A 117,309-nucleotide genomic window follows, 5' to 3' on the forward strand; every position below is an offset into this window, starting at 1 on the left:
AAAAGAATTCCTTTTCCTGAGCACCTGCAGAGAGCTCATATTTCAGTCAAATCTCCCTGCTGTCCATCAGCACTAAGAAACCTTCAGGCGGCACTGAAATTAGCACTAACTCCAAGTCTCTCCCAGCCAGCACCTGCTAGGGTCCTGCCTCTGTGGGGCTTCACTGCACTCCATGCAGAGGGAACAGAGCTGCCAGCCAAAGCCTCCTGAGAGCAGAGAGAGAAGGGATTTCTCCGTGTACTTTCCACAGGACGGCTTTTGCCCATGCTCAACTCAACACCTGATCACTGAGCTTTGAGTGTGGCTGGGTCCTATACGCAATAAGGCACCCAGTTCTGAGTTGCTTGCTGGAGGATCTTTCCATTAACAGTAGAGAGAGCTGTCACAGCTAATTTAGGCTTTGTCAGTGCCATGTAACATCATCTTCAGTGTTCTGCTGGATTAAGATTCCTCATTTACACACAGATTGCTACTGAAGCAGAATTTAGGTAGTCTTTTAACTCCTAGCTTTTAAACCTTTTGTCATTTTACCCCTTTTAGCAGTTGTTGTCTCAACAGACTCAGCCAGAGGTCCACAAAACACCCTGGGATTCATAGAATCATAGAATCAACCAGGTTGGAAGAGACCTCCATAAGAGAGAGGATTAGCAGCCTGTCCTTGCCTTTTGCTGGAGCAGTTTCTAGCCATCCCCTTTGAGATCATTTGAGATGTTGGTCACAGACACACAGTCCAGCATAATCTAAGCACACCAAGTTACCTTTTGAGCACAAAAGGGTATAAACTAATGAATTCTGCCTTGTGAAAGGGCAATCTAACCAAGTATTGTGACACACACTAGAAGTATGTAGTGAATGTCAATGTGCCCCTTGCTTGTTATCAGCTGTTACCTAAATCCAGCTTCTAAATCCTCTCTATCAAGAATTTGGAGCTGGAGTTCCCCATCTGCCACTCAGCTCCTACTTATTGTCCACACTTCACAAACTGAAGTTTGAATGTGATCTTCTTGTAAGGTATCATTCAGATGGAATTATTGTCACTTCAAAACCATGGGAAATAGGCAGGAGAGGCTGCAATGTGTTCTTGAAGTCACATGTAACATCCAAAAGTCAGAGGTGCACCCCTCACTGCAATGCTACAGGAGCTGGAAATTGAGTTTCAGTAGCATTTAAAAGCAGAGGTTGTGCTTTTCACTGTAATTCAGTGATTTGTGATTGTGCTGGATGAGTGCCTTGTGTGCTTCTGTGGGACAAAAGTCACAAGCTTTGGAGTTTTTTTGAAGGAGAGAGCTTAGGCTGTGGTAAGATCAAGAAAAGCCTGGATGGGGCACTTACTGCCATGGTCTAGGTGATTGGACAGTGCTAGGTTGGACTGGATGAGTTTGGGAGGTCTCTTCCAACCTACCTGATTCTATGATTCTCTCAGTATTAGCTCTTCATGGTAATCTTTTCTTCTCCATTGCTGACTCCACTTCTCCATGGATCATTACCTATCACACCAGACTGGGTGATCGTAAGCAAAAGCACTGACCTGGTTAGTGATGGCTCAGCTTTCAGCAGCAAAAGTCATCAAATAGTCTCCTGGGTGCATTCAGAAGTACCCTAAGGTGAGAGGAGACCACTGGATTGTAAATTAGAATCATAGAATCAGTCAGGGACCACAAGCATCATCTAGTTCCAACCCCTTGGCCATGGAATCAGGCTGCCCAGAGCCTCATCCAGCCTGGCCTTAAACACCTCCACCTGGCACTTAAATGAAGTATGTTTTCCAAAGGTATTCTTACTTATTTGTTTGAATGTAAGTAGATTGTCTGTCCCTTCCCAGGACAGCCTCACTTTCCTCCAATGGACAATCACTTTCAATTAGTTTGGGGTTGCTTTTTTCCCTCTTAGTTGCAATTTTATCCAAACCTTAGTCCTTGTTGTGCCTTTATCCACCAGCCCATTAGTGCCTGCTGTTCCAGCCCTGTGATGTCGCTTGCACAATGTAATCATGTTGCCTCTCTTCTTGGAAAGCTTGAGTAGTTTGGGCACCTGAAATCTCTCCCTGGAGAGAATTGCTTCAAATTATTTTTAGAGTTTCTTCCTTAACCTTCTCCAGCATTTCAATGTCCTTTTTTAAAATGCAGACACCAAAACTGGACAGCTTCCAGTACCTGTCTCTCTGCTGCTTCATGCAGAGAGAAAATCGCTTCCCTGCCCTTCTGAAAGCTCTGAGGATTGCTGCAGCCTCTCTAGGCCCCTTTTTTCCTAGTAGTGGAGCACAGCTCCTTCCTACCCTGACCACCACATGCTTCCCTGTTTGCAGAGTGCTCCCTGTTCCTGCTCCAGAGTGGCTGGCAGGTTCCATCACCTGGAACCATAGTTTTGCACTGAACCCTTTTGAAACACCTTCTGTTTCCAGCAAGCTCATCTTACCTGGTCTGACATAGGTGACAATAGGTGGCAGGTGTAGTGAGCATGCCACGTATCATTGAGCAGCACACTTCTCAGACACCTCTTATGGCATTGACTGTGTGGCTTTACTAACCACACTGAGCATTTCCTCACCACCATAGAAATGAACTTTATCCATGCAGTGGACTTCTGGTTTTGTCTCTTCTTTTTCTTGGAGCTTGTTAACATTAGCCTAAGCAGTCTGTAGCTACCTGGTCACCAGAATTAGGTTTTTTGGATCTCACCAGGAAAATGAATGCTCAGTCTCTTGAGATTTTCCTGTTATGCCAAGATTTACTTCAAGTAGTGCCAAAGAGATGGTTAATTCTCTCTCCTGTCCCACTCATCTTTTGGGGATTCATGTGTGCTGCTTTTCCAGGTCACGTGGGATTTGTATATTCTTAGGAGCTGCATCTTAATCTCTCTTTTATGAGTCAATAATCATAGAAGGGGCCACAAGGATCATCTAGTTCCAGCCCCCCTGCCATGGGTAGGGACACCCTGCACTAGATCAGGCTGGACAGAGCCTCATCCAGCCTAGCCTTAAACATCTCCAGGGATGGAGCCTCAACCACCTCTCTGGGCAACCTATTCCAGGATCTCACCACTCTCATGGAGAAGAAATCTTTCATGGTGAAAAACTTCCTCCTCTCTCCCTCTCTCTCTCCCTCCCTCTCTTTCTCTCTCTCTCCCTCCCTCTCTCCCTCTCTTTCTCCCTCTCTCTCTCCTTCCCTCCAATAATCTGGCAGACACATCCTCCCTTTCTTTCTTGACATATTGATTATTATCGATTATTTATCTTCCCACACACACACACTTCTCTTCTAATAATACTTCTCAGCCTAGCAAATATACAAATGCTTTATGACCCAGAGCAACTCCAGGCTCAGATTTTCCCCCTGTGGCTTTCCTTCCCCGATGAGATCTCCACACTTTGTAATTAATGTTGATTGCCATCTCCCTTCACCTCCCAATATTAATTCTAGGTGGTGATCTTTTCTTCTCTGTTGCTGACTCCCTTTCTCCATGGATGGGCTTTCAAGGAGAGTTATCCTCTTTGCTTGATGGTAGGCTTTTTTGCAAACCCCTGTATTGCCCTGTAAAGTTTTATTCCCCTGTGAGCCTTCATGGTTTTATGCCAGACCAGCCTTTTTTTGCCAGCTTTGGAGAAATAACTTTTCCAAAGCAGCCTCTGTGTGTGTGTAAAATCTGGTTAAGGCTGTCCGTGGCAGCTATGAACTGAAACTGGAAACAGGCAAATACTGCCACTAAGTGAGATACTCAAGTACCTCATCTGAAGTGCAAGAGAATGCATTTGTAGCAGCAGATTTTAGGGATGGGGAATATAATCCCAGAGACCTATTCCTTGTAGCACAGGAGGTTCCACCTGAACGCAAGGGGGAACTTCTTGACTGGAAGGGTCCCAGAGCATTGGCACAGGCTGCCCAGAGATGTTGTGGAGTTTGCTTCTCTGGAGACTGTCTGGAAGTGTTCGTCTGCCACCGGAGCTAGATTGTATGGTCCTGATCTGGCAGGGGGTTAAACTCGCTGAGCTCTTTGGGTCGCTTCCAACCCCTGCCATCCCGTGACCTTGCCAGCCCAGCGCTTCTCCCTCCCAGCCCCACCGTGCGTTTTGCGTTTGTAAACTTCCTGCCGCAGCAAGAAGAGATAAACCCAAGCTCAACTCGCCACCGGCGCTGTGTTCTCTGCAGGGCCAGCCGGTGCTGACCGCGGCGGGGCTTACGCGGTCTCAGCGATGCCCCCCCCCTCAGCACGACCCCCCGCACTGTCGTAGCTCTGCCGGCAGATGGCGCCGCCGCGCCGCCCGCTCCTCCCGCACGCAGCTCCCCCGGGCCCAGAGCGGGAGCGGCGGCGGTGCCAGGCGCGTGTGCGTGCGGAACATCGCCGCCCCCGCGCCGCCCGGCCCGGCCCGACCGGCGGGAGAGAGAGGGGCAGGGGGACGCAAAGGAGGAGGGGAGGGCGGCACGGGCCGGGGGGGGGGGAGGGCGGAGACGAGGCCAGCCCGAGGAAATCAAACGGCCCCGCCATGAATTAGGCAGCGGGCTGCAGAGGGGAGGGCTCCCTCCCTGCCTGCCTGCCTGCCTCCCTGCCTGCCTCCCCCGCACGGCGCCCGGCGCGATCCGCGCTGCCCCGCCCCGGAGCCGCTGGCTCGGGGCGCGCACACACACGGAGCCAGGGGGCGGGCCGGCCGGGCGGGGGGGCCCGGCAGATGAAGATGGCAATGTCTGTGATCCAAGCGTGCCGCAGCCTGGCTCTCTCAACATGGCTGCTGTCCTTTTGTTTCGTGCATCTGCTGTGCCTGGACTTCACCGTGGCCGAGAAGGAGGAGTGGTACACGGCCTTCGTCAACATCACCTACGCCGACCCGGCGGCCGGCAGCGCCGAGCTCCGCAGCGAGAAGAGCGAGTGCGGGCGTTACGGCGAGCAGTCGCCCAAGCAGGACGCCCGCGGGCAGGTGGCCCTCTCCGCCTCGCCCACCGACCGCTACGCCTGCGACCCCGGCACCCGCTTCAACGCCCCGGCGCCGGGCAAGAGCTGGGTGGCCCTCATCCCGCGGGGCAACTGCACCTACAAGGACAAGATCCGCCACGCCGCTGCCCAGAACGCCTCCGCCGTGGTCATCTACAACGTCGGCTCCAGCAACGCCAACGAGACCATCACCATGCCCCACGCAGGTGAGCCCCGGCGCCCTGCCCGCAGCGTGGGGCCGTGCTGGGTGGGTGGGCGGACGGGGCCCGTTTTCCCATGCGTGTCAGCCCCCGCATCCATCCCGCACCCTTAGGGCGCGAGCTGCTGGGGACAAGGTGTTCTCGCAGCCCCGGCAGGCAGTAAGGTGTGCTGCGGGCATGGCCAGGCAGTGCATGCCCGTCCCGAGGAGCGAAGAGCATCTCTCCGTGGTGCCATGGCAAAGGATGGATGTGCTGCTGCCAGCAATGCACGCTGGTGCTCCAGGGATGGAAAGTTAGGGAGATGGAAAGTTTGGGTGTAGTTGGAGGAACGGGTGGGACCCCGAGCCCACCACGGGGAAGCGGTGTTTGGTTTGGTTTGGTTTGGTTTGGTTTTGTTGTGCGGTGAGCACCCTCGAGCAGGTGTTGTGTGAGATCAGGTGCGATTGAGACCTTCCGAGAGGGGAGGTGCAGTGTTTACGCTGCAGGCTTATCAGGAGGTGCAATAAAGTAGGGAACACGGTGTCCGCTCTCCTGCGATAGTGTAAAAGTTGTGGGGTCCGGTGGGAATGCCGAGTGTCTGATTTGGAGAGGACGTGAGCTATTTTGTCTGGGGATAAAATGAGAGGAGCGACTCCCAGGTGAAGGCTGTGATGAAGTTGTGCTTGCAGTGTCAGCACATGGGCGCTCCGGTCCCAACATGTGCTTGTCAACTGGAACCCGGCAGAAATCCACTCATCAGAAACAACCCAAACCTCAGGTCGTGCCCACAAAAAAAACCCCCAAACACCAAAACTTTGGGTTTGTAACAGTGTTTGATCTGAAATAACGTTTCCGTGGTGGTGATTTCTGCCAGGGGTCACTGGGCTGGTCGTATACCAGCAGCCTGTGCCATGGAGAGTAAAATGCCACCCATTGTGAAACCTCAGTTTGGTTTGCCTCCAGTCACTAATCACGGCCAGCTGTTCCGTGCCAGTCGAGTGTTAGCAGAGTCAGGGGGAAATTGAAACACGGACTACAAAGCAGGACCTTATTGTAATGACATTTTAAATTTCCACATGCAGCTAAGTGGCATGGATGTGCCAAAACCCACAATTGGTTGCCTAACTGTAGCACTGCTAATGCAGAGGTGGTGCTCTTGGAGCTGTTGTGTGCAACCTCTTTAAGACATGAACCATTTCTTTGAGCAGATTGGTGTTTCTGTGGTATATTGGTGGAAGATGGGGGGAGGTGGTGGTAGTATTTTCCATTAGTTTTGTGAGACAAGCAACTCATAACCTCTTGAGCTGCTTAAAACTCTGCTTTGTAACCTGCACATGGTTTAGCAGCTGTTCAGATTATACTTCTGGGTACTTCAAGTATCACAGTTTATATCCTAAGCAGTATAAAGTAGTAGGAGCTTGTCATACCGAGGCACCCTTCAAGTAGAGCTCAGGCTGTTTGAAAGCTCAGGATGCATCTCTTGTTCTTGTCTAGTGAGTTCCTCTAAATCTGCCAACATGTTGGATCAATTAAATGGTTTGCCTGTTCTTGAAGTATGCACTAAGCTGGTTTCCCACACAAGTGGTGTTTTATTAAGAAACAGTGGGAGTAAAAAATGTGTCTAACCTTTGAAAATGTTAGAGCTTTTGTTTGCTTTAAAGTCTCCAATGAAGCAAGCAGGGAATCTTTCTTACTGCCAGTGGCCTCAGCTCTCAAAAATCCAAACACAGTGTCACTTATCTTGGGAGCAGCTTCTTTTTTATGTCATATGACTCCTCAGGGTTTATTCTGAGAATCCTTTTTGAGCACTGAATTGATACCCAGCAGTGTGATGGTACAGCAGCAGCAGAGGCTGAAGTGAAAGGCAGCTTGAGGAAAAGAATCCAGACTTGTTGAATTCGGTCCATGAAACCAAAGGGCTTTGCTAATTGATTGTGTGAGGTTGTCTTTGGTTTAGGGATATTTTTGGGGGGTTGGGAAGTTAAGAACTGGTTGTTTGCCTTACTTTAGGCACAATCTGCCCTCTGCATACAGTCAAAACTCAGGAATTTTAGGCTGTGAGTATCCTGGAACGGGAGGGGGGAAAAAACTCTTCTTAAGCAACATTTAACAAGCTAGCAGGGATTCAGAACTGGATTTGTCTTTACTCTTCCTCTTGTACCACCTTTCCTTGCTTTACAAGCTTTGTAAAATCATCTGACCTGCAGGCTTTGGTGCTTGCCTGGTCCCAGTCTAAACGACAGCATAAGCTCCAAGGGAAGAATGAATCAGGTTCTTGGTTTCTGACTTCAGCAGCATCTGCCGTGCTCTGCCCACGCCAAATCTTGGAGTGGGAAGAAGAAAATTCCATTCTGGAAAATACTTGGGGGGTGGGAGAGGAGGGTGAAATATGACCTAAAAAGCAGTTTAAGAGTCGAAAGAAATCTGATGTTACTCTCTCTTTTTTATCTTTTTAGAGGGGTTCCATGTAAGCTTAAATAAGCTCTCTGTGTACAGAAAGCAGTATATCCTGTTGCATAACGTGGCTCCTGCCCTTACTGAAGAACTATTACTCCTAAAGAGAGATGTTTTTCCTTATGTACATTCCTCTCTTCTGTGTGCTGGGACATTTTTTTTGCTGTCATTTGTCTCCTTGTGCTGCTTCTGCTCCTCTCCCCCCACCTCTCGTTTCATCTCTACCCTTGTGCTTCACTCCCACTCTTGACCAGGTAACTGCTATTTGCCCTTGCCACTTTCTGCCCAAAGCTCTTTCTGCTGCCAAAGGTCTTACCTCACAGCTGTATGTTCAGCTACATTTCCTGTTTGCTGCTGCAGTGCCTGCCAATGACCCTTTGCTAACATCATGCCTCCTGCTTTTAACATCTGTAGGCAACTGTACCAAGATACCAGTCTGGAATTTGAAGGAGGGTTGGTAGACCTCCTCCCCCTTCCAACACTAGGATGATGTTATATTGAAGCTGGTTGTGGAAAGCATCAAATACAAGCATCCAGGATTTATTTGCAAGGCACCAGGCAAACCAATCTGCCCCAGTTGAGTCACCATACTGAAAGCCTTTGCTTCTGGAAGCTTGTGCTTGGATCACTGCTTGCACATCCAGAAGAGCGAGGTAGAGTCCTGACATTCACAGGGATTGAAGAGCTCTGTGGTCCTCCTGCAGGACTTAGCTTTTGCATAATCTGCTACAGCCTTTGCAAACTGGCTTCTTTTTTGGTAGTTTGGGGTTTTTTTTTTGCTTGAAATGTGGTTTGAGGATAACTTTGCTTTTTTACTAAGTAGGTTTTAGCCAGAGGAGGAACAAATGCATCTAGAATTGCTGCTTCAGGTGCTTTTTATTTCTCCTAAATCAACTTTTCTAGAAGAAAAGTACCCTAATAATATAGAGAATGTTCTTTTTTTCCTAGAACCACAGAATTGTTAGGGCTGGAAGGCACCTCAGGGATCATCTAGTTCCAACACCCCTGCCAAGGGCAGGGACACCTCACACTAGATCAGGTTGCTCAGAGCTCCATCCAGCCTGGCCTTAAAGACCTCAAGGGAGACCTTAAGGTCCTTCGGATGAATAACCCATGGTGTTGGCTAGGACTCCTGAATGGCATTTTTTGACTTTTTAGTCCAGATTACCTGTTATTTAGGTTTGAAAAGGTTGTAGCCACTCTGTCTGCATTTATTAACTTAGTATTAATTGGAAGTATTCTCACTACCTGTTGCAGTATCTCCTAACACTTCCTCTGAGCTCTAAATAGATACAGTATGGGGACCTTCCAGCTCATTCAATGTGAGAAGTTCCTGCTCTCCAGCTCTTACTTGAGGGAACCTGGGTTCACCACTTCTCACTTGGGCACCTGTCAGATGCTTGTGGCTCGGGAGGGTTGTTAGCTGTGACTGCACACATCAGTCATAGGCGGGTGCAAGTCAGATCTTTAGCGTTCAGTGTGGTGTGTAACGTTGAGTTTGAGTTCCAGGGGGCACCAGGATACCTCGCATGGAGTAAACTGCATCCCAGGTGTTTTGCCCCAGAGGCACCTGTGAGTCAGGCAGGGTTGGTTGCATTCCTCACGCTCTGCTTTTGCAGTGCATGCCATCACAAATCTCAGGTCCTGTGCTGTGCACATCACAGCCTGCTGCCAACAAGAGGCAGGTGCCTGGGCTTTTGTGATGGCTCTTACATGCTGGCTGCTGTGTCTTTGAGATCTGGATCTCATATGTGGTCTAAGATGGCTCTGATTTCTTCCTTCTTCTTCCCTTCCTCTTTGACCCTCAAGTGCAGCATGTGTGCTCCAGATGGCAGGAGGAGGGCATGTCCAGCCCACTGCCAAACCAGGCTGTGGTGGTTTGGGTGTTACTGCCCCCCCCCACACTTAAGAAATCATCCAGACTAGACTCAGCTGAGCTGGAAATTAGAATGGAGCTTTATATTCACAGCTTAGCACAATATACAAGCAGAGAGTTACAATATCTATAGCTATAGACAGAAATAGACAAGTTAAAGGTAATACAGAAACACAGAAGCCCTCCCAGAAACCAGAGTGCCCAGGAGGGGCTCCCAGCCACCCTTCCACCTCCTTTCCAAAGCTCTACCTTATCCCAGACATTGCCTTACATGCAAGGTGAGTTTGGAGGGGGGTTAGGAAGCAGACAGATTAGTTAGCAAGTTACAGAAAGGAGGCAGCCAAAGTGCAACTCTGTTATCTATGTTTGTGTTCTTGTTTTCATACATCTCAGCAAGCCTGTGAGTGAAGCAGACATCACCACTGTTTTTTGTTTTCACAGCCTATCATCTAATTCCTCTCACTAAAATATCCTAGCTAGGCTCAAACTAGGAGATAGGTGTGTCCCTCCACACCTGCTGTGAGTTTGGCCAGCCTTCTGCACCTGCAGTTCAACAGCAGCATCTTCCTTTGTGCTCAGGTGTTCTTTTTGTCCCGTCATCACTCTCACCTTTTACATATTTCAGGCTGCTTTGGTAGTGCTTTTTCTTCTGAGCTCCTCGGTAGATTTGTAGAGACTTGCAAATGAAACATTGAAGTGGAGAATTTCTCTTTTCTACAAACTTAATTCACTACATTTGTTCCTTTACTAAAACAATTGCTTTCCTAAATGTTTGTTGAATGCTAATGAGGAAAATGTGCTGACTGCACTCACACTGAATTTACATATGGATGAGAGTGAATTAACTGAAGCTTGGAGATTTCAGGCTTCTGGAGACTGGCGTAATTATTTTGTGTCGCAGGCACCCAGGAGGGGATCTCAGAGTTCATCCAATTCTAACCCCATGCCGTGGGCAGGGACATCTCACACTAGATCGGGTTGCTCAGAGCCACATCCAAACTGGCCTTAAAGACCTCCAGGGATGAGGATGAGCCTGCAGTGTGAGTGCAGCCCAGACAGCAACCCTGTGCTGGGCTGCAGCAAGAGCAGTGTGGGCAGCAGGGCAAGGGAGGGGATTCTGCCCCTTGGCTCTGCTCTCCTCAGACCTCACCTGCAGTCCTGTGTGCAGTTCTGGAGCCCCCAACACAAGAAGGATGTGGAAGTGTTGGAGCCAGTCCAAAGGAGGCCACCAAGATGCTGAGAGGGCTGCAGCAGCTCTGCTGTGAGGACAGGCTACAAGAGTTGGGGCTCTGCACCCTGGAGGAGAGAAGGCTTCGAGGAGACCTTAGAGTGGCCTTGCAGTATCTGAAGGGGGCTACAGGAAGCCTGGGGAGGGACTAATTTCAAGGTCTTGCAATGACAGGATGAGGAGGAATGGGTTTGAACTGACAGGGGGGAGATTGAAACTGGATGTTAGGAAGAAGTTCTTTGCAGTGAGGGTGGTGAGACACTGGCACAGGTTGCCCAGGGAGGTTGTGGAGTCTTCCTCTCTGGAGACATTCAGGAACCATCTGGACATTTTCCAGTGTGATCTGCTCTAGGTGATCCTGCTCTGGCAGTGGGACTGGACCAGATGAGCTGTCGAGGTCCCTTCCAGCCCCTGACATTCCACCTCACAGCTGGGCTTGTGTGTCTCCTTTAGAGCCCGCAGCAGCCTGTGAACAGACAATGAGCCCACTGAGCTTTGCATCAGGCTGTGAGGTACAGCCTTCCCTACAAAGCACTGAACTATTGATTCATTGGAGATTGCATTGATCCTCCAGGCTTACTGGTTGCAAAAGCAATTAGATGCCCTGTAGTGATCTGCAACACTACTCATACAAGTGCTGCCTTCAGACCTCTGCAGTAAGAAGTGACACAGCAAGAAGAAAATGTTCCTCAGAAGCAAATCTGTATCAGCAGCGATTCAGGTTGCTGCCTGTTTATCTGGAGCTCCCCCTCTTGATGCACTGCCCTTAAGGGAATGGCTTGCTTTTGATAAAGTGATAGCTTGTACTTACCCCATTGGTGTTTTGGCTTTAAAATGGTCTGTGTTAGCTTGGGTTATTAGAGTACCAGGGGAGTGTGTGGCTACTGGGTCAGCTCTGGTGTGGCTCACTCATTCATGCAGGTGCATTTCTGTGCTGCTCCCTCCTTGCTACGTCACAGAGCACAGGAATGTTTTCAGGACAAGCTACAGTTGGTTCAGTGTTGGCACTTGTAAAGTCTCTGTTCCTGGTAAGAGAAGAGGAGATTTCTCTGCTTTTCTCATGTAAGCCAAGGACTAAAAGAAGCCATTATTTTGCTGTGCTTGTTTGATGGAGTTCATAGTGCATTGTCATGTGAGATGGATGAGCTTCAAGTGACCTCTGCCTCCTTACACCACGAGCCAGACCAATGAAGAGTAAGATCTTTATGAAGGGATAGCCCAGCAACTTCTTCACTTCCCAATAACTTCTGCATAGCTAACCTGCACAGAAACAGCATTCATTTCAAGACAAGCCCTCCTTCTGCCCTTTCAGTTGCATTTCAGTACTAGTCACTTGATGAGTTCTTTGATGCAGAAGGGAATGAACAATACAATCATTGACTCATAGAAATCAGATATGGAAAAGACTCAGTAGTCCATGTAACCTCTCACCTTACTTCTGTGGGACTGCTTTCTGCAGTGTTACCATCTCCTACCCTTGCAGTGCTTCTAGCTTAGCATCTTGCCAAGGAAGGAGTCTTGGAGTGCTTCAGAACCAACTGCAGTCTGTGTAAGCAGCGTAATGGTGCTGAGGCAAGAGACAGAAAATGTAGGAGGATATTAAGTAATATTTGATTCTCATAATTTCCACCAAGTCATCTTGGCAGAGGCATAACTGCTGAAGGGTAAGGTTTAGAACCAACTGTATCCATTGTACCATGCAGCCTAAGGAACTGTATAGCAACTGCAAGAAGAAAGAGGAGGCAGAGGACTTCGTAACTGGTGATGCCCAAACAGGTTTTCTCTGCTGTGTCTTGATTCCATAGTGGGATGTGACCCAGGACTGCATTAGTGCCCAGCTCTCTGTCCTCATTTCACTCCTCTAGTTTTGGTTTCTCTAAAGAGAAATCTGGATAGATAGATCATGTCAAGCACTGCACAGTGTGACCAGGTCTTGAGTGTGGGTGAGGGTTCCTTGCTTGTTCCTGAGTGCATTTAGATGTAGCAATTCTGTTCAGAGCTACAATTTCTATTCCCTCATGAGGTTGAGCCCAGGCCAACCTCGTGAAATTCAACAAGATCAAGTGTAAAGTCCTGCACCTGGGTGGGTGAAATCCCAAGCACAGATCCAGGCTGGGTGGGGAATGGCTGAGAGCAGCCCTGAGGAAAAGGACCTGGGGGTCTGGGCTGATGAAAAGCTCAACAGGAGCCTGCAGTGTGAGTGCAGCCCAGACAGTAACCCTGTGCTGGGCTGCAGCAAGAGCAGTGTGGGCAGCAGGGCAAGGGAGGGGATTCTGCCCCTTGGCTCTGCTCTCCTCAGACCCCACCTGTAGTCTTGTGTGCAGTTCTGAAGTCCCCAACACAAGAAGGACATGGAAGTGTTGGAGCCAGTCCAGAGGAGGCCACCAAGATGCTGAGAGGGCTGCAGCAGCTCTGCTATGAGGACAGGCTGAGAGAGTTGTGGCTCTGCAGCCTGGAGAAGAGAAGGCTTTGGGCAGCCCTGGGAGTGGCCTTCCAGTATCTGAAAGGGCCTAGAAGAGGGCTGGGGAGGGACTATTGACAAGGTCTTGTAATGAGAGGATGAGGAGGAATGGGTTTGAACTGGCAGAGGGGAGATTCAAACTAGATGTTAGGAAAGGGTTCTTTGCAGTGAGGGTGGTGAGACACTGGCACAGGTTGCCCAGGGAGGTTGTGGAGCACAGAATCTTTGATCACATTGGGTGATTCTGTGCTCCACAACCTCCCTTGAGGTGTTTAAGGCCAGGTTGGATGAGGCCTTGATCAATCTGTTCTAGTGGGAGATGTCCCTGCCTATGGTTGGAACTGGATGAACTTTGAGGTCTTTTCCATCCTAAAGCATTCTAAGAAGTCCCAAAAGACATGGGTGAAGACTCCAGTTGTGGAACTGATTGTATTTACCTTACCCTTTCTATCTACTGTATCTATATACCATTTAGATCTGCTGTCTTACTGACTGCCCTTATTGATGGATGATTCAGAATCCATCAAGTTTGCCTCTGATTTTGCTGTGTGTTTTTAACCACTCTTGGCTGAAGGATTACAAAACTCCCTAATAGGTTTACTGTTCTTCAGTGCATTTTCTGAGCCCCTTAGATGTAATCCTTCAGCCAGGAGAGGTCGAAAATTACCAGTTTATGTGACTTTAACCACCCTGGTGGAAACAGTGGCTTCTGGTCAAAAAATATATGAGTGGAAACACCTCTTTTTTTCCCCTCCATCTAGTAGATGGATAAAGGTTGTAAAGATTGGTTTGCTTATAAAACAACAGTACTGTGCAGCTGTGTTTTACAAGAGAGCTTTAATGTGGACATTATTTTCTTTTAAGGCTCCTTTTTAATACATTATTTGAGATCAAACCTAGAAACCTGAGCTGAGAACTGAAGGGGGATGATGAAAAGATCAACCAGTTTGTCTTATTGCCATTCTCCATCTGAATATCCAAAAGCCAGCATCCTTGATTCTTGGGTACTTAAAGGTATAATAGCCTTTTCAAATAATTGGTCCTTTCTTTGCCCTCTGAAGAGTGGCTTATAAAAAAACATCAATAAAGTGAAGTGCCTGTTCATTTGCTTCTGACAGTATAATTGTAGTGATAGTCAATTACACTGCTAGACCTAAGGGTTTGTCAGGGTTTCAATCTCAAATTTCATCTGTTTAACTGTGTCTGGCAGTCTAGTAGCCCCTGCAGGAAATTGGAAAGGTAACTCTTTAATTTTAACCTTCTTTTCAGTTTGAGATGAAGTTAGGGATAAAAAAAAACCAAAATGTTGATCTGTTTACTTCCAAGCACATAGAAATGTAAATTGCAGCCATATAACATCATGGAGTCCTGGAGTCCAGTTCTGGACTCCTCAATTCAAGAGAGATGTTGAGATACTAGAACATATCCAGTTCTGGAGCCCCTGTGACAAGAGGGCTGTGGAGATGCTGGAGCGTGTCCAGAGCAGGGCCAGAGGATGCTCAGAGGGCTGCAGCAGCTCTGCTGTGAGCACAGACTGAAGAGTTGGGGCTGTGCAGGCTGGAGAAGAGGAGGCTCCCAGGTGACCTTCTTGGGGCCTTCCAGGATCTCAAGGGGCCTGCAGAAAAGCTGGGGAGGGACTTTTGAGGCTGTCAGGGAGTGCCAGGACTGGGGGCAATGGAGCAAAGCTGGAGATGGGGAGAGTCAGGCTGTATGTGAGGAGGAAGCTGTTGAGCATGAGAGTGGTGGGAGGTTGGAATGGGTTGCAATCATATACATATGGGACAGTCCCATACTACTGCCATAATTGTCTGTGAACCATCATCATTTGTACTTGAAGGTTGACTTAATTATACAGGAGATTATTCTTCTTCACAATTTGTCCCATACCTTGGGCTTTCTCCCTTTTGATGAGCTCTTTGGTTGGCCTCTTACTGTTCAAAGCTCTCCTTACAAGGTATCTCTTTTTGCAAGTCATTGTATGAGTACTTCACTAGATAATATGCCTGTTGTAAAGAGAATTGTGCATCAAATTAATCTCTGACTTCCAGCTTTATAAATCACACATCATTAATCCATGCTCTTCTCTTCATTGCTTCATCTTGCAGTCCTTGTCAAAAAAACCCATTCTCCAGCACTGTCACTGTTGTATTGTGTTGAATATGTCTGACATTGCACAGGAACACTGTAGATGAACTCAAAAGCCTAGTGAGAAGTTTCATCTTCAGCTCACCTCTATGTCATAGAATCAAGCAGGTTGGAAGAAACCTCCAAGCTCATCCAGTCCAACCTAGCACCCAGCCCTAGACAAGCAACCAGACCATGGCACTAAGTGCCTCATCCACTCTTCTTGAACAGTGACTCCACTGCCATCCAGGGCAGCCCATTCCAATGCCAATCACTCTCTCTGCCAACAACTTCCTCCTAACAGCCAGCCTAGACCTCCCCTGACACAGCTTGAGACTGTGTCCCCTTCTGCTGGTGCTGCTTGCCTGGCAGAAGAGCCCAACCCCACCTGGCTACAGCCTCCCTTCAGGGAGTTGCAGACAGCAATGAGCTCTGCCCTGAGCCTCCTCTGCTGCAGGCTGCACACTCCCAGCTCCCTCAGCCTCTCCTCACAGGGCTGTGCTCCAGGCCCCTCACCAGCTTCATTGCCCTTCTCTGGACACAAGAGCTAACTGTACATTGTGTCAGCACTAGTTGAAGATGTGCTGCAGGTTGGCTGTGTTCAGGCCTTGGCACAATAAACTGTGTGGTTTTATTGTTTTGCTTAACTTGATTTTGTGGAGCACTTGAAAAGCTTTTACACCTAGTTGTTACCCTCACACTAGCAGAGCAGTTCCAGTTCCTGATGATCAAAGCTCTGGGTGTCCTTAACACGTTTCACTATAAAATACTTTTTGGGTTTTCCAATAATGCAAGAGTTCTGTATCAGTATCTGATAAGACTTCTCTGGTTTTCCATCCCCTGTCTTTCCTCCCAGACAAGCAGCAACAGAAGAAGGGGACACAGTCTCAAGTTGTGCCAAGGGAGGTCTAGGCTGGCTGTTAGGAGGAAGTTGTTGTCAGAGAGAGTGATTGGCATTGGAATGGGCTGCCCAGGGAGGTGGTGGAGTTGCTGTGCCTGAAGGTGTTGAAGCAAAGCCTGGATGAGGCACTTAGTGCCATGGTCTGGTTGCTTGTCTAGGGCTGGGTGCTAGGTTGGCCTGGCTGAGCTTGGAGGTCTCTTCCAACCTGGTTAATTCTATTCTCTTTTTCCATATCCATATTTTCTGTTAGAAGGCAGAAAAACACATTTCTGCTTTTCCTTTGCTTCTTCAGAAGTGTCTGTATTAGTGAATCTTATACCTTTGGTTCTGTTTCTAGGGCATTGCTGTCTTTGTATTCAGAAAAAGAGATCTTTAAAACAGAACAGTCTTATGCTAGAGTCTCATTTATGACTGAATCATTGAATCAGGGATGGAAGGGACAATAAGGATCAGCCAGTTCCAACCCCCCTGCCATGGGCTGGGACTCCCTACCCTAGATCAGGCTGCACACAGCCTCAGCCAGCCTGGCCTTAAACACCTCCAGGGATGGGGCCTCAACCACCTCCCTGGGCAACCCATTCCAAGCTCTTACCCCTCTCATGCTGAACAGCTTCCTCCTCATGCCCAGTCTGAATCTGCCCACCTCCAGCTTTGCTCCATTCCCCCCTGTCTTGGCACTATCTGATATCCTTATTGCTTCTTAAACACTTTTCCCTCTCTCATCTTTTGAAGCCTCTGTTATGCACTTGCTGTCCCCTGGTTTTACCTGCCAGCATCACATTCCTTGACTGCAGCAGCTTTCAATGCAGTTGTGTGGTCTCCATGCCTGGTCTTTGTATGTCCCATGTGTTTGAAGTACCATCTGCTTGTCCATGAAATTCTTCACCTTTCCTCAACACTCTATCCAGACTTTTCACGGTGGGAAACCAGGAGCTGAGTGAAATCCATTATGTCTTGTTAATGTATTGCCTTTGATGTTTTCCTCTTGCCTGCCTTCTCCTTCAATCTGCTCTCCCTTTCATTCTCCACTTTTTTTTCCTCCTTTTTTTTTTCCAGGGAATGTAATTTATTTACTTTCCACACTTGTAATAAATCTTTCCCTCAGACTTCTTACCCTTTTCCCCCCCATTCTTTCCTTGTCTTTCTCTGTGATCTGCACCTATTTTTCATCTCTTCTATGATTCCCCCTCCCCTTTTCTCCCCAGGTTGACAAAAATAGCCAAAGGCTGTTGCTTTACATGCAGAGCTGACTGTAAGGGAAAGCAGAGCAGAGCAGAGCAGGATTATCTTCTTTTTGGTTACTTTTCCTTTGCAGCTGACTCAGGGTTTAAAGAGCATCTGCTGTCTGCTGCTCAGGGTCAGCTGGGAGGTGTGGGACGCCAGCAATGAGGACACATGGTTGTGCTGTTTATGTTCAGAAGGCTGCCAGTCAGGCACAGCACACTTGCTGTGCATAGAATGGCTTTGTGCTGAATCATAGAGTCAGCCAGGTTGGAAGACACCTCCAAGCTCATCCAGTCCAACCTATCCCCCAGCCCTGGCCATTCAGTTAGATCATAGCACTAAGTGCCTCATCCAGGCTTTTCTTGAACACCTCCAGAGATGTCAGCTCCACAACCATAGAATCAGCCAGGTTGGAAGAGAGCTCCAAGCTCATCCAGTCCAACCTAGCACCCAGCCCTGGCTAATCAACCAGACCATGGCACTAAGTGCCCCATCCAGGCTTTGCTTCAACACCTCCAGGGATGGCAACTCCACAACCATAGAATCAACCAGGTTGGAAGAGACCTTCAAGATCATCCAGTCCAACCTAACTCCTATGTGCTAGTTTTAGACTAGCTGGAATATTTTAGTGAGAAGAATTAGAGATAGGCTGTGAAAAGGGTACAGTGGTGGTCTACTGCACTCATAGGCTTGCTGAGATGGATTAAAAACAAGAACACAAACACAGATAACACAGTTGCAGTGGCTCTCTGCAGCTGGTGTCTGTACTTTCCTCCCTGGCCTGCTTTCTGTGTAACTAATTTTTCTGCTTCCTACCCCCCCTGACATAGATAACAGAGTTGCTCTTTGGCTGCCTCCTTTCTCTCTCTAACTTGCTAACTAATCTGTCTGCTTCCTAACACCTCTCCAAACTCACCTTGCACATAAGGCAAAGTCTGGGATAAGGTAGAGGGGTGGAAAGAAGGTGGAAAAGTGGTTGGGAGCCTCTCCTGGGCACTCTGATTGCTGGGAGGGCTGCTGTGTTTCCATACCACTTCTTAACTTGTATATTTCTGTGTGTAGCTGTAAATACTGTAACTATCTCCCTGTATCTTGTGCTAAGCTGTCAATGTAAAGCTTCATTCCTTAGCCTCCAGCTTGGCTTAGTCCAGTCTGGGTGATTTCATAAGGGTGGGGGGCAGGTAACCCTCAAACCATCACATCCTGACACTCCAAAGCCTTTTTCATCCATTCTTAGAAGACTACCTTATGGTCCCTCAGTATGCAAAGGGGCAGATCCTGTGCTTACATGCTTTTGCAGAAGAAGATTTTAGATTCCCCCACCAACTGCTAGGAAAAAATCAAGGGACCAGGAATTTGTACATCAAAAAGTGTTTTTCTTGAGTAGTGAAATAGATTTTTTTCTTTCCCCCCCCCAGTGTTTATGGGAAGATTTTTGCTCTCCATAGAAGATCTTACAGTTCAAAGTTCCAATAAAGATTTTATTTCAGTAAATAATTCATGTCTCAGAATGTCAGGTTCAAAGCAGTTTGGTTCCCCTTTCCTCTTTTTTTGCTGATATATTACTTTTTAATCAGCTTCTACCACATTTTAGACACTAGCTCCATCCTTGAGCCCAGACCTGACTTCTTCCCAGTGCAAACATTCTGCTTTCACCAGGAATCAGTGCATGCATTTGATCATAAATCTTATCTAGAGACACTGAACTGAGACTTGCAGTGCTGCATTTCCTTTCCCTGTGTCAATGTGTCAGCAGCTTTCTGTCTTGCCACAGTGCAGTCCCTGAGCTGGAAGATCTTTGGCCCCTGCTGTGTGTGTATATATCATTACCAGCAGTCTAGCCATGGCTTTAACACTGTCTCTGGATACACAAGGGAATGATGCTTGGTATGAGATAAAGATTGCCCTCATAGACAAAGGCATAACAAGGCTCAGTAGTTGTCAAGAGAAGTGAGACAAATTCAGGCCTGTAGTAAGATGCAATTTCCTAAGTGGTTACCCATGACTTAATGGTGTTTGAATGGGCTTGGGTAGCTCTGTGAAAGTCCCAGCCTGAGAAATGACTCCATTCTTTGTAAAGAAAATGTGGCAGTGTGTGTACAGGGAAGGTCAGAGAAGGTGATCATGGTGGTTCTTTATGGCTTTCAGCATTGTACACTTCTGGAACTACCACTCAGGTCTTTTCCACACTTGGGCAACAAAGGTGATGAGGGGCCTGGAGCACAGCCCTGTGAGTAGAGGCTGAGGGAGCTGGGGGTGTGCAGCCTGCAGAAGAAGAGGCTCAGGGCAGAGCTCATTGCTGTCTGCAGCTCCCTGAAGGGAGGCTGTAGCCAGGTGGGGTTGGGCTCTTCTGCCAGGCAAGGAGCACCAGAGCAAGGGGACATAGTCTCAAGCTGTGGCAGGGGAGGTCTAGGCTGGCTGTTAGGAGGAAGTTGTTGGCAGAGAGAGTGATTGGCATTGGAATGGGCTGCCCAGGGAGGTGGTGGAGTTGCTGTCCCTGGAGGTGTTGAAGCCAAGCCTGGCTGGGGCACTTAGTGCCATGGTCTGGTTGATTGGCCAGGGCTGGGTGCTAGGTTGGCCTGGCTGAGCTTGGAGCTCTCTTCCAACCTGCTTGATTCTATCTTTTTTTTTCCTCAATAGCTAAGGCCTTGCTCCCCATTAATTTTTGCACCCATCTTTCTCCTGTTAGACATGAAACATAAAGCAAGCACTGAATTTTTCTCGTAGAGTATTGTCTGTTGATTGTCTTGTACATGTGATGTTTGGGATCTCTTCTTAGTTCTCACCCCAAGACTGTGTGGAGTCAGCAGAGTGATTTCTGTTGGTCTTTTCTGGACAATTTATTTTGCATCCATTGCAGAAATATTTTCCAGTGATGCAGAGATAACTCTGGTAGTTTTATCACAAAGCTGTTGTCTTTGGCTTGGACTAAACTAATCTGCTGGGGATTAGCCTGCAAAGTAGGAGCTATTGTCCATATGTAAAGCAAAAGACTGCTTGGTAGTAATGACAGCAGGGAGGCAACTGGAGCTGTGTCTCTCCTAGACCAACACAGCAGCTCCTAAAGTCTCTTACTTGTAGATGAGACTGATCCTTAACAATCACTCCTCACATTACCAACGTAGTGATTTGGCTGTCATAAACTCAGAGGTAGGTATTTCAAATTTTAGGTTAGGCATTACTCCTGATGTCTGCATTCCATGGAAGTCATGTAGAGAGAGCTTCGTGTGCCAGTCTGAGATGCTGCTTGCACAAATGGTTGTAGTTAAGCTGATGTTTAGCTCTTGGCTGTAGTTAAGCTGGTGCTCAGCTCTTGGGCACAGTGCAGTGAAGGTGGTGCTCAGCTCTTGCAAAGAGTGGGCCAAAAGTTGAGCCCTGACTGAATGTGTTTGAAAGTGGTTTTGTAAGAAAATGCTGTCTCAAAGTGGTAGAAGTGTCTTGGGCAGCCCAGAGGTTTATTGCTCTGTGTTACTGTGGTGATCTTGAGGGATCTTCTGCACTGCAGCACTGGAATGATCAAGGTCCTTACAACGACTCACTTCTGATTGTAAACCTAAGAGATAAACTTCATGCAGCTCATGAAGGAGGTGCTTTAGAAATACCTATTCAAAGAGATGCTTCCATTATTTCATGCTTCTCCACACAGACTGCCTTGTGCTGTCTTGGTTATCAGGACACCTACACCACAGTAAGAAAAAGAAGTACTTCCTTAACTTCCAGTGAACACTGTTCCTCTCCTGTCTGGGGAAGATTTGACTGCCCAAACCCTGTGAAGCCCAGATGCTTGGGTAGCTCTGTGAAAGTCCCAGCCTGAGAAATGACTCCATTCTCTGTAAAGAAAATGTGGCAGTGTGTGTACAGGGAAGGTCAGAGAAGGTGATCATGGTGGTTCTTTATGGCTTTCAGCATTGTACACTTCTGGAACTACCACTCAGGTCTTTTCCACACTTGGACAACGAAGCTGGCGAGGGGCCTGGAGCAGAGCCCTGTGAGTAGAGGCTGAGGGAGCTGGGAGTGTGCAGCCTGCAGAAGAGGAGGCTCAGGGCAGAGCTCATTGCTGTCTGCAACTCCCTGAAGGGAGGCTGTAGCCAGGTGGGGTTGGGCTCTTCTGCCAGGCAAGCAGCAACAGAAGAAGGGGACAGAGTCTCAAGTTGTGTCAGGGGAGGTCTAGGCTGGCTGTTAGGAGGAAGTTGTTGTCAGAGAGAGTGATTGGCATTGGAATGGGCTGCCCAGGGAGGTGGTGGAGTCACTGACCCTGGAGGTGTTGAAGCCAAGCCTGGCTGGGGCACTTAGTGCCATGGTCTGGTTGATTGGCCAGGGCTGGGTGCTAGGTTGGCCTGGATGAGCTTGGAGGTCTCTTCCAACCTGATTGATTCCCTGATTTAAGCACCCTGAGGCTGTAGCAATGAAGAGATTGTAGCTCCTTTTCTTGTGGAAGGATGCTGCACTGTGCAGATCTGGTGTCATGGAAACTGCAAGAATGTCTGAAGTTTTAAATAGGGGATGAATTTGAGATGCATTTCTCTAGCTACTTTGGAAGAAGCACACAAATGGCTTGGCTGGAAAAGTTAGAAGAAGTACACAGGATAAAAATAAGTCTCCAGTGCCAGTATGATGGTCTCCATCATTCTTAGGTGGAGTGTTGGGGGTTAGGCTGGGCTTTAAACTGACTTTTCATAGGCCTGTTTTCTTTCTGCAGGCTGCTTTCAGGGCAGATCAAGTGATGATTTCTGAACTTTCAGGTTAGCCACCATTCCTTTGGTTGATTCTGTTCTGTGATTCTATTCTTTAAGAGTCTCCCAAGTCCCCATTTTATTTAATCACAGAAATGCTGCTGTTAATAACAGCAAACAGAAATAAATGCATTTATTTCTTTGTTTTAATGTTAATAACTAAATGCTTCTGTTAATAACAGAAATGCTTCTGCTAATAACATAAAATAGCAAATTCCAACCCCCAAATCTTTCCTTTTTAGAGATTAGAGCATGATTGCCAGCAATTGCTTTCAGTTAGTAACCTCTGCTTCTAGAGTCCTAACCCTGCTGAGGTCAATGCCAAAACCTCATAAGGATTTTGTTGCCAAGTAGTTAAAGCAAGAAAATAAGTATCTGAAGTTGTTGTGTATCTTCTGCTGGCTTCAGAGTGCTTAGCACATTGCTGCTAGGAACAGAGAAGCCTCACTCATGGCAACTCAACAGAAATAACAGCAGTCTTTCAGCAGTGATGTTGCTGGAGTGTTAGCAGGCTGCCTTTCAGATGAATTACCTTTCTCAGAGTCAAGTAACACAACAGACAGCACCAGGGCTTCAGCAAGGTCATTTAGTAATTGAGGAAAATTAAAAGCCAGCCTGTCAGTGCCTTGGAGCTGCAAGTATTAGCTTGCATGAGTTCTCCAGCACATTGAATGGAAAGGTCATAGAATCAGTCAGGTTGGAAGAGACCTCCAAGCTCATCCAGCCCAACCTAGCACCCAGTCCAGTCAACCAGACCATGGCACTAAGTGCCTCATCCAGGCTTGGCTTCAACACCTCCAGGGACAGTAACTCCACCACCTCCCTGAGCAGCCCATTCCAATGCCAATCACTCTTTCTGCCAACAGCTTCCTCGCAACATCCAGCCTAGACCTCCCCTGGCACTCTTGACTTTATACTTGCATTAGCTGGCAAGCTCAGCTTCCCACAGGGGCTCCAGACCCTCTGTGTAGGCTCAGTCTCCAGTGACAGGGGGCAGAAATTGAGCTGAGACCATGTCAAGCTGCTCTTCAAACTAGCACATGTCCCCACAGGCATCTCCTGTTGCCAACCCTGGACAAGGGCAGTGATGCTTTGGCATGTCCAGATTGTGAAATCATAGAATCAGGCAGGTTGGAAGAGACCTCTGAGTGACTGTAAAATTTCTGCAGCCAGTGTTACAGTTATGACATAGATAGAAGTTAATTTCCTTACCTTTGTGAGCAGTAGGGTCATGCCTTCTGTGGATTTCTGGCAGTGGCCTTCAAAGCAAATTCTCCTGAAGTCTGCTGCCAAGCCAGAGTGTAGTTCTTGCAGGACTTAAGGCTGTTGTGTGAAACGAAAGGAACGGGAGCAGGGTGTGTGGTGCTGTTAGAGCTGTGTGGCAAGAAGAGGCTGGAGTGCCTGGTTTGCAAGCTGCAGGTGCTTGCTAGCTCAGTTCCTAGAGCAGGCAGGCTCACAGGAGCTGCAAGAGAGGCTGCTGCCTGACAAAAGTCATGATTGAGCTAAGGGCTGCCAAGTTTGGAGCAGGTACTGGCTGCAAAGCCTGCAGAAGGCCCTGCTCTATATTTGGAGAGTGAGAGCAGGATGATTGTCACACCTCTCCTCACTAACTGCTATGCTAAGCAGGGATGGCAATGATGACAGCCTTAGCATGGAGGGAATGCTTCAGTGATGCTTGTTAGGAGAATGCTCCAAATGAGTGTTTGCAGTTTCCAGTGAAGGTGGTTGAAGCCACTCATCCAGATGCCATATAAAGGAGGACAGGTGAGACAGAAATAGGTACAGAAACAAAGTCTATCCACATTAAGCCTAGCAGAGGTCACTCCATATCTGTTTCCTGTCTGGCCAAGTCAGAATGGCACTTAATACAGGCTGACTTTGTTCCAAACAGATGATCACTTAATAGAGCTTGGGATCTAGAATCATGGAATGGTTTAGGTTGGAAGGGACCTCAAGGATCATCCAGTTTCAGCCCCCCCACTATAGGTAGGGACACCTCCCACCAGAACAGGCTGCTCAAGGCCTCATCCAACCTGGCCTTGTGCACCTCCATAGAGGGTGTGGAGCACAGCAAAGATCACATTCTGTGCTCCACAGCCTCCCTGGGCAACCTGTGCCAGTGTCTCACCACCCTCACTGCCAAGAACCCTTTCCTAATATCCAGTTTCAATCTCCCCTCTGCCAGTTTAAACCCATTCCTCCTTGTCCTGTCATTAGAAGACCTTGTCAGTAGTCCCTCCCCAGCCTTCCTCTTGGTCCCCTTCAGATACTGGAAGGTCACTCCAAGATCTCCTCAAAGCCTTCTCTTCTTCAGACTGCAGAGTCCCAACTCTTGCAGCCTGTCCTCACAGCAGAGCTGCTGCAGCCCTCTGAGCATCTTGGTGGCCTCCTCTGGACTGGCTCCATCAGTTCCGTGTCCTTCTTGTGCTGGGGGCTCCAGAACTGCACACAGCAATTTCTGTCTCTTTTGCTATTATTCCTGGCAGCTGAGACCACAGGGCAGGCAGTACCACATGCAGGCATCAGTGCCTTTGTCCTAACGTGCAGGTTGTGCTTCCAGTGATGAAAGAAAGCTGGGGAGGGACTTTGTAGGATGTCAGGTGGTGATGGGACTGGGGAGAATGGAGCAAAGCTGGAGGTGGGGAAATTCAGACTGAATGTTAGGAAGAAGCTCTTCAGCATGAAGGTGGTGAGAGCCTGGAATGGGTTGCCCAGGGAACTGGTGGAAGCCTCATCCCTGGAGGTGTTCAAGGCCAGGCTGGATGAGGCACTGGACAGCCTGATCTATTGTGAGGTGTCCCTGCCCATGGCAGGGGGGTTGGAACTGGATGATCTTTGTGGTCCCTTCCAACCCTGACTGATTCTCTGACTGTATGCTGAGCTGTTTTGAGTGCTTGCAGGCTCTTCAAAACCACTGCTATGTTAATCTCCTTTAGCTTCTGTAGCATGCTCCAGATCACTCTTTCCTTCCTGGGTTTGATGACAAGATACTGAATGGTGTGATTTGTACTGCAAGTGGCTGATTTTCAGCTTTCACTTCACCTTCATTGTGAGAATGTGTGACTGCTTAACTCCTTTGTAAGCCTCCAGCATACCTTCTTACAGAGGATCTCTTTGCTAATGGAAGTATTTGCCACCCAGAGAATCCCTGTCTCTCGGTCAGAATAGGCATTGTTTCATCCTAAAGTCACTTTCTGAGCTCTTTAATACAAATAAATAGCAAGAGGCTAAATGCAGGCAGAAATATCCAACACACAGCTGTGCCTAACTGAAATGTTACAATTACATAAAAGCATCATCAGAGATCAAAGGAGAGATGGGGAAAGGTGATTCAGCAGAGAGATAACAGAGGAGCTGGAGTTCACGATTTGAGCTGGTAGCTCTCTTCTGCTCGTGCTTAGGCACTGAGTCATCTCAGGCAGAAAGGCTAAATGAAGAGAGGAGAACATAAGCTGCCATACAAGAGCCAGGGCAAGCAGAACTACCTTCCTGGCCTCTCACAGAATCTTAGATTGGAAAACGACCTTCAAGGTGACTGAGTCCAAGCATTAGTTTCACATTGACTAAACCAAATCCCTCAGCACATCTCATCACTGTGAATCGCTAGGGTTGGAAGGGAGCACCAGAATCAGCCAGTCCAACCTTCACCCCAGCAGCCTTCATCACTACACCATAGCCTCAAGCACCACATGCACTCTCCTCTTAAATACCTCCAGGGGTAGTGACTCCACCACCTCTCTGGGCAGCCTGTTCCAGTGCCTGACCACCTGCTCAGCAAAGAACTTCCTCCCAAAATCCAACCTAAACATCCCCTGACACAACTTGAGGCCATTTCCTCTTGTCCTAATTTGGGAGAAGAGACCAGCTCCAGCCTCACTGCAAACTCCTTTCAGTCTGGAATCACCCAGACCATGGCCTCATCCTGGCTTTGCTTCAACACCTTCAGGGATGGCACTCCACCACCTCCCTGGGCAGCCCATTCCAATGCCAGTCACTCTCTCTGCCAACAACTTCCTCCTAACATCCAGCCTAGACCTCCTCTGGCACAACTCCAGACTGTGTCCCCTTGTTCTATTGCTGCTTGCCTGGCAGAAGAGCCCAACCCCACCTGGCTACAGCCTCCCTGCAGGTAGCTGTAGCCAGCAATGAGCTCTGCCCTGAGCCTCCTCTGCTGCAGGCTGCACACCCCCAGCTCCCTCAGCCTCTCCTCACAGGGCTCTGCTCCAGGCCCCTCACCAGCTTTGGCGCCCTCCTGTGGACACCTTCCAGCACCTCAACATCTCTCTGCAATGGAGGAGCCCAGAACTGGGCACAGCACTCAAGGAGTGGCCTGAGCAGTGCTGAGTCCAGGGGCAGAAGAACCTCCCTTGTTTAGTTTCTGAACATCTGAGAGCTGAAGCATTTCACATCAGATTCCTGTTTCAAGCAGTTTAAAGAGTTATGAGAGTCACATTCCATCTAGAGCTGTAATCTGAAATTTCTGGCTCTGGTACCTGTCAGATAATGAGGTTTCAGTGGGGGGAATATGGCACTTCCCTTATCAGCTGTAGAAAGATTCAACACTTACAACCAGCAGGTGTTACAAGGAAATCCATGCTGGTATGCATTTGAGTACTAAACCTAAAGGATCTAATTAGCAATGTACTGTGATAGCAGCATTATGTTGAGTGAATTTGTTTTCATCATCCTCAAACCTTGCCTAAACAGCAGAGAAATGGTGGAAGCCTTGCAACAAACCATGTAACAGCATCAGTCACACTTGCACCAGATGTAGTGTGGCCAAAAATGTGAAGCTTGTGAATCCTGACAGGCACCTTTGACACATCTTTGTCTTAGAAATCTGAGTGCATGGAGCACCCTCTGAAGAGATCATTTCAGCAGAGCACTGAGAAGTATGTGCTAGGAAGGATTTATTTCTGACTGAATAGTCAGAAGCAAAGCCTGTGTTGCTATAAAAGGAAGAGCACAGAGGAAGGACTCTGCCTCCTTAAAGCAGATTTGGACCCATTTCATAGAATCAGGCAGGGTTGGAAGGGACCATAAGGATCAGCCAGTTCCAACCCCCCTGCCATGTCCAGGGATACCCTACCCTAGAGCAGGCTGCACACAGCCTCAGCCAGCCTGGCCTTAAACACCTCCAGCCACGGGGCCTCAACCACCTCTCATGCTCAACAACTTCCTCCTCACCTCCAGTCTCAATCTCCCCACCTCCATCTTTGCTCCATTCTCCCTGGTCCTGCCACTCCCTGAGAGCCTAAAAAGTCCCTCCCCAGCTTTTTTGTAGCCCACTGCAGATCTTGGAAGGCCACAAGAAGGTCCCCTGGGAGCCTCCTCTTCTCTAGACTGCACAGCCTCAACTCTTTCAGTCTGTGCTCACAGCAGAGCTGTTGCAGCCCTCTGAGCATCCTCCTGGCCCTGCTCTGGACACTCTCCAGCATCTCCACAGCCCTCTTGTCCCAGGGGCTCCAGAACTGGATGCAGTAATTTTGCACATAACTTCTGATGAGGCATCTAATTACCATTTTTTTAGGAGGAGATAGCAGTTGCCCACTGATACAGCTGTGTCTGTCTGTGTCCTTATTCACACAGTTATGTATAAAAATGGTGATTCCCCCTTGTCTGTCATTGCAAGACCTTGTCGGTAGTCCCTCCCCAGCCTTCCTGGAGCCCCCTTCAGATACTGGAAGACCACTCCAAGATCTCCTCAAAGCCTTCTGTTCTCCAGGCTGCAGAGCCCCAGCTGTCTCAGCCTGTCCTCATAGCAGAGCTGCTGCAGCCCTCTCAGCCTGTCCTCATAGCAGAGCTGCTGCAGCCCTCTGAGCATCTTGGTGGCCTCCTCTGGACTGGCTCAAACAGTTCCTTATCCTTCTTGTGTTGGGGCTCCAGAACTGCACCCAGAACTGCAGGTGGGATGTGAGGAGAGCAGAGCCAAGGGGCAGAATCCCCTCCCTTGCCCTGCTGCCCACACTGCTCTTGCTGCAGCCCAGCACAGGGTTGTGTCTGGGCTGCACTCACACTGCAGGCTCCTGTTGATCTTTTCCTCAGCCCAGACCCCCAGGTCCTTTTCCTCAGGGCTGCTCTCAGCCATTCCCCACCCAGCCTGGAGCTGTGCTTGGGATTGTGCCACCCCAGGTGCAGGACCTTACACTTGGCCTTGTTGAATGTGATGAGGTTAGCCTGGGCACAGCTCTGGAGCCTGTGCAGGTCCCTCTGGATGGATCCCTGCCCTCCATCGACTTGACTGTGCCACACAGCTTGGTGCCATCTGCACACTTGCTGAGGCTGCACTCAATGAAAAAAGTAAGTACAGCTTTTAAAATCCTCTGGGGCAGTTTTAAGTGAGGTCATTTCTGTGCTCTTCTGGTTTGGGAAGGACTGAGGAGAGAGGGAGAAAGGAAAACTGTGTCTAGTCCACCTCTAGTTCTTCATCTTTTAGGTCTTAGTGTATGGTTAAAATTCATTGCTCAGTCAACTCATTATGTTCCCCTGCAGCTTGCATAGGCAGGGATGTGAGAGAGGGGAGAGGAATTTGTCTGCTATTTGTGAGCATTTCAGAGTACTAGAATTCTAGCAAGAGATTCCATCTGGAGAGAGTTTCTCATAGTTTCTGGGTCAAAAAATGAAATAGATGTTCCCATGTTGTTCCAACTGCTCGGTTGGAAATGAGTCAGAGAGTGGTCTCTGTGTTCCTCTCCATCTGGACATGCACACTCCAAGACAGGCCCAGTTAGGAAATGACAACAGTGTGTGAGAGGGTTTAGCTCCTCAGCCAAGAAGGCAAGGTCTGTTTGAAGGAAAACTGGTTTTGCTGTCTTGGGTCCTCATGCTGAAAATACTGAATGTGGGCAAGTACCTCCTCATGCATGTAATGAACTTGCTTGATCTATTTATAGCTTTACTCAGCTGCTGCTTGTACCCAGATGGTGCTCCTTCAATTTCCCTGGGCTGCCTGAATGAGCAGCAGCTCACCAGGCAGGACAAGGATCCAGGTAGCAAACAGTACACTTAATGAAGCAGATGTTTACAGTTACTTAATGCAATAGTTACAGCTGTTTTACTGCTGTCCCTCTGCAGGCAGGATCTGACACTGGTAGACCTGGCAAAATGACATGCAGTGAAAAACATTCCATCATTTCTTTAGGAGGATGAGTAAATTAACAGGAACAGCATGAGTAGGTGAGGGGGGAGCAACTGATGGCAGTGACCTGCAGCTGAGCAAGGCTTCTGACACTGTCCCACACCACATTCTGGTCTCCCAGCTGGTGACACAAGGGTCTGATGGGTGCACCATGAGATGGATAAAGAACTGCCTTGATGGCCTCACTAAAGGAGTGGCTACCAATAGCTCTGTGGCCAAGTGGAGGCCAGTGACAAGTGGAGACCCTCAGGGATCAGTCCTGGGACCAGTCTTGTTCAACATCTTTGTGGGTGCCGTGGGCAGAGGCACTGAGTGCAGCCTCAGCAAGTTTGCTGCCCACACCAAGCTGTGTGATGCAGCAGACAGGCAGGAGGGCAGGATCCATCCAGAGGGACCTGGCCAGGCTGCAGAGGTGGGCACAAGCCAACCTCAGGAGCTTCAACAAGACCAAGGGCAAGGTCCTGCAGCTGGGTGGAGGCAATGCCAAGCACAACTGCAGGCTGGGCAGTGAGTGACTGGAGAGCAGCCCTGAGGAGAGGGACTTGGGGGTGCTGGTGGAGGAGAAGCTCAACAGGAGCCAGCAGTGTGCACTTGCAGCCCAGAAAGCCAAGCAGAGCCTGGGCTGCAGCAGCAGAAGTGTGGCCAGCAGGGCCAGGGAGGGGATTCTGCCCCTCTGCTGTGCTCTGCTGAGAGCCCACCTGGAGTACTGCATCCAGTTCTGGAGCCCCTGGGACAAGAAGGATGTGGAGATGCTGGAGAGTGTCCAGAGCAGGGCCAGGAGGATGCTCAGAGGGCTGCAGCAGCTCTGCTGTGAGGACAGACTGAAAGAGTTGGGGCTGTGCAGGCTGGAGCAGAGGAGGCTCCCAGGTGACCTTCTTGTGGCCTTCCAGGATCTGAAGGGGGCTACAAAAAAGCTGGGGAGGGACTTTTGAGGCTGTCAGGGAGTGCCAGGACTGGGGGAAATGGAGCAAAGTTGGAGGTGGGGAGAGTGAGACTGGAGGTGAGGAGGAAGTTGTTGAGCAGGAGAGTGGTGAGAGGCTGGAATGGGTTGCCCAGGGAGGTGGTTGAGGCCCCATGGCTGGAGGTGTTTCAGGCCAGGCTGGCTGAGGCTGTGCTGGACATGGCAGGGGGGTTGGAACTGGCTGATCCTTGTGGTCCCTTCCAACCCTGCCTGATTCTATGACTCTAAATACCATACAATTTTAAGGGTGGATGAACTGACAAAAAGGAGGAAGGAGCCAAACCCTGCAGTTTGCCAGGAGTAGAGTCCAGCCTTCCAGACTCCTCTTGGAACTGGATGATCTTTGAGATCCTTTTCTGGGTGACTTGAGACACAAAAAAGGGAGGGAATCAGCTCTCTTGCCCTGCTGACATAGTCCTTCCCTGCCATACATCCTCTGGCTCTTCATGTTTTCTTTCCTGACACTGCTTACATCATACCAGCTGCAGCTTCCTGCTCCCCAGCTCTTGGCATGCCCTGTGCTTTGCCTGGCTTGGCATCTCCTGTTCCAGCAGGGCTGTCTCTTCCTGTGGAACATCTATCACATCTTTGATGACCTCCTGTCCTCTTGACAGTACATCCTCACTTCCACTCTCTCTTCTCTCTCTTCTGACTGTGATTTCAGGTCAGATCCCATCCCACACTGTTACAGGTCATGCTTTTGGTTTTCTCTTAGCCATGTGCTTGCCTGATAGTGTTTAATCAACGCTGTTCTTTAGGCTGGTCCTTAATTTTCTGGCACAGTTGCAGAAGCTGCAGCTTGTTGAAACAGTTGTAATGTTCTGACAAGTGGTAGATTGAGATATAGGATGTCTGCCTTCCTATCCAAACCATAATGCCTGCCTTCCTCTCCAAAACATTCTAAGGGGCAGGGGGAGATTTAAACAGAAGAAAAGAGTAAGTAGCTGAGGTCAGGTAAGAGCAGTGACTTACAGTGGAAAATCTGTGCATCAGGTGAATCTGCCTGTGGCTCCTTGGCAGTGGTGGGGATGTTAATAATGCCCAACAGCATGTTAAAAGGCAGTGTTCGTGCTTGTTCTTCGTGTGGCACAACTGTGTGGCTGTTCACTTCTATCCTGAAAGAGCTGCATGGAAGCTGTGCAGTAATTGCAACACTTCTCAAGTAAGGTTTTCTGCCCAAGGCTCAAAGCTGCATCTTTCTTTGTGTGCATCTTCATTCTGTCCTTTGGGATTTGAATGAAAAATCAGCCAGAGGTTTTTTTTCTCAGTGCTTATTTCATGTATTTAACAACTTAATTCCTTGTTGCAGCTTCAGGGAACCATTATCTTTTTCTGCTCCACCCTTCTGCTCTCCTCAGACCCCACCTGGAGTGCTGTGTGCAGTTCTGCAGCCCTCAACACAAGAAGAACATGGTACATACTGTCATGGTCTTGTTGATTTGATAGGGCTGGGTGCTAGGTGGGACTGGATGAGCTTGGAGGTCTCTTCCAACCTGCCTGATTTTATGATTCTGTGAACTGTTGGAGCCAGTGCAGAGGAGGCCACCAAGATGCTCAGAGGGCTGCAGCTGTGCTGTGAGGACAGGCTGAGAGAGATGGGATGCTGCAGCCTGGAGAAGAGAAGACTTTGAGGAGACCTTACAGTGGCCTTCCAGTATCTGAAGGGACTACAGGAAGGCTGGGGAGGGACTATTGACAAGGTCTTGTAATGTGAGGATGAGGAGGAATGGGTTTAAACTGGCACAGGGGAGATTCAAACTGGATGTTGGGAAGGTCTTTGCAGTGAGGGTGGTGAGACACTGGCACAGGTTGCCCAGGGAGGTTGTGGAGCACAGAATCACCCAATGTGATCTTTGATCCCATTGGGTGATTCTGTGCTCCACAACCTCCCTGGAGGTGTTCCAGGCCAGGCTGGATGAGGCCTTGAGCAACCTGCTCTAGTGGGAGGTGTCGGAGGCTTGGTACTGGCTGAGCTTTGAGGTCCCTTCCAACCTAAACCATTCTATGATCCTAAAGCAGTTACCCAACTTTGAATAGGACTTGGTGAATGAACCTATCTTTAAGAGTCTGGACATTTGAAAATGCAGTTTAAATGATGAGAATCCTTTTATAGAGTCTATATTTAGCCCTGTGCTAACTGCTTGTCACAGACCTACTATTAATTCATTAACAGGATTTTGTTAGCAGGCTTGCAAAGGTGAAAAGTGGAACAACTGAGAAGGAGATCTAGAAAGTGAGGGCATTCACTGACTGCAGTCAAGAGTGAGAAGTGTTTTTCTCAGTAAATGAGAAGAGTTTGGGTTTACTTAGCAGATGAGAGATGTGATATTGCCCTGCTGCCCACACTGCTCTTGCTGCAGCCCAGCACAGGGTTGTGTCTGGGCTGCACTCACACTGCAGGCTCCTGTGGAGCTTTTCATCAGCCCAGACCCCCAGGTCCTTTTCCTCAGGGCTGCTCTCAGCCATTCCCCACCCAGCCTGGAGTTGTGCTTGGGATTGTGCCACCCCAGGTGCAGGACCTTACACTTGGCCTTGTTGAATGTCCTGAGGTTGGCCTGGGCACAGCTCTGCAGCCTGTGCAGGTCCCTCTGGATGGATCCCTGCCCTGTATCAGGTCAACTGTGCCACACAGCTTGGTGCCAGCTGCACACTTGCTGATTGCTCTGTCCATATCCTGGACTATTGATAGTAGCAGTGAGTGCTCGAGAGCATCACTGGTGCCTGTGGCAGCAGCAAGCCTGTGTGCTCCTGGCCTCTCCTACTCTGTTTACTAAGGCACACTAACACCCACTCCCTCTATCTTCAGTGTTGCTGTTATTTGCACTAGCTGGAGTGAAGTGTGACAAGTAGGCAGCTCCATGCCACTACATAGGCATACTTCTAGGCAAACTGTAGCCTGCCCAGCTGGGGGGGGGCAGAAGGAAGTCTCTGAAGCAGCCAAGGAGTCCCAGAGAGCATAGGTATCTGTTGGCTGTCCTGCTCTTGTCCTGTAATTGATGCTTCACACTAGGAAAAGGTCCTTCAGGTCATGACTTCAGCCTGAGCAAGGCAAAAAACATCTGCATTGTGGAACCTGTCTTTAATATCTATCCTCCTGTCCTCTGTACTCTTCCTGCCACTTAGCAAACCCTTTGTAGCACCTTCGCTGAAGGCTGTGGTGCAGATAGGTCCTCTGATACAGAACCCTTCAGCAGCTGTGCATTGGCCTCAGGGAGGAAGGAAATGCTGCAAGCTGCAGTTCCATGAAGCTGAAGCAGAAGCCTTCAGCGGCTATGCATTGGCCTCAGGGAGGAAGGAAATGCTGCAAGCTGCAGTTCCATGAAGCTGAAGCAGAAGCCTTCAGCAGCTGTGCATTGGCCTCAGGGAGGAAGGAAATGCTGCAAGCTGCAGTTCCATGAAGCTGAAGCAGAAGCCTTCAGCAGCTGTGCATTGGCCTCAGGGAGGAAGGAATTGCTGCAAGCTGCAGTTCCATGAAGCTGAAGCAGAAGCCTTCAGCAGCTGTGCATTGGCCTCAGGGAGGAAGGCAATGCTGCAAGCTGCAGTTCCATGAAGCTGAAGCAGAAGCCTTCAGCAGCTGTGCATTGGCCTCAGGGAGGAAGGAAATGCTGCAAGCTGCAGTTCCATGAAGCTGAAGCAGAAGCCTTCAGCAGCTGTGCATTGGCCTCAGGGAGGAAGGCAATGCTGCAAGCTGCAGTTCCATGAAGCTGAAGCAGAAGCCTTCAGCAGCTGTGCATTGGCCTCAGGGAGGAAGGAAATGCTGCAAGCTGCAGTTCCATGAAGCTGAAGCAGAAGCCTTCAGCAGCTGTGCATTGGCCTCAGGGAGGAAGGCAATGCTGCAAGCTGCAGTTCCATGAAGCTGAAATCTAAGCTGCAGCCTGTTCAGGTTATTTATTGTCTCCTCTATGCAAGACACCAGCGTAGGCCAATCACAAACCCCTCCCTTGCTGCACTGCTTGTAAATATAGCTCCACACATTTGTTAATAAGAAGGAAATGAGTTTGAATTTCCCTGTGAAACATGCCAAGAAGGTAATCACACAGCCCTTGAGAGGCAGAAGGCCCTGAGATGCGTTGTCCTGCTACAGCTGTCAGCCTCTCTGTACATGCCAATGTGCTGTCAGAATTTAATAGGGTGAAAGAGGTTTTCATTCTGGAGGCACAAGAACCCCAATTATAAGCAGTCAGAGTTCCAGTTACTGTACTCTGTGTGAGTGTGTTTCACAGCAGCTCAGTGTAGGGCACAGAACAAGTCCTTTGCACACTGGCTGGGATTGCCCTGCTGGTTACAGCCTCCTGCTGTCCATACAGTAGAGCAGACAAGGCACTTCCATTAATCCCCCTCTGCTTGTGTCTGAGTAGGTTGTAGCTTTTTTAATGTGTCTTTTCAGCAGCTGTCACTCTTATTCATAGTCCAGAACCCAACTTCTCTTGATAATTGCTGAAAGTCCCACCTGGCTAATTTAGAGCTCTGTTGGGGTTTTCAAACAGGAGGTTTGTGCTTAGCAAAAGAAAAAAACAGTCATGTGCTGTGTTTTGGCAAGGAATATGTAATATTGGAGTGCTTAACATCACAGAAGGGCTGTGATACCCATAATTGTAAGCATGAAATCTCAGTTGGCACTTGTTTTGTGTTGCTGAGGGCACTTACTTTGCTGAAAGAAAGTTTTTAAAATGTAACTGTGGCCACAACAACCCCAAGCAGCACTAGAGGCTGGGCACAGAGTGGCTGAGAGCAGCCAGGCAGAGAGGGAGCTGGAGGTGCTGGTAGAGAGGAGCTGAAGAGGAGGCAGCAGTGTGCCCAGGTGGGCAGCAGAAGCAATGGCATCCTGGGCTGGCTCAGGAGCAGTGTGGGCAGCAGGACAAGGGAGGTTCTTCTGCCCCTGTGTTCACCACTGCTCAGGCCACCCCTTGAGTGCTGTGTCCAGTTCTGGGCTCCTCAATTCAAGAGAGATGTTGAGGTGCTGGAAGGTGTCTACAGGAGGGCGCCAAAGCTGGTGAGGGGCCTGGAGCACAGCCCTGTGAGGAGAGGCTGAGGGAGCTGGGGGTGTGCAGCCTGCAGCAGAGGAGGCTCAGGGCAGAGCTCATTGCTGTCTGCAGCTGCCTGAAGGGAGGCTGTAGCCAGGTGGGGTTGGGCTCTGCTGCCAGGCAAGCAGCAACAGAAGAAGGGGACAGAGTCTCAAGTTGTGTCAGGGGACATCTGGGCTGGATGTTAGGAGGAAGTTGGTGGCAAAGAGAGTGATTGGCATTGGAATGGGCTGCCCAGGGAGGTGGTGGAGTCGCCATCCCTGGAGGTCTTTAAAAGAAGGTTGGATGGGGCACTTAGTGCCATGGGTTAATTAATTAGAAGGCTTAGGTGCTAGGTTGGACTTAGAGGTCTTTTCCAACCTGGTTACTCCTGTGCTTGTGTGATTTATGCAGCCACTTGCACACTGAGCTTAAAAAAAATCATCGTTCAAATACCTTAAAAGAATTCCATTCCCAAACTTAAAGTGATGCAATTTTAATTCCCTCTTTTGACAGTTTGGATTCATCTATAAATTACATTTACATCCTCATGCAGCTTCCTGCACTGCTTGTGTGCAAACAGCAGTGTTTTTTTAGCTAGATGAGCTGATTTGTTACATTAATATCTATGTAATTTTAAGAGACTAAATGTATAGCTTTCAATTATGCTGTTTTAAGGTAAGTTTCTGTCTCCACTTAATAGTACTCCTGAATTTCACAGGCTGTGGCTGAGTCCTGCAAGCAGCTTGGTGCAGAGAGGGAGAGGGGTTGGTGACTGAGACAGGGCAGGCAGAAAATGTACTCTCTTCAGTTGTTCATTACTGTGTTGTTTAAAGCAGCTTTGCTGTGATACCTGCTCCTCCTAAAGACACCTTCCCTGTGTGCAGTGCAGTTAATTCATGCTCACAGTGCCTTTCTGTAAGGCTTTGAAACCTTAACATGGCAACTAATAGTTGTCTGCCAGGCCTAATCATAGAGTGGTAGAATCAGCCAGGTTGGAAGAGACCTCCAAGCTCAGCCAGCCCAACCTAGCACCCAGCCCTGGCCAATCAACCAGACCATGGCACTAAGTGCCTCATCCAGGCTGTGCTTCAACACCTCCAGGGACAGCAACTCCACCACCTCCCTGGGCAGCCCATTCCAATGCCAATCTCTCCTCTGTGACCTGTGTTAGGCAGTTCTGTCTTGCTCTGGCAGGGAGGTTGGACTCGATGATCTCTTTGGGTCCCTTCCAACCCCTAACATCCTGTGATCCTGTGCCCTTTGGAGGTCCCTTCCAACCCAGACCATTCTGTGACACTATGATTCTATTTTTGATTTGGAAAACACATCCCTAGGACCAGCAGTGGTTATTACACAGGTACCTACCATGTGGGCTACTCACCTCTGGAAAGACACACTAACTCAATGCCTGTGAAGTATTAATGAGCTAGAGCAGATTACTCTATGTCAGGGTATTGTTTAGCAGTCAGGGTGTTATTTAGCAGCCATTTCATCAAAATCAGACCTAAAAAGCAGTAAGAAACAATCCATATCAGGGGCTCTGTGATAAAAATAACAGTGGGGTATATTTTGATCAGGAACTAGAATGAAGTTTGGCAGTCTGGCAACGCTGGTGATCTATTTCTGAATGCCATTTAATCTGGTAATGAAAGACACACTGTCTTTTCCTGCCTGTCTTTTCCTGCCTGTCTTTTTCCTGCCTGTCTTTTTCCTGCCTGTCTTTTCCTGCCTGTCTTTTCCTGCCTGTCTTTTCCTGCCTGTCTTTTCCTGCCTGTCTTTTCCTGCCTGTCTTTTCCTGCCTGTCTTTTCCTGCCTGTCTTTTCCTGCCTGTCTTTTCCTGCCTGTCTTTTCCTGCCTGTCTTTTCCTGCCTGTCTTTTCCTGCCTGTCTTTTCCTGCCTGTCTTTTCCTGCCTGTCTTTTCCTGCCTGTCTTTTCCTGCCTGTCTTTTCCTGCCTGTCTTTTCCTGCCTGTCTTTTCCTGCCTGTCTTTTCCTGCCTGTCTTTTCCTGCCTGTCTTTTCCTGCCTGTCCTTTCCCTGCCTGTCCTTTCCCTGCCTGTCCTTTCCCTGCCTGTCCTTTCCCTGCCTGTCCTTTCCCTGCCTGTCTTTCCCTGCCTGTCTTTCCCTGCCTGTCTTTCCCTGCCTGTCTTTCCCTGCCTGTCTTTCCCTGCCTGTCTTATGAGGAGAGGCCGAGGGAGCTGGGGTTGTTTAGCCTGGAGAAAAGGAGGCTCAGGGCAGAGCTCATTGCTGTCTACAACTCCCTGAAGGGAGGCTGTAGCCAGGTGGGGTTGGGCTCTGCTGCCAGGCAACTGCCAATAGAACAAGGGGACAGAGTCTCAAGCTGTGTCAGGGGAGGTCTAGGCTGGATGTTAGGAGGAAGTTGTTGTTAGAGAGAGTGATTGGCATTGGAATGGGCTGCCCAGGGAGGTGGTGGAGTCACTGTTCCTGGAGGTATTCAAGCCAAGCCTGGCTGGGGGACTTAGTGCCATGGTCTGGTTGATTGTCTAGGGCTGGGTGCTAGGTTGGACTTGATGAGCTTGGAGGTGTCTTCCAACCTGGTTGATTCTGTGAGTCTTCCCTGCCTGTCTTCCCTGCATTTTTTTGCCCCTCCACACTCCACTGGAAGAGTTTATTATTTATTTATGTGTGTATTGCAGGTGCTAAGCACCTATGGCTCCAAATCCAACTGCCAGTGCCTTGCCTAGCTGTGATGGTTTGAGTGCTACCTGCCCCCCCCCGCCCCAAACACTTAAGAAAATCCCCCAGACTAAACTCAGCCAAGCTGGAAATTGGAGAATGAAGTTATATTTACAGCTTAGCACAATATCCAAGCAGATACTTGGAGTATCTGCAGCTCTAGACAGAAATAGAGAAGTGAAAAAGTAATGCAGAAAACACAACAGCCCTCCCAGAAACCTGAGTCCCCAGGAGGGGCTCTCAACCACCCTTCCACCTTCTTCCCACCCCTCTACCTTACTGCAGACTTTGTCCTACATTGAAGGACAGTTTGGAGGGTCGGCTAGAGGGGTCAGGAAGCAGAAGGATTAGTCAGGCAGGTTAGAGAAGTGCATGCAGCCCAAATGCCCAGAGAGAGACTCCCTTATCTATATTCATGTCTTTATCCATCTCAGCAAGCCTATGAGTGCAGCAGACATCACCACTGTTTCCTTTTCACAGCCTATAGCCTAGTTCTTCTCACCAGTATATCCCAGCTAGGCTCAAACTAGCACACTAGCTTAAATGGAGAGACTCCTGCTTCGCTCAGAAATGCTCCTCAACAAGTCCTTTTTATTGCAGAGATGACCCATCTGCCCTTGTAAGCTCTTGACAGGGCTATTTTGGGATGGCTTTGCTAGTTAGCTCTGGAATGATTGGAGCACATCCTAACAGCAACACAACCCCCCCCCCCCCCCCCCCCCCCCGCTCCAAAACAAGAGCGCTCAACTCTAGCTCTGAGACACCAGCCAAAGGTTCAAAATCAGATCATGCTTGCTGCAGAGGAAAAGAAATGTGGAGGGAGGAATGTGAATGAAGAGTGGAAGTGGCATTTAAGGGCAGAGTCACAGACTTTAATACCAGATTAAGCTTTACTGTCTGCATGCCAGTGCGCTCAGTCCCTTGCCATAAAAAGATCCTGTCTAGCTCTTCACTTTAGCTGATTGCTGGAACGTAGAGAAAATGCTCACTGATGGAGTGAGATACCAAATGAAGTGCTGCAGATTAGTGCAGGCAGAGTTTGGAGTGCAGGGTGAGTGCTGCTGGTGAGAAATTATCCTTTTAGGCCTTTAAATGGAGCTTGGGGCAGAATGATTTGGGGAGGGGTTTGCTTTGTTTATTGATTTAGTTGGGGTAATTATCAAGGCAGGAATTATCAACTATGTAGTTAATTTTCCTTCTGGAAAGCCCTGCCCACAGCTCTGTACAAATGAGTTACATTTGGGTACTAATTTGGTGGGGAAAATCTTCCCAAGGATGTTTATGGGCAATTCATTCATTTAGGAGAATCAGAACATTGGAAAAGTTTAGACACAAAATGGCTCTACCCCACTTACAGGTAGCCTGGAGCCCTAGGGACAGTCTGTGCTACTCACTGAGGTGGAGTAGACGTTTCAGGCCAACCCCTGGCTCCTTTGTGGCAGTGTTGGAACTGCTCAGCTGTTGAGAGGCTTGCAGATCTTCCCAGGGTGCTGGGAAAGAGGCAGAGGATCTCTGACCTGGTCCTGGTTCCTCTTGGCATGGAGGTTTGCAGGGGTGCAGGCAGCATCTCTGGCAGCTGTGCAGAGAGCACCGTGGTGGTGGCACTGCTTGCCACGGTGTGAGGCACTTAATGCCTTCTGGGAAACGTGAGGCACTTCAGCTGCCAGGTAATTCAAGCCCAAAATATCAGGGCTGAGCTGGTCTGAAGCACCATGCAGAGCAGAACACGTTGGCCAAGAGCAGTGAGGCAGAGGCAGCAAGGCAGAAGCAGCACAACTGCTTGCAACTTAGCTCAATTCCTATTACTTGCCTGGGTGCAAAGGATCCTTTGGCCACAGAGACTCACCAATCAGAATGGCATTTGCAAACCTGACCATGTTAGGTGAGCCCAAGGCTTGCTCACCCTTACTTGGACAAGACACCAACAAGTACCTAAACACCTGTGGGTACCTGTTTATCACTTTCAGAGGGGACATAATGGCCCAAGCCTCTGTTTTCCCTCTATCCTTTCTTCCCCATCAGCATAAGGTTGGGGCAAGCCAGGACATCTAATAGACCTATTAGCCTGCCAGGACTTTATTTAGTGACAGTACTCAGTTTGAGAGGGAATGGATTTAATCTTGAGGAAAGCCAGAAAGCATCACCTTAGGTTTACTAATATCAACCCTTGAGCTACAGAAGTGTTCTGAACTTGCAGTTTTTCTAGCTAGAACTTTGCACCATTTGAATCAAATGTTTCCTTTCCCCCATCCCTGGAGCATAGTTTCCTGAGCACTGCATATCTGTAATGATCTGCTCAGTGATCCAGGCCTATTAAGGAGGTTATTACATCAATGGAATAGTTTTCCTTTGAACTTAAAGGTGAATACTTAGAGATGAAGGCTTCAAGGAGACCTTCTAGTGGCCTTCCAGTATTTGAAGGGGGCTACAGGAAGGCTGGGGAGGGACTATTGACAAGGTCTTGTAATGAGAGGATGAGGAGGAATGGGTTTGAACTGGCAGAGGGGAGATTCAAACTAGATGTTAGGAAAGGGTTCTTTGCAGTGAGGGTGGTGAGACACTGGCACAGGTTGCCCAGGGAGGTTGTGGACCACAGAAGCACCCAATGTGATCACCACATTCTGTGTTTCTGTGCTCCACAGCCTCCCTGGAGGTGTTCAGGACCAGGCTGGATGAGGCTTTGAACAACCTGTTCTAGTGGGAGGTGTCTGTGCCTATGTCAGGGGGTTGGTACTGGATGATCTTTGAGATGCCTTCCAACCTAAACCATTCTATGAGTCTGTGAATGTGCCTGGAGCCTTTTGGCAATGAAATGCAGCTCTTCTAGGCAACACTCACTGCTTTGGGCTGGTTTCTGCGCCACATCACTTCCCACCTGGCATTCAGGGGAAGGTGGCAGTGGGAGTTGGTACAAACAGAAAGTGAGAGTCAGGCTGTGCAGCCAGTGATGCTCCTTTCCTTTCCAACACAAGGCATGTTTATTTACACGAGTTTCCCTGATTGCTTTGCTAACCAGGTTCTCCCTGAGCCTCCTTTGCAAATTAAGCACGCTCTTCATCTCATTCTTTAGCAGACACTGATCTCATGGGCAGATCAATGTGCTGATGGAATCTGTGAAGGTCAGGAAAAAGAATGAGCTTCCTAAGTATGTGACTGGAAGAATCAGGTTGTTTTGCTGTTGTGCCACACCTAAGAACTGGTTTTGTTTAAGCTGAATAATGCATTGCCTGGGGGCAGTGAGATGCCTCTGATTAAAGATTGCTTTTGTTGTTCTGTTTCATTTGAAAATTGTCAAATGTTGTCTTCTTTTCCTCACCTTTTTGTCTTTTCCTATGTGAGTTGTCTCCCTGCCTTTGTGCTTCTCTTCTAATTGTTCCCTCCTCATGCACAGACACATATTTCAATGAACATTTCACAGGAGCACGTGGAGAAATCTCCAAATTCCAGAGCCCCACCATTTTCTTTTGGAAGGTGAGAGGATCGTAGAATCAACAGGATGGAAAGAGATCTCCAAGCTCATCCAGTCCAACCTAGCACCCAGCCCTAGCCAGTCAACCAGACCATGGCACTAAGTGCCTCATCCACTCTTTTCTTCAACACCTCCAGGATTGTTTAGGTTGGAAGGGACCTCAAGGATCATCCAGTTCCAACCCCCAGCCATAGGCAGGGACACTTCCCACTAGAACAGGTTACTCAAGGCCTCTTCCAACCTGGCCTTGAACACCTCCAGGGAGGTTGAGGAGCACAGAAGCACAGAATGTGATCAAAGATCACATGCTCCACAACCTCCCTGGGCAACCTGTGCCGCTGTCTCACCACCCTTACTGCAAGGAACCCTTTCAAGTGGAAAGAATCCTTTCCTGTGTATATGTTGCTGAATAAAAATGGTAGGCAGGTAGGAAGACAGGAGCCCTCCAGGCAGAAAACAGAACTATTTGTACAGAGGATCATTTCCTTTAGGTCTTCTTTTCATTTTTATTCTTAGTTAATGTGTTGGGGGTTTTAAATAAGCTGTTTTTCTTGTCCTCTTCACAATAGTTGTGACCTTGCCACTTCACTGCTTAACAGAAGCCTTTTTCCACCCTCAGCACTGCTAAGGGAAGCTGCTGTAATGTGACCTTACTAGAAACTAGGATGTGTGTTGTGGAGAAGAAAACTGTTGCAATAGTCCTCTGAATTTTGGCTGTTGAATTATCATTTCTCCAAGTGCAGGATGTAATATTGTTGCTAATTGTTACTCCTTAGAACACGCTGAGAGATCTAATACCCATACAGGTGTTTCTGTAGATAAAGGAAAAGCTTGACATATTCCTTTAGAATCATGGAATCAACACTTTCATTGATCTACACTTTGGCTACAACAAGCCCAAGCAGCACTAGAGGCTGGGGCCAGAGTGGCTGAGAGCAGCCAGGCAGAGAGGGATCTGGAGGTGCTGGTGGAGAGTAGCTGAAGATGAGGCAGCAGTGCCCAGGTGGGCAGCAGAGCCAATGGCATCCTGGGCTGGCTCAGGAGCAGTGTGGCCAGCAGGACAAGGGAGGTTCTTCTGCCCCTGTGCTCAGCACTGCTCAGGCCACACCTTGAGTGCTGTGTCCAGTTCTGGGCTCCTCCATTGCAGAGAGATATTGAGGTGCTGGAAGGTGTCCACAGGAGGGCGCCAAAGCTGGTGAGGGTCCTGGAGCAGAGCCCTGTGAGGAGAGGCTGAGGGAGCTGGGGGTGTGCAGCCTGCAGCAGAGGAGGCTCAGGGCAGAGCTCATTGCTGTCTGCAGCTCCCTGAAGGGAGGCTGTAGCCAGGTGGGGTTGGGCTCTGCTGCCAGGCAAGCAGCAACAGAGCAAGGGGACAGAGTCTCAAGTTGTGTCAGGGGAGGTCTAGGCTGGATGTCAGGAGGAAGTTGTTGTTAGAGAGAGTGATTGGCATTGGAATGGGCTGCCCAGGGAGGTGGTGGAGTTGCTGTGCCTGGAGGTGTTGAAGCCAAGCCTGGCTGGGGCAGTTAGTGCCATGGTCTGGTTGCTTGGCTAGGGCTGGGTGCTAGGTTGGGCTGGCTGAGCTTGGAGGTCTCTTTTCAACCTGTTTGATTCTATGATGCTCTGGTCTCTAACTTTCAGAATTGAGTTCTTTGCAGTAACTTTGTGCACAAATCCTTTCCCTCTGTACTTAGTATTGTCGACCTGCCTGTACTTTACTGTGTGTGACTGGGAGGGATTTTGGAGTAGTATAATGGTTTGGTTTTCTGTAGCCCAAACCAAACCAATCGAGATTCTTAGCACCTGTGTAAAAGTGTCACGTTAAGGAAAGCAAACTTGGCTCCCAATTTTGACAAGCCAATGCATTGCTGTGATGTTTTCAGCTTGTTGCTGTCCAGCTGCTCTGGAAAAGCAGCAGCTGTGGTGCTTCGTTGCCTGCTTCTTTCCTGGAAGGTGCTTTATGATTTAAATCACTTCTTTGGGTAGAGAAAAGCAGATCTGTCTCATTCAGCAACAGCCCTCTGCGTTGACACCAAGAAATAGAACCAATTCAAAGGGATCACTGCAAGGATGGAGGAGAAGAATAGGCTTAAGTAATACAAGCTGCTGAAAGAAAGATCAGAAAGAGAAGGAAAAAAAGAAGTACTACCAGGGTTTAACTCTCTTCTTTAGGATGTAAACAGGGTTTAACTCGCTCCTTCAGACCATAAAACGACAGACACAAAAGGTTCGTGCATTTAAAAGCAAAGTGCTGCTTGGTGGTTTGGGTTGGGTTTGGTTTTAAAGCAGGCTTTAGTAATGTGCCTTGCTTGCGTGTCTGGGATAAGCTCTAAATCAGAGAGCAGCATCCATGTGATGTATGTGGGCATTTGAAGCAGAGAGCTGACTGACTCCACGTCAGATCCTTCTGCTTTTGTAGGCTGGAGAAGAAATGCTTCGGAACCCAGCGCAGAGGCGAGGGGAGGAGCAGGCTTGGGCAGCCTTGTATTTGTGGCTCCTCCTGCCATGTGCTTTTAGCAGTGCGGCAGGGCCAGTGGGTAGCTTCCCCCTCCCCACCGAATCAGATTATCTAACCACTAAGCTGTGTTGCTGATGTGCTGAGAGACAGCAGCTCGTTCAGGAGCCGAGCCGGGGTGGAAGGGGGGGAGCACTTCTGAAAGCAAGCTGCTTCCACCAAAGGCTTTCCTTTTAGTGATTGGTGGGATTAAATTTCAGGCTGTTGCCTATGGAACTTGGCATTAACATCCAAACACGTTCATCACGTTAGCTTTCCTCCTCAGCTTCCCCTCTGGAAACTAATAGGGCTGGAGTGCATCACCATCAGTCTCTCTTGGGCAACTTAGCTGATGGTCATTCTCCTTTTTCACCACCTGCCCAAAACCTGTGGTTGAATTCCAACCCCTACCCATTTTTAGTTTGTGTCTGTGTCTGTCTTCAGCATATACAGAACAGTTCAGACATTAGCTGGAATTGATCTTTGCCAGTCTTAACCTCTCCTTCAGTCTCTTTTGGGCAACTGAGCTGGTGGTGATTATACTTTTCATCACCTTTTTAATGCTGCCCAAAACTTGTGGTGGAATTCACAACCCCTCCCCATTTTTAGTTTGTGTCTGGTTTCAGCATATACAGAACAGTTCAGACATTAGCTGGAATTGATCTTTGCCAGTCTTAACCTCTCCTTCAGTCTCTTTTGGGCAACTGAGCTGGTGGTGATTATACTTTTCATCACCTTTTTAATGCTGCCCAAAACTTGTGGTGGAATTCACAACCCCTCCCCATTTTTAGTTTGTGTCTGGTTTCAGCATATACAGAACAGTTCAGACATCAGCTGGAACTGATCTGTGCTGCACTTAACCTCTCCTTCCTTTCTAGACAGGTAATTCTTATTTCTTGGTACATGTGTGTGCAGCCATCCATACCCAAGGCATGCAGCAAGCCTATTTCTTGGTGTGTGTGTGCAGCCCTCCATACTCAAGGTATGCAGCAAGCCTATTTCTTGGTGTGTGTGTGTGCAGCCCTCCATACTCAAGGTATGCAGCAAGCCTATTTCTTGGTGTGTGTGTGTGCAGCCCTCCATACTCAAGGTATGCAGCAAGCCTATTTCTTGGTGTAACTGTGTGCAGCCCTCCATACTCAAGGCATGCAGCAAGCCTATTTCTTGGTGTAACTGTGTGCAGCCCTCCATACTCAAGGCATGCAGCAAGCCTATTTCTTGGTGTGTGTGTGCAGCCCTCCATACTCAAGGCATGCAGCAAGCCTATTTCTTGGTGTGTGTGTGCAGCCCTCCATACTCAAGGTATGCAGCAAGCCTATTTCTTGGTGTAACTGTGTGCAGCCCTCCATACTCACGGTATGCAGCAAGCCTATTTCTTGGTGTAACTGTGTGCAGCCCTCCATACTCAAGGTATGCAGCAAGCCTATTTCTTGGTGTAACTGTGTGCAGCCCTCCATACTCAAGGTATGCAGCAAGCCTATTTCTTGGTGTGTGTGTGTGCAGCCCTCCATACTCAAGGCATGCAGCAAGCCTATTTCATAGGTGGAAGTGCATCTCATCTGTCAGTGTTTATTGCACATTCTCTTGTTTCAGTGGAGTTCATTACTCTCTAGATCTCCATGAGCACCAGTTCATACAGAATTTGGCAGCCTGTATAATATCTGACTGGTGAAAGCCTCTTGTAGTCACCTTTTCTCTCTTTCCACGGCATAAAGGGGGGGCAGGGAAGACCTAAGTCTAATTAGAGTGAACGACTCTGTGCCTTGTACGTGCTGCTCAGAGGCTTTGCTGTCTCTTATCCATATTACTGTGGCAGCTGAGGAGCACATCACAAGGGCACCCTGGTGCAGACCACGAGTGCTTTATCTGTATAGATTACTGCAGTATGCTGGTACAGGGTGAATCCAGACTCTGTAGCTTCAGCTTTCACACAGCTTCTTCCTAAGGGGGAAACAAATTGTGTTAGCCAACGTGGAGCAACTGCCAGAAGGTAAAAGCCTAATACAATTAAAACAGTGTGCAGTTCTCACAGGTTGTGCTGCAGGGAAGCTGAGAGATAACCAGAGCCTAGTAACAGGCACTGAAACTGCAGGTACCTTGCTTTGTTCAGAACTGTATTTCACTTTGCTCTCTCTGTAAATGGCATCTGAACGTGTTCTGACATCACAGTGAGGAGATTGCAGCCAGTGCAGTCAGGGCTGAGCTAATAACAGCACAGGGGATGAGCCAAGCACTAGACTGTCTTGACAGGATAGCAGGAAATTGCAGTGTGGAGGCACAGGGTCAGAGTGCTGTGTTGGCTTAGCTGGGCCTGCCAAACTCCTCCTACTCACCACAGGGAAATGTCCCTGTGACAGCCACCTTATTTGTACCTGGCTATTGCTGTCTGTGGGGAGTGTATGAATTGTGGGATACTGCTCCCCAGGATGTTTAGAAGATCCAAATGGTGAGAGATTGAATGATGCTAAATAGCCTTTTGAAAGGGCTCAGTGGTGCACAGTTTTGGGAGGAGCTCTGATGCTGGTGAGGAATGAGAGGACAGAGTGTCCATGTATGACTCTGGTGGTTTCAGGAGGTGCCTAGGGCTGCCAGTCAGCTGTGAGCAGCTCTAATCAGGAGAGAAGCCTCTTGGGCTACTGAATCACTACAGGTGGATTTTTAGCTTGTAGGCAAACAGAAGGGACAGAAAAAAACCCCTTCTCTGTCTGCATTCAAAGGTGGTTGTCTGCCATCTCCTCTCTGTTCCATTTCCAAAGGGCGGCAGACAGTGCTGACTAGAGCAGCTCAGATTCTTGAACCTCTCTTTGTCCTCTCTTGCCTTTTTCCCTACAGTATTTTTTCTGTCTGCCTTTTTGGCCATGTGTGGCTCAGGCACCAATTCTACTTCATTTTGAAGCCCAAGATGCAGCACTGCAAAACACTTCTGTCTTTACACTTGCAGATTTCTGCCTCTTCTGGGGCAGTTTCTCCTGTTCCTTCTAACTAGACTCCTGTAATTCCCAATAAATCCAGTGAGGTTTTGCCATCAGAGCATTGGGCTGATCCTGGATGCAAAACAGTGCATGTGTAAACGTTTAGTAGCTGCTTATTAAGTTTCTTTCAAGTGTTGATCTTTGACAGCTACACTTCAGTTTTACCAACTGTGTCTTTCTAAAACTGAAGAAACTGCAGACTAGCAAGAGCAGAAACAATAGGATGTAAACTGCCTGGGTTTAGGGAGCTAATGAATGAAGCAACTACTGAAGGATGTAGACAGCCTTGTATTAGTGATTAGAAATGTGAAGAGTCATGCATCGTTCACAGCCAAATCCCCCAGAAAGAGTTCACATCATAGAATCATAGAAGCAAGCAGGTTGGAAGAGACCTCCAAGCTCAGGCAGTCCAACCTAGCACCCAGCCCTGGCCAGTCAACCAGACCATGGCACTAAGTGCCCCAGCCAGGCTTGGCTTCAACACCTCCAGGCACAGCAACTCCAGCACCTCCCTGGGCAGCCCATTCCAATGCCAATCACTCTCTCTGCCAACAACTTCCTCCTAACATCCAGCCTAGACCTGCCCTGCCACAACTTGAGACTGTGTCCTCTCCTTCTGTTTCTGCTTGCCTGGCAGCAGAGCCCAACCCCACCTGGCTACAGCCTCCCTTCAGGGAGCTGCAGGCAGCAATGAGCTCTGCCCTGAGCCTCCTCTGCTGCAGGCACACCCCCAGCTCCCTCAGCCTCTCCTCACAGGGCTGCACTCCAGGCCCCTCACCAGCCTTGCTGCCCTTCTCTGGGCACCTTCCAGTATCCCAACATCTCTCTTGAATTGCATGAACTGTTAAGCTGTTTAATAAAAAGGAGCCTGGAAAGGGCAGCACTTGCTGTAATACAGACATCTCATTAATGCACACAGGTATCTGCAGCCAAAGAGGAGCTCTGTGTTTACACTGAAGTGTACTTGAGTGAGAAACAAGACAGGGAATTGATCATACCTCAGTGGTGAAGCACATTAGAGTAATACAGCAGCCTCCTGTTGCCAAAGTGCCAAGAATCATAGAATTGTTTAGGTTGGAAGGGACCTCAAAGCTCAGCCAGTTCCAACCTCCTGCCATAGGCAGGGACATCTCCCACTAGAACAGGTCACTCAAGACCTCATCCAACCTGGCCTTGATCATCTCCAGGGAGCTTCACATTGGGTGATTCTGTGCTCCACAACCTCCCTGGAGCTGTTCAGGGCCAGGTTGGATGAGGCCTTGAGTGACCTGTTCTAGTGAGAGGTGTCCCTGCCTATGGCAGGAGGTTGGAACTGGCTGATCCTTCACGTCCATTCCAACCTAAACCATTCTGTGATTCTATATCCATGGGTTTTCTTTAACCTGAGTTACCTGAAAGTGAAGCCACTGATCTGAATCAGCCAGGGGGGCTCCCTTTATTGTTGAAGGGTAGAAGAAGGCATCTGCAGAGGGTGATTCATCTTTTGTGGCTGTAGGAAGAGCCTCAAATTAGCTTTTACCTGCTGTGCTGAGGTGACATTAATTCCATGTTATGATTTCAGATCAGAGCCACTCTTGACTTTGATGGGAGCACACCAGAACACCTTTTTTTTTCCATTCCCTTCTTGGGCAGTGACTCATCCAACCTGAGGCAACCTGTGTTTAGAGTTTACATGTTCCTGGGGGTTTTCTTACCTTTCCTCTGCCATTTAGATTGCCATGTTCAGGTTTTGAGGTTAAACTAACAACAACAACAAAAGGCTTTGTTTCTGTGGGGGCTTTCTTGCCTTCCTTTTTTTCTTGGCAAGTCCATTTCTACTACTTGTTTTAAGGAGCTACCATGATGCCTCTAAGTGCTACAAACCAGGTATTGTAAAGGAACCTCAAAAAGTCATTCAGACCATCTCCCAGAATTAAAGATGTGATGGTCTGGGGGTTACCTATCCCCCTACACTTGGGAAAATCACCCAGACTAGACTCAGTGGCTCTGGAAATTGAATGAAGCTTTGTATGTACAGCTTAGCACAATATACAAACAGAATACTCAGCACTGCTCAGGCCACTCCTTGAGTGCTGTGTCCAGTTTTGGGCCCCTCAATTCCAGAGAGATGTTGAGGTGCTGGAAGGTGTCCACAGGAGGGCGCCAAAGCTGGTGAGGGGCCTGGAGCAGAGCCCTGTGAGGAGAGGCTGTGGAGCTGTTCATGGGCAGGTTGGATGAGTCCTTGAGCAATCTGTTCTAGTGGGAGGTGTCCCTGCTTATGGCAGGAGTTTGGAACTGGGTGATCTTTGAGGTCCCAGGGAGGTGGTGGAGTCACCCACCCTGGCTGTGTTTAAGGGTGGTTTGGATGTGGTGCTTGGGGCTATGGTTTAGGATGAATGTTGCAGAGTAGGGTTCTAGTTTGGACTTGGTGATCCTGAGGGGCTTTGCCAACCTGCATGTTTCTGTGATTTCTGTGGCCTGCAGGTGGTGGTGACTCTTGTGAAGCCAAGCTAATCCCTGGGCAGTGGGCAAAAGTCAACCAATGATTGCCCCATTAGTCCAGAGTACATCCCTATGAGGCAGGAAGTAGTGTTTTATTTCTTGATTTTTAGCCTTTGCTTAATAAATGTCTTGAGAACCTCTAAATAAAGGTAATTCCATGCAAAATGTACTGTTTGCAAAGAAAAATGCCTGCAATGAAAGTGCTGCCTGCTGCTTCCACTGAAGGACGTTGCTTTTAGCTGCCCTCCTGATGTAAGCAGCCATTCTACCAAACACAAGATTTTCTTTGCCCACTGTAGCATAAGCCAACAGAAATATGGAGCTCTGTGCATATCCTGATGTGGTTGGAGGTATCTCCCTTAACTTGTTGTGTGTTTTCTTAAGTCTGCTTTGCTGCCCAGGGAGGTGATGGAGTTGCCATCCCTGGAGGTGTTCAAGAAAAGCCTGGATGGGGCACTTAGTGCCATGGTCTGGTTGATTGGACAGGGCTGGGTGCTAGGGTGGATTGGCTGAGCTTGGAGGTCTCTTCCAACCTGCTTGATTCTATGATTCCCAGTGAGAACACTTAACAGCATGGCACATGAGAACACTGAAGAGCACTGCATGTGAGCACAAGAACACTTAAAACACTGCACATGAGCATAAAGATGAACTTATCTGTGTCGTTCTTTTACGAAGCAGACAGCTCTATGGGAGCTGGGAAGGGTGACCCAGGAACAGTGATGGTCCCTTACAAGAAATGCAGAGATGCTGTATCTGAAGGGTACACAGAGCTGGAGCTCTTCTCACCGTGCCCACATGCTGTTGGCAGAGGGGTGAGGATGTGCTGAGCAGGTGAAGAGGTTTCATTACAGGAGGGGGAACATTCCCCAATGCTTATAACTCCTTTTAAGTAACTCCTTGGAAATAACAGCTCTGAAATGAGGTTGTGGAGTTACTTTAGCCAGGGCATATACATCTGGCAGTGATTCATCCAGATGCTGTTTAAAATGGCTTTCTGTGAAGTCTGCAGTTCTGTTTTGCTGACAATGGCAGCCCATAAAATGCTGGGGAGGTACCTGCCAGGGCATTTGGGGCCCTCTTTCCTTTCTCCAGGATGTCTGTAACTTCCCTATATAATCAATAGGGATTGCTCATATCCTGTGCTAGGAAAATAAAGCCTGGGAGCCAATCTGTTTAAGGCTGTTCTCAGAAAAGCTGTGTATAAGTGAAAGGATGAGCCTTTTCCAGTGGCAGTAGATGATGTTATTCAGCAGCCCTTCCACAGATGGTTTTGCAGAGTGAAGGTCCAGTTCTGCATCGTTTGGAGCCAGTGGGGGATTTAACTTCCATGCTATTATGGGCCTCATAGAGGTGTGTGACTTGTGCATGGAATCACACACCTTCCCTGCCTGGCTGTGAGGTGGGACAGGGAGGTTTGTGAGACCTGTTACGATGTGCTTTTTGAGGTGATGTCAGTGCTGTGTCAGCAGGGTGTGTACAGTAAGGAGTTTTTCAAAGAAGCTGCAGGTCCAAGCTCCACATCAGTTTCATTATCATAGAATCAGCCTGGTTGGAAGAGACCTCCAAGTTCATCCAGGCCAACCTAGCACCCAGCCCTAGCCAATCAACCAGACCATGGCACTAAGTGCCCCAGCCAGGCTTGGCTTCAACACCTCCAGGCACAGCCACTCCACCTCCTCCCTGGGCAGCCCATTCCAATGCCAATCACTCTCTCTGACAACAACTTCCTCCTAACATCCAGCCTAGACCTCCCCTGGCACAACTTCAGACTCTGTCCCCTTCTTCTGCTGCTTCTTGCCTGGCAGAAGAGCCCAACCCCACATGGCAACAGCCTCTCTTCAGGGAGCTGCAGACAGCAGTGAGCTCTGCCCTGAGCCTCCTCTGCTGCAGGCTGCACACCCCCAGCTCCCTCAGCCTCTCCTCACAGGGCTCTGCTCCAGGCCCCTCACCAGCTTTGGCGCCCTCCTGTGGACACCTTCCAGCACCTCAACATCTCTCTTGAATTGAGGAGCCCAGAACTGGACACAGCACTGCAGGGGTGGCCTGAGCAGTGCTGAGCACAGGGGCAGAATAACCTCCCTTGTCCTGCTGCCCACACTGCTCCTGAGCCAGCCCAGGATGCCATTGGCTCTGCTGCCCACCTGGGCACACTGCTGCCTCAGCTTCAGCTACTCTCTACCAGCACCCCCAGCTCCCTCTCTGCCTGGCTGCTCTCAGCCACTCTGGCCCCATCCTGTAGTGCTGCTTGAGGTTGTTGTGGCCAAAGTGTAGAGCCCTGCACTTGTTCAATTGTAAGGTCCCAGAGCATAGTTGTTTCCCTGTTTTGCCTTGGAAGGCTTTCAGTGACTTTCTCCATGTGAAATCAGGAGAGGGGACTTTGTGGCTCTGTAGAAGTATAAATCTGTTCCTCCAAGACACTTCAATATGCTGTTGAAGACTGGTTTCCCTCTGCCCCCCCCTGTTTTTTTTTTTCTGCTGTGAGAAGTCCTGCCTATTCAGACCCTTTTCAGGCTTGCTGTGTAAGTTTCAGCTAAGGCTTGGGTGTATCTTGCAGAGCTTGAGGTTTGGTTAACTCTGCCAACTATTTCTGGGTTCACAGGGTTCATTCGGCTCGTTGCAGCCTGATAAAACACTGCTCCTGTGTTCCAGTTCTGGGTTAGAGTTTTTTTTCCTCCTTCCAGTTTGTTTGTTCTGTTTCTTGAGTCAAATTAAGAGTTGTGCTCAGTGCTGGAGCTGGGACATCACCTTACAAACACTGGTGTGTGGAGTGCCTTGTGCAGCTTGTGGTGCCTCTGCAGTCTCGCTCCTGCAGCCAAGGATCAGCCGCTAAGTGATCAGTGTCTTACTGATGAGCTGGAGCAGGGGATTGAGTCCAGCATCAGTAGGTTTTCAGATAACACCAAGCCAGGAGCAGGTGTGGAGCTGTTGGAGGGTAGGAGAGCCCTGCAGAGGGACCTTGCCAAGCTGGATGGGTGGGCAGAGGCCAATGGGATGAGATTGAACAAGGCCAAGTGGTGGGTTCTACACTTTGGCCACAGCAGCCCAAGCAGCCACTGTTACTAACTCTTACTTAGCACTATTTTCTTCTTGCTCAGAGCACGTGTACAGAGAGAGAGCAGGAGGGAGAGAGAGAGATGTGCATAGGATCATAGAATCAAGCAGGTTGGAAGAGACCTCCAAGCTCAGCCAGTCCAACCTAGCACCCAGCCCTGGCCAAGCAACCAGACCATGGCACTAAGTGCCCCAGCCAGGCCTCTCTTGAACACCTCCAGGGACAGCAACTCCACCACCTCCCTGGGCAGCCCATTCCAATGCCAATCACTCTCTCTGGCAACAATTTCCTCCTAACATCCAACCTAGACCTGCCCTGGCACAGCTTGAGACTGTCCTCTTCTTCTGTTGCTGCTTGCCTGACAGAAGATTCCAACCCCCATGCACATATGCATGCATACAATCAAGTCACCTTCTGGTCCTGCTTACAATAAACCAAGCTCTTGCTACTCCTCAGGTCTCCTCAAAGCACTTTTTCTGCAGCCAGAAGCATTGCATTATTCTGCTGTTCCTCTCAGTTGCTCTTTGCTTCTGCTCACTGTTTCCTGTTTATAAATCCCAACACCATACTTTGCATTCTGCCACAAGGTTACCTTTGAACTCCATCCTGATGTGGCACTTCTTGGTTTGCTTGGCTGCCCTGCCAGAAAAACAAACACTTTCTAGGTTTCACTGTTTTCTTTTTTTTACTTTCCCTCATCTTTTTCCTCTTTTTCCCTCCCCCATCTTATTTGTTTGCTCACTCTGGTTTCCTGGCTCCTAGAAGCACCACCTTGCTCATAGACATGTGTTTGGAAAAGTGTTCTGGCTTGAGAGGGGAGGGGTGCAGATGATCCATGGCAACCCTCCTTTGCCTTTTGGTCTGCTTTGTTAGGCTGTTTCATGCAAGAACCAGGCTGTGTTGTGGTATGTAGTCTAGCTGGGCTTGAGCAAAGGCTTTGACACTGTCTGCCACAAGCAGCTCCTGGCACAGCTGGCAGCTCGTGGCTTGGACATACTCACTCTGATATGGGTCAAGAACTGTCTGGAGGGCTCGGCCCAGAGAGTGGTGGTGAATGGTGCCACATCCAGTTGGCAGCTGTCACTGGTGGTGTGCCCCAGGGACCAGTGCTGGGCACAGACCTGATTTATATCTTTATTGATGATCTGGATCAGGGGATTGAGTCCAGCATCAGTAGGTTTGCAGATGACACCAAGCTAGGAGCAGCTGTGGAGCTGTTGGAGGGTAGCAGAGCCCTGCAGAGGGACCTTGCCCACTGCATCACAGCCACTGGAGAGAGAAGATGATGGTGCTGTAGCTGCATGGGGTAACATCCAACCTAGCAGTGGGGGCAGAAGCAGCATTTCTAGGCTGGGTCACATACAGAACAATCCCTGGTGCTAGCCAGGTTAGCTCAACCTGCTGGTACTGCTGAGGGCTGACAGAAAGAGAGCTCAGTGGCTGTGATAATAAAGAGAGACTTTGAGCTGCTTCCACATGTTCTTCTGCTGTGTGAGTCAGGGCTCAGGTTGGTTATTTGCTTAGACTGAACAGTAGCAGACAAGGTTAAATCAGCCCTACCCTGGTCTGTGGAGCTGGCAGTTGAGCCAGTCAGAGGGATAGTGGCCAACACCAAGGGAGCTCCCTTGGGAGAAAAGCAAACAAACAAACAGAACAAAAATCTAGGAGCCTGCTTTAGGAAGCACTCTGCAGCCCCCCAAAGCATGGTTTTAAAAGTCTTCTTCTCAATTCTGTCTCAAGTGTTCTTAATTACTTCTCTGTTAGCTCTCTCTTTGTATCAGACAAACTCAACTGTTGCTGAATAGTTCTGTCTTTACAAAAACCTGACACCGTAGTTGAGAAGGAGTTTGTTGCCCACCACACCTTTGCCTCCCTTGATGTTCAAAGAGACCCTGGGAGTTTCACTTTGCTCTGCAGCTTCTCACGTTCTCCAAAGTTCATGCAGAGTCCTGCACCTGGGAAGGGATAATAAACTGCAGCAGTCCAGGCTGGGAGGTGATCTGCTGGAGAGCAGCCCTGTGGAGAGGGCCCTGGGGGTGCTGATGGATAACATCCATGGCACAGCAATGTGCCCTGGGGGCCAAGAAGGCCAATGGGATCCTGTGGTGCATTAGGAAGAGTGTGTCCAGCAGATCAAGGGAGGTTCTCCTCTGCCTCTACTCTGCCCTGCTGAGACCTCATCTTGAGTACTGCCTTCAGTTTTGGGCTCCCCAGTTGAAGAGGGACAGGGATCTGCTGGAGAGGGTCCAGCAGAGGGCTATGAGGATGATGAGGGGACTGGAGGGCATGGCTGATGAGGAGAGGCTGAGGGACCTGGGGCTGTTTAGTCTGAAGAAGAGAAGACTGAGAGGGGATTTAATCAATGTTTATAACTATCTGAGGGCTGGGGGTCGGGGGGGGGGGTAGGCTCTGCTCACTGCTCCCTGTGACAGGACAAGGAGCAATAGGTGGAAGCTGCAGCAGAGGAGGTTCCAGCTCAACACAAGGGGGAACTTCTTTCCTGAAAGGGTCCCAGAGCCCTGGCACAGGCTCCTCAGAGAGGTTGTGGAGTCTCCTTCTTTGGAGCCTTTCAAGGCCTGTCTGGATGTGTTCCTCTGTGATCTGTGCTAGATTATGTGGTCCTACTCTGGCAGGGATTGTAGGGGGACAGCTGGAGAGTTGCAAAACTAACTGAGTTAGAGACTACTGAAATAAAACTTCATTTCTTCAGATGGCAATTGTATTTTATTAGCTGAATAATATCATTTGGCCCTGAGTTGAGTTTTTTGTGTGTGTGATTTGTACTAATTTTACCTTTTTTGTATCAATATGTGCAATAGGTCCCTAGGTTCAAGTGGTTTTCAACCACACTGCTTGAAGATTCATGAGCTCTGCCCCATCCTCAGCTTGGAAGGTTTCCCTTCTTCAGCAAACAGATTCTCTTCAGCAAAAAACAAGAGAGGCTTTGTTATTCCTGTTTATGTCTGAGGCAAAATGAAGCAAGAAGTGTTCCTCTCTATTTTGAGGGGTTGGCTGGATTTTTTTCTTATTTGATTCAGGAAGTCACTGGCATTTGGATTTTTAGTGGCTCATAGATGATGGAACTTGTAAGTTTGCAGATAACACCAAGCTAGGAGCAGCTGTGGAGCTGTTGGAGGGTAGGAGAGCCCTGCAGAGGGACCTGGCCAGGCTGGATGGGTGGGCAGAGGCCAAGGGGATGAGACTGAACAAGGCCAAGTGCAGGGTTCTACACTTTGGCCACAACAACTCCAAGCATTGCTACAGGCTGGGGACAGAGTGGCTGAGAGCAGCCAGGCAGAGAGGGATCTGGAGGTGCTGGTGGAGAGTAGCTGAAGCTGAGGCAGCAGTGTGCCCAGGTGGGCAGCAGAGCCAATGGCATCCTGGGCTGGCTCAGGAGCAGTGTGGGCAGCAGGACAAGGGAGGTTCTTGTGCCCCTGTGCTCAGCACTGCTCAGGCCACCCCTGCAGTGCTGTGTCCAGTTCTGGGCCCCTCCATCGCAGTGAGATGTTGAGGTGCTGGAAGGTGTCCACAGGAGGGCGCCAAAGCTGGTGAGGGTCCTGGAGCAGAGCCCTGTGAGGAGAGGCTGAGGGAGCTGGGGGTGTGCAGCCTGCAGCAGAGGAGGCTCAGGGCAGAGCTCATTGCTGTCTACAACTCCCTGAAGGGAGGCTGTAGCCAGGTGGGGTTGGGCTCTGCTGCCAGGCAAGCAGCAACAGAAGAATGGGACACAGTCTGATGTTGTTTCAGGGGAGGTCTAGGCTGGATGTGAGGAGGAAGTTGTTGGCAGAGAGAGTGATTGGCATTGGAATGGGCTGCCCAGGGAGGTGGTGGAGTTGCTGTCCCTGCAGGTGTTGAAGCAAAGCCTGGATGAGGCACTTAGTGCCATGGTCTGGTTGCTTGGCTAGGGTTGGGTTGGACTGGCTGAGCTTGGAGGTCTCTTTTGGCCTGCTTCATTTTCATGATTCCCCCTTTGTTGGTGCCTGGCCAACTGGGGCAGTGAAGAGACCTGCAGTTGGGCTGGGTGGCAGTTTGAGGGGAGCAGCTGACACTGCACTGCATGTTTCACCTCCTTTCCTTCCTCTGCTCCTCCTGCCCCAGCATGCAGAGTGACTCTTTCCTCTGGACCTGGTTGATGCCCTGTGCTGGGCACCCACCTTGCTGGCAGACAGGAGAGTGCTTTGCAGGCAAGATGTGAGGCAGCTGCTGGAGCCACAGGAGCATCTGTGTGTTGCAGCAGTTGGGAAGGCACAGAGGAAAGGATTAGTTGAACTGAGGAATTAGAACATTCCGTTGTTTCTTGGTAGTTTTCAGACTGATTTTGTTATCACTAATTAAAAACAACTGAAGGCTCATTGTAGATGGAAGCCAGGCTGCCACTTCTGCAGAGACTCGTGGCATTAGCTGTCCCTGTGACACTAACATGAGGTGACTAAGATGAAGGTTCAGGCCTGTGGCTATAATTTACTGAAGCCTGACTGAAGCCTTTTCTCTTCCTGGGAAAGTCTTTAAGATGGCAGCTACTAGAGAAAGTCCTGGCAAAAAAAAAGCCACTCTTAATCACACCCATCCATCCCCTACATGGAAAAGTATGTTCAGAGGTATGGAATGGCCTCTGGATGAGGAGCAGCTGAGCAAGATGAGGATCAGTCAGCTTGGAAAAGAGATGAGTAAGGGCACAAACTGTAGAGGTCTACAAAACTCCCATGAAGAAGCTAATAGCACTGAGGGATGCTCAGCAGTTTTGGAAGGTTTGGCAATGTGGTGGCAATGCTCTGCTCAGGTTTGGCTTGGTTTATTCTGCTGATGTGTTCCTGGCTCTTTGTCTGCAGTTTGGCTCATTTGTCCTTTTGAGTCTTCTTAGCCTTTATTTTCACTCTTTTCTCTCATTTGCTCCATTTTAATTGGTTGCTGTTAGCATTTTTTTAACCCCATCTCCCTGCAGAGAATGGGAAAAGCATTTGCTGGATTTGCACCTCTGGGGAAGTTTCATCTGAGCGAGGAAAAAGGAATCCCCTGAAGTAATTGTATTAAATTCCCATATTGCTGCTCCAAACCTGCTTCCTGCCCAGCTAGTTCAGGGTCACTTGAACTGGAATGTGCCTAGCAGTGTTGCTTAAAACCACACCAGATGTGCTCTGCTGTTTTCTTTCAAGCTCTTTGCCCTTTCAGTCATCTGGGCTGTTTGAACCACACACCACAGAGTCACCACCAGAGTTGTAGTATGTGGCCTCAGCCAGAGTTGGCTTAATCTCTTGCTCTGGGGATTTGGACTTTCTGTGCTGTATCTGTAAGCAAGGGACATTTCTGTGAGGTTTTATCAGCTCTGGAGAAAGAGGAATGTGTCCTGTAAGGCTGCTCTGACCAGCAGGTTTGATGGTGGAAAAGGAGAATCATAGAATCAGCCAGGTTGGAAGAGACCTCCAAGCTCAGCCAGCCCAACCTAGCACCCAGCCCTGGCCAAGCAACCAGACCATGGCTCTAAGTGTCCCAGCCAGGCTTGGCTTCAACACCTCCAGGGACAGCAACTCCACCACCTCCCTGGGCAGCCCATTCCAATGCCAATCACTCTCTCTGACAACAACTTCCTCCTCACATCCAGCCTAGACCTCCTCTGGCACAGCTTTAGACTCTGTCCCCTTGTTCTGTTGCTGCTTGCCTGGCAGAAGAGACCAACCCCACCTGGCTACAACCTCCCTTCAGGGACTTGCAGACAGCAATGAGCTCTGCCCTGAGCCTCCTCTGCTGCAGGCTGCACACCCCCAGCTCCCTCAGCCTCTCCTCACAGGGCTGTGCTCCAGGCCCCTCACCAGCTTCGTTGCCCTTCCTCCTTTAATATCCTGTGATCCTGCATTTTACTAATACATTATCCCTCATATTTTGCTATGAGTTGGAATCTATCCTAGCTGGCAGGTCAGCATGAAGGAGCCTGCCTGGCCACCCTGCACACAAGAAAAGTCCTCAAGTCTTGCAGTGCAAACTGCAGAAAACAGAACCTAAACCAAGCTGGCATATGCCATTACCAGTGAATGTGCTGTGAGGACAGGCTACAAGAGTTGGGGCTCTGCAGCCTGGAGAAGAGAAGGCTTTGAGGAGCCTTTATAGTGGCCTTCCAGTGTCTGAAGGGGACCTGCAGAAAGGCTGGGGAGGGACTATTGACAAGGTCTTGTGATGACAGGGCAAGGGGTAATGGGTTTAAACTGGCAGAAGGGAGATTCAAACTGGATGGTAGGGAAGAGTTCTTTGCAGTGAGGGTGGTGAGACACTGGCACAGGTTGCCCAGGGAGGTTGTGGAGCACAGAAGCACAGAATGTGATCTTGGGTCAACCCTCTTGTGTGGGGGTCTGAGGAAGCCCCTGGGGGCAGCCCATTTTCTGCAGTTGTGAACAGCTCACCCCACGTTGCTTCCTTAGCATGGGGTAGTTGAGCAGAGTGGGCAGCTGACACCCTGGGCAACATCTTTGTCTCTGATTTGGACAGAGGCACTGAGTGCAGCCTCAGCAAGTTTGCTGCCCACACCAAGCTGTGTGGTACAGCAGCCAGGCAGGAGGGCAGGATCCATCCAGAGGGACCTGGCCAGGCTGCAGAGGTGGGCACAAGCCAACCTCAGGAGCTTCAACAAGACCAAGGGCAAAGTCCTGCAGCTGGGACGAGGCAATGCCAAGCACAACTGCAGGCTGGGCAGTGAGTGGCTGGAGAGCAGCCCTGAGGAGAGGGACTTGGGGGTGCTGATGGAGGAGAAGCTCCACAGGAGCCAGCAGTGTGGACTTGCAGCCCAGAAAGCCAAGCAGAGCCTGGGCTGCAGCAGGAGCAGTGTGGCCAGCAGGTCAAGGGAGGTGATTCTCCTCCTTTACTCCTCTCTGCTGAGACCCCACCTGGAGTACTGCATCCAGCTCTGGAGCCCCTGGGACAAGAGGGCTGTGGAGATGCTGGAGTGTGTCCAGAGAGGAGCCACGAGGATGCTCAGAGGGCTGCAGCAGCTCTGCTGTGAGCACAGACTGAAAGAGTTGGGGCTGTGCAGGATGGAGCAGAGGAGGCTCCCAGGTGACTTTCTTGTGGCCTTCCAGGATCTGAAGGGGGCTACAAAAAAGCTGGGGAGGGACTTTTGAGGCTGTGAGGGAGTGCCAGGACTGGGGGGAATGGAACAAAGCTGGAGGTGGGGAGATTGAGTCTGGATGTGAGGAGGAAGTTGTTGAGCATGAGAGTGGTGAGAGGCTGGAATGGGTTGCCAGGGAGGTGGTTGAGGCCCCATGGCTGGAGGTGTTTAAGGCCAGGCTGGCTGAGGCTGTGTGCAGCCTGCTCTAGGGTAGAGTGTCCCTGGGCATGGCAGGGGAGCTGAAACTGGCTGATCCCTGTGGTCCCTTCCAACCCTGACTGATGAACAAGCCCAGGAAGAATGCAGCCATCAGGCTGAGCTGGGTTTTGGGAGGTTTGTAGCTTTTTCTCTTGTTTTACCTTTGCTGCAGCTTTCTGCATAACAAAAATCATAGGAAGTCAATTTATTCTGAGCCTTGGCAAGATCAGCATTGATTACAAAAACATGAGCAGGCATTTCTTTGTCCCTAAACAGTAGTAAACAGTGGCTGTGGCTGAGGTGGGTTTATTTTTCCACAGGGAAGATCACAACCAGGAGCATCTTCCCTCTCCTGATTTTAGCATCAAAAGAACCCAACCGAGAACAGCTCTGCTGGAGGTTACTGCTGTTCACTTCGGGGACCAAACAGCAACCTTTTGCCTCCCTTAACTTAAGTGCTGTAGTGGCAGTCTTTAACATCAGTTAGTTTGCTGAGCACTTAATTGTCCTACTTGAGCGTTTTGCTTTTGCAGTGGAAATTGGTTTAGGGCACTGAAGTCGTCCAGAAAGAGTAAATAAAGAAATAGAAAGGGTTTGCATAAAAAAAAAGCTTCCTTCTTTTGCTGGTGGAAGTGAAGGGAGTTTCCCTTCCTTCTGCTGGTGGAAGTGAAGGGAGTTTCCCTTCCTTTTGCTGGTGGAAGTGAAGGGAGTTTCCCTTCCTTCTGCTGGTGGAAGTGAAGGGAGTTTCCTTTCCTTTTACTGGTGGAAGTGAAGGGAGTTTCCCTTCCTTCTGCTGGTGGAAGTGAAGGGAGTTTCCCTTCCTTTTGCTGGTAGAAGTGAAGGGAGTTTCCCTTCCTTTTACTGGTGGAAGTGAAGGGAGTTTCCCTTCCTTTTGCTGGTGGAAGTGAAGGGAGTTTCCCTTCCTTTTGCTGGTGGAAGTGAAGGGAGTTTCCCTTCCTTTTGCTGGTGGAAGTGAAGGGAGTTTCCCTTCCTTCTGCTGGTGGAAGTGAAGGGAGTTTCCTTTCCTTTTACTGGTGGAAGTGAAGGGAGTTTCCCTTCCTTCTGCTGGTGGAAGTGAAGGGAGTTTCCCTTCCTTTTGCTGGTAGAAGTGAAGGGAGTTTCCCTTCCTTTTACTGGTGGAAGTGAAGGGAGTTTCCCTTCCTTTTGCTGGTGGAAGTGAAGGGAGTTTCCCTTCCTTTTGCTGGTGGAAGTGAAGGGAGTTTCCCTTCCTTCTGCTGGTGGAAGTGAAGGGAGTTTCCCTTCCTTTTACTGGTGGAAGTGAAGGGAGTTTCCCTTCCTTTTGCTGGTGGAAGTGAAGGGACTTTCCCTTCCTTTTGCTGGTGGAAGTGAAGGGGGAGTTTCCCTTCCTTTTGCTGGTGGAAGTGAAGGGAGTTTCCCTTCCTTTTGCTGGTGGAAGTGAAGGGAGTTTCCTTTCCTTTTGCTGGTGGAAGTGAAGGGAGTTTCCCTTCCTTTTGCTGGTGGAAGTGAAGGGAGTTTCCCTTCCTTTTGCTGGTGGAAGTGAAGGGAGTTTCCCTTCCTTTTGCTGGTGGAAGTGAAGGGAGTTTCCCTTCCTTTTGCTGGTGGAAGTGAAGGGAGTTTCCCTTCCTTTTGCTGGTGGAAGTGAAGGGAGTTTCCCTTCCTTTTGCTGGTGGAAGTGAAGGGAGTTTCCCTTCCTTTTGCTGGTGGAAGTGAAGGGAGTTTCCCTTCCTTTTGCTGGTGGAAGTGAAGGGAGTTTCCCTTCCTTTTGCTGGTGGAAGTGAAGGGAGTTTCCCTTCCTTTTGCTGGTGGAAGTGAAGGGAGTTTCCCCTCCTTTTGCTGATGGATGTAAAGGGAGTTTCCCTTCCTCTTACTGATGGAAGTGAAGGGAGTTTTTCCTCCTTTCGCTGATGGAAGTGAAGGGAGTTTCCCTTCCTTTTGCTGATGGATGTAAAGGAAATTTTCTCTCCTTTTACTGATGGATGTAAAGGAAATTTCCCTTCCTTTTACTGATGGACGTAAAGGGAGTTTCCCTTCCTTTTACTGATGGAAGTGAAAGGAGTTTTTCCTCCTTGTACTGGTGGATGTAAAGGGAATTTTTCTTCCTTTCACTGATGGAAGTAAAGAAAGTTTCCCTTCCTTTAACTGATGAATGTAAAGGGAGTTTCCCTTCCTTTCACTGATGGAAGTAAAGGGAGTTTCCCCTCCTTTCACTGATGGAAGTAAGGGGAGTTTCCCCTCCTTTCACTGATGGAAGTCAAGGGAGTTTCCCTTCCTTTTACTGGGAACAGTGCTGTGGAGGAAAAGGTGTCACTCCTCTCTGTGTCTCTCTCTGGTCGCTGCATTTGCCTTTTAAGGAAAGCTGATTTAGAGTGAAGTGTTTTGGAAGCTGGGCCAAGGACCAGGGCGAGTGCTGACAGTGCCAAGGAGAAGCGGGAAATGAGGAGAGGAGCAGCTGAAGGAAATAGCTCTCAGCTTTTAAACAGGGCAGGAAAACAAATTGGAGATGTAGGCGTGGAGAAGGGAGGAGATGGGAGCAGCAAAGCGAGGGCTCTAGAGTAGAAGGGGAAAAAGGATGGTCTGGTGAAAACTCCTGATAACTTCAGTAGCTTGATGGGCACAGAAATGGGGAGATGTGCTGCCATGCTGGCTTTGCTTCTGCCTTCCCCCTGCAGTTTTCTGCCTTCCCAGGGTGGACACCCTAGAAAGGACTTAGCTCTGCCTGCCTGGTGCACATGCACATGTGTGGTGCATGGCTCTGAGCCACCAACCTGTCCTCTTGGCTCCACATCAGAAACACACTCCTGTGTCTTGGGTCAAGCTCTAGCCAGGGCTCTGAGAAGCAACTGTCTCACCCTAGTCCTCTGTTTTTAATTCCCAGTTAGAGGAACAGATACCATTTCTCTACTCCAGCTCAGAAAAGAACTAGGCATAATCACACCTCTAACCTTGACCCTGTTGTTTCACAGTCATGGCTTAGCTTAATCTTTCTCCTCTCCAGAGGAGACAGAACTTTCAGTTGCCAGTTAATGTAAAAGCAAATCACTGGTTTGAGACCAAAGACCCATCTGTCCCAGCATCATGTTCCTTATAATGGCACACAGCAGCTGCTTAGGGAAGAGCATCAGCTCAGGGTGAACGTTTGGTGCTTGCCTTCCCCAGGATTGCTCTCTGTGCTCCCTGTCTGTGGTGTTTGTATTTGGTGGCTCTTTGGTGCTTTGGACACCAAGATCCTCTCCTGTAACATCTTTTTTTCTCCTGTGAACCCCTTCTTGTTTTAGACAGTGGCTTTTGGGGTTTTTTAAGGGATTTTGGTAAGGAACCTTGCTAACTAACTTTGGATGAGCTGATCTGTAGTTGTCCTTATCTCTTACCAAACCTCGTTAGAAATTGGTGTCCTTCCTAGTCCTTGGACAAGCTGATCTGTAATTGCCCATTCCTCTTATGAAACCTCATTAGAAATTGGTGTCCTTTCTAGTCCTCTGGCACTGAATCAGTTTAGGCAAGAGATTATAGATGAGTTTGTAGTCATTCCACCTATGATATATGATGCATTGACTGTGCATTACTGTTACTTACTATATATTGCTCCTCTCTGTGCCAGTTTCTTCTATAGGCTCATTTACTTCCATTTCAGACCAGTGCAGCCAATGCTCCATAAAGGAGGGTTCTTGCAGGGAGCAGTCCACTTACCCAGTTTGATTCCTTACCACTGATGCTTACCAGTTGCCCCAGTTAGTTGTTTAGACAATATTATGCTGCTTCTCCTCCAAAATGCTCAGAAATTAGCTGGTCTAAGATACTGCTTTGCTTTCCAAAAGTAGTTTGGGGCTTGACAAGAAGAGAATTTAAGCCTGTGATTGGTTTTTGAAGGAGAAGCCCAGGTAAGAGCTGATATTGTGATCAAGTTATAAATGTGCCATACAGAACAGAAGATCTGAGAGTGAACTCTCATTGAAGGGTCTGAAAGACTTGGGAGCCTTGTTGTGAGTGGGCAAATCCTGGAACAGAAATTCCCTGGCATCTGAAGTCACTTGAACTGCCATCTGATTAACCTAGATGCCATCTTCCAGGTCATCTTAGAATCACAGAATCATAGAATGGTTTAGGTTGGAAGGGAACTCAAAGATCATCCAGTACCAACCTCCCAGCATAGGCAGGGACACCTCCCACTAGAACAGGTTGCCCAAGGCCTCATCCAACCTTGCCTGGAACACCTCCCTGGGCAACCTGTGCCAGTGTCTCACCACCCTCACAGCAAAGAAGCCTTTCCTAACATCCAGTTTGAATCTCCTCTCTGACAGTTTAAACCCATTCCCCCTAATCCTGTCATTACAAGATCTTGTCAATAGTCCCTCCCCAGCCTTCCTGGAGCCCCCTTCACACACTGGAAGGCCACTCCAAGGTCTCCTGGAAACCTTCTTCACTCTGCAGAGCCCCAACTCTTGTAGCCTGTCCTCACAGCAGAGCTGCTGCAGCCCTCTAAGCATCTTCATGGCTTCCTCTGGTCTGGCTCCAACAGTTCCATGTCCTTCTTGTGCTGGGGGCTCCAGAACTGCACACAGGACTGCAGGTGGGGTCTGAGGAGAGCAGAGCCAAGGGGCAGAATGCCCTCCCTTGCCCTGCTGCCCACACTGCTCTTGCTGCAGCCCAGCACAGGGTTGTGTCTGGGCTGCACTCACACTGCAGGCTCCTGTTGAGCTTCTCACCACCCCAGACCCCCAGGTCCCTTTCCTCAAGGCTGCTCTCAGCCATTCTCCATCACAGCTACAGCACCATCGCCACAGATTCCTTTTCATTCTCCTCAGCACTAATTGTTTAGCTCTGCATTCATTTTACTCTTTTTCCCCCCAGTGGCTGCTAGTTACTGAAATGAATTCCTAAAGTATTATTTCTGCAAGGAAGAAGAGTTGCTTAGATTCTTGCACCCTGCTGTGAGGTTTCTATTCCTGGGTTCTGAGCAGTACCAAACACTGTTTTATCAGGGCAGTTTCTGAACTCTGGAATGGTGTTTGGAGTTTTCAGTCACAAAATCTGTCAAAGGAAATGCTTTGCTGCTTGATTTCTCTGATGTTGTGTATCAAAATCCTTACTTGCATCTTGATAGGCTATCGTGGAGAACTCTGTGAGCCTCCTAAATTGGCATTCTGCTCATAGGATTCAATGACTTCTTCCCCTGACTGACTTCTGGCAGTTGCCAGGCACAAAGAATTGAATTATCTCTTCTAAGTTGTGTCAGAAACATACCTGAGCCCCCATCAAGAACTGACAGAGCATTAAAGCAGCAGTTCTGCAAACTGAAGGCTCAGTGTGTAGAAACATAGACTCATCAAGGTTGGAGATGACCTCTGAGATCATCCAGTCCAACTGGCAACCCTCCACCACCACCCCACACAAAACCATGTCAAGAGCTGCCATATCTTGCATGGGTTTTGAACGCTTCCACAGGTGGTTACTGCACCACTTACTTCCCTGGGCAGCCTGATCCAGAGCTTGGCTCCTGCATAATGCCATAGAATCACAGAATCAACCAGATTGGAAAGAGACCTCCAAGATCATCCAGGCCAACCTAGCACCCAGCCCTGGCCAATCAACCAGACCATGGCACTAAGTGCCTCATCCAGGCTTGGCTTCAACACCTCCAGGCACAGCAACTCCACCACCTCCCTGGGCAGCCCATTCCAATGCCAATCACTCTCTGACAACAACTTCCTCCTAACATCCAGCCTAGACCTGCTCTGACACAACTTGAGGCTGTGTCTCCTTCTGCTGTTGCTGCTTGCCTGGCAGCAGAGCCCAACCCCACCTGGCTACAGCCTCCCTTCAGGTAGCTATGGACAGCAGTTGTGTATGTCAGAGCTTCTCCTGTGTCTTTAAATACTGCAACTGAGCTCATACAAACATTTTGTTGTGCAGGAGAGGAAAGGGAAATAGTTTTTTGGACATTTTTTTTCCTTCCTTATATTGAGCATATCTGAAATGAACTTCTCTTAACCAACTTGATTGATCAATTATCTTTCTCTATAGTGCCTTGGAGAAATTATCCTCAACTCCATCCCTGCTTATTATTTGTTGCTGATTTGGTTATCTTTTGTTTCCAAGAATGCTTCATTACCAATAGTAATGTTTTCCAAGAAGACAACCAGATAGCCTCAAATTTAAACATATTAAGAGTCTGAAAACAGCTGCTGGGAAGCAGCAGCTGCTTCCCTTTTGCAATCACTACGTCTTCTACTTTGCATTTCTAAAAGCATTTTTACTTAGCATCTATCCATGACAATTTCCACAGCATATTGTGGTTCAGGCAGTGTTTGGAAAGGCTCTAAGCTTGAGATGGCACTGAATACTGGGGGGGTTGGAAGTGACCTCTGAATATCATCTAGTCCATCTCCCGTGGAGTAGATCACATATGCAGCTGGGTTCTGAAGGACTCCAGAGCAGGAGACTCCACCTCTCTGGGCAGGCAGCCTGTGCCAGTGCTCTGCCACCCTGAAAGTGAACATTTTTTTTTCTTATGTATACATAGAATCCTACAAACAACCATGTGGGAAGAGATCTTCATGATCATCCAGTCCATCTCTGTGCCATTGCCCTGTCATCCCTGAGGTGTTAGCTAATGAGAGATTGCTCTAAGGAAAGAGCTTCTCTGGAGAACTCCTAGGAACTCTGTTTCCCCTAGGAAAGGAAGAACAAGTCCTTAATTTCCCTGGAAATCATAGAATCAAGCAGGCTGGAAGAGACCTCCAGGCTCAGCCAGTCCAACTTAGCACCCAGCCCTGGCCAAGCAACCAGACCATGGCACTAAGTGCCTCAGCCAGGCTTGGCTTCAACATCTCCAGGCACAGCGACTCCACCACCTCCCTGGGCAGCCCATTCCAATGCCAATCACTCTCTCTGACAACAACTTCCTCCTCACATCCAGTGTGATACTAAGAAGTGCAGGCTGCAAGATAGAGGCTTGTACCAATTAACTGATTACCAAAGGACAAATGCCACTAGGCTGCCATCACTCCTGTCCACAGGCTCCTGACTTCCTCCTAACATCCAGCCTAGACCTCCCCTGGCACAGCTTGAGACTCTGTCCCCTTCTTCTGTTGCTGTTTGCCTGGCAGCAGAGCCCAACCCCACCTGGCTACAGCCTCCCTTCAGGGAGCTGCAGACAGCAATGAGCTCTGCCCTGAGCCTCCTCTGCTGCAGGCTGCACACCCCCAGCTCCCTCAGCCTCTCCTCACAGGGCTCTGCTCCAGGCCCCTCACCAGCTTTGTCGCCCTCCTGTGGACACCTTCCAGCACCTCAACATCTCTCTTGAATGGAGGAGCCCAGAACTGGACACATGGAACCTCCTGTGCTGTAGTTAGCATCCACTGCTCTTTATCCTACCACTGGACACCACTGAGAGGTCCAGCTCCACCCTCCTGAAGTGTCAGTAAAACATCCTGGCAGCCAGATGAAGGCAGGTCAGAGTGGGCAGGGGAGTTCTGTGGCTGCACTCCTGTTCAAAGCCAGTTGTTTCCACCATGAACTGAAGCCAGACACCTACTCTGTAGCTTAATTCTGAAACCCCACCCAATCATTGTCTTCCTGACTTCAGGCACTCCCAGCATGTGCCTTTCTGTCTGAGTGCCACTCTGTGATCATTTCATATGCTGCTGTTTCTATCTCATTTCCCCATTAAAATGCAACCTCTTTGTCCTTGGCTGCTAAGTACAATTCAGGATTTGTCTGTTGCAAAACATAGCTTAGGTAGAAAAATTGTCTAGCTGCTTGTGTTGTGAAGGTGAGGAACAGGATATTGCCAATATTAAACCATAAATCAGTGCTAGTTGAGATTCATGAAGCTAGAAAAGGCACAAATTCCAGACAGTATTTGTCATGGGCATAGGAGAGAGAAAATTATGAAGGGAAAATGCTTTCAGCAGTGTGTGATGCAATTAAAATGAAGCAAAAGCTGGGGCAGAGTTGAGGACTGAGGAATTGATGGATGGTTCGTTTCATAAGGTCATGGCTTGATAGGACTGTAGGAAGTCCCTGCCCCATCCCATTATTGGACACCCCTTTCCCATCTCAGCTGGGCTGACTCCTGTCCCTGTGAGGCTATTCTGCAAACTGCATGGGGGGCTGAGCTGAGCTGCAGCAGAGTTTTGGGGAACAAAACAGTGCTGTTGACTGTATACTTGCATTTGCTGGCAAGCTCAGCTTCCAGGCTCATCCAGCCCAACCTAACCCCCAGCTCTATCCAAGCAACCAGACCATGGCACTAAGTGCCTCAGCCAGGCTTGGCTTCAACCCCTCCAGGCACAGCAACTCCACCACCTCCCTGGGCAGCCCATTCCAATGCCAATCACTCTCTCTGCCAACAACTTCCTCCTGACATCCAGCCTAGACCTGCCCTGCCACAACTTGAGATTCTGTCCCCTTCTTCTGTTGCTGCTTGCCTGGCAGCAGAGCCCAACCCCACCTGGCTACAGCCTCCCTTCAGGGAGCTGCAGACAGCAATGAGCTCTGCCCTGAGCCTTCTCTTCTGTAGGCTGCACCCCCCCAGCTCCCTCAGCCTCTCCTCACAGGGCTGCACTCCAGGACCCTCAGCAGCTTCGTTGCCCTTCTCTGAACACCTTCCATGTGGAGATCTGTGATTGAAAGCACTTCTGGTCTTAAGAGCAGGGCTTAGAACGTTTCCCAGGCAGCCTCGTGACCCTGCAAAGGGGACTGTGATAAATGCATCTGGAGTGCTGGGCAGAAGGATGCTGGCTGCAGCATGGCTCCCTTTGTGCTTACAGCACTGTCATGCAGATAAGCCTCAGCAGCACTGGAAATCTGTGTTTATGTCAACCCACAACTCCTGTTTTACATAGCTCTCCCAGATTAGTCTCTAGAAACACACTGTGTAACTCCTTCCAGTGGAAGCCTTCTCCGCATCCACCTGGCTTACCCCTTCCTGAAAGCAGCAAGAGAAAGGGAAGCTTTGGTGGTACTGCTTTGCCTTGGGTCTGGCAGGGGTTTGGGGTTTTGTCAGCCTCCTCACATCTTCTTGTTTCAGCTTAGTTTCAGCTTAGCTAGTTTCAGCTTAGCTTGTTTCAGCTTAGCTTGAGCTTAGCTTGCTTGAGCTTAGTTTGAGCTTAGCTAGTTTAGTTTATGCTTAGCTTGTTTGAGCTTAGTTTGAGCTTAGCTGGTTTGAGCATAGCTTGTTTCATCTTAGTTTGAGCTTAGCTAGTTTCAGTTTAGCTTGTTTCAACTTCATTTGAGTTTAGCTTATTTGAGCATAGCTCGTTTCATCTTAGTTTGAGCTTAGCTAGTTTGACCTTAGCTTGTTTCAGCTTAGCTTGAGTTTAGCTTTCTTGAGCTTAGTTTGAGCTTAGCTAGTTTAGTTTATGCTTAGCTTGTTTGAGCTTAGTTTGAGCTTAGCTGGTTTCAGTTTAGCTTGTTTCAGCTTCGTTTGAGCTTAGCTTGTTTCATCTTAGTTTGAGCTTAGCTAGTTTCAGTTCAGCTTGTTTCAGCTTCGTTTGAGCTTAGCTTGTTTCATCTTAGTTTGAGCTTAGCTGGTTTCAGTTTAGCTCGTTTCAGCTTCGTTTGAGCTTAGCTTGTTTCATCTTAGTTTGAGCTTAGCTAGTTTCAGTTCAGCTTGTTTCAGCTTCGTTTGAGCTTAGCTTGTTTCATCTTAGTTTGAGCTTAGCTAGTTTCAGTTCAGCTTGTTTCAGCTTCGTTTGAGCTTAGCTTGTTTCATCTTAGTTTGAGCTTAGCTAGTTTGACTTTAGCTTATTTCAACTTCGTTTGAGCTTAGCTTGTTTGAGCTTAGCTTGTTTGAGCTCAGGTAGTTTGAGCTTAGCTAGTTGGAGCTAAGATGTCTTTTTGCTCTCCCTTGTGTGGCAGGCCTGGAAGATGTGGTAGCAATAATGATTCCCGAGCCCAAGGGCAGAGAGATCGTGAGCCTGCTGGAGAGGAACATCACTGTGATGATGTACATCACCATCGGCACGCGCAACCTGCAGAAGTACGTCAGCAGGACCTCGGTGGTGTTTGTCTCCATCTCCTTCATCGTGCTGATGATCATCTCCCTGGCCTGGTTGGTCTTCTACTACATCCAGAGGTTCCGCTACGCTAATGCCAGGGACAGGAACCAGGTGAGAAGTGCTGGGATGGTTGGTTGTGTTTCCAAACCCAAGAACCAGCCTGGGATTTGGCTGGTTGAGGAAATAGTGAATGTGTGGTTAAAAGGACAGACCAACCCCCTGGAGGTGCTCAGGCAAAGCCTGGCTGGGGCACTTAGTGCCAAGGTCTAGTTGATTAGATATGGCTGAGGGATAGGTTGGACTGGATGAGCTTGGAGGTCTCTTCCAACTTGGTTGATTCTATAATTTCCAGTGAGAACACTTATAAGCATTGCACAGGGGAGGTCTAGGCTGGATGTTAGGAGGAAGTTGTTGACAGAGAGAGAGATTGGCATTGGAATGGGCTGCCCAGGGAGGTGGTGGAGTCACTGTCCCTGGAGGTGTTGAAGCAAAGCCTGGCTGGGGCTGTGATCTGGTTGATCGGCCAGGGCTGGGTGCTAGGCTGGACTGGATGAGCTTGGAGGTCTCTTCCAACCTGCTTGATTCTATGATTCTATGAAAATAAAACATCCCAAGACCCCAGTAACACATTAAAGAATGGCAATACAAAAGTACCTGTGTCTGGGAAAAGTCAAGAGTTCTGTCAATATAAATGGGATCCCTGCAGAGGGACCTGGCCAGGCTGGATGGGTGGGCAGAGGCCAAGGGGATGAGATGGGACAAGGCTAAGTGCAGGGTTCTACACTTTGGCCACACTACAGCACTACAGGCTGGGACCTGGGGGTACTGGTAGAGAGTAGCTGAAGATGAGGAAGCAGTGTGCCCAGGTGGGGAGCAGAGCCAGTGGCATCCTGGGCTGGCTCAGGAGCAGTGTGGCCAGGAGGACAAGGGAGGTTCTTGTGCCCCTGTGCTCAGCACTGCTCAGGCCACCCCTTAAGTGCTGTGTCCAGTTCTGGGCTCCTCAGTCCAAGAGAGATGTTGAGGTGCTGGAAGGTGTCCAAAGAAGGCCAATGAAGCTGGTGAGGGGCCTGGAGCAGAGCCCTGTGAGGAGAGGCTGAGGGAGCTGGGGGTGTTAAACATTTTATACATACACAGCATGGGTTTTTTCCCTCTATGAAAAGACGCAAGAAGTGGACAGAAAGTTGATCATGTCAACCTTAAGATGTTGAAATGTATGTCCCTGGTGACTAAAATAGAGTGAGGAATGTGAACATCTGTGTGTGAAACAAGTGTTCATGGTAACTGAAGGAGGAATAAAAGAACAGACAGTGGTTTTCCTAGCTTTGGAAGGCTTGTGGGCTGGAATGGCTAACAGCCAAATGTGAGCTGGGCTGCAGCAGGAGCAGTGTGGCCAGAAGGGCAAGGAGGAGATTCCCAGGCTGCCCAGGGAGGTGGTGGAGTTGCTGTCCCTGGAGGTGTTGAAGCCAAGCCTGGATGAAGCACTTAGTGCCATGGTCTGGTTGACTGGATAGGGCTGGGTGCTAGGCAGGCCTATCTCTTCCAACCTGGTTGACTCTGTGATTCTCTAGAGCTGGAGAGGAGTCAGCAGCAGCAGGAATGAGCCCTTGGTCCTAGGGCCCTCTGGGTTTATCAAGCTGCATGCATCTTTATGGATAGTTCAGCAATGAATAATAATAGCAATGACAATAACAAATTTAATCTTCTCTTGTCTGGACGCCACTATCTTGGCATCAGCAGAATTGTGAAGCTGAGGCTTCTACATTTCATCTTAATGGTACAGCAGAAAACGTTATCCATGTATGAAATCTGAGGAGAGAAGCATTTTACTGCAGGGACAAAGTGCACTGCGAATCAGAGATGTTTCTGGACCCTTAAGAGATGCCTGTTGGGGCAGGGGGAGAGCTGACTTGCTTGCTCTGCAGAAAGGGTAAAACTGAGTGTTAATAATCATCTTGAGGAGGAAAGTGCTGCTGCAAGCTCTGTGATGTGTACTGGGATCCCTCACCCTCCTCCAGGCATCCTCTGAGATAGGGAGCAGCTGCTCTGTATTTACAGACAGAGAGAATATATTTCCCTTTTGACTATACAGTATGAATTTTTTTGGATAGCAGGAAAGAGACTATCCCAGCTGGAGCTGGAACATCACTGGCAGCAGACTGACTGTGATGCTTTTGAGCTGTTTTGGCTGCAGAAGACACATGTGTGCCTAATTTATGTGTGTGAGTAACCTAAGCCTGCTCTCAATCAAGTAATCACACAAGCAGATTAGCAGGGTAAATAGCCACCCATAAACGTAGAACCCAGCAAAAGCAGCAGCTCATTCAGGTAATATGCTGCTGTTTGGAGTCAATAGGGGTGGAGAACCATAGAATTGTTTTGATTGGAAGAGACCTCTAAGATCATCAAGTCATTGACTTAACACCAGCATGGCAAATAAACTGTGCCCTAAGGCGCCACATCCACATGCTTCTTAGATACACAGACTGGTCTGGGTTGGAAGGGACCTTCAACATCAGCCAGATCCACCCCACTTTGCCAGAGTCAGGGAGACCTTCCACGAGGCCACATTGCCCAAGGCCTCATCCAACCTGGCCTTGAACATTTCCACGAGGATGCTCAGAGGGCTGCAGCAGCTCTGCTGTGAGCACAGACTGAAAGAGTTGGCGCTGTGCAGGCTGGAGAAGAGGAGGCTCCCAGGTGACCTTCTTGTGGCCTTCCAGGAATTGGTAGCTGTGCAGCTTTGCTCCATTTCCCCCAGTCCTGGCACTCCCTGAGAGCCTATAAAGTCCCTCCCCAGCTTTTTTGTAGGCTCCTTTCAGATCCTGGAAGGCCACAAGAAGGTCACCTGGGAGCCTCCTCTGCTCCAGCCTGCACAGCCCCAACTCTTTCAGTCTGTCCTCACAGCAGAGCTGCTGCAGCCCTCTGAGCATCCTTCTGGCCCTTCTCTGGACACTCTCCAGCATCTCCACATCCCTCTTGTCCCAGGGGCTCCAGAGCTGGCTGCAGTACTCCAGGTGGGGTCGCAGCAGAGCAGAGGGGGAGAAAATCCCCTCCCTGGCCCTGCTGGCCACACTTCTCCTGCTGCAGCCCAGGCTGTGGTTGGCTGCAAGTGCACACTGCTGTTTATGACTGTAAATCTCCAAGCTTCACTTGAAAGCTTTAAACTATTGTAGTGCCTCTTATCTTTATGGGGAAAACACTGGTGAGTGATAACATTGCCCTTCATTCAAATAGAAGAAACCTTTCAAAGTATGACTTTACTCCAAGATATTCCTGCTTTTTTCAACACCTAAATTGTTCTGATTTGCATGTGAGGCACAAGCTTGTCTATTTAAGATAGATAAGAGAAAGCAAATAGGAAAAAGAGCAGATCAAACGTATCCATGAGCCTTTAATCTTGTCCTCTCCTCTTGAGGAGTGTGCAAAAAAGAACTCAGGCCTTTCATTAGCTTAAGTAATAGTGGTGATAAAAAGAAACCACAAGTGATTCCTTGCAGCAGGACATCCTAGCTCTTGTCTTGCTGTATGCTATCAGTCAGTCTTTGATTTACATGAAAGAAACAAATAGCTGGCAAGCAATGTTTCCAACTCTCTTTGTTTAAGTGAGAAAAACACATCACAGAGAAGATGTTGTGTAACCAGAAGATTGCTCCCTCACATGTAATAATTAGCAATGCTGGAAAGCTCCTATGGAAGTCTCATATGATAGGCAAGATGAATTTCACCTCTTACTAGCCAGATCTGAAATTGCTCTCTGCTTTCATGCTGCCTGCAGCTTTGTCAGTCTTCCATGTCTTTCCAATCCAATAAGCTTACTCTCTAATTGAGTGATTTTAATTGAATCTGAAGAACAAAGTGGTAATTCAGTAATCATCTCTGTATGGTGATTAGGGCTCAGTTTACAAACTACTTCCAGCTTCCTTTCGTTTTTGGCTTCATGCTCTCACCCCCTCCAGCTGGAAGCCCATCCCAGTGACAGGCCCCTCTGAACTCCAGCACAGGCAATGTTCCCAGCCTGAGAAGTTCAATGTCTTCTGAGTCACCAAAGCTCTTTATTCTGTCCCTCCTGTCCAGCAGCACATGGCTGGAAATACAGATGGAAATGGCATCCTGGGCTGGCTCAGGAGCAGTGTGGGCAGCAGGACAAGGGAGGTTCTTGTGCCCCTGTGCTCAGCACTGCTCAGGCCACACCTTGAGTGCTGTGTCCAGTTCTGGACTCCTCCATTCAAGAGAGATGTAGCAGTGCTGGAAGGTGTCCAGAGGAGGGCGCCAAAGCTGGTGAGGGGCCTGGAGCAGAGCCCTGTGAGGAGAGGCTGAGGGAGCTGGGGGGGTGCAGCCTGCAGCAGAGGAGGCTCAGGGCAGAGCTCATTGCTGTCTGCAACTGCCTGCAGGGAGGCTGTAGCCAGGTGGGGTTGGGCTCTGCTGCCAGGCAAGCAGCAACAGAAGAAGGGGACAGAGTCTCAAGTTGTGCCAGGGGAGGTCTAGGCTGGATGTCAGGAGGAAGTTGTTGTCAGAGAGAGTGATTGGCATTGGAATGGGCTGCCCAGGGAGGTGGTGGAGTTGCTGTGCCTGGAGGTGTTGAAGCCAAGCCTGGCTGGGGCACTTAGTGCCATGGTCTGGTTGCTTGTCTAGGGCTGGGTGCTAGGTTGGGCTGGCTGAGCTTGGAGGACTCTTCCAGTTTGCATGATTCCATGATTAATTTGTTGGCGGCAAATTGGGATGCATGGTATCATGAACTGTTCCAAAGCTGACAAGAAGACATCAGAGTAGGTTTTGCTGATTAAACTGCATGAGAAAGGTATGAAAAAAATGGAAAGACCCCATAGAAGGATTGCCAGCATGGTCTGGGTACAGGAGCACATCATCATCTGAGGAGAGGCAGAGGGGGCTTTGCTTGCTAAGCTGGAGGGAGAAGCAGAAGAAAAGGAAGGGGTCTGCCTGCAGCTCCATAGCTTGTAGTGGGAGAGGAGGCAGAGCTAGGCTCTTCCTGGAGCTGCACAGAGAAAGGACAAGGTTAATGGTCCCAGATTACAACAGGGGAAATTCCATTTCTATCTTAAAAGAAAAAGGCAGTGGGAATGGTTAAGCACTGGAACAGATTATCCCGGGAGGTTGTGAAATCTGCCTTCCCAGAGATACGGAGAACTTGGCTGGACACAGCTCTGACTTTCATGTCAGCCCAGCCTTGAGCAGGGGTGGGAGTACATGACCTCTCCAAGACTTTTCCAGCCTGTCAGATCACCTCCTCGTTGGTTAGCACAAGTGAGCAGCCAAGTCCTTGAAGCGCTGATGCAGACACAAGCTCAGTAGCACAGAGGGCAGAGGTCACTGTTCAGTGATTCAGTGAACTGTCCCACTGCGGTCTCAGCTTCCTGCAGGAGGCAGGCAGCTCCATCTCCAGTGCCTGAGAACAGTGTGGGTTGTGTCAGGCTCTTACTGCATGCTTTGATCCTGAGTGGTGTGAGCCTGCCAGAGCGCTAACAGTGGTTTGGAAATAGGAGAGGTCAGAAGCATCATGTGGCAAGCAATTCGTGGTCCACTGAAGGGAAAGAACAGCAAAGAACAAGCAAATTGCTATCTACAGCTACTTGAAGGGAGGTTGGAGCCAGGAGGGGTTGGTCTCTCCTCCCAGGCAAGCAGCAACTTACCAGGAGCTGTCTCTAAAGCAAGCTGTTCCAGAAAAGCCTGGATGAGGCACTCAGTGCCATGGTCTAGTTGACTGGATAGGGCTGGGTGCTAGGTTGGACTGGATGAGCTTGGAGGTCTTCTCCAACCTGGTTGATTCTATGATTATGAGTCAGAGGATCACTTGAGGCTGGTAGAGACCTCTGAGATCATCAAGTCCAACTGTCAACCCAGCACCACCATGCCCATGAAAGCATGTCCCAGAGTCTACTCAATTTCTGTGCACCTCCAGGCATGGTGACTCCACCACCTCCCTCTGCAGCCTATTGCAGCTGTGGACATACTTAGAATTGAGGGAGCACATCTCAGGTTGTGCCAGGTGTGGTCTAGGCTGGATGTTAGGAGGAAGTTCCTGGTAGAGAGAGTGATTGGCATTGGAATGGGCTGCCCAGGGAGGTGGTGGAGTTGCTGTGCCTGGAGGTGTTGAAGCAAAGCCTGGATGAGACACTTAGTGCCATGGTCTGGTTGATTGGCCAGGGCTGGGTGCTTGGTTGGAGTGGCTGAGCTTGGAGGTCTCTTCCAGCCTGTTTGATTCCATTCAAACCTGGCAGAGCCAAATGTGCCTTTGTCTCAGTTCTGAGACTGTGTCCCCTCGCTCTGTTGCTGGTTGCCTTGTGCTTTGGTTGTCAATAACAGCATGACTGACCTCATCTGTTTGTCTTCATACAGCACTGTCCTGTTTCATGTGCAGTCACTTGAGGTTCTTAAGAAGCCTAGGGAGACAAGGTGGTGATTTCTGCATGAAGAGATAGCTTTGGCTTAAGAGCAAATTTTGTGTTACAGCGCCGGCTCGGAGATGCTGCAAAGAAAGCAATCAGCAAGCTACAAGTCAGAACAATCAGGAAAGGTGATAAGGTAATTCTTCAAATTGCTCATTACCAAATGAAACTCTGTGCTGAGGCTTCCTTCAGCCCTCTGGGACAATGAGGCAGAACAGAAATGGCAATTGCTTATTTAGCTACTCTGGGTCCTGCGGGCGGGGGTGGAATACTGATAAGCCATTTAGAGATGGAATGGGGTAGGGAGAGGAGAAGGTGGTTGTGTGCAGCTGCAGAAAATCCTGGAAGTGAAAACATGTTCACTCGATCTGCATGCTTCCCAGGGCAGCTTTCCAGCTGGAAACCTGACTGGCTTGTCTTGAAAGGCGTTACTGGATTCGAAGCGCGCATCAGCAAGCGTTTGACTCTGCCACACAGGCTCTGGTCTGAAGAGGGTGAGCTGACAAAACCAGGAGAGGAAAGTGATGAATGTTCTCTTTCCCCCAGGAAACTGAGCCTGACTTTGATAACTGCGCTGTTTGCATCGAGGGCTACAAACCCAACGACGTCGTCAGGATTCTGCCTTGCAGGTAGGTTGAAGGTTGGAGGTGTTTTTAGCTCTGGTAGTCTCTCTGCTTCAAGACAGGATTTCTTCTCACAATAGCAAACTGATGGGGTTACCTCAGAGCTTAGGGAGGGAAGGAGGAGTTTGTCAGTTTGATTTAGTTAGGATCTGTTGGTAAAGGTATCTGAAATGTCTCTGCATAGAGTCATAGAATCAACCAGGTTGGAAGAGACCTGCAAGATCATCCAGTCCAACCTAGCACCCAGCCCTATCATTCAGCTTTGTGATGGTTTGGGAGTTACCTACCCCTCACTCTTATGAGATCACCCAGTCTAGGCTCAGCCAGCTGGAAGTTAAGGGAGGAAGCTTTATATTCACAGCTTAGCACAAGATACAAGCAGAGATTGACAACAGTTACAGCTCCAGACAGAAATAGACAAGTTAAAGGTAATACAGAAACACAACAGCCCTCCCAGAAACCAGAGTGCCCAGGAGGGGCTCCCAACCACCCTTCCACCTTTTTCCCACCCCTCTACCTTATCCCAGAGTCTGCCTTGGGTTCAAGGTAAGGTTGGAGGATCAGCAAGGGTGGTTAGAAGCAGAAGGATTAGTTAGACAGAAGCAGCCCAGGGCACCAACTGCAACAGACACACACACTGACACTGTCTAATCTATGCTTTGTGTCCTTGTTTTGGTACATCTCAGCAAGCCCATGAGTGAAGGAGCCATCACCATTGCTTCTTTTTTACAGCCTCTCATCTATTTTTTTCTCATTAAGATATTCCTGTTAGCCTCAAGCCAACACACCCTTTGAGCTGCTGCCCCAGTTTGCAGGATCAGCCAGGGGGGTTAGAAACAGAAGGATTAGTTACACAGAAGAAGCCCAGGGAGAAACACAAACTCTAAGAGACAGAGACACACACTCACTGTCTTATCTATGCTTGTGTCCTTGCTTTTATACATCTCAGCAAGCCTATGAGTGAAGCAGACATCACCACTTTTGTTCTCATTAAATAACTCCAGTTAGCCTCAAACCATCACAAGCTTGAAGTGAGGATAGCACTAATGGTGGTGAGAGTCTGACTTCAGCATGGCAGTCAGAAATGTCTGATTTCGGACCTGTTACAAAGTCTTCAATAGAATCTTTAAACTGAAAGGAATTTTGCTCATTCCTCAAGCAAATGTCTTAGAAGAAGGCATTTTCCCCTGCCTTCAAGGTGAGCCCAGGGCACAGCAGCCAGGGGTGGGTAGAGCAGTCTTCTGCTCCCCACAGAGCTGCCATTCCAGGCACTGAGAAAGAGATGGCTTCTATCAAAAAATCCCCAGCCATTAAAGAGGGATGCTGAGCAGGAACAGTGAAGCAAAAAAAAGGGGGATGTGACAAAGGCCACATTATCTATTTCTGCCAGGAAAATACTCTCAGGCCTGTGGAATGTGGAGGTGACAAGAGAGCTTTTGAGCTTGTTCTGTCTCTGTTCTTCCCCTGGGAAACTGCCCTGTGCAGCACACACAGTGGCAGCAGTGTGGCACAGGAGAGCAGCCTCTCGCTGCCTGTAACAGCTGCATTCATTTCTCTCTGCCATTGTCCTGTCACACCTGAAGTGTTAGCTAAGGAGGGACTGCTCTAAGCAAAGCAGCTTCTTAGGAAAACTCCTAGGAAAGGAAGAGCAAGTCCTTAATTTCCCTAGAAATCATAGAATCAAGCAGGTTAGAAGAGAGCTCCAAGCTCAGCCAGTCCAACCTAGCACCCAGCCCTGGCCAATCAACCAGACCATGGCACTAAGTGCCCCAGCCAGGCTTGGCTTCAACACCTCCAGGCATGGCAACTCCACCACCTCCCTGGGCAGCCCATTCCAGTGCCAACTCTCTCTGCCAACAACTTCCTCCTAACATCCAGCCTAGACCTTCCCTGACACAGCTTCAGACTCTGTCCCCTTGTTCTGTTGCTGCTTGCCTGGCAGCAGAGCCCAACCCCACCTGGCTACAGCCTCCCTTCAGGGAGTTGCAGACAGCAATGAGCTCTGCCCTGAGCCTCCTCTGCTGCAGGCTGCACACCCCCAGCTCCCTCAGCCTCTCTTCACAGGGCTGTGCTCCAGGCCCCTCACCAACCTTGCTGCCCCTCTCTGGACACCTTCCAGCACCTCAACATCTCTCTGGAATGGAGGAGCCCAGAACTGGACACAGCACTCATGGGGTGGCCTGAGCAGTGCTGAGCACAGGGGCAGAAGAACCTCCCTTGTCCTGCTGGCCACACTGCTCCTGAGCCAGCCCAGGATGCCATTGGCTCTGCTGCCCACCTGGGCACACTGCTGCCTCATCTTCAGCTCCTCTTTACCAGCACCGTCAGCTCCCTCTCTCCCTGGCTGCTCTCAGCCACTCTGTCCCCAGCCTGTAGTGCTGCTTGGGGTTGTTGTGCCCAAAACATAGAACCCTGCACTTAGCCTTGTCCAATCTCATCCCCTTGGCCTCTGCCCACCCATCCAGCCTGGCCAGGTCTCTCTGCAGGGCTCTCCTACCCTCCAACAGCTCCACACCTACTCCTAGCTTGGTGTCATCTGCAAATTTACTGATGATGAACTCAATCCCCTCATCCAGATCATCAGTGAAGATATTGAACAGGATTGGGCCCAGGTTTGTGTAGAAACAGAGCAGTGTACTTGCATTGAAGCTGATTTTAATGAACATGCTCTCCAATTGTGAATCCTAACCCTGACTGAAATTGCTGAGGTACTTAATCATAGAATCAGTCAGGGCTGGAAGGGACCACAGGGATCATCTACTTCCAGCCCCCCTGCCATGGGCAGGGACACCCTACCCTAGAGCAGGCTGGCCAGAGCCATCTGCAAACTTACTAAAAATAGGCATCTCAAGCACTGTACCTACAGAGCAGAGCTGGTTAATAGAGTGAGCTTCTTCTCCTGCAGACATGTTCACTGGCTTCACAGACTGGAATATTTGTTTCTTTTCTTGGCCTCCTGTTCCCTAGTAGACATTTGAATGTTACAAGCTGTCCATTTCTGCTCCTTCTCATGACTCCTCAAATCTGTTTATTCCCATCACTAAATGGCAAACAAACAGCAACAGATTAATCACCAATTTGACCTACTGTAAGTCTCCCACAATGACAAATTGCATGGGAACTCTCTGGTGCTGTGAGCAGACTCCAACCCATCACTTCCACAAAACAGAGATGCATTCAAAATGAGAACTCACCAGAAAATGTGAGACCTTGCTTGGACGTTAAAGCTTGCTCTCAGAGAGGCATAAGAAAACTGGAAGCTGTTCATGATAGAGGCAGGCATGATAGAGCTTTTGGAAGGAGTTACACAACAGCAGAGAGGGGGGAGAAAAAAAGACCTGTGTGGAAGCTTTAGCTTTTGCTTGTATCTCACCTCTTAATTCAGCCAGGCCCCACTCAGCCTGTGTCATCCGCAGTGTTGAGTCAGGCAGAGCGAGTAGGAAACACATAGTTAACAGGTGATGTGCAGCTCTTGGCTGAGTTAAAAGGTCACCTAGAAAATGACTCACCCTGAAAGGGTAGCAGCAGTGGAGCTGCCTTGTAAAATACTCAACAGGCTGAGCCTCAGCACTTTGGAGTTATGAACACCCCCAAGCTCCTGCTCAGGCAGCTGCTGTGCAAGCCCTTGGCTTGCCTGCTGCACAAGTTGTGTGTTACACATTCAGCTTGGGCCTGGAACTTCCAAAACAGGAAATGAAAGGATGGTCATGACTCCTCCTGCTCTTGCCAGTCTCTTCAGCAAAAGGGGAGTGAATGAATTTCTGTCTCTGTAAGGGACATGGACAGTGTCTTTCCTAGCACAGCTTGAGTATCACGGGAGAGAGTCACAGAATCAAGCAGGTTGGAAGAGACCTCCAAGCTCAGCCAGCCCAGCCTAGCACCCAGCCCTGGCCAATCAACCAGACCATGGCACCACGTGCCCCAGCCAGGCTTTGTTTCATAACCTCCAGGCACAGCAACTCCACCACCTCCCTGGACAGCCCATTCCAATGCCAATCACTCTCTCTAACAACAACTTCCTCCTAACATCCAGCCTAGACCTCCACTGGCACACCTTGAGACTGTCCCCTTCTGTTGCTGCTGGGTACCTGGCAGCAGAGCCCAACCCCACCTGCCTACAGGCTCCCTTCAGGTAGTTGCAGACAGCAATGAGCTCTGCCCTGAGCCTCCTCTTCTGCAGGCTGCACACCCCCAGCTCCCTCAGCCTCTCCTCACAGGGCTGTGCTCCAGGCCCCTCACCAGCTTTGTTGCCCTTCTCTGGACATGTTCCAGCACCTCAACATCTCTCTTGAACTGATGGGCCCAGAACTGGGCTTTATAACTTGATAAAGACCTGCAGGCTCTGTAAGTTTCTTCCCCAAGCATCCTCAGTTAAACCATGTGCAGTTCACAGTATGGGAACCTCATTAGAGTGCTGTTTAATAAGAGGCTGGCATTCCACCAAGTCTCACAGAAGCCAGCACTATATGACATCAATGCTGGCTGACCTTAGTGTTTCTGTCCAGGAGGTGCTCAAGATGTAGAACTTTTTACCTGCAAAGCCAAATACTCCTCAAGGGCTGCACATGAAAATGATTCTTTGTGCTGCAGGCAGGGCAGGGCAGGGCAGGGCAGGGCTGGGAGAACCACTGCTAGCAGGCACACTTCGTGTATAAAGACCTTCATGTCCTAAGGTTTCTTTTTATGGTTTGTGGAGCCTGAATCTCCTCACAAAGTTGGTCCCAAAAATCCACCAGCCTGTACTGCAGTAGATGAGCTCTGAAGTCATATCATAGAATCAGGAGGGTTGGAAGAGAGCTCCAAGCTCATCCAATCCAAGCTTGCACCCAGCCCTGGCCAATCAACCAGACCATGGCACTAAGTGCCCCAGCCAGGCTTGGCTTCAACACCTCCAGGCACAGCAACTCCACCACCTCCCTGGGCAGCCCATTCCAATGCCAATCACTCTCTCTGCCAACAGCTTCCTCCTAACATCCAGCCTAGACCTCCCCTGACACAGATTTAGACTGTGTCCCCTTCCTCTGCTGCTGCTTGCCTGGCAGCAGAGCCCAACCCCACCTGGCCACAGCCTCCCTTCAGGTAGCTGTAGACAGCAATGAGCTCTGTCCTGAGCCTCCTCTGCTGCAGGCTGCACACCCCCAGCTCCCTCAGCCTCTCCTCATGTAGATCCACAGCTATTATTCTTTTCTGCTGGCAGAGAGCTGGCTTTGGGGCAGCCTGTTGCTATGCATCCCACTCTGGAGAGCTAGGAGGATAATTCCAGTTAACTCATTGTTCTTCCTGTGTCCTCTTTAGGCAGCTCCCACAGCTGTCTGTGCTGCTGACCTTCACTCTGCAGGATGTATGAAATAAATAGAGACAGACACTTGATTAAAAAAGAGAAGAGCATTGGCTTGCAGCTGGCTTTGTGCTTCCTGGCAGCAAACATCACTGAAGTTGTGTCTGGGGGCACTGACACAACATCAAATGTCACCAAGTTCATTGCTCCCAGAGTGACATCTCTTGTCACAGCCCCCAGTTCCTCCTGCTTCTCCTCCATCTCCAGCTTCAGAGTGTCTGTCCTCTTTTCTGCTCTCCCTTTGGAGGAGTCACTGATGCTGCTCTTCCCAGTGGGTGCCTTTTACTAACTTCCCCAAACTACTGCACAGGGGCAAGACAGTTCTTTCAAGCTCATCTTTACTGAGTTCTTCATAAGCTTCATTTTATTATTGCTATTTAATTTCTGTTACCAATAAATGCACTTTCTGACCCCGTTCCAGCTTGCTCCCTTCTCCTGAACCCTCAGTCCACAGCTGTGATCTCAGAGACTGCCTCACTCCTTTCTCTTTTTATCAGCTTCCTATGAGACTTATTTTATCACACACATTCTGCTCTTAGATTCCTTCACATCCTCATTACCACCTGGTTGGTTTTTAATCCTTCCTTCTTCCACAAAAATGAACAAATAGTCCTGTACATGCACCCACAAAAGCCCACATCTTCTTGCTGGATACTCAGTGGCACTCAAGTCTCTCACCAAAACCCCTCTCAATCTGTGCTTGCAGCCCTGTGTCTAATCCAGGCAACTGATGGTTTTAGTCAATGCCTCTCTCTTTCAGCTTTTGCTTCCCTTTAGCTCACACTTTTCTTCTGGGAGGACTTACATGGCTGCTAGGTTGGCTTGCCTGCAGTTGGGAAACATGGGACTAGGAGTAGAATCATAGAGTGGTTTAGGTTGGAAGGGACCTCAAAGCTCATCCAATTCCAACCACCTGCCATAGGCAGGGTCACCTCCCACTAGAACAGGTCACTCAAAGCCTCATCCAGCCTGGTCCTGAGCACATCCAGGAAGGTTGTGGAGCACAGAATCACCCAATGTGATCAAAGATTCTGTGCTCCACAACCTCCCTGGGCAACCTGTGCCAGTGTCTCACCACCCTCACTGCAAACAACTTGGAAGGGACCTCAAAGATCATCCAGTTGTTGGCAAGCTAAAAGCTCAACAACAGCTTTATGACAATCAAGTTGTTTTAATGCTAATAATCATCAGGGCTGAGCCTGAAATGAATTTGGGTTTGATGATTTGGTTTGTTTTTTTAATTGTGTGATTATAAAAACAGCAGCTTCAAAGAACATTGAAATACATTTCAAACAGAGGTCCCAGAATCAGCCAGCTTGGAAGAGACCTCCAAGCTCGTCCAGTCTAACCTAGCACCCAGCCCTGGCCAATCAACCAGACCATGGCACTAAGTGCCCCAGCCAGGCTTTGCTTCAACACCTCCAGCCACAGCAACTCCACCACCTCCCTGGGCAGCCCATTCCAATGCCAATCACTCTCTCTGCCAACAACTTCCTCCTAACATCCAGCCTAGACCTGCCCTGACACAGCTTGAGACTGTGTCCCCTTGTTCTGCTGCTGCCTGCCTGGCAGAAGAGCCCAACCCCACCTGGTTACAACCTCCCTTCAGGTAGCTGTAGACAACAATGAACTCTGCCCTGAGCCTGCATCTCCAGTTTAAAACCATGAAGTGCTCTTTAGGTAAATGAAATGCTTTGGGATTTTGAGGTGGTTCTTCCTTTGTGCTCTGTGAGCTTTACACATCCACATACAGGCCCAGAGGAGTGGGGGAGGCATCCCAGGAGGCCACCACCTCTGGAGCAGCACAGGGGCACTGGCTGTGTGCTGTCTTGTTCTTGGGAGCTTTTTCCAACACACTGCAGTCTCCTGGGATGAAGACTCTGCAAATGCCCCTGATAATTTACTGCAGTGCTTTGCCACCCTGGCTGGGGTGTAGCTTTTCTTGTTGTGTAACCTGGATCTCTCTGGCTGCAGTTTAATCACATCATTGTGTCTCTTGTCCCTAGGAGAGGTGAAGAACAGTTGTTTCCTTTCTCCTCCTGGAAGCCTTTGTTTTGTATGAGGATTGTTACAACATATCCTTTCTCCTTTCTCAACTAATCAATTACAGTTCCTTTGAGCTCTTTTGAGTTCCTTCCAACCCCCCCAGATCAGCAGGCTTTAGCAATGCCTGTGGTTGCACACAACAAGAAGAAAAACCCAACGTCTTTTTTTCCTTGCTCTGACTTTGTCAAAGCCACATCCCAGGCTTGTGCTGGAAACATCTCTCTTCATGTCCCCCTGTATGGGTCATTACTTCTGAACTCATCCATGGTGCTGCTGCCCTGTCCCTTCCTTTTGAAATGTGCATCAGGCAGAACTGCAGGGGGAGAGGGATTTTTGTCTTACCCTGTGACAGTGAATTATTGCAGTTCCTCTCTTGCCTTGCTTCATGCTGACCTTCATTTTGCCTGAATTTGGGCAAGAAGCTCCTAAGGACAGCAAACAATTCACAGTTTCACAAAAGCTGCAGCTAATAACAAATAGAAGAAACTTTCAAATCCAGAATTGCAAAGCCTGACACCTCACTCCTCTCTTGGTGTGTCCAAAAATGGATGTTATCAGCTCTCTGATGTGGTACAAGCATTTAAACGGCCAGATCTTCACCTCAGTCATAGAATCAGTCAGGGTTGGAAGGGACCACAAGGAGCAGCCAGTTCCAGCCCCCCTGCCATGCCCAGGGACACCCTACCCTAGATCAGGCTGCACACAGCCTCAGCCAGCCTGGCCTTAAACACCTCCAGCCATGGGGCCTCAACCACCTCCCTGGGCAACCCATTCCAGCCTCTCACCACTCTCATGCTCAACAACTTCCTCCTCACATCCAGGCTGACTCTCCCCACCTCCAGCTTTGCTCCATTCCCCCCAGTCCTGTCACTCCCTGGCAGCCTAAAAAGTCTCTCCCCAGATTTTTGTAGCCCCCTTCAGATGCTGGAAGGCCACAAGAAGGTCCCCTGGGAGCCTCCTCTGCTCCAGCCTGCACAGCCCCAACTCTTTCAGTCTGTGCTCACAGCAGAGCTGCTGCAGCCTCTGAGCATCCTCGTGGCCCTGTTCTGGACACTCTCCAGCATCTCCACATCCCTCTTGTCCCAGGGGCTCCAGACCTGGATGCAGTACTCCAGGTGGGGTCTCAGCAGAGAGGAGTAAAGGAGGAGAATCCCCTCCCTGGCCCTGCTGGCCACACTTCTCCTGCTGCAGCCCAGGCTCTGCTTGGCTTTCTGGGCTGCAAGTGCACACTGCTGGCTCCTGCTGAGCTTCTCCTCCAGCAGCACCCCCAAGTCCCTCTCCTCAGGGCTGCTCTCCAGCCACTCACTGCCCAGCCTGCAGTTGTGCTTGGCATTGCCTCCACCCAGCTGCAGGACCTTGCCCTTGGTCTTGTTGAAGCTCCTGAGGTTGGCTTGTGCCCACCTCTGCAGCCTGGCCAGGTCCCTCTGGATGGATCCCTGCCCTCCAGCCTGGCTGCTGCACCACATAGCTTGGTGTGGGCAGCAAACTTGCTGAGGCTGCACTCAGTGCCTCTGCCCACAGCACCCACAATGTTGAACAAGACTGGTCCAGGACTAATCCCTGAGGCACTCCACTTGTCACTGGCCTCCACTTGGCCATGGAGCCATTGACAGCCACTCTTTGGGTGAGGCCATCAAGGCAGTTCTTTATCCATCTCATGGTGCACTCATGAGACCCCTGTGGGGAGGCCAGGATGTGGTGTGGGACAGTGTCACAGGCTTTGCCCAGCTGCAGGTCAATGCCATCAGTTGCTCCCCTCTCATCTACTCATGTTGTGACCTGTGGATAGAAGGCCACCAGGTTTGTCAGGCAGGATTTGCCCTGATCTTCAGTAACACTTCCATTTTTATCTGTGGATTCCTGTCAAATAATCAAGGTTCCTTCTGTCCTGCATATTAAATCTGAAATTAATAGAGCCACAATCCACTGTGCTAATTGAGTACAGAGGAGTGCACAGTGACATGAGCTGTCATGTGTTTAAATTACTTGGCATTTGGAAGTTGTCTTTTAGGTTATTGATTGTATGAAGCCAACTTCAGGAACAGTGAGCTTCAGTTCTTGGAGTCTCAATGGCATGGAAGTTCCAAGCTTTTGGTGACTAACACAGATTATGAAATGCTGTAATATGAACCACAGCTTGACTGAGGCTTGCAAAGCTTCAACGTGAAAACAAGAGGAGACTTTTCTAGTCTGTGACAGAATGGCTCAGTGGAAGTCAGATATTTTCTAATCCACAGCAGATTTTGGAAGCCTGGGCTTTTTTTTTCCCCTCTCCAAAGCAGCAATGAATTTACTCAGGTTCTGGAAATGCACAGTGTGCAGCCTGGAGAAGAGAAGGTTCAGGGCAGAGCTCATTGCTGTCTACAAGTACCTGAAGGGAGGCTGTAGTTGGGCTCTTCTGCCATGCAAGCAGCAACAGAACAAGGGGACACAGTCTCAAGTTTTGCCAGGGGAGGTCAAATTTGCCCTTTGTCATAGTTATGTGTGAAGTCAGACCAAGCAGAGGAATGTGGTAATTTGCCATGTGATTGTGTGAATCATGGACTCGACTCATAGGATCAAGCAGGTTGGAAGAGACCTCCAAGCTCATCCAGTCCAACCTAGCACCCAGCCCTGGCCAATCAACCAGACCATGGCACTAAGTGCCCCAGCCAGGCTTGGCTTCAACACCTCCAGGCACAGCAACTCCACCACCTCCCTGGGCAGCCCATTCCAATGCCAATCACTCTCTCTGACAACAACTTCCTCCTAACATCCAGCCTAGACCTTCTCTGCCACAACTTGAGACTCTGTCCCCTTCTTCTGCTGCTGCTGCTTGCCTGGCAGCAGAGCCCAACCCCACCTGGCTACAGCCTCCCTTCAGGGAGCTGCAGACAGCAATGAGCTCTGCCCTGAGCCTCCTCTGCTGCAGGCTGCACACCCCCAGCTCCCTCAGCCTCTCCTCACAGGGCTGTGCTCCAGGCCCCTCACCAGCTTTGGCGCCCTCCTGTGGACACCTTCCAGCACTGCAACATCTCTCTTGAATGGAGGAGCCCAGAACTGGACACAGCACTCAAGGGGTGGCCTGAGCAGTGCTGAGCACAGGGGCAGAAGAACCTCCCTTGTCCTGCTGGCCACACTGCTCCTGATATTTCAGTCAAATAATTGATGAAAAGTTGCCTAGGATAGCAAGTTAATGTTCAGGTTCCTACATGCCAGTGTAATCTCTGAGGGTCTGTGCATGACAGGAAACCTTCCTCCTTTTCTTCAGAAGGAGTGGGGCTGAGCAAAGGTCACTGCCTTGTGCTGAGCCCCTACTCAACAGTGGTTCTCAAATCCCCAGCCCCACATGTTCTCTGTCACACAGGGTAACAGGATATGCCTGCAGAGGAAAATGCAGTCTGTCAGTCAGCTACATGCACTGAGTGCCTCTGGATTCAATCTCACTTTGTGACAGGCAAAGCTAGACCAGAAGCTTTCAGTTTGTCCACTTGGATAATATCAAAGGAAAGTGGCCCCTCAGGAGCCACAGGGCTCAGGGAGTTGCTTAGTGGTCTCCTCAGACTGAGCACAGGATTATCCACAAGCCCTGCAGGGCAGGGATTGTTCAGGAGCTTGCTCTGATGGACAACTTCTGAAGAGCAGGAAAGTCATGGTGAATGGTTTAAAAAGCAGCATCCTGGGGGGATTTATTCATGTAAATGGAAATAGCTGCTTTGGCTTTATTGCCTGACACCTGGGTCCTGAGAAAGAGCAAAACTCAAATGCCTTCATGAGTGAGCTGCCCAGGGAGGTGGTGGAGTCACCATCCCTGGAGGTGTTGAAGCCAAGCCTGGCTGGGGCACTTAGTGCCATGGTCTGGTTGCTTGGCCAGGGCTGGGTGCTAGGTTGGACTGGCTGAGCTTGGAGGTCTCTTCCAACCTGCTTGATTCTATGGTTCTGTGATTAATTTGTTGGTGGCACATGAGGATGCATGGTATCATGAGCTCCTCCAAAGCTGACAGGCAGACGTCAGAGTTGGTTTTGCTGCATGAAACTGTACGAGAAAGGTATGAAAACAAAGGAGAGAGCCCAGAGAAAGGGTCCCCAGCATGATCTGGAGACAGGAGCACATCACCATCTGAGGAGAGGTGTTCAAGAAAAAAACTGGCTGGGGCACTTAGTGCCATGGTCTGGGTGATTGGCTAGGGCTGGGTGCTAGGTTGGACTGGGTGAGCTTGGAGGTCTCTTCCAACCTGCTTGATTCTATGATTGAGAGGCTCAGGGCAGACCTCATTGCTCTCTACAACTACCTGAAGGGATGTTGTAGCCAGGTGGGGTTGGGCTCTTCTCTCAGGCACCCAGGGACAGAACAAGAGGACACAGCCTCAAGCTGTGCCAGGGGAGGTCTAGGCTGGATGTTAAGAAAAAGTTCTTCACAGCAAGAGTGGTTGGCACTGGAATGGGCTGCCCAGGGAGGTGGAGTCGCCATCCCTGGAGGTGTTTAAGAGGAGGCTGGATGGGACATGGGTTAGTTAGTTAGTAGTGTTAGGTGATAGTTTGGACTCAGTGATCTTAGAGGTCTTTTCCAGCCTGGTCACCTCTGTGACTGTGAGGTGCAGCAGAAGGAGTTGGAGTGCTGTGTGCACTGGCTGTGGGTGTGCAGCCCTGGCAGAGGGCACCAGCACACTGCTGGGAGCGCTCTCGCCGTACTGGCTTCAGAAGGGGTGCCTGGTGCTGGGGGCAGACTGTGCTGTGCTGGATGCCAGCTAAACTCTCCTGGTTTTCATTGCAGGCATCTTTTCCACAAGTCCTGTGTGGACCCCTGGCTGCTAGACCACCGCACCTGCCCCATGTGCAAAATGAACATACTGAAAGCTCTGGGCATCCCGGTAAGCATGGCACAGAGCTGGGCAGGGCAGGCAGCAGGCACCACCTGCCTGGCTCCATCCTTAGCCCTTTGCCTGTCTCTTCCTATCCTGCTCTTTGTGCCACTTTTGTGATTGATTGATTGATTGATGCCTTAAGGGAGCTGCAAGGTGAAATGCCTGACTGCTGTTCTGCTGTACCCCACTCTTATGCTCAAGGAATCACAGAATGTAAGGGGCTGGGAGGGACCTCAAAAGATCATCTAGGCCAGCCCCCCTGCCAGAGCAGGCACCAAACCTCACAGGGCATGCCAGTATCCCACTGCCCCCCCAGGAGATCCCACAGGGGACATCACTCCTCAGGGGGGATGTCAGATCCCCAGCAGGGATGTCAGTCCTCCCAGGAGACATTAGCCCTCTAGAGAGATGTCATCCCCTGGGATGCTTGGTGGGACCAGATCTCCATCCTGCAGCCTACCCCACACCATCCATCACTGCTGGACTCACTTGAGAGGTGGGAGGTGGGAGTCCTGGATCATGGATCTGGGGAGCAACCCACAGGAATAGGGCATCCCCGGGAGGCGACACTCTGCAACTGTCTACAACTCCCTGCAAGGAGGCTGTAGCCAGGTGGGGTTGGGCTCTTCTGCCAGACAACCACTAACAGAACAAGGGGACAGAGTCTCAAGTTGTGTCAGGGGAGGTCTAGGCTGGATGTTAGGAGGAAGTTGTTGTCAGAGAGAGTGATTGGCATTGGAATGGGCTGCCCAGGGAGGTGGTGGAGTTGCTGTGCCTGGAGATGTTGAAGCCAAGCCTGGCTGGGGCACTTAGTGCCATGGTCTGGTTGCTTGGCCAGGGCTGGGTGCTAGGTTGGACTGGCTGAGCTTGGAGGTCTCTTCCAACCTGCTTGATTCTATGATTCTGTGACAGTGGGACCCCCTGCTTTCTCCTGCACGAGGTGGGGCACTGAGATGAGGCACTCAGAGCTACTGCTGCTGCCTCCTGACCCCGCTACTTGCTGGAAGGCAAAGGGACAGAGAGGCTGAGGCAGATGTTAGGGGACAACAGGGACCCCACAAAGGGATGGATGGGTCAATCCCCACTATCTCCCTACCCCAAGACAGTCAGTGAGTCCCTAGCATGCCTGGGTGGTCCCTAACTGGCACCAGTACACTGGAGGGATGCATCTGCTGGAGCACCAGGAAGAGGGTGCGTGGGGGCTGGTTGGGTGTTGGGATTTGTATCTCCATGGTTGCCTGCCTTGTGGAGCAGAGAGTTGTGCTGTTGGTCCTTTGCTAGATGTATGGATTCTTGCACACAGCTTTTGTTTGGATTTCAAATCAGCCCTGGGTTGTTTTATTCATTTATTGGTTTTTAATTGTGCTCTCAGTTGAAATCTCAAAGCAGAAAGTCTGCAAATGAAATTTTCCTGGCTTCACTAGTCAAGGACAACTTAATTGCTCATTCTGGGGAGTCAGAGCTTTGGTTTTTGACTCTCAGACTTCTTTTAAAGTCTGTGTTTAAGCAAGCTCTGTGCTCCTCACTGTGATTAGGGATCATTTCTCCCAGTAAGCAAGCATGATGTATGAGAAATTAAGCTCTTTGTTATTGGGAGCATTCAGATGTGGTTAGGAGCTGCCATGGCAATAGGTCCTTCTAGGTTGCATGTTCACATTCAGATACTGAATGCAGACTTAGAGAATCACAGAATGTCAGGGGCTGAAGGGGGACCTCTGGCTGTTTGAGCTGGATTTCTAGCTCAGGCATTAAATCAGAACAGAGGAACTTAGGAGTAGAAGCTCTGAGTAGAGAGGTGAACATTGCAGGGATAGGCCATAGAATGGCAGCAATGGATAAGTTAATCTCATTTCATTGGAGCATCAAGAGCTTTATGTCTGGAAGCACAGCCTGGACCTTCCCCTTGCTGCTTCTGCTGCACCTGCTGCTACCTTAGAATCATAGAATCAAGCAGGTTGGAAGAGACCTCCAAGCTCAGCCAGCCCAACCTAGCACCCAGCCCTGGCCAATCAACCAGACCATGGCACTAAGTGCCTCACCCAGGCTTGGCTTCAACACCTCCAGAGACAGCAACTCCAGCACCTCCCTGGGCAGCCCATTCCAATGCCAATCACTCTCTCTGACAACAACTTCCTCCTAACACCCAGCCTAGACCTTCCCTGCAACAGCTTGAGACTCTGTCCCCTTGTTCTGTTGCTGCTTGCCTGGCAGCAGAGCCCAACCCCACCTGGCTACAGCCTCCCTTCAGGGAGTTGTAGACAGCAATGAGGTCTGCCCTGAGCCTCCTCATCTGCAGGCTGCACACCCCCAGCTCCCTCAGCCTAGGAATTGGGAGCAGATGGTAGCCTTTGTGTCAGGGGTTTCCTCTGGCTGACAGAAAAGAAAGTGGGAATCTAAGATCATCTGGTAGCTTGGGGATTCAAAATTCCTTTAGGGCTATCAGTTCCTCCTCATCCTCTGCCTTTTCTTGCTAAAATATGCCTCATCTGCTCTCTCCTACCTCATCCCCTTTCTTCTTATCTGTCTGAATAATCCCTGCAGCCCAGTCTTTGTCACCCAGTCTAGGCTCAGGCAGCTGGAAGTTAAGGGAGGAAGGTTTATATTCACAGCTTAGCACAAGATACAAGCAGAGATTGACAACACTTACAGCTCCAGACAGAAGTAGACAAGTTAAAGGTAATGCAGAAACCCAGCAGCCCTCCCAGAAACCAGAGTGCCCAGGAGGGGCTCCCAAACAGCCTTCCACCTTCCTTCCACTCCTCTACCTTATCCCAGAGTCTACCTTGGGTTCAAGGTGAGGTTGGAGGATCAGCAAGGAGGGTTAGAGAGCAGAAGGATTAGTTAGACAGAAGCAGCCCAGGGTACCAGCTGTGACAGAGACACACACACACTGACCCTGTCTTGTCTGTGTTTGGTGTTCTTGTTTTTATGCATCTCAGCAAGCCTATGAGTGAAGGAGCCATCACCATTGCTTCCTTTTTACAGCCTTATCATCTGTTTTTTTCTCATTAAGACATTCCAGTTAGCCTCAAACCAGCACACCCTTTGAGCTGCTGCCCCAGCACTGCTGCTCGTGATCCCAGCTCAGCTCACAGGATCCCTTCTCCAGCCACACAGAAATTGTGTGTCCCTCACCCTTCTCTCTGCCCAGCACCAACTGAGGGCAGCCCAGGGTGGGCACCAGTCCTGTGGGCTGCTTTCTGGTGCCCCTCTGAGCTTCCAGGCACCACACAAAGCCCACTTTGCTTTGGAGAGTGTAGTTGTGGGTCCCAAATATGCCAGCAGTCTCTGTCAGCACACACGAGCTGCTATTTGGAGAGGCTTGTAACTCAGCCAGATGTCAGCAGGCTGTTGTGAGGAAGGACCTTTCCCTGGGAAGAAGCTGTAAAGCTCAAGGGCTTCTCAGTGAGAGGTGGCAAACGTTTATGTGGAGTGGATGAAGCAAAATGCCATTCCCTAATTGCATTCTTGAGCCTTGCTGAGCCATCTTGCTGTAGTTTCCAGGCAGAGAGAAGCAGCCTCAGGCAGGCAGCACTCACTGCTGCCAAGGTCCTTTTTGCAGGCTTTTGCCATTGAGGGGGGATGAAGAAATCTTAGTTATAGGCAGGGTGAGTGTGGTGGGGCCTTTTTCTTCTGCCTCTTTGTCCTGGGCTTGTTATTGTGGAGCTGGCTTGTGTGCGTGGGTATACATTGTGCTTTGTTTAGCAGGAAGGCTCAGGATTTTCCAGGAAATGACTGGTTAAAATCCAAATATCTGAGTGTTTCCATTCAACTCACGTCTAAAACTCTCCATCTACTTGGTAAGAGAGGCTTCAAACACTGTCTGCCCTAAAAGCAGATTCCCTAGGCTGCCATGAGGCACCAAGATGACTGCACTCATTTTCATGGTACCCAAACATCTCTACTTTTCACCCTGGCTCTCTGTGCCTCCAGAGGGTTATTAACTCACTGCTTAGCAGCAAATTGTTTGGCATAACCTTTTCCACTGTGCTTTTGCTGGTGAGTGCAGCTCAGACCACAACTCTTTTGGCTGTAATAGTTGTCTACAACTTCCTGAAGTTGTCTACAACTACCTGAAGCCAGCAGTGTGCCCAGGTGGGCATCAGAGCCAATGGCATCCTGGGCTGGCTCAGGAGCAGTGTGGGCAGCAGGACAAGGGAGGTTCTTGTGCCCCTGTGCTCAGCACTGCTCAGGCCACCCCTTGAGTGCTGTGTCCAGTTCTGGGCTCCTCAATTCAAGAGAGATGTTGAGGTGTTGGAAGGTGTCCAGAGAAGGGCAGCAAGGCTGGGGAGGGGCCTGGAGCAGAGCCCTGTGAGGAGAGGCTGAGGGAGCTGGGGGTGTGCAGCCTGCAGCAGAGGAGGCTCAGGGCAGAGCTCATTGCTGTCTACAGCTACCTGCAGGGAGGCTGTAGCCAGGTGGGGTTGGGCTCTGCTGCCAGGCAAGCAGCAATGGAAGGAGGGGACAGAGTCTCAAGTTGTGCCAGAAGAGGTCTAGGCTGGATGTTAGGAGCCTTAAGTTGTGTCAGGGTAGGTCTAGGCTGGATGTTAGGAGGAAGTTGTTGTCAGAGAGAGTGATTGGCATTGGAATGGGCTGCCCAGGGAGGTGGTGGAGTTGCTGTCCCTGGAGGTGTTGAAGCCAAGCCTGGCTGAAGCACTTAGTGCCATGTTCTGGTTGATTGGCTTGGGCTGGGTTCTAGGTTGGACTGGATGAGCTTGGAGGTCTCTTCCAACCTGGTTGTTCTATGATCCTGGGATTCTATAATTCCATGATTCCATGATTCTGTGATTCCATGAACTGGATTTATCAGTGGAAGTGTCTGTCACTGTGAAGCAGCTCCATTGCTCTTGAGATGCTCACATCCCCTGGAATAGTTTCCCTCTTCTCCCCCTTCTCTGCAAATATCTGCTGGATATGCAGACAGCTGCATTTTTGGCAGCAGATTGGATGACTCGAAGCTATTCACTAAGAGCCTTAGCCAAGCCCTCAGAAGTCAAGACAAAGCCTTCCCTTGGCTTTAGTGGAGCTGTGCCCTCAGAGCACTCACTCACAGGGAAGGAGTGACACCAACATAATTAAACTCAGCGAACCTATCTGGGTCACTCCAGCAGCAGAAGCCAGAAAGCTGTTTGGTGGTGTGTGGTGGTTTCTTTGTCCCCAGTCAGTGTTTCATGTCATTAGTTTTATAGTAGGCTGCTCACTTTAAGGTATTTCATTTTTTTTTTCCCCCACAGCAAAAATGATTCAGGACTGAAGGGATTAATTATATGGTTGCAGAGCTATTTTTGCATCTGTGATGTTTGGGTTGGCTTTCAGATTCTAATCCCCTGCTTTTAAAAAGTTTCAAAGTTGGTGATAGAGAAAAACAAAACCCCCTTCTAGGAATGATTGGAATCAGAGCAGAGGACAGGCAGCTGGGGAGAAAAAAAAACTGAAATGCTTTTTTTCCTTGGAGTAGGAAAGAAAACAACTGTGGCTGCTTGGGGATTTTTTTTCCCCTTTGAGATGCACTGCCACCAAACCCAAATTTAAGTTAAAATGTTAGAACAGCTAAGGGTGAGGGGAAGGGAAAGATCTAAGGAATAGTTTTGGCTCCAACTCCTACAGATAAAGAATTGGGATTTCATTTACAGGTTCAATACAAGCAGGTGTGGGTCTGTTGGAGGGTAGGAGAGCCCTGCAGAGGGACCTGGCCAGGCTGGATGGGTGGGCAGAGGCCAATGGGATGAGATTGAACAAGGCTAAGTGCAGGGTTCTACATTTTGGCCACAACAACCGCAAGCAGCACTACAGGCTGGGGACAGAGTGGCTGAGAGCAGCCAGGCAGAGAGGGCCCTGGGGGTGCTGGCAGAGAGTAGCTGAAGATGAGGCAGCAGTGCCCAGGTGGGCAGCAGAGCCAATGGCATCCTGGGCTGGCTCAGGAGCAGTGTGGGCAGCAGGACAAGGGAGGTTCTTGTGCCCCTGTGCTCAGCACTGCTCAGGCCACCCCTTGAGTGCTGTGTCCAGTTCTGGGCTCCTCCATTGCAGAGAGATGTTGAGGTGCTGGAAGGTGTCCACAGGAGGGCGCCAAAGCTGGTGAGGGGCCTGGAGCAGAGCCCTGTGAGGAGAGGCTGAGGGAGCTGGGGGTGTGCAGCCTGCAGCAGAGGAGGCTCAGGGCAGAGCTCATTGCTGTCTGCAGCCGCCTGCAGGGAGGCTGTAGCCAGGTGGGGTTGGGCTCTGCTGCCAGGCAACCTCTGCAGGTCTCTTATCTGTTGCAGGTAAGCAGCAACAGAACAAGGAGACAGAGTCTCCAGTTGTGCCAGGGCAGGTCTAGACTGGATGTTAGGAGGAAGTTGTTGTCAGAGAGAGTGATTGGCATTGGAATGGGCTGCCCAGGGAGGTGGTGGAGTTGCTGTGCCTGGAAGTGTTGAAGCAGAGCCTGGCTGGGGCACTTAGTGCCATGGTCTGGTTGCTTGGCCAGGGCTGGGTGCTAGGTTGGGCTGCATGCGTTTGGAGGTCTCTTCCAACCTGCTTGATTCTGTGATTCTCAAGCCTGGCAGAGCCAAATGTGCCTTCATCTCAGTTCTGAGGAGCAGTAACTGTTTGAGGGTTAGACTGGAGCCTGACAATGGCAATTCTCTGTTTTATTCCACCCTTCATTTTGTGGAAGCTAATCACCTGGGAAGTGGCTGGAATGCCTGCCTTCTTCACTGGGGAGCAGTCCTGGGAAAGAGTTTGTGAGGTGCCAAGAATCAGAGAGGGAAAAGAGAAAAGATGCTAAATTCCTGCTTCTGCCAGGGAGCACAAGCATATGGTAACCTCCTATGCCTCCACTCAAAGGGATTACTCCTGTGCTTAAAGCTAAGCCTCTCTCTAAGTCTTTGCTGTATCACATTTTGCTTAGTTTCCAGCTGTCTGCTGTTGCACATAGGCAGGTAGTGAGGTTTTCAAGGATGCCTTAGTGAGTGAGACAACTAAGCAGAGCAAAATTCACATCCAGGGAGCAGAATTCATCTCCTCTGACTTCAGCTTTCCAATCTAGCAGTTTAAGTCCCTTCTCTGCTGAGCAGTGGGAAGGCAGAGAGGGCAATCCAAACCACCTCTGCCTTAGGGTGGGATGAATCACACAGCAAAACTGTCTGACACCAGTGCATTTAGAGGAAACCTAAGTGACTGGTCCAGATTGTCTGTTTGACTCTGGGACAGTAAGGATAACTGGGAGCAACTTAACGGAGTGCAACTGCAGCTCAGCATAGAATCAGAGAATCAAGCAGGTTGGAAGAGAGCTCCAAGCTCAGCCAGTCCAACCTAGCACCCAGCCCTGGCCAAGCAACCAGACCATGGCACTAAGTGCCTCAGCCAGGCTTGGATTCAACACCTCCAGGGACAGCAACTCCACCACCTCCCTGGGCAGCCCATTCCAATGCCAATCACTCTCTCTGACAACAACTTCCTCCTCACATCCAGCCTAGACCTGCCCTGACACAGCTTGAGACTGTGTCCCCTTGTTCTGTTGCTGCTTGCCTGGCAGAAGAGACCAACCCCACCTGGCTACAGCCTCCCTTCAGGCGGCTGCAGGCAGCATTGAGCTCTGCCCTGAGCCTCCTCTGCTGCAGGCTGCACACCTCCAGCTCCCTCAGCCTCTCCTCACAGGGCTGTGCTCCAGGACCCTCAACAGCTTTGTTGTCCTCCTCTCTGGACACCTTCCAGCACCTCAACATCTCTCTTGAATGGAGGAGCCCAGAACTGGACACAGCACTCAAGGTGTGGCCTGAGCAGTGTTGAGCACAGGGGCAGAAGAGCTCCCTTGCCCTGCAGGCCACACTGCTCCTGAGCCAGGCCAGGATGCCACTGGCATAATGGTTCCCCTTCAGCCCCTCTCTCTGCTTACATGTATGAGCTGTCTCAGCAGTCCGCCTGTGCCGAGCGGATCACATCAATAAGTGAGTTGTTTAAGCTGTGTCCTCCCAAACCCTCTCCAAAAGCATAAAGAAGAATATTTAGAGACTGTAGATGACAGAGTTTAATACTGAGCGTTTGCAGTGCACAGTTTGGGTCTCTCTTGCACCAGATTGTAGTAAGAGGATTTAAAGGAGCTGCAACCAAAGCAGCTGTGCATGTTTATTGGGGAGGCATTGCCCCTTTGAGGGCTGGCAGGGAGCAGAGAACCCCTCAAAGCAGTGGGCTTGGGTGATTTAAATCCTTCTGTCAGGTAAAAGCTCAATTTTCTTCTTGTTTGTTTGTTTCCCTCTGTTAGCCCAACGCAGACTGCATGGATGACATTCCTCCAGACCTGGAAGCATCCATAGGAGGGCCCCCAACCAACCAGATCACGGGAGCCAGCGACACCACAGTGAACGAGAGCTCCGTGGCCCTGGACCCCCCCGCGCGGGCTGTGGGAGCGCTGCAGGTCGTCCAGGACGCAGACTCCTTCCCCCAGGCTGGGGAGGGCAACTTCACCACCAGCAGTAAGTTCCTCTCTCTGGCAGAACTTGCACTCAAGTAAACGTTTAGATGATGCCTGAATCTCAGACTTTCCTGTGGGGACAAAAGTGGCCTTTGAGGGCTTTCTCACTGGGGTGATGGGCATAGCTTAAGCCAGTCAAACTCTGCTGGTTGGAATGTCATTCTGTTGTGCTGCAAACACTTGCAGCCTGGGGGCAAACCACTGCAGTGAACAGAAACTCCAACTGGAGGCCCCTGTGTGGACAGATGGAGCTCAGGAAAGATCTCATTGCTGTCTACAGCTACCTGAAGGGAGGCTGTAGCCAGGTGGGGTTGGGCTCTTCTGCCAGGCAAGCAGCAACAGAACAAGGGGGCACAGTCTCTTGTTGTGGCAGGGAAGGTCTAGGCTGGATGTTAGGAGGAAGTTGTTGGCAGAGGGAGTGATTGGCATTGGAATGGGCTGCCCAGGGAGGTGGTGGAGTTGCTGTCCCTGGAGATGTTAAAGCCAAGCCTGGCTGGGGCACTTAGTGCCATGGTCTGGTTGATTGTCTAGGGCTGGGTGCTAGGTTGGGCTGGATGAACTTGGAGGTCTCTTCCAACCTGATTGATTCTATGATGATTCTGTGATTTCAGTCAACAAAAGGCAATGCAAACTCATGGTTGTCCTCAGTTGTTGTTTGTTGTAGCTGATGTCTTCCCAGGTAGCTCACTGTGTGCCACCTGCCTGCCTTGTGAGGCAAATCCACTACCTGCAGGGACCTTAAAAATACTTGAAGGGTTTCTACAGGAAGCATAGAATCACAGAATGGTTTGGTTTGGAAGGGACCTCAAAGCTCAGCCAGTTCCAACCCCCTGCTGTAGGCAGGGACTCTTCCCACTAGAACAGGTTGCTCAAGGCCTCATCCAACCTGGCCTTGAACACCTCCAGGGAGGTTGTGGAGCACAGAATCACAGAATGTGATCTTTGATGTGATCTGTGATCACATTGGGTGATTCTGTGCTCCACAACCTCCCTGGGCAACCTGTGCCAGTGTCTCACCACCCTCACTGCAAAGAACCCTTTCCTGACATCCAGTTTCAATCTCCCCTCTGCCAGTTTAAACTCATTACCCTTTGTCCTGTCATTACAAGACCTTGTCAATAGTCCCTCCCCAGCCTTTCTGTAGTCCCTTCAGATACAGGAAGGCCACTATAAGGGCTCCTCAAAGCCTTCTCTTCTCCAGACTTCAGAGCCCCAACTCTCTCAGCCTATCCTCACAGCAGAGCTGCTGCAGCCCTCTGAGCATCTTGGTGGCCTCCTCTGGACTGGCTCCAACAGTTCCATGTCCTTCTTGTGTTGAGGGCTCCAAAACTGCACACAGGGCTGCAGGTGGGGTCTGAGGAGAGCAGACTAAAGGGAGAGTATGGAGAGGGACTTTTCATAAGAGTATCTAGCAATAGGACAAGGGGAATGGTTTGAAGCTGAAGGAGACTAAGTTTAGACTGAATCTTAGGAAGAAGCTCTTCAGTATGAGGATGTCAAGACTCTGAAACAGGCTGTCCAGGAAGGCTGTGAATGCTTCTTCCTTGGGGCTGTTGAAGGCCAGGTTGGATGAAGCCTTGAGCAGCTGAGTCTAGTTGAGACATATCCCTTCCCATGGTGTGCAGTTTGGAGTAGCTGATCTCTGAGGTCCCTTCCAGCCTGGGCTGTGTTGTCATCCCATGAAAGCAGTGCATGTCCTCTGGGCTGCCTTTCACAGAATCATAGTAGTGTGGAGCTTGGAATCATAGAATCAACCAGGTTGGAAGAGACCTCCAAGATCATCCAGTCCAACCTAGCACCCAGCCCTAAGCACTCAACTGGAGCACCATGAATCCTTGCACCTCTCCTTACTCCTGACAAAGCTCAGTGCTCTGGGTGGTGAAGGAGTTGCCTTCTTCCCACCCACTTCTGCAGTACTTTCTGCTTAATCCTTCTTGCATCCTTTTGGTTTGTTGATTAATTGTCCTGGTATTGTTGTCTTGGTTTGGGTTTAATTTCCTTTTCTGCATTTCCAGTGAGTGTTCAGAGCCAGAAAAGCTCCTGCAGTGTGTCTGGAGGGAGGATACTTGCAGAGTACTGCTCACATGGGGGGAAAGTCTGTCTCCATTGAAATCTGGTGGCAAAGCTCCCATCTCCTTCAGTGGTGGCCAGATTGTCATTCCTGGAGCTCAGCCAGGGAGCTTTTCTTCATGTTTCTGTGTGTTTGCTCAGCAGACATTTCCTCTTCTCTCTCTCCCTTTCTCTCCCCATGCTGCTGAGTAGATAAAGTCTTCCATGGGACCCTGGGCTAGGCAGTATGCTGTGAACATCTGGATGGGACTTCACAGGCTGTGGCTGCTCCCTCCATGGAGGTGTTCAAGGCCAGGTTGGATGAGGCCTTGAGCGACCTGTTCTAGTGGGAGGTGTCCCTGCCTGTGGCAGGGGCTTGGAACTGGATGATCCTGGAGATTCCTTCTAAACCATTCTGTGATTCACTGGAGGGCTTGGCCCTAGGGCTCCTTGCTAAACCATCTATCTTCTGTGTAGCAGCACTGAGCACTCACAAAATGGACCAGCAGCTTCTTTCAGCTAGCTCCTACCAGGATCCAAGATTCAACTCTTTAGCACTGCTCAGGCCACCCCTTGAGTGCTGTGTCCAGTTCTGGGCCCCTCAATCCAAGAGACATGTTGAGGTGCTGGAAGGTGTCCACAGGAGGGCACCAAAGCTGGTGAGGGGCCTGGAGCAGAGCCCTGTGAGGAGAGGCTGAGGGAGCTGGGGGTGTGCAGCCTGCAGCAGAGGAGGCTCAGGGCAGAGCTCATTGCTGTCTGCAGCTGCCTGAAGGGAGGTTGTAGCCAGGTGGGGTTGGGCTCTGCTGCCAGGCAAGCAGCAACAGAAGAAGGGGACAGAGTCTCAAGCTGTGCCAGGGCAGGTCTAAATTGTATGTTAGGAGGAAGTTCCTGGCAGAGAGAGTGATTGGCATTGGAATGGGCTGCCCAGGGAGGTGGTGGAGTCGCTGTGCCTGGAGATGTTAAAGCCAAGCCTGGATGGGGCACTTAGTGCCATGGTCTGGTTGCTTGGCCAGGGCTGGGTGCTAGGTTGGACTGGCTGAGCTTGGAGGTCTCTTCCAACCTGCTTGATTCTCTGATTCCAACGTGCTTGATTCTATGGTTGTATGAAATAATTCTGCTGCAAACCTGGGCAGGAGTTTTAGTGTGAAAAACCAAAATCACTCCCCCCCAAGGTGTCAGATCACCTACAAACTCCACCCAGTTTGGCAGTGTGGGCAGTCTAGAGGGTACCAGCAGTTCCTTTTCTGCCTCTCCCTTTGTTCTATCCATAAAACCCTGCCAGCATATAGCTCATCATGACTGTTAGGACCCTTTTAAGTCTCTTTGATAGCTCTTCATTAATTCTATTAATACGACTTCTCAACTGGTTATTTTGATCTGTGTATGTCTAAAATGTCTTTGTGAAGAACAATCACTCTTTAGAAGGGGATGAAAGTGAGTAAGAATCTGATCCACTGTTGTCTTGCAACCACTTGACTGTTCCTTCTTGCTATTAATAGAGGGGGTTTAGGCAGAAAGTAGAGGAGGAGGAAAAGGTGGGGAAGCTCCCTAGATAGTAGTTAACACAGAAAGTCATTAACACTTGCATTAGCACCTAACACTGTCCTGGAGACAGAATCCTGGTGGGACCTAGTTAAAGATGGAGCAGATTGGGTCCCATGTGCCTAGAGGAAGATAGAAGTCCTTGGTGGCTCTATTAAAAGCCTGTGTGGATGTAGCACTAAATGGTTGCCATGGGTTGATGAAAAGCTCAGCAGGAGCTGGCACTGTGCACATGCAGCCCAGACAGCAACCCTGTGCTGGGCTGCAGCAAGAGCAGTGTGGGCAGCAGGGCAAGGGAAGGGGATTCTGCCCCTTGGCTCTGCTCTCCTCACACCCCACCTGCAGTCCTGTGTGCAGTTTTGGAGCCTCCAACACAAGAAGGACATGGAAGTGTTGGAGCCAATCCAGAGGAGGCCACCAAGATGCTGAGAGGGCTGCAGCAGCTCTGCTATGAGGACAGGCTGAGAGAGTTTGGGCTCTGCAGCCTGGAGAAGAGAAGGCTTGGAGGAGACCTTATAGTGGCCTTCCAGTATCTGAAGGGGGCTCCAGGAAAGGCTGGGGAGGGACTACTGACAAGGTCTTGTAATGACAAGGCAAAGGGTAATGGGTTTGAACTGGCAGAGGGGAGATTGAAACAGGATGTTAGGAAAGGGTTGTTTGCAGTGAGGGTGGTGAGACACTGGCACAGGTTGCTCAGGGAGGTTGTGGAGCACAGAATCACCCAATGTGATCAAAGATCATGTCAAAGATCACATTCTGTGATTCTGTGCTCCACAACCTCCCTGGAGGTGTTCAAGGCCAGGTTGGATGAGGTCTTGATCAACCTGTTCTATTGGGAGGTGTCCCTGCCTGTGGCAGGGGGTTGGAACTGGCTGAGCTTTGAGGTCCCTTCCAACCTAAGCCATTCTGTGATTCTAAGAGACAAGGAGAGACATACAGGGCAGATTTCTTTCTGTTGCCAAAATGAAAGCCTGGATGAGGCACAAAGTACCATGGTCTGATTGATTAGCTAGGGCTGGGTGCTAGGTTGGACTGGATGAGCTTGGAAGTCTCTTCCAACCTGGAAGAGACTATCTCAAGATTATAACACTATCTCTTTCTGCTCGGACCCCATAGGCCCCTACCAATTCAGGCTTTGCTCTGCCAGTCATTGTATACAGACAGTAACAGATGAGAACATTCTCAGGTTAAGAGCAGATTATAACAAAGCTAATAAATGTCATGGGGAGGTGGAAGACAGTGAAGAGACAACTGTACCTATGAGAGAGTGCAAGCATGAGGCTGATGCACAGGGGGCACTGCCATGGAAGAGCATCACTTCTGCAGCAGTCAGCCCGGATTCTGCTCACATCTATTTGGTTCTGCTTGCATCACTTCACAATGCAGTACACATTTCCCTCAGTGCTCCTGCAGTGTTAGGACCTTTCCAAAGGTAACTCAAATGAAAGAACATTTAGGGATGCTGGAAATAGGACCCTCAGGGTTGGATTGTAGCCCCAGTCAGATTTTAATCTTCATTTCATGTGCTTGTGCTTTTTTTGCTGTTTTTTTTCCCTTCCCTAAAGAATACTTTTGCTTACATCAAAAATAATGCTCAGTTCTTTAAGCAAGCTCTGAAAGCAACCTGAAGGAGATCCAAAGGATATTTAAGAGGTTTAAGACTTCCAAAAAGAAACAGCTTTGGTACAGTGTCTGTCTGTTTTTAACTTGGTTTGGGGTTATTTTCAGTGTCTAAACTAATGTTTTTCTCATGAAAAAACAGCCAAGCCAAGCCCCTGATTTATGCAGTCTGTGCATAAGCTTGCAGCAAGTCCTGGGAAGTGCTCCTGCTGCAACCTCTGGGCTCTTGTGGCTGCAGAGATCTGCTTCACTTTTTCCTGCTGGCACTCAGGGAATGCTTCTGCTGCAACCTCTGGGCTCTTGTGGCTGCAGAGATCTGCTTCACTTTTTCCTGCTGGCACTCAGGGAATGCTTCTGCTGCAACCTCTGGGCTCTTGTGGCTGCAGAGATCTGCTTCACTTTTTCCTGCTGGCACTCAGGGAATGCTTCTGCTGCAACCTCTGGGCTCTTGTGGCTGCAGAGATCTGCTTCACTTTTTCCTGCTGGCACTCAGGGAATGCTTCTGCTGCAACCTCTGGGCTCTTGTGGCTGCACAGATCTGCTTCACTTTTTCCTGCTGGCACTCAGGGAATGCTTCTGCTGCAACCTCTGGGCTCTTGTGGCTGCAGAGATCTGCTTCACTTTTTCCTGCTGGCACTCAGGGAATGCTCCTGCTGCAAACTTTGGGCTCCTGTGGCTGCAGAGATCTGCTTCACTTTTTCCTGCTGGCACTCAGGGAATGCTTCTGCTGCAACCTCTGGGCTCTTGTGGCTGCACAGATCTGCTTCACTTTTTCCTGCTGGCACTCAGGGAATGCTCCTGCTGCAAACTTTGGGCTCCTGTGGCTGTATAGATCTCCTTCACTTTTTCCTGCTGGCACTCAGGAAGTGCTCCTGCTGCAACCTCTGGGCTCCTGTGGCTGTATAGATCTCCTTCACTTTTTCCTGCTGGCACTCAGTCAGTTACACAAGATTGATAGGACCATCCCGGTGCTGACAATGTCATATCCCACCTGCAATGCATAAATGCCAGCAGCAATTTAAGTCCTTTTGCATCCTGTTGCAAAATGCTAACTCACAGCCTGAGATGAGATACATTCTGCTTACAACTGGCTGATCTGTTGGAGGGTAGGAGAGCCTTGCAGAGGAGCCTGGCCAGGCTGGGTGGGTGGGCAGAGGCCAATGGGAGGAGACTGAACAAGGCCAAGTGCAGGGTTCTGCACTTTGGCCACAACAACCCCAAGCAGCACTACAGGCTGGGGCCAGAGTGGCTGAGAGCAGCCAGGCAGAGAGGGACCTGAGGGTGCTGGTAGAGAGGAGCTGAAGATGAGGCAGCAGTGCCCAGGTGGGCAGCAGAGCCAATGGCATCCTGGGCTGGCTCAGGAGCAGTGTGGCCAGCAGGACAAGGGAGGTTCTTCTGCCCCTGTGCTCAGCACTGCTCAGGCCACCCCATGAGTGCTGTGTCCAGTTCTGGGCTCCTCCATTCAAGAGAGATGTTGAGGTGCTGGAAGTTGTCCAGAGAGGAGGACAACAAAGCTGGTGAGGGTCCTGGAGCAGAGCCCTGTGAGGAGAGGCTGAGGGAGCTGGGGGTGTGCAGCCTGCAGGGGAGGAGGCTCAGGACAGAGCTCATTGCTATCTGCAACTCCCTGAAGGGAGGTTGTAGCCAGGTGGGGTTGGGCTCTTCTGCCAGGCAAGCAGCAACAGAAGACTCAAGCTGTGGCAGGGGAGGTCTAGGCTGGATGTTAGGAGGAAGTTGTTGTCAGAGAGAGTGATTGGCATTGGAATGGGCTGCCCAGGGAGGTGGTGGAGTCGCTGTGGCTGGAGGTGTTGAAGCCAAGCCTGGCTGGGGCACTTAGTGCCATGGTCTGGTTGCTTAGCCAGGGCTGGGTGCTAGGTTGGACTGGCTGAGCTTGGAGGTCTCTTCCAACCTTCTTGATTCTATGATTCTCTGAGGCTGAGCAACTGGACTCATCTGTCATCACGGGAGGTAAAAAGCTGAAAGCACATCTCTGTGAGTTGCTGTTGTGTGAAGGATTCTTTTGCAAACCAGGTATGAGAGGTTTTAACTGACACCTGGCTGTGGCTCTGCACTGGCACAGAGATGAACTGAATAGCTGGGGAGCTTTGTACAGTGAGTGATGCTAATTGCTAGCAAAGCTGAAAGGGATTCTGTTGTGCAGCCACTACAATAGTGGAGAGTAGACTCAGCTGCTTAGGACATCCCTTCCACTTCAAATCTCCTAAGGCTTCTTCTTTAATTAAAGAGCAATCCTGCATATGTTAAATTGTTCTGCTGAAGCTCTTTGCAAGTGTGGCTCCTGCACCATCCAACCTTCCTTGCTATTGTTTTAAAACAAGATCCTCACTCAGATGCTAGAGAAGATGAAAAACCTGAGAACAGTGAAGCATTTCAGGTTGCTTGTTTGAAAGGAGACATTTTAATGGCAGCTGAAGCAGTTGGTGGTGATTCAAGGGTTGGCAAGTGCTTAGTGAAGGTCACAGTGTGTGTACAAGGGAGGTTCAGACAAACAGCTACCAAGAGGGCATCCAGAGGCAGAGCACTCGAACTGAAGTGTGCACTGGCTTCAATTAGGGTAACATTTGCTGATGTAAAGGTTCTGTGAAACTGGATATTAAAGAAAGCTTCCTTCAAGAGTTTTGAAGTTATAGTCGACCTCAGAAGGGAAGGGTCTGAATGCTGCAAGAAGCCCACAGGAGTGAGATTGAAATTAGTCAAATATGCTTCAAAAGCACCTAGAATTGATTCTGAAATACCTACTGCAATCCTGGTGAAATTAGCATCATAGAAGCATAGAATCAGTCAGGGTTGGAAGGGACCAAAGGATCAGCCAGTTCCAACCCCCCCTGCCATGCCCAGGGACACCCTACCCTAGAGCCAGCCTGGCCTTGAACACCTCCAGCCATGGGGCCTCAACCACCTCCCTGGGCAACCCATTCCAGCCTCTCACCACTCTCATGCTCAACAACTTCCTCCTCAGTCCTGGCTGAATCTCCCCACCTCCAGCTTTGCTCCATTCCCCCCAGTCCTGTCACTCCCTGACAACCTAAAAAGTCCCTCCCCAGCTTTTTTGTAGCCCCCTTCAGATCCTGGAAGGCCACAAGAAGGTCCCCTGGGAGCCTCCTCTTCTCCAGCCTGCACAGCCCCAACTCTTTCAGTCTGTCCTCACAGCAGAGCTGCCCCAGCTCTCTGAGCATCAAATTAAGGGCTGGCACATCAGATGGCCACATTATTTTTCCTCCTTGCTAGTGCACACATAAAGGACTGGAATTGTTTCTCCTTGATGGAAACAGATTGTTTCTTCTGGATGGAAAACTGGATGTTCCTATTCTCATTCTAAAATGTTTTGTGTAGACATGAAAGGCAAAACCCAGCCTGGTTAACCAAGTTACAATCCATGCATCAGACTAAGTCCTCACCTGTGATGGAGCTGGAGCTCAGTCTGGAGAGGAGAAGGCTCTGAGGTGACTTTATTGTGGCCTTTCAGTATCTGAAGGGGGCTACAAGAAAGCTGGGGAGAGACTTTTTAGGCTGTCAGGTAGTGATAGGGCTGGAGGTGGAATGGAACAAAGCTGGAAATGGGTAGATTCAGACTGGATGTTACAAAGTTCTTCATCATGAGGGTGGTCAGAGCCTGGAATAGGTTGCCTACAAGAAAGCTGGGGAAGGACTTTTTAGGTTGTCAGGTAGTGATAGGACTGGAGGGGGAATGGAACAAAGGTAAAAATGGATAGATTCAGGCTGGATGTTAGGAAGAAGTTCTTCACCATGAGGGCGGTGAGAGGCTGGAATGGGTTGCCCAGGGAGGTGGTTGAGGCCCCATCCCTGGAGGTATTTAAGGCCAGGCTGGATGAGGCTGTGCACAGCCTGATCTAGGGTAGGGTGTCCCTGCCCATGGCAGGGGGGGTTGGAGCTAGATGATCCTTGTGGTCCCTTCCAACCCTGACTGATTCTATGGTCCTGTGACCTGTCTGCAGGATATTGTACTGCTGGTGGTGCCAACTACCCCTCCAGCAGCTGGTGGAGTCTGTGAGACTGAAAAGCATGTGCTGTGCTTTTAAAGAGGAGATTTGAGGCCTTGGGCAGCCTGGTGTATGGAAAGGTGTCCTCACTCATGGTTGGAACTATATGATTTTAAGGTCCCTTCTGACCCAAACCACTCCATGAGTGAATCCATGATTTCTTACAGACACTCTCTGGTTGAGGCTCCGTGCTGCTGCTCGCTTATTTTTGTTGTGCTGCAAGAGATTTTTCTACAGCTGTGTTGCCCTTAAATCAATCTATGTCTTTTGGCCTGCAGTTAAGTAGATAAGCCATGACCTGTGGTCAACTATATAATTAAACTGTCCAGTTCAGATGGGGTTAGGCAGCCCCTGCAGAGCTCAAGAGCAGATTTCCTCTGGGATGTTGTGCTCTTTCTGCCACAGCTTCCCAGTGGTTTATGGACTTGGCACAATGTGATCTTTAACCTGGGCAATGCACTTGAGTCCAATGTCTCCCAGGCTTTTCATTGAATGGTAGAATCAACCAGGCTAGGAGAGACCTCCAAGATTGGAATAGTCTCTTCTGAAGGCCTCTATTTGTAAGAGAGCTCTGACTTAGCAGAGCTTGCCGGGGTTTAAGTACAGACTCTGTTATGTTGGGCTTTACTTAGAGCGTTCTTCTAGATAAGTAGAGTCATAGAATCAATCAGGTTGGAAGAGACCTCCAAGCTCATCCAGGCCAGCTTGGATCCATCAGGATCCAGCCAGGATCAGCACCTGAAAGTAAGAACGAAGTGAGGCTGAGCAACAGCTCTGTGGCCAAGCAGGCAGGGGAAAGGCAGGGTTCCAGGGTCAGTGCTGCTGGTCACTGCCAGTATTTCAGGCACATCAGCAATGCAATAGAACCATAGAATTATAGAATCAAGCAGGTTGGAAGAGACCTCCAAGCTCAGCCAGTCCAACCTAGCACCCAGCCCTGGCCAATCAACCAGACCATGGCACTAAGTGCCCCAGCCAGGCTTTGCTTCAACACCTCCAGGGACAGTGACTCCACCACCTCCCTGGGCAGCCCATTCCAATGCCAATCACTCTCTCTGACAACAACTTCCTCCTAACATCCAGCCTAGACCTCCCCTGCCACAACTTGAGACTGTGTCCCCTTCCTCTGCTGCTGCTTGCCTGGCAGCAGAGCCCAACCCCACCTGGCTACAGCCTCCCTGCAGGGAGCTGCAGACAGCAATGAGCTTTGCCCTGAGCCTCCTCTGCTGCAGGCTGCACACCCCCAGCTCCCTCAGCCTCTCCTCACAGGGCTGTGCTCCAGGCCCCTCAGCAGGTTTTGGGCTCATCTCCCTGACAGCCCTGTAGGCACATAAGTATGTCACAGGAGCTTAGGAATCGTCAGACCCTGTGAGCCCACATGTGGCTTGTGGGAGGCAAGAGACTTGATTTTGCTGCGAGGTACCAGAGGAGGGGAGGAAGTGTGACACACGATGTCACACTGCCACAAATGTCTCTGCACATGTCTGTGTTTGTGGGCAGCCCCTGGGTAGCGCAGAGGGTGCTGAAGCTTTGGGGATGGATGACCACTGAATGCCAAACTAATCCACCCAGACTTGGCAGGCATGGTGGTCCCACAGCTGTGCCCTGCCTCAGGCATTGAAGCTGTTGCTGCAACAGAGCCCTGCTGCTTCTCAGGCTTGTGGTTTCTTTCTACTGAACAAAAAGGAAGATGGTTTTCCCCTCGAAGGAGAAGTTACGCTGCTGAAAGTCGTGTTTTGTCAGTGACAGCAAAAGAATGACCACAAAGAAGGCAGCAGAAGAAGGGCCATGAAGATGCTCAGAGGGTTGAAGCAGCTCTGTTATGAGGACAGGCTGAGAGAGCTGGGACTCTGCAGCCTGGAGAAGAGAAGGCTTTGAGGAGGTGGCCTTCCAGTATCTGCAGGGGGCTACAGGAAGGCTGGAGATGGACTATTGACAAGGTCTTGTAATGACAGGGCAGGGAGGTTAGGAAAGGGTTCTTTGCAGTGAGGGTGGAGAGACACTGGCACAGGTTGCCCAGGGAGGTTGTGGATGATAGAATCACAGAATGTGTACATTCCAGTACCTCAGCATCTCTCTTTGTCCAGGATTGGTCCACAACTGGACACAGCACTCAAGGTGTGGCCTGAGCAGTGCTGAGTACAGGGGCAGAAGAACCTCCCTTGAACTACTGGCCACACTGCTCCTGAGCCAGCCCAGGATGCCACTGGCTTGCCTCTTCTCTGTGGAATTGTGGAGGTGTGAGGTGGAGCCTGGTGTTAGCAGCACTAGGAAGGGAGACAGGACCTTGTGAGAGAGGGAAATGAAACACAGATGCCCTTCATTGCAGTAATTCCACCACTGAAGAGCTCTTCAGCCCCCTCCGTGCGCGTCTCCTCCTTAAACCCTCCAATGTATGCACAGGAGGGTTTGTGACGTCTGTGCTCAGGGGTGTTTGTCACAACTGCTCTGGAGAATGCACTCCCTGGATTGTTGGTGCTGTGTTTTGCTAGGGACTTAGGGCTTTTGAGAGCTTGTTCAGTAAAAGGTATTTAAGGAGAGAGCTTTGGAAATGATGTCAGACTAAGTCAGACAGAGTCACATGAGCTCTCCCAGCCCCCTCATTAAAAACTTACCAGGAGCTGTCTCTAGAGCAAGCTGCACCATTCAGAGGATCACTAAGGCTGGAAAAGGCCTCTGAGATCATCAAGTCCAACTGTCAACCCAGCACCACCATGCCCATGAAACCATGTCCCAGAGTTCCATGTCTGTGCAATTTTTGAGCACCTCCAGGGATGGTGACTCCACCACCTCCCTGGGCAGCCCATTCCAATGCCAATCACTCTCTCTGACAACAACTTCCTCCTAACATCCAGCCTAGACCTGCCCTGACACAACTTGAGACTGTGTCCCCTTGTTCTGTTGCTGCTTGCCTGGCAGCAGAGCCCAACCCCACCTGGCTGCAGCCTCCCTTCAGGCAGTTGCAGACAGCAATGAGGTCTGCCCTGAGCCTCCTCTGCTGCAGGCTGCACACCCCCAGCTCCCTCTCTGCCTGGCTGCTCTGAGCCACTCAGTCCCCAGCCTGTAGTGCTGCTTGGGGTCGTTGTGGCCAAAGTGTAGAACCCTGCACTTGGTCTTGTTCGATCTCATCCCCTTGGCCTCTGCCCACCCATCCAGCCTGGCCAGGTCCCTCTGCAGGGCTCTCCTACCCTCCAACAGCTCCACAGCTGCTCCTAGCTTGGTGTCATCTGCAAACTTACTGATGCTGGACTCAATCCCCTGGTCCAGATTATCAGTAAAGATATAGAACAGGACTGTGCCCAGCACTGATCCCTGGGGCACACCACCAGTGACAGCTGCCAGCTGGATGTGGCACCATTCACCACCAGTCTCTGGGCCGAGCCCTCCAGCCAGTTCTTGACCCATATCAGAGTGAATCTGTCCCAGCCACAAGCTGCCAGCTTTGCCAGGAGCTGCTTGTGGCAGATGGTGTCAGAGGCTTTGTTGTAGTCCAGGTAGACTCCATCCACAGCTTGCCCCACATTCCCAGGCAGGTAACCTGATCACAGAAGGAGATCAGCTTGGTCAGTAGCACTGTAAGCAGCTTTTTACTTGCCCTCTGATTCCTGTCTCTCTCACAAGGGTGAGGGAAGCCAGCAAGAGCCTCACAGCTCTGTACAGAGGTTTAATTGTGTGCAGAGCAGGGATGAGTGTGCTGAATTAGTTCACAGAGAGCTGATAATAAATGAGGGAAGGGAGCCTGAGTCCCAGCTGAATAGTTTCTGGCTGTGGCCCGTGTTGTTAATCCACAAGAAGAGGAGATTGCTGGCTTTAGTTACACTTGCAGTAGGTGAATTACACACTTGGTGGCTGCTGTCCTTTGACATGCAATAATCAATACTTCTCTGCTTACTCACCAATGTGTGTAAGAGCAGAGAGCCACCTGAAGGTCCTGAGAAGGCAAAAAGCCTGGCATCTTAGACAAGATTTAGGTGTACTCAGTGCTGAGAAATTCTTGCTGTATAATGTTTTATTGTATTCTACTCTTTCTGCTGGTTTCCTGGATGCAAATTGCTAATGGACCTTTCAGTCCAGACATGGAATCAGCCAGGTTAGAAGAGACCTCCTGGATGGTTCTGCAGCTTTTCCAGCTGCCTGAGCTTGGAGGGAATGTCAGCCTCTGCAGCAAGCAGGAGCAATTTGAGAGGTCCTCAGTTCAAGAGAGATGTTGAGGTACTGGAAGGTGTCCACAGGAGGGCGCCAAAGCTGGTGAGGGGCCTGGAGCACAACCCTGTCTGGCAACAGGATTGGACTCAGTGATCTGTGGAGGTCCCTTCCTACTCCTAGCATCCTGTGATCATCTTTGAGTGGCTCATGGCAAGTACAGCTCACTTTGAGCCCATGTCTCTGCACTTACCTACCTGTGGCAGATGACTTTTGTCCATGCACTTTTTGCTCACCTTTGAGTGCTGAAGTCCCTCCCAAGACCCTTGCAAAAAGTTTCAAATTCTGAGAAACTCATCCTCTGACCTTTTTTCTCTTGGAATATTTTATTGGCCTACAATTGCAGCATTACTCCAGGTGTTAGGAGCAGCAGCAGCAGCAGCAAACCCTTACTAGTGTGCACCCTTTCAAGCACCAGACTAATGAGCTGTTTTCATCCCACTTTGATTGCAATTATGCTCAAATACAAACATCACTTAATGAACTTTGCAACAAGTTGAAGGGCTGCACTACTTTTAATGGAGGGCAGCTCCATATCTGCGTGGTGATGTTCTTCCTGCATGAGCCATTGGAATGGGCTGCCCAGGGAGGTGGTGGAGTTGCCATCCCTGGAGATGTTGAAGCAAAGCCTGGCTGGGGCACTTAGTGCCATGGTCTGGTTGCTTGGCCAGGGCTGGGTGCTAGGTTGGACTGGCTGAGCTTGGAGGTCTCTTCCAACCTGCTTGATTCTATGATTCTATAATTGAATTTAAAGCAACATTGGCTAGAGAGAGAGATTGGTTTATTGCACCTCTCAAACAAATGTGTGTCAGGGAATGTGAGTGGAAAGAGTCTGCCTGGCAGCAGGCAGTGTGCTGTGGGGTATTGTGTTTCGCTGACATGAGAGGAACGCAGCAGTGAGGTCTACAGTTGCCTGCTGTGGGCAGTAGCACTCAGGCTGAAAAGCAAGCCTGGGAGGTGGCTTTTGCCTCGTTAAGGAAAAGGCTTCATGCCTGTGGCATCAAAGTGCTATAAAACACAGGGCAAGTATTAAAGTGTGTCTGTTTGGCAGTCTCAAACACATAAACTCACAAGTCAGATGTTCAGCCCAATGTAAAATCTGTCTAGAAGTTAGGTGTGTGGCTTCTTAGAGTCTTTATTGCCTTTTTGCTTCTTGAAGAGTCATTTATTTTTAAGTGAAAGCTGAGATCTTCACTGGAAGTTGAGATCCTCACCTGACTTTAGAAAAAAAACCAACAAAAAAACTTGCCAGAAGGTCATTAAAAATCATATCAGAGAATCAAGCAGGTTGGAAGAGACCCCAAGCACATCCAGCCCAACTTAGCACCCAGGCATGGCCAATCAACCAGACCATGGCACTGAGCTGAAGATGAGGCAGCAGTGTGCCCAGGTGGGCAGCAGAGCCAATGGCATCCTGGCCTGGATCAGGAACAGTGTGGCCAGAGGACCAGGGAGGTTCTTCTGCCCCTGTGCTCAGCACTGCTCAGGCCACCCCTTGAGTGCTGTGTCTAGTTCTGGGCTCCTCAATTGCAGAGAGATGTTGAGGTGCTGGAAGGTGTCCACAGGAGGGCGCCAAAGCTGGTGAGGGGCCTGGAGCAGAGCCCTGTGAGGAGAGGCTGAGGGAGCTGGGGGTGTGCAGCCTGCAGCAGAGGAGGCTCAGGGCAGAGCTCATTGCTGTCTGCAGCTGCCTGCAGGGAGGCTGTAGCCAGGTGGGGTTGGGCTCTGCTGCCAGGCAAGCAGCAACAGAACAAGGGGACACAGGCTCAAGTTGTGTCAGGGGAGGTCTAGGCTGGATGTTAGGAGGAAGTTCCTGGCAGAGAGAGTGATTGGCATTGGAATGGGCTGCCCAGGGAGGTGGTGGAGTTGCTGTGCCTGGAAGTGTTGAAGCAAAGCCTGGATGGGGCACTTAGTGCCATGGTCTGGTTGATTGTCTAGGGCTGGGTGCTAGGTTGGGCTGGGTGAGCTTGGAGGTCTCTTCCAACCTGCTTGATTCTGTGACTCTGTGATTCTATGAACAGTAGGTAGGTGAGCTGTAAATATGCTTCTGCTTTGTCTGCTGTCTTGGACTCTTATCTTTCATTGCTGTGTAACCCTAAGACAAAGAACAGTTCCTGAACTAACATTTCAGCACCATAAACACCTCTCCTTCCATGGTCTGACATTTGGTGTTAGCAGCTCAGCCTCCTCAGCATGTGTGTGGCTGTCACCATTCAGCCAAGTCCTCCTTCCCTGCAGGGCTCGTTCAGATGACAATCTCCTTTCTCTCCAGAGTGCTCCAAGGGGCTGCTTCACATGCCTAAGGCTCTGTCATGCACATAGTAAATATTTAACACATCATTTTCATTGTTTTTGGTTTGTTTTTAAAGGCTCCTGTTAGTTTTAGAGGAATGAGAAACAATCTGGTGGTCTGGAACCACATGCTTCTGGCTCAGAGTGCTGTCACCACTGCAGATGATGGTTTATGTCTTGGAGGTGGATGTGCTGCAAGTCTGTGCTCTACAGATCTAGCAGTTCACTGTAATTTGAAGCCCACTGAAACCTGCAGGAGATAAACATGTTCCATTCATAAGTGCTTCTTCACTATCCAGGGAAACAACTCTTAAGTCAGAAGGCCACCCCTTGAGTGCTGTGTCCAGTTCTGGGCTCCTCCATTCAAGAGAGATGTTGAGGTGCTGGAAGGTGTCCACAGGAGGGCGCCAAAGCTGGTGAGGGGCCTGGAGCAGAGCCCTGTGAGGAGAGGCTGAGGGAGCTGGGGGTGTGCAGCCTGCAGCAGAGGAGGCTCAGGGCAGAGCTCATTGCTGCCTGCAGCTCCCTGAAGGGAGGCTGTGGCCAGGTGGGGTTGGGCTCTGCTGCCAGGCAAGCAGCAGCAGAAGAAGGGGACAGAGTCTGAAGCTGTGTCCGGGGAGGTCTAGGCTGGATGTTAGGAGGAAGTTGTTGTCAGAGAGAGTGATTGGCATTGGAATGGGCTGCCCAGGGAGGTGGTGGAGTTGCTGTCCCTGGAGGTGTTGAAGCCAAGCCTGGCTGGGGCACTTAGTGCCATGGTCTGGTTGCTTGGCCAGGGCTGGGTGCTAGGCTGGGCTGGATGAGCTTGGAGGTCTCTTCCAACCTGGTTGATTCTGTGATTCTATGCAGTATTCACCACCCCTTTGACAGGAGCAAGACATCCAGATGGAAAGAGGCTGTGTGCATTAATTATTTATCTTGCAATCAAGAAAACATAAAAATAATCCAGGGTGAGATTTGTGAAGGGTTGCAAAGGAAAACACTTAGCTCTTGGAGGTTGAATAATGCAGACCCCACTCAAGCTTCCTTCACAGGGCATGAAGTCTAATTCCAGCACTAAATATCCATGGGCTTGGGGTTTGGTTTTTTCCTCTCTCTGAGACCTTTAAAAATCATGCAGCTCTTGAGAGGAGACTAATTGTGCTCACTTAGCTTCGAGTGAATGATTAAACTGTTGAGGAGTTATTATTTTCCTGGCTCCACTGTAATGTTTCTTACTTATTAATTCAACTTTGAGACGCCTCAGCATCAATCAAGCCTTGCTGCTCCTGTCCAAAGAAAGCAAAAAATACCATGGGTAAAGGGAAAGCTGCCACAGATCTCGGTGCTTGGTGTTGCTGCTCAGTGCTTTGTCTTGCTGCTGGATGAATGCCATGGCTGTAATTGCAGCACACGAAATGATGAACCATCAACTGGTTCTCTGAGGGACTCGGCCACCTATGGGACCTTTGTGCCTTTGAAAGTCTCCCCAGAGGTCTTGCTTGTTCTCAAGAGAAAATGAGGTTTGAGTTCTTTAACGTCTTTGTTGGCTCCATCTGCTGCTGAACACACAGGTACAGATCACAGCCAAGTTGCTCCTCCTCTGCTTGCAGTTTTGGTGGGATTTGCTGTTGGGCAAAAGGCAGTATCAGTCTCTTAGTGCGTTTGGGAATGGGGTAGGTCCCTTCAGCCTGGATAAGAACCTGCAAGGACCTTCAAATCAGAGGGGAGGTTGAAAGGAGCCTAGAAAAGGTTGAGGGGAGGAACTTGAGAGGGCATCTAGCTTGGTCCCGAGTGCTGGGGCAGGGCTGAAGATACCCATGTTGCTCCCTCCACATGTTAGCCTAGCACCCTCTTAGAAGTCTGCACCTAGAGAGATTCTGTCACCCATGAGGGTCTGAGCAGATATCTATGAGGGTGTGAGCAGATTTCCTTTGGAATGGGCTGCCCAGGGAGGTGGTGGAGTCGCTGTCCCTGGAGGTGTTCAGGCCAAGCCTGGCTGGGGCACTTAGTGCCATGGTCTGGATGATTGGGCAGGGCTGGGTGCTAAGTTGGGCTGCATGAGCTTCAACCTGGCTGATTCTCTGATTCTTTCCTGTTGGAAATGCCTCCTGATGGCCAGCTTGCTCCACTGAGGCCCTGTGACTTTGACTTGTCTTTGTGGGGAGAGCAGGACAATGTCAGATTGAGGAAGTGAAAGGACATGGAAGTGCTCAGGTGGTGGGTGGGAGGTCTTGGAGGTGAAAGGCCTGGATGGAGAGAACTGGGAGGGTTAGGAGGAGACAAAAGTGTTATCCACACAGGTTCCTTGTCAGTATGTTTCTCCCTACCAACAGCTTGAAGTTTCTGTTTCTTTCTTACATGCTTTGGGCAGATACTGAGTAAGAGCCCAGTTTGGAGCCTAAGCACAACAACTGGGGTCTGGGCTGATGAAAAAGCTCAGTATGAGCTTTAAGTGTGAGTGCAGCCCAGACAGCAACTCTGTGCTGGGCTGCAGCAAGAGCAGTGTGGGCAGCAGGGCAAGGGAGGGGATCCTGCCCCTTGACTCTGCTCTCCTCACACCCCACCTGCAGTCCTGGGTGCAGCTCTGGAGCCCCAACACAAGAAGGACATGGAAGTGTTTGAGCCAGTCCAGAGGAGGCCACCAAGATGCTGAGAGGGCTGCAGCAGCTCTGAGGACAGGCCACAAGAGTTGGGGCTCTGCAGCCTGGAGAAGAGAAGGCTTGGAGGAGACCTTATAGTGGCCTTCCAGTATCTGAAGGGGACTCCAGGAAGGCTGGGGAGGGACTATTGACAAGGTCTTATAATGAGAGGATGAGGAGGAATGGGTTTAAACTGGCAGAGGGGAGATTGAAACTGGATGTTAGGAAAGGATTCTTTGCAGTGAGGATGGTGAGACACTGGCACAGGTTGCCCAGGGAGGTTGTGGAGCAGAGAATCACCCAATGTGATCTTTGATCACATTGGGTGATTCTCTGCTCCACAGCCTCCCTGGAGATGTTCAGGACCAGGCAGGATGAGGCCTTGAGCGACCTGTTCTAGCAGGATGTGCTCCTGCCTATGTCAGGGGGGTGGAACTGGCTGAGCTTTGATGTCCCTTCCAACTGAAACCATTCTGTGATTGCATTCTGTGTGACCAGAGTGTGCCTTTGCTGTCTTCTCTGCCCTCACAGATGAACAGGAGCCAGCAGTCAGCAGCGACTCAGACATTTCCCTCATCATGGCCATGGAGGTTGGACTGTCTGATGTGGAGCTCTCCACCGACCAAGACTGCGAAGAGGCCAAGTCTTGAGAAGCAAGCAGAGCTCCAACACTAACTACAAGGGGAGGGTCACAGGGAGGGGCCAAGTCAGCTTTCTGGGCTGTGGAGCAGTCATGCACATGCCTGCAGAGCACTGTCACTCCTGCACACTCCATTCCGAGACGGTCACGAGAAGCAATAGCAGCAGTTGTGGCTGCCTGGATGTGGTTCCAGCATCTGCATATGTTCATTTCGTTCACATGGGAGGTGAGCACTTCCAGTTTCCTCCTCCCCTGCTTGAGAGCAGTCATGTAACTCTCCAGTGGCTCATAAACATGCAACTGAGATGACAGCTTTGAGTGTTTTCTACACTTGGTCGAGCTGGGATTTGGTTCTTTGTTTGGCTTTTGTTGTTTATTGTTTGTTTGGGTATTTTTTTCCCAAGGCCTATGTCTGTTCTGTTTGTTTATAGTTTCTCATGGATGCACACTCTGGGTTTTGTTGACTGACCCCAACTGTTTTCAAGAGTTCAACCCAGAAATCTGAGTTCCTCTTTACTGGTCACTTCATGGTCTGGCTCCAGGATTTGTTGTGGCCTTGTTGGTGCTGCATGAAGGACACACAGCTTCAGAAGGATGGGGCACCAGCACCCTGCAGGAATGTGAAGCCTGCTTTTGTGAAGTGGGAGCCTTGGGAATAGTCTCTTCTGAAGGCCTTTATTTGTAAGAGAGCTCTGAATTAGCAGAGCTTGCTGAGGGTTGAGTACAAGCTGTGATATGTTGGGGTTTATTAGAGTTCTGTTCTAGACAAGTATAGAGTCATAGAATCAGAGAATCAAGCAGGTCAGAAGAGACCTCCAAGCTCAGCCAGTCCAACCTAGCACCCAGCCCTGGCCAATCAACCAGACCATGGCACTAAGTGCCTCATCCAGGCTTAGCTTCAACACCTTCTGGGACAGTGACTCCACCACCTCCCTGGGCAGCCCATTCCAATGCCAATCACTCTCTCTGCCAGCAACTTCCTCCTCACATCCAGCC

The 117,309-nt window shown here is 49.8% G+C and overlaps 1 protein-coding gene across 1 annotated transcript; it reads left to right on the forward strand.

Annotated features, from left to right (window-relative positions):
• The first annotated feature begins 4,518 nt into the window (after window positions 1-4,518).
• On the forward strand, window positions 4,519-116,818 carry RNF150 (ring finger protein 150). Its single transcript, XM_064149516.1, has 7 exons — window positions 4,519-5,129; window positions 69,499-69,749; window positions 76,107-76,178; window positions 76,589-76,671; window positions 88,803-88,899; window positions 97,127-97,337; window positions 116,205-116,818. Exons 1-7 carry the CDS (start codon window positions 4,664-4,666, stop codon window positions 116,321-116,323), a joined length of 1,299 nt encoding a protein of 432 aa, XP_064005586.1. The 5' UTR covers window positions 4,519-4,663; the 3' UTR covers window positions 116,324-116,818.
• Window positions 116,819-117,309: the final 491 nt, after the last annotated feature.

This window comes from Pogoniulus pusillus, chromosome 10 (genome assembly GCF_015220805.1).
Source record: "Pogoniulus pusillus isolate bPogPus1 chromosome 10, bPogPus1.pri, whole genome shotgun sequence".
In the NCBI taxonomy this organism is placed as follows: domain Eukaryota; kingdom Metazoa; phylum Chordata; class Aves; order Piciformes; family Lybiidae; genus Pogoniulus; species Pogoniulus pusillus.

Bases quoted from the DNA above. Each gene is read 5' to 3' on its own strand.
- RNF150 (XM_064149516.1), top strand. From the start codon at position 4,664: ATGAAGATGGCAATGTCTGTGATCCAAGCGTGCCGCAGCCTGGCTCTC. The intron at 76,179-76,588 runs GTAATTCTTCAA...TCTTTCCCCCAG, and splicing joins CAATCAGGAAAGGTGATAAG to GAAACTGAGCCTGACTTTGA. The intron at 76,672-88,802 runs GTAGGTTGAAGG...TTTTCATTGCAG, and splicing joins GTCAGGATTCTGCCTTGCAG to GCATCTTTTCCACAAGTCCT.